General features: G+C 38.4%; 1 protein-coding gene across 2 annotated transcripts; it reads right to left on the bottom strand.

Annotated features, from left to right (window-relative positions):
* Positions 1-33163: 33163 nt before the first annotated feature.
* Xrcc5 (X-ray repair cross complementing 5) lies at positions 33164-129244 on the bottom strand. 2 transcript variants are annotated; one of them, XM_074071673.1, is made up of 21 exons: positions 129118-129244; positions 125941-126054; positions 122789-122972; positions 121848-121896; positions 120873-120995; positions 117436-117627; positions 114172-114286; positions 112234-112372; positions 108731-108843; positions 106170-106232; positions 101953-102090; positions 101055-101145; positions 98666-98799; positions 92875-93071; positions 84283-84370; positions 82649-82718; positions 48219-48328; positions 46074-46170; positions 44345-44412; positions 34826-34900; positions 33164-34076 (listed from the first exon to the last, which is right to left on the bottom strand). In XM_074071673.1, the coding sequence occupies exons 1-21, from the start codon at positions 129136-129138 to the stop codon at positions 34062-34064; spliced, it is 2196 nt and encodes a 731-aa protein (XP_073927774.1). In that variant the 5' UTR covers positions 129139-129244; the 3' UTR covers positions 33164-34061. The 2 variants fall into 2 exon arrangements, with proteins under 2 accessions (XP_073927774.1, XP_020014163.2); XM_020158574.2 differs by lacking the exons at positions 33164-34076; positions 34826-34900 and adding an exon at positions 40316-41530.
* Between the last annotated feature and the right edge of the window lie 5040 nt (positions 129245-134284).

Here is a 134284-nt window from a genome sequence, read left to right as displayed (position 1 = left end):
GGGCAAATGGCCAGGTTTAAAATTTTTCCTATTTGGGACTAGACTTTTGGCCTTGGTTCTAAGTGACTGGTGTAAGTGTCAGGTAAAGTGTTCTAGTCACAGTCCACAGAATTTAGGAGGATCCAATATATATGAAATGCTGTTCCTATCTCTGGGGAAAATCAGATTTGTCACTATCTTAGAGCACAGAAACTCCAAAATCATAAGCATTGTAGTCTCTATGAGATAATTTAGAGACTGCCATTCTTTTGTCTGTAAGATCCAGATATGTCACAGAGAGGGTATTATTTGATATGACAACCAATTCCTAAGAGTACTGATGCACTTTGTAAGCAGAACTTACTTATATTGTGGAGGTGAGAGGGCAGAGCGGGAGGGAGAAGAAGCACATTTTGCATTATTCCTCATCACCTTTTCTCAAATTACCTCTCTTATCAGTAATAAATAATCAAGGATGATTTTACCTGTGAGGTTCTGACTAGAAACTCCTAAAATCTTTTTCCCACACCTCCTCTCCCACCTTTACAGGTAGAATGCCATGTGAAAATATGGAAGTGCTTGGGATACTGTGCACAGTTGAGTGAGACTCTAGGATGGTTCCAAGTTAGTAAAGATATAGGACTGGCCGCCCAAGCTCTGAGCCCAAGGTTTAGGATGCAGCATCCACTTGTTCTGCCATAGGTCCTTCATGCTACCTCTCCCCACCTCCCACTCCTAATTCAGCCCATCATGGGAACAAGAATCCACTGGTTTTCTCCCTGCCCAAGCCCCAAAAGTTGGCACTACAGAGTTCAATATCCTCCTGGTGAGTCCCTTGTCTTTATGCCTATAACCATGAATGAAAATTCCTCATCATTACACTCAGTGCTAACCCAAGAGCTCAGTAGCTATTTGGGAAGAAGCTATGGCTGAGAAAGGTTTAGTTACAGAAGAAAAGAAGCAGGCTCACCTATTCCTGTGCTTCCTTTTTGAGAGGGAAAAGTCCTAAATGCAGATCAACTTCACGCCCAAGGTGTTGGTCACAGCCTGGTGTTCTCTGTTCATCAAAGGCTAGATAGTGAGGAAAGGGTGGGACTTGGCATCACAGCATGGAATGCCTCCAGGACCCAGATTCTTGAGGGGCTCCCTCTGACAGAGAGAGGACAATTGTTTCCTGCATCTGCTAAATAAGAAAGTAGGATGCTTAGGATCTGCATATAAAAATACTACCCTTTCCCCAACCACCATGAAGAGCTTAAGCATAAACCCAAGGTCCTGCAGCTATATATGGCAATGCTAGAATTTATACCTCAAGCATATGTTGGGCTGTTAACCACTGTACTATACTGCCTATCAGAGAAGTGGAAAGGCATTAAAAAGGTCGTGATTTGAGAGAAAATGGAAGGAAATGAATGAGTGCTACCCTAAGTGGATGTTATATGCCCTCAAGGTCAGCTAAGGTCAGCCCCAACATATCCATCCCTCATCCTATGGGAAGGTTAATTCCTTCATGAGTATTTCTAACCATTCAGAACCTAAAAACTTTTCCAGTTGTCCCTTACTCTAATATCCAGAATCTCTTGAACTCAGAGTTTCTATTCTCTGTGTTACAGCAATTCCTTTATTTGGACCATATGTTAAGCCCAAATGTTGGATGATTCCTCCACCTTGATTCTTCCTTCCACCCCAAATATTACCACTTACAGTTATGTTTAACAGTTTTACTGGAAATCTGGAGGTAATTTAATTTATTCATATACAAAACTGTAGTGACAAACTGCTAGACGGAAGGTTCTTGCCGTGTAGGTATCCCAAGTATAAATGAGATGTAACCACTTTCCAGGACTCCACTGCCTGGGTATTAGACTCTAATAAGAAGCTCAGCATTTCACATCAAAAGCTTTCCCACAAAAAGCTTGCCTGGCAAGCTGACTCTTACTAACTGTAAATAAGTAAGCTAACAGCGATCCTCTCCTGAGGAATTTGCATTTTAAGAGAAGATAATACCTAAGCAAGAGGAGTAACTCATTAAGTGGTGGAATTTCAATCATTCTCAAGCAGGTAGAGAGTTGTGTTGCATTCTCTTAACCAGGAGGATCACAGCCATGGATGTACATTTGACACACATATACACATACATAGAAAGACATACACACAGAGGGTGAATGACAGATGCATGCCTTTAAAAGTGTGCTGAGTCAAGGCCTGTTGACTGAGCAGCCCTTCAGTATTCTTTAGGAGATCAAAACATCCAAGCAACAGTGCAGTGGGGCAGGAAGTCCCTCTGAGCTCTGTAATGTCACATGGCTTCAGCAACCTCACGGCCTAGAGGTTAGATTTGGGATTGAGGGGGAATCCTCTGAGCCCTCCAACACAGACGCTGTATCTGTTCCAAGACAAGGTGTGGAAATTCTGTAGCTGTCACTGTGCTGAGCATGCTGAGCCTAAGCCTGCCTAGTGGATCATGCCGGCATTATTGTAAGCCCTAGTCTCTCTCTCAAGCCTCAAGGCTGAAGCACTATCTCATATTGCCCATAATTTCTTACACTATGTCAGTGGACATCTTTTGTCTATCTGGCACACGGAAACCCTCCTTCCCACATGAAACCCATACCTTGTGGTTTTGGTAGAGCTGAACCCCTACAACAACTCCAGTCATAAAAGTGGGATAGGACTGTGATCCAGGCATGGGTAATTAAAGTATCTTATTTCCCTGTCCAAAAGGATTGGTTCAGAAATGGGCATGTGATGGAAGCCAATCCAACTCCTCCCTGGGACTTATCCATCAAGGCTGTGGAAACACTGTCTCCTTCCACAAGAGTTGCTGACTACAAGTCTATAAGTCCACAAAAATGATAGACCCCATTCCTGCTACAAGACAAACAGTCATCTTCAAAATAAAGCAAGTAGAGACATACAGAACAAAGAGAAGGAGAGAAATGGTCCTGCCTCTCTTGGATCTATCATGAGTAACCCTGTTCCTCCACTAAATTTCCCAGGACATTAGCCAATAAATTCCACTTTTGCTTACATTACTCTGAACTAGATTTATGTGACTTGTAACCCAAACAATTGCATTATGAACACAAATGTTTCCAACAATCTCACTAGAAAGCTTTTGGTTAAACCTATGGTGTGTTGCCTCCCTCACCTATAGAACAGGGGCTCAAGTTTGCACAGTGTCAACATTTGCAACTGTTATTTTCCCTTAATTCTCTTTATGAATCTGCTTAAAGTTATCAAATGATTAAATAGAAAGATAATATGCGCAGCACCTTTAGACAGCATTGTTTTAACATTTTCTTAAGATTACATCAAGGGAGATAGTGAAAGGACCTAAGGTAGAAACCAGATGATCTATGATCATAACTCTGATGTAAGGGCTTAGAAAGGGACAGGATCCAGTTGTGAGGCCACAGGCCAGACCAGGATTCCAAATTCACAGTAGAAGGTAAGAGGCAAAGCTGGAAGTGAAACCTTGATCTATTCTCCAAAGCCCAACATAGGCTCCATCATTCCTGGTATTAACCAGGGCATGGCTCCACACATCAATCCAAATCATATAATTTATTGAAAAATATAACCTGCAGGAGGACAATATACACATTTGTAGAAGAAATGCTGCCCTTCCCAAAGAACTTATACCCACATTTTATGTTTCAAAATGCCATAGGTTACCTCACTATTACTAAGCATTGTTATTAGACTAAAGACGCCACCCTGAGTTCCTGGCTTTAAAGATGGGGATCTATGGAAGCAACAAGAACCAGTACAGAATCCTTTGTGAATGTGGGCAAGTAACACTATTTTTAGCCTCTAGCTTCCTCATCTTTAAAATAATCAATTTGCCTTCTAGGACCTTTGTAAATATAGAGATTATATGTATAAAGGAAGCAATGAATCAACTCTTGCTATTACCATCTTTATTGTATCATGATCATAACATTTAAAAATAAAGTTAAATCAAAGCAAAAATGGCTACCTGGCACAAATATTCTCTCATTTAAGTTTTCATTCAGCTACAAGTAACTGATACCAAAGTAGCAGGAATTTAAACAATTAAGGGTCTATTTTTCTTTTATAATGAGCTGTCCAAAGTAGGTGGCTTCTGGAATGGATCCCCTTGCTTGGCTATTAATCCACTAACTCAGACTCTCTGTCTGCTCTGGCATCCTTAGCATGTTGATTTGTCATCTCATAGTCTCAAATGGCTACTATAGCTACAAGCATAAAAGAAAGGAAAGAGGAAGCCCAGTGACATCAGGAAAAGATAGAGTTTTTCCAGAATCATGTTTCATCTTCTCAGATGCTTCCACATGTATCATTTTGGCCAGAAATGTATCACATAGCCACTGTTAGCTGCAGGAGAGATTGGGAAAGTGATTGTTTACCCTGTTTGGCTCCTGCTATGGAATACATCAAGGGAAAAACAGATGGGATTGGATGCTGGGTAAACCAGCTGGGGGCATCTTCCCCACACTGAGGGTAGGAGGATTAATCAGTGTGCTATTTTTGAGGGCCATTTGGTAGTATTCTATTAAATGTACAGTGCACATACCCTCCAATCCAGAAATTCCATTCCTTTGGATCTCTCCTAGAGGGATAGTAACAGATGTTGCATTTGCAAAGAGATTGGGAAATAAGTTTGGGTGTAGTGTAATTGTAATAATGACACATATTGGAAGGAACCTAAACATCTGTCAACATGGGGGTGATGAAGTATGAGAAATGAAACCCCAAGACACCATCAGCATCTAAGAGAATGCCACAGAGCTGAAAGGACTGACAGGTAAAGACCTCAAAATCATACTGATTGAAAACTACAATCTGTAGGACAATATATACAATGATAGTGTATTTGAAGAAGAACAACAAAAGACATTTAAATTTTATATTTCAAAATGTCATACTGCAAAGAATATAAAAAGAAACCATTAAACTGATTAGAACTATTCATTTCTGGGGGAATATAAGGCTAGGGAATGTGAAAGGAGAACTGGGTTTGTGTTGCAGGTATTTATTGTTTGCATTTTAATAATGAGTTCATGTAGTATTTGTGTAATGTTTTATATTATGGTGTATACATACAGTGGAATAGTAAGCAACCATTGAAATGAACAACTAAAATCTCTTCAGAAAATAGGAACCAAGCCAAGAGTGGTAGAGCAAACCTGTAATCCCAGCACTCAGGAGGCCTAAGACAGGAGGATCTCGAGTTAAAGGTCAGCCTGGGCTCCATAATAAATTTGAGGCTAGCTTGGACTACATACTGAGACCCTGTCTCAAAAAACAAACAAAGCTGGGCATAGTAGCTCTTGCCTTTAATCCTAGCTACTCAGGAAGTGGAGATCATGAGGATCAAGGTTTGAGGCCAACCAGGGCAAAACATTAGTAGAACCCTATTTCAATCAATAAAGCTGGGCATGGTGGCACATGCCAGTCACCCAAGTTATGCAGCTGTCATAAATAGAAGGATCATGGTCTGGAATGGCCCATGGAAAAATGTGAGACCCTAGTTGATAACAAAAAAGGACTGGTGGCAGGCTCAATTGGTAGAGTGCTTGCCTAGCAAGCTCAATGTAACAAACCACAAGAACTTTAAGTAGCTCATCTTTCCTGAGAAATTGTTTTGGGATTGCACTGAGGGATATGGAGTCAAGGGTTCCTGGAACTTCCAAGTTTCTGTGTTTCTTTCATTCTGTGGTAAGGAAAAGTTTGAGAGCAAGGAAATTTACAACTGGAAATTAATTTGCTGATGTAGTAGAGGCAGGGCAGAGAAGGATACGAAGCTGGATTATAGGAGTGACCTCCCATTTTCAGTTAGGCTTCGGACCTCAAGACCAGAGGTTTTCCACAGCAGCCTCTGGAGCAACCAGGGACCTGGAGTTTCTGCTGCCAGTGCACACTCAAGAAAAGAGCCTGCCTGGCCAGGAGGCACTGAGTGCATGTGCAGCTAGGCGTCTTTGAGATTGGCCACTGGCTAACTCAGTTGTCTGCACCTAAAGAAGCTACAGAACATGGGCAGGATGGTCTGATTCTCTTTCCTTTTTTCCTCCCATCTTTCAAGTCCTCCCGAGGCTAGTGTTTTCCTTTCAATAGATGATAGCAGATAGGTATATTCTGCCAGTGCCCTGCCCCATGCTCACTGCAGGACCACTGGGCTCTGGTAACAGGAGCCAGTCAGTCCTCTGCTCAGGCACATGTCTGCTGAAGGTTGTGATTGTCTAACCACATGCCTGCAGCCTCACAAGTGCTAGTACTGGCCTCAGAGCTTCCCAGAGGTGACTGGGAAAGTCAGTTAAGGAGATTGACGGTGTAAAGCTACTGAAAACAAACAAGGAAAAGGCTGCTTCTTGGTTCTGAGGCAGGTGGAGACCCCAGGGAATCAGGCAGAGTAAACAATCAAACATAAAATAAATAAAGCCTTCAGCTAAAACAAAAGAACAGGAAAGTAAAACAAGGGAGGCACCTTTTTCCGTATGTGAAATTTTTCTTTTTTTTTTCTTTTATTCATATGTGCATACAATGTTTGGGTTATTTCTCCCCCCTTCCTCCTGCCCCCTCCCTTACCTACCCCGCCCCCTCCTTCTCCCCTCCTACCCCCATTAATAGCCCTCATCACATCACCCTTCTGTGCCTTTGTTGATGCTGTCTCTGAATGGAAAAGCAAGCCCTTCCTCCCTTCCTCCTCTTGCATGAATCCTATAGATCCCACATGACCCAATCCAAATCCTATGTTCTTTTAGAAGCCTTTCTTCATTCCTCGTCCTTCTTCCACCAGCCAGTGTGAATAATCAAGCCTTCCTCCAGGTTATTTAATTTTGCTTGTACCATTTTGCTGGAAGCAATTTCATTCTTACTTAGAAAGTAGTCATCAACTAATCTTACTGGCCCACCTAAGAGTATATTAAGGCGGGGATTCTGTTTATTAATGTCCCTATTTTCAGGACCTAACACATAGTTTGGGCCATTCATCTAGAACTGATGAATGAACAAGCAGGTCAATCAATCATCCATTTCATAAACATTTAGAGTGCATCTGAATAGGACAGCCACAGTACTAGGGAGTGATGTTAACAAAGTAAACCCCTTGGCTTCATCTAACAAGGTAAATTCCTGGCTTCACAAAGTGTACAGTCCGAGGGATGGAGACAACCATCTAATCAGACAATTACATTGAAGAGTTATTGGCACAATAATGAAAGGAGGGCAGGATAGATGAACGGACAGTGAAATTATGCTATTTTTAATAATTAGTAAAAGGGACAGACCCAGACATTGGAATCAGGAAGAAAAACTGAAAAACTAGGAAAGTTATTTCCATTCCACCACCTCCTTTTAGACATTAGGTTACAAGAATAGAAAGACATAGAGGCTATCTGCATCTGTCTTACCCTTTGAGATATTATGGAGATGCAAGGTTCCTCGACTAAGTAAAGAGACAGAAAAAAATGAAAGCATGTTGGGCAAAGGGAAGTTCTAAAACTTACCTATTGACCCTGGGTTTTGAAGATTCCAACTCCATATTTTGAAATAATAAATAGCACCCATCTTAGCCACCCAGAACCATTATCTAATGATTAGGGATTGCTGGACAAATGATCACATATATTTACTCAGCTCAGAAAGAAAAAAGGCCATAGATGAGAGCCACCATTTTGAATCTCTACTCCCTTTCCTGTGTGGAGAGCAGGAAATGTTTCTTCCCTATACCCTAGGCCATTTCTCCATACTTTATCCTGCCATACTAAAATAAATCCTTGCTATAACTTCCATATTATGTTACTCTTCTTCTTTGTGTATAACACACTTTGAAATTCCTTTCATGTGTGTGGATCTCAAGTACCTGTGATTTTGCATGGAAACTGGGAATCTGAGGGAACCCCCTCATCCAGTGACAAAATGACAGATAAGGTAGAAAGGATGGTATGAAAGAGAGAGGGTTCAATTTTATCCAAGAGAGGAAACTCTTCAAGAATGAAGTGAAGCCAGGCTCTGGTTGCTCATGCCTATAATCTCAGCTACTTGGGAGGCTGAGATCATCAGGAGGATCATGGTTTTAGGCCGGCCTTGGGCAAATAGTTTGTGAGATGCCATCTCCAAAATAGCCAGAGCAAAGTGGACTGGAGGTGTCACTCAAAACAGTAGAGTGCCTCCTTGGTTGGAAACTAGATCCCCAATGCAGCAGTGTTGGGCAAATGGACCTAATAGATGTTGGATCATAGGGGCACTGCTCCATAAATGAATTAATGTCATTATAGTGGGAGTGAGGTCCTTATAAAAGGACAAGTTTGGCACTATCCTCTCTCCACACACTCCATGTGATGTCTTCCATGTTACAATGCAGTAAAAAGGCCTTGCCAACTGCTGGTGCCTTGATCTTGGACTTCCCAACCTCCAGACTATGGGTAAATAAATTTCTTTTTTCTATAAATTACCCAGTCTGTGTTATTCTGTTGTAGCAGCACAAAACAGGCCAAGATAGGTTAGATGTACAAGAGATTCATTAAGAGAGGAAGCAGGGAGAGGCAGGAAGAGACTTTAGGCTACAGTACAGGGTAATACATATGGAAGGAGAAAGATGAAAAGGAGGTTTTAGGGTAGGGAAAGTCTCAACTGCAGAGCATTTTGAGGAAAGTTCTAGCCAGACCAATGGGGAAGTCCTTGAGCCAATGTTGCCCACTGGAGGAATCTCATAATTTGAGGTTGCCTTAGTGCCCCACTGTGCTTAGTCATTGGCTGGAACAGCCCACAGGAATCACAGCATAAACACTGTGGCAGAGCCAGAAGGACAGCAGCTGGGGGCATTGTCAATTAATGCTCTCCTTAGCAGGAGGTCTGAGTGGCACATTTTCATGGCTGCCACACTTAGACTTTGTATTTAAGTATCAGAAGGCATATAGGTAGGGAATGTGGGAAGAGATAAAAAGAAAAATGTTAACAATATGAAGCCTTCTTAAAAAACTAAACATAGATCTACCATATGATCCAGCAATCCCACTCCTAGGGTTATACCCAAAGGAATGCGACTCAGGTTACTCCAGAAGCACCTGCACATCCATTTATTGCAGCACTATTCACAATAGCCAAGTTATGGAAACAGCCAAGATGCCCCACTAGTGATGAATGGATTAAGAAAATGTGGTATTTAACACAATGGAATTTTACTCAGCCATGAAGAAGAATGAAATCCTATCATTCGCAAGTAAATGGATGGAACTAGAGAACATCATCTTACGCGAAGTTAGCCAGGCTCAGAAAACCAAAATTCATATGTTCTCCCTCATATGTGGACTTTAGATCTAAAACAAATGCAGTAATATTAGTAGACTTGGGGCACATGCGAAGGGGAGAACACATACAGGAGGAATAGGAAAAGGTAGGAAACCCGAAACTTGAAAGTGTTTGATGTCCCCACTGCAGAGGAGCTAATATAGTAACCTTAAAATGACAGAGGTCAATATGGGAAGGTGACAAGAAAGTAGTGAAGAGGTCTGGTAGAGATGAATCAATTCGGGTTGTAATACACATGTGGATGGAAGCAATGATAGGAATCTCTCTGTATAGCTATCCTTATCTCAACTAGCAAGAACGCTTTGTCTTTCTTATTATTGCTTATGTCTACTCTTCAACAAAATTGGAGAAAAGGGCAGAACAGGTTCTGCCTGGAAGTGGGAGAAGGAGGGGGTGGGGGGGGGGGAGAAGTGGCCCAAACAATGTATATGCACATATGAATAAATGAATAAAGAAAAAAAAAAGAAAAATATTCTAGGATGAAGACCTGTTTAAGTAAAGACACCAAAACATGAAACAATGCAGCTCATTAGCAGGCCTGTAAAGCTGTTCAGCATGAGTGGAATGACAGCTGAGGTGTGGGATAAAGTTGGATAGCTGGCAGCAGCTTTGACCATGGTGGATATTGAATGTGAGCAGTGGTTGACATCAGGGAGTACAGGAGCAGATTTGACCTTGGAAAGAGGCAACCATGTGAAAGAAGGCTCACAGGGAGGCAGGCCTACAACACAGGAGATCTAGCAAGCAAGGAGGAGTGGGCTAAAGCAGGAGTGGTGGGAAAGGAAAGAGAGGATGAATGAAAGGAAGGATGCAGGAACAAATGGGTGAATGTCAGATGCAAAATACCTTTACCCCTCTCATGGAAAGCTCAGCAGAGAAGCATCAACACTTGTCCCCAACCCAGGATAGTCTCAGACAAGCATGAAAGCAACTCTGTGTCTACTTGGAGCATGAATTGAGGTGTGGCTGTCCTGTTGTGTTCCATTCATTTTCAGGGTTATGGTATTTGCCTCATTGACTTTCATTGCTGATTTAGTGTTATATGCTGTTTTTTTCACAGGTTGTTTCATTTCCTGTATTTCAATTCATTCTTCCATTTGTCCCACTTTTGTGGTTTGTACCATGTTCATCACTATGGCAGAGAGACAACTGGAACTCTCAGCAGGTGCAAGTATTCAGGGAGCCAACCAAACCGAGTTCCCATAGCTCAGTCCCAGCACTCTAAGAAAACACTGTGCAGTTGGATCTCTGAGAACAAAGAGTAAACACAATTTTAATGAAAACGCTATTGACTAAGCAAGATGGTGAGGTGACTAATCACAGCCATGACCAAAAGGATGAATTTCTAGTCCAAATTACCTCCTTCTCTATTACTATCTTTCCCAAGGACTAAGTCTAAAGAGCAACTTCAAAGATGTTTGCCATCCAGGTATTGTCTGATACTATTGCACCTGTTTGTCACCAACCAGGTAATCAGGTTATCCATCTGCTTACACCATGCCACCAGGCCTCTAGTGCTTACCCAAGTCAAAAGTTCCATCTTTCCTTCCTAATCAAACAATTTATTCTCTATTTTTAAAGTCCAGATTTACTTTCTGCAGGAACCATTGTTTCCAGCGTTTTCTATTACTTACTTTACAGTCCTGTCTAGATCATTTTGGTCAGAGCTTCCCCAAACATTAGGGAACTCTTAGATCCAGAGGAGTGAGAATGAAGTCCCCTCCCTTTTGGGCTTCTGGTAATAGCTTGTATCATCATGTAATTGAGCAACACTGTTGTCTGTGAGTTGTTTCTTGTTCTTTTCTAGCTATGCTATAAGTCTCAGGACAGCACTTGTTCCCCACCCAGTAAATGGAAAGAGAAGCTTCTGCTCACCTACCTGCATGATTAGAACAAGGAATATGACCTGAAAAGTGTCTGAGATCCCAAACAGAAATAGGGCAGCATGAGCAGGGTGTGAGAGTATGCAACTGTGATCCCAGCACTCAGTAGGCCAAGGCAGGATGCTAGCAAATTTAAGGGCAATTTGAGCTACATAGGGAGACCCTGTAAGGAAGGAGGGAGGAAGAAAAAAAAAGGAGTGAGGGGAAGGGGAGGGGAAGAGAGAGGGAGAGGGAAAGAGAGAGATAATGGAAGGAAGGAAGGAAGGGAGAGAGGGAGGGAGGGAGGGAGGGAAGGACTGAGGGGCAAGTCACGGCCATTTACAGGAAGTGATCACACCGTAGTCCTTTTTATTTCTCTTATTTCTCACCCCTCTTCCTTGAGTGTATTTACGACATTATGTAATCATCTCACATTTGGAATTTAATTAACTCTAAGTGTACTGTTCCAAAATCTTTTACTTACTGCACATGATCCCCTGGGCACTGACTCTGCACTTGTGTGAAGCTGTCTGGTGATGGTGGTGGTGATGTGTGTGTGTTAGTGAAACTAAAAGAAACCAATTCAGCAAGTGCCAACTGGCAGCCTCCCTAGATCAATAATATTAATGATTTCAGAGACTTCCCAAAAGCTACTGCCAACTCTTTTGGCTTTTTCAATACTATTATCACTATTACAAGGGCACCCCAAGGCCCTTTTACTTAAATGACAGAATGCCCCAATGAGAGTACTGTTGATTTCTGTCTTCAAGGACTGAAACCCCATGGCTTCCTACAGGGATAGAGTTAGGCTTGACCTTAATTTGGGGGTCAAGGTTTCAGAGGGAGGTATGATGTGATCTCCTTAGAGCTTATTTTGTGTCGTACCATGTGGACAATTATTCATTCTACCTTACCCTGAGAATTTCTACCTGCCTTTTTGAAAACACGTTTATATGTCATCAAGTTTGTATGACTTCTTTGGCAAAACAAAGGAGTACGTAAGTGTGTAGTCTTTGGAACAGGCATTCTGGCTCCACTCTCTGGTGTGTCATTTATCTAGTATGTATTCTTCTCAAAGCCCTCCATCTCTTTAGGCCTTCATCCTCCATAGTGAGGGTCCAAGGGTTTGACTAATGGTGGGTGAGTGATAGCTGAGATTCTGTGGTGGTCATTCACTGAAGGGAAAGAAAAGAGGAAGAGGGGCCACATAGCATGAGAGAGAAGACAGGCTTGGAATCTATGGAAGTCACTTATTCAATTGTTTATTCAGTATATGTTTCTTGAGGGCCTACTTTATGTCTACCTATGCTCCAGGTTTTAGATCAATGCCAATCAATAGAAATTTAGTGCAAGCCACATATACAATTTAAATTTTCTAGATAGCCACATTAAAAAAGAGGAAAAAGGTAAAATTAATTGTAATGATATATTTTCCAATTGTAATGACATATTTATCCAATATATTCAAAATATTATCACCTCAAAGTGTAAAGTACTAACATGTAAAGTACTACAGAGATATTTTATGTTGTGTTTTTCACACTAAGACATTGAAATCTAGTGTGTATTTTACATTTTTGATACATCTAACTACACACAGAGAGCTCATTGTCACATGTGGATAACAGCAATTTTTTTGGACAACTAGCTCCAGAACATTTCCTAATGGGAACAAAGCGGATGAGTGAGCCTGTTTGAAAGGCCAAAGAGTAATAATGAGGGTGACAGTGCTGTGCAGTGAAGGCCTCAACACAGAGCTCAAATAATGGCAACTGTAGTTGCCATGGCTATTGCTATGGAGTACTCATTAGAAGAAGGCATCGTGCTAAGCGCTTTGCAGACATTAAATGATCTCAGGCTTCAGCACATCTGATAGGATTGCTTTTACACTTATTTTATGAGATGAGGAAGCAGAGGCCTAGAAACTGTAAGGTGCTCCCAACCATATGGCTGCTGCATAGTGAGCCAAGGAGCCCAGTCTGTCTGGGAATGTATTTACTATTCCATTTACTGTGGTGCTTTAGGGGAGTTAGCCCATCTGAATCTGTTCACAACATGTGCTTGTTTCTTAGCTCTTAGGGCTTTTGCAAGGGATAAGATGCAACTGTTGTAAAAGGCGTGAATTGTTTGCTCTACCTCACTCAGGATGCCAAGAATGGTCATATCCTTTTGATTCCTCTGATTTAAGAGTAAAGCCATCCATAAGATAATTGGAATGAATTCAGTTTTACATTTTTGGGGTCCTTCTTATCCCTGCGACTGACAGATCTAAAGGAGATCTGCCCAGCTCCACAACTACCTGCCACTGTCCCAGGGAAGAACCATGCAGGGCCATGTGGCACTGGGTCAGCTGGTTAACACTGAAGGTGACTGGAAATAGCACCACAGGTAACACCACCCTCCCACAGTGGGATCTTCAAGTCACAGTACAGCAAACTTAAATGTACACATTAAAGTTCAAAACATTTCACATAAAAATCTGGATTTATGATTTCTCTAAAAAACATTTTGATCTGATATTCCTACACGACTACCATTAGCTGGGACTGGGTAACACCTGTCCCTTTTAGAAAGGAGTTATACATTATGGTTGGCCACAGTCTTCCCCACTCCTTACAGCTTCTCAGGCACTTGAGATTATAGGTCCATTTATTATCATCTTTGTTGCTTTGAGCTGTAGAGACCCATTTGTCTGTATGCATGTCTCCATGAGACAGACCACACAGAGACAGTGTGTTGCCTAAGGCTAGGTTTACTCTTTACATACCTGTGCTTTGCAAGGCCTGACCAGCCCTCAGTGTCCATTCTTTTAGCCTCATGCACAGCCATTCTCTTCTGTAGATCCATATGCCCAAAGGCACTGTGCCAGGGAAGATTCTGGCATCCATCTGTGGGTCCTTTGATCTCCATGCTTCTTTCCAGTTCTATAGAAGAGCCTTTGAAACACTAAATGTGCACTCTGTTCTAAAACACAGTTTGAGTATGTGAGTGTGCTTCTGAGGAGGTAAACCCTAAAACCCCACGGATCCATTTTGCCTTTGCTAGAGGTTGAGGAAATGTCTATCTTCCTAGGAGACCATGTAGTAAAAATGGCCAGGAGCACACTCAAAAGTCAGACTATCTAAATTTGAATGTTTCCACCAGGCATTACTTGCGTGAACTTGGAAAGTTACTTAGTCTACCCATGCCTCCTTTTCTCAAATGGGAATAGCTAAGCATATAAGGTCCTTATATGAGTTCCTGGAATACCTAGTGCTGTGTAATTGCTGTTATTCTGACAAAAATATAAATTTTCAGCAGGGTACTTACTCTACGACTTAACATGATTGGTACATAGTAGGCCACATGAGGAGGTCCAAGGGCTGCTCTCCTGTGTGAGTGGCCAGACTGCCTCTATATCCAATTATACCCTTGTGACTTAGGCTGCAGCACAGCCTTTGGGGGTACTGGGTAGTGTCCCCCCCAAAAAAAACCACAGGAGAAAAGTACAGTTTTGCTCTCTCCAAATGTCAACTTAAAGGGCAGGGTTGGCACAGTAGGGACAAAGTCAATTGGACACAAGGAAGACTGCTTCGAGTGACCTGGGTAAGCATGTTGAGGTTGGAATTTCAGGCAGTCTAAAGGAATGGAAGGAACAGGGTTCAGGCACCCAGGCATGTGATGCACAGTGGTCTCAGGCAATCTCTTTGCCCTGCTTGGCCTCAAGGAGGCAACTAGACTGGACACACTCTACAGTCCCAAATGTGATCCACTTGTCTCTCATACATGCCCATTATATGTTCTGTGTGCCCCAGTGCTATAAGAGGTACACTGTAGTCCCCCAGAGCAAGAGCTATGTCTATGATAAGATACAGGTTCTTCAGGGACTGCTTAGACTTTCTCACATTGAGCTAAATAAAAGCTTTTTGTTTCATAGAAATGACTTCCACACTGGGCACTCCAACTTATGCATTCAATCATCCATTGTTCCATCAACTCAACAAAATTTACAACATGGTATTGGCACTGGGGAGAATGAGCAAAACAACCCAGGAATATAAAATCTAGCAACTGATCCATAGATCATAGAGCTTTGACCTGAGAACTCTGGGTCAAAGCATCATATATAACTTACTCCATGTCACTTTGACTTCACCAGTCAGGTGGGTACAAGAGGTACCAGTAAGCCAGACAATTTCTAGCACCATCTCAAGTGCTATGGTAGCTTGTGGAGTGGCTCAAGTAGTAAGAGCACCTGTCCAGCAAGCGTGAGGCCCTGAGTTCAAACCCAGTGCTGCCAAAAAATAAAAATAACGTAATATAAAACACTATGGTATAAACATCTTCTTCCAAGGGCTGCAGATGTAGTTCAGTGGTACAGTACTTGTCTAACATGTACAAGGTCCTGGGTTTGATCCCCAGCACTGAAAAAAAAAAAGAGCCAAGTACGGGGGTGGGGGGTGGGGGTTGGGGGTGGGGGGGAGGGAGGAATGCCTCTAATCCCAGCACTCAGAAGCTGAGAAAGAAGAATTGTGAGTTTGAGGCCAACCTGTACTACATAGTGAGACCCTGTCTCAAAAAAAACAGGAGGGGCAATGGAAGGCCTCTTCTTCCAGACTGAGACACCATCCCATTCTACACCATACTTTCCTTTTTTAAGGCTAGTGAACTATATGAAATTAAGGTATTTCCAGAAAATTTCCCCAAGCTGCATAGATTCTGGGCTCTGGTGTCAGGAATGTCTCTTTTTTTCCCAGAAGCTTAGATGTCTCCCACTGATGGAGCCTGATAATAAATGAGTTCATTACCCTGGCTACTGGGGCCCATGACAGCCCATCTGCAGGCATGATTAATTAAAACTTTGGTGATGGAGGGGCCATCTCTGGGCTGGGAAGCAATTAATCAGAGCATCTTCCAGATTGTCATTTCTGCTGGATCCTAGAGAGAACCATGCCAGCGAGAGCAGGATCTTCCTGGGTCAATCCCATTGCTTCCTCTCCTTTATATCCCCTGCAGGATCTCCTTCCCAGGCAGGCTCACTCTGTTTGAGTGGAGCAGAATAGTGAGAACCAGATCCTCAAATTCTATGTGGAGCAGGGAACATTTCCACAAAGGAGGATTTTTCCATTCCAAGAGCAGGGGATGTTGGGATTTGAAAGAAGGCTTCCTTCTCTTTTCTTGACCTTGGACTCGGGCACAGTGAATTCCACTTTCCATTTCTATATTTTTCAGGGTTCTCCAGAAAAACAGAACCAATGGAATATACATATATACATACACAGAGATGCTCTTTGATTTACAATGGAAAATATAAGTTGAAAATGCACGTAATCACCTATTGAATAGTTATGGATTAGTATCCTTCAAAGGCCCACATGTTAAAGACCTGGTCACTAGCTATGGCACTATTGGGAGATGGTGGAAACTTTAAGAATGGGGGCCTAATGAGAAGAAGTTAGGTCACTTGGGGGCATGCCACTGAAAGCGTGAGGTTCTAGTCTCTTCCTCTTTCTGCTTTCTAGCTGCCATGAGGGTAAGCAGCTTCCTCCATCATGCTCCGTGACGTACTGTCTTGCCACAGGCCTAAAAGCAATGGTCCAATCAACCATGAACTAAAACTTTCAAACCTGTGAGGAAAATAATCTTTTTCCTCCTTTTAAGTTGATTGCATCAAGTATTTTGTTACAGCAATGCAAGATGATTAACACACTGATAAAACACCGTAACTTAGCAACAGTGAACTGTGGGTTATTGTTTGCCCTGTGATCACGTGGCTGATTGGGAGCTATGGCTTGCTTCCACTGACCAGACAGAGAGAGAATATCATTGTAGTACATATACTAGCCCAGGAAAAGATAAAATTCCAAAATACCAAATACAATTTCTGCTGAATATCACCTTTACCCCATTGTAAAGTTAAAAAATTATAAGTTGAACCACTGTACATTGGGGCCACACTTAAGAAATCAAAGAGATTCATTATAGGAATTGGCTGTATGAGCCAACTGTGGAGGCTGAGATCTGTCATGATCTGATATCTGCAAGCTGGAGAATTGGGAAAGCCAGTGGGGGAATTTTCCAAAGGCCTGAGAACCAGGAATGCTGATGTTCAAGGGCAAGAGAAGTTAGGAGTCATAGCTGCAATGGGAGAGAGAACAAATTCACCCCTCCCACCTTCTTGTTTTATCTTGGCCTTCAGTTGATTGGATGGTACCTATTCACATTGGTGAGGGCAGCTCTTCTTTAATTCATCAACTCTAAAGCAGAGCTCTTTCAGAAACACCCTCAGAGAAACACCCAGAAATCATGTTTAACCAGCTATCTGGGCATCCCTTAGCCCACTCAAGATGACACAGAGAGAGACATTTCTCTCTCTTTCTCTCATCAGTAGCTGCAAAGTCGCTAAGGAAGGCCTCAGGCCCAAACAAAGTTGCTCAGTCCAGAGAACCAGAAGCCTTGTGTTTGGGGAGATGTTGGTGGCTTTTCTGTCCATCAATAAAATTGCTACTTGGCTTGCTTATCTCTATGGTCAGAACCTAGTGTGGAAGGAAGGCTTCAGACTCAGAATGAACACCAAGATCTCTGGGAAGATATATTTGTTTTTGTGTGTGTGCTTACAGTATACTGGTCTTCGGACATCAGAGTATGATCCAATGTAAGCTTTTCACATGAATAAAGTCACAGTAAATGACTAGGCACCTTACTGAGCCCTCACAATTCAGAAAAGCTATTTCTGGTCTAGAGAAATTGTGCCTGTTTCTATGTCACCTCTTGTTCTGCATTTCAGCCTCAAATACTTTTTTCCTACTCTTGAAACAAAAACCTAATCTGCAACCAAGACACACATATTTGTTAAAAGTATAAACTTACCTTTTTTAGGAGCATCTTCATATTAATAACAACTAACACCTTCAGTTGTGGGAATGAGATGGGTGCAACTATGGTTTGAATGTGACTGCTAAAGTTCATGTGTTGGAAAGAAACTTAATTTCCAATGCAATATGTTAAGGTGACTAAGTCATGAGGTCTCTACCCATATAAATGAATCAGTGCCACAATCCTGGAAGTGGATGTGTCTCATAGGAATGGCATTCTTTTAAAGGATGGGTTCAGCCCCCTTCCCTTTCTCTCCCTGTAATGCTCTCTCGCCATGTGATATCTGCCATGCTATAATACAGTAAAAAAAAAAAAAGGCTCTCACCAGATGCAGCCCCTTAATCTTAAGACTTTAATATTTTGACCCCGGAACAATGAGCAAAATAAACTTGTATTGTTTATAAATTATTCAGTCTGTGATATTTTGTTATAGCAACAGGAAATGAACTAAATGTATTTTCAAAAGTTGAGTGGGAAGGAAGCTTTGGGGTCTTTGAGAACTCTGAGAAACGAACTTTTATACTAACACATTAGACCATCCCTTCTCTTTTTTCTATATCCCTGCTATCCCTTATTTCATCAGATTATTGCCAAGAACAAAGTGGGGTTCCTCCACTGCCTGGGCTTGTCATGTGAGACTCTCATCCTTATAGGAATGAAGATGGAGATGTCTTAGATTGAGTAGGACTTTGAATTAACTCACCTGTAGGTCTTTGTGCTTCCAGTAGGCACTAGTACTTTTAGGTACTATGAAGTAAACAGGATATGTCTCAGAGATAAGAGTATGAGGGTTAGGCTGAGGGAGTACTGAACAAGTGTAGCTGAGAGGGCAGAGGGCAGGCAGGAACTTGAGGTCAGCCTTGTGGGGCACTTTGACTTAAACCAAGAGATAGCTTAAGAGTTCAATTTTACTGAGCCTAGTGGTACACAGCAATAATCCCAGCTCTCAGAAAGTGGAAGCAGGAGGATTGTGAGTTTGAGGCCAGTCTGAGCTACATAGTGAGTTCAAGATCAGCCTGGGCTACATAGCAATACCCTGTCTCAAAAAACCAATATAGCTTAGTGGTATAGTGCACCTAGCATGCACCAGCACAGCAAAAAAAAAAAAAAAAAAAAAGTTCGGTTTTAAGGCAAAGATTAAAGGAAGAATTACTAAGAATAAATAATATCAAAATATATTGCATCTGTGTATGAAGACAATATAATGAAATGCACTAGAAGCTGTTGAGTCATAGGAGAGCAGGGTGATAGAGAAAAAGTAATAGAGGGGGTTAATCTGATTTAACTATAATATATGCATGTGTGAAATACAATGATGAAATCCCCTTGAACAATCAATGTACACTTAAAAAAATGAAGGTAAAACAGGTCCTGTGAGTATTAGTGGGAGGGGGGAAGGTAAACAGAGAGGGTGAAGAAGGGTGAGTATGGTTGATGTATTTTGAATACGTGTATGAAAATACAACAATGAAATCTGTTGAAATTGTTTTAAGAAGAGGGTTGAGGGAGAATGATGGAAGGGGTGAATCTAATTAAGATACATTGTAAGCATATATGTAAATGTCAAAATCAATCTCCCCATGTACAACTAATATATGCTAATGAAAATGTTTAAAAAAAAGACTAACAAAAAAAAAAACGGGGAGGGGGAAGAATTCCTACCATGTCCCCTGTAGCCCCAAGATGCAAGAATCCAAATGCTTCCACGCTACTGAAGAGAGCCATTCTGCCAGTCTCCTTCCACACAGATGTTTAGATCTACATGCTGCCAAGAGTAGAAGGGAAAGTTTCCAAGCTTGGCTGTACTGAGAATTCTGAAATACAACCACTGCCTGGCCCCTTCACTCTGAGTGTCCAGAGTTCTTCCAGCTCTCCAGGTGATTGGAATGTGCAGCAAAGGCTGAGATTCACTGCCTCAAGGACAGGTCTGCAGCCTTGCCCGGTGCTTCACAATGGCCAGCCTCTATGATTCTTACCACACTTCTCACAAAGGTTGGCACCCAGGGATAGGAACCCAGAGCTGGACAATGTGGAGCTGTAGACCTAGAAAATGCTCCTTTGGTACACGAAGGCAGCCTGGGAAGACAGTAATTTATTCTGGATTCCTCCTCCCTAGAGAGCAGGCAACAGTAACACAGGCAAGAACTTTGTAGAAGGCTGCAGAAAATAGACAAAGGCAAATTGTAAGCACTTTCCTAAACAAAGGGAAAAGGTTCAAGAGGGAAGTGGCTGAGGCAGGAGGATGACTCTGTCAAGGAAGAGTAGTGGACACGATAGGCAGCTTGCTCTGAAAAGCAACCCAGTCTGACAGGTGGAAGGGCATATGCCCTTGACAGTGGGCCACTTTTTCTCAGGAATCTCAGGACTCAAGGAGGAGAGGAAAGACAGATTCCCACCCCTCAGCAACAGTCAGTCCATCTGCAGTCTCAGCTCTCTCCAGGGGTGCCTGGTTTGCATCATTACCTCCCTTAGAAGTTATTATAGTAGCCTCTGCATGCCCTCCTGCATTCTACCTCTTTGAAGCCTCACCATCCTACTGAACACTGTGACCAGCATAACTGGCCCACCTGATCACTTTTTTCTCTTCAGAAACAGGGTCTCCCGTAACTATCCTACCCTATCTTTGTTGAACTGATCTCCATTTCTCATCACACACGCACCTCCAGACAAACCACATTCTTTACCCTTTCCTGAGCCTGCCCTGGCCTTGCTGTGTCCCCTATTTCAATGACCTGCCCCTCTTGATTAAGTTGTTTGATTCATAGGCATCTTAAATGCCATCAACTCCAGAAAGCATACCCAGTTACCAAGACGGAAATTAAATCTTTCTTCAGCACCTCTGGAACTCTTCTCATGTCTCTTTTACCTCTTTCCTTGTGGATTTTGACTGTTTGTGAACTTCTTCAAACTGCAATCCTCTGGAGTGCCCAGGAAGATTCTGGATATAGCAGGTGCTCAACAAGTGCTTATTACCTTGGATTTTATAGAATGGAATGGGTAGGTACAGAGATATGCTTGTGGCACCTGGAATATTAATAGAGTCATCCCTTCCTGCCAGCCTGGTATTGGATAAGATCCCTGAAGCCCATATAACAACCTATAAGGACACACACAAAAGGACAGAGCCACATACATTCAACCAGGTAAGACACTGACCATGTGATTTCTTTCCTCATAACATGCAAAAGTTCATACATAAAAGGACACAGAGGTACACACATATCAACAACAGCTAAAACTAACAGAACACTAGTAGTTTGCTTCATAATTACACTCAATAAATGCAGGGACACACAGATTATTTCTTCACAATTTAGCAATCTGACTTTTTCCACTTATATCAAATAAACAAATGTTCACCACATCCTCACACCGTGAGAACATCTAACACACACACACACACACACACACACACAAACACCTTTTACATTTATATGAAGGACTAAAATTATTGAATCCCATGTTCAGGTGCTGTTTTAGGTATGTGACAGATAAAAAAACGTGTTCCCCCAAAGACCTGCTTCTCTCTGTGTGTACATGTGTGTCCCCAAATTAATCCCTTTCCCTTCCACACACACATACTCCCATACTACATAATCTTCCTTCTAACTCCACACATTTATTCTCTATACTCATAATCACCAGTGTTGCTGGCTATTATGGGTTGAATTGTGCCATCCCCCCAAAAGCACTGTGTTGAAGTGCTAATCCCCAGTAACTTAGAATGTGACTTTTTTAAGGAAAAAAGAGTCGTGGATATAATTAGCCAAGAAAAGGTAACATTGGAGTAGGGTAGGCTCCTAATCCAATATGACTGATGTTCTTTTAATATAGATGTCTCAGGAAACAAACACAGTGGCCCAAGAAGTAAATATGTTCATGGATGCTGGGCAGAGATTGTGCCTTGTGTGTAGAATGACAGTGTACATGTGTATATGTGGCAGAGGGTTTGAGTCTATGCATGCACATATTTTATTTGAAGCCAAGGAATTATTTATGTTCCTCACACATTTATGTCTATTCTCTCCCTTTCCCTTTCTCATCACATCTTCTCTGCTTGGACTATTCATTAGAATAATGTACTGCCCTTGCCTCCCTTTGCCAGTGGGTAGATGGTAGTTTATGAGTGGTGATTAAGCCTCTAGCAAGCCACTAATCAAAGTGGCCCATAAATGGCATCTACCCTGACACTGTGGAGAATCCAGGGCCCAGGGAATTGGAAAGAGGGGAGGGACATCTTTAAAACAAAAGAGCCAGATGAAGGAACACACCATGATTGATATACTGAGGTCCCAAGACTTGAAATACACATGCACAGCTCCTCCAATCTAGAATAAAAGCTCTTTCCCTTACAGCTTCCCTATTCTTGCCTTCAAATCCCCTGAAGGGCTGCTTCCCATTTTGTAGGAGAAAATGGATGGCCAGCACACAGAACAACTTATAGACAAAGTTAAGCTCTTTCTCTTGAGAGTTGTTGCTTATTAGCTAACCCATACAGGGCTAGGCAAAGCTGAGCCAAACCGATGCTGGTATAGAGGATGAGTGAATATAGAATTGGAGGGGTCAGTGATAATGGGAAATATTTACCGAGCATGTATGTGTACCAAGCATTTTATGTGGTTTGTCCTTTCATCCTGCTACCCCAGAAGTTAGATTAACATAACTAATGTTTGACAATTGCAGAAACTGAGGTCAAGAATGGTTGAGTAACTTAGCCAAGGTCACACAGACATGCTATAATAGAGGCAGCATAGTAATATTTTTCATTCATATAGTGAAACACCTAAGGCAGGCTACTTTATAAAGAAAATAGGCTCATGGTTCTAGAGGTGCAAGGTCTAAAGGCTGCATCTGGTGATGGCTTTCTTGTTGCCAAAGCCCTGAGGTGACAAGAGACAGGGAGCATGCATGTCTGTGGGTCTAATCTCTTTCTTTATAAAGCCATCAGGAGTCAATCATGGGGGCCCACTCTAACAATTTTATTCAATCCTAGTCACTTCCCAAAGGCCCAACCTGGAAACACTATAGTCAGATTAAGTTTCCTTTTTTGTTTCCCTGTGCTGGGTATCGAACCCAGGGCTTTGTACATGCTAACCAAGTTCTCTACCACTGAGCTATAACCCTAGCCCCAAGTTTCCATCCTTTTGATAACCACAGTGGGGATTAAACACCAACACCAGTTGCAGGGGTGACACACCACATTCAAACCAAAGAAAGCAAGATTTGAAATGTAGGCAGCTTGATCCCCAGCTGGCCATGCGCTTGTATTTGGTAGACATTAAAAAGCAGACTTCTAGGAAAAAGAGGATGGAAAGGGAGTTGTGAAATCAAGTGACACAAAAGCCCTGGATTCCAGAAATAAAATTCTATGTCTGTTCTCCATATTGCCCCTCCAGCTCCCATAACTGCCAAGGATGGGCTAGCTCTAGGCCATTAGTGATGAGAGGTCTACCTCTTGAAAGCCTACCCTAAGCTCAGAGTGGGGAGAGCTAAAAAGGCTGTGGAAGGGACCTGGTATGCCTTCCCAGTCCCTTCTGTAGGCCTGTGCCTTACAACAGATGGCGGGAATAGTTCCAGCTTCGTTTCTGCAGCATCCCTGGCAAAGACACAGGATTTGAGGAAAGACAGGTGGAGCAGGAGGGATGGGAGGGACTGAAGTTTCTGATACTGTCTCACTCTATGGGAAGTGTTACTTCAATGAACTGATTTTAAACCTCAAACAAACCTACCATTACCATATGTATAACAAAATTGAAGTCTAGAAGGCTGAGGCAACTTCTCTGAGTTTACATAGTGCTATCGTTTGAATATATCCCCCAAAGCTCACGTGTTGGAACTTAATCCTCAAGGCAACAAAGTTAAGAAATGGAGGCTGGGGATGTGGTTCAAGCGGTAGAGTGCCTACCTGGCAAGTGCAGTTGAACTGGCCTTGAGTTCAGCTCCTCAATACCACCAAAAAAGATGAAGTCATGCATGCTTCCTTAAAATTTGTTTACTGAGTGTGGTGGCTCACACCTGTAATCCTAGCCACTCAGGAGGCAGAGATGAAGAGGATCATGGCTTGAAGCCAGCCAGCAACAAGTTAGCAAGACCCCCATCTCAACAAAAAAAGCTGGGCTTGGTGGCGTGTGCCTGTCATCCTAGCTATGCAGGAGGCATAAAGTAGGAGGATCTTGATCCAGATCTGCTGGGTAAAAAAAAGAAAACCTACTTTAAAAATAACTAAAGCAAAAAGGGCCAGGGGCATGGCTCAAGGGGTACAGCAACTGCCTCACAAGCATGAGGCTCTGAGTTCAAACCCTAGTACTGCCAAAAAAAGGAAGAAGAAAAAACAAAAAGAAGAAATAGAATTTACAAAGTGATTACAGCCAGGCACTGGGTTCTATGCCTGTAATCCCAGCATTTAAGACATGGAGGCAGGAGGATTATGAGATCAAGACCAGCCTGGGTGACAAGCTTGGGCTGTATAATGAGACCCTGTCTCCTAAACAGACAAAACAAAACAACAAAAAAAATGATTGGATAATAGAGCCCTCAGAAATGGATTAATACTGGTATCACAGGCTAGTTATGGAGGGAGTAAGTTCCTGATGAAAGGATGAGTTCAGCTTCCCTCCCCACTCCTTTGTTCTTCTGCCTTTCACCACAGGATGACACAAAAAGGGCCTTGTCAGAGGCAGGTTCCTCTACTTTGGACTTCCCAGCCTCCAGAACTGAAAGAAATAAATGTTTAGAAATTACTCAGTCTAGGGTATTTTGTTATGGCAGTACAAAACAAACTAAGGCACACAGTAAGTGAAGGAATGGGTTGACAGAAGCTGTCAGCTGGCCACTCCATCTCCATTTTCTAGTCTTCTCACCTTCCCAGTCTGCCTTACTACTAGGATTGGACATGTGACAAATTTCTCCCTAAAAAAGTCTGAATTAAGACCACTGATAGGAGTGCTGTCTTTCCAGTCTCACTTGCTACTAGGATTGCACATGTGACAAATTTCTCCCCAAAGAAGTCTGCTGAATTAAGACCACTGATAGGAGTGCTGTTTTTCCAGTCACAGCTAGTGCTGTCCTTTCCACCTTCTTTCCTGCTTTGAAAGGGAACAAGACGAGGGAAAGGTCAAAATAATCGAGGTCTTCATCCATGACATTACTGAGCCATGGAATCACTGGCAGTGCAGATGTCAGACTTCTTGCAATGTGGAGGAAATTAGGCAATGAAATTGAGGCAATTTTTGTTGGCATTCTATTATTTCCAGCCAAAGCACTCCTGACTGGTCTCTCTACCTGTAAAGTTCACCATGCCAAGGTTCACTTCCATGACCAGCAAGAGATAGGTGCTTCATTTCATCCCTTCTAATAACATATTTTGTAGAATTTTAACATTTTAAAAATTGGCATGCAAAGTAAAATGGCCACCAGCTTTTTTCCCACTAACATCATTAATGGTATTTTGGATCTGAAGAAAGACTATACACAGTAAGTCTGCCTCATTCACAGATTTTACATGGGGTTTTATGGTCAAAAAGTAAGTTAAAAAAATCAAAAGAAATTTCAAAGTCAGGTGCTGGTGGCTTACACCTGAAATCCTTGCTACCTGGGGGTCTGAGATTGATAGGATTGCAATTTGAGGCCAGCTGGGGGCAAAAAGTTAGCAAGACCCCATCTCAACCAACAGCTGGATGTGGATGACAAATGCCTGTCAACCCAGCTATGGTGGGAAGTGTAAACAGGAGGATCATCATGGTCTAGCCTGGCCTGGATAACATGTGAGAGCCCATCTCCAAAATAACCAGAGCAGAAAGAGCTAGAGGTGTGGCTAAAAGCAGCAGAGCACCTAACTAGCAAGTGTGAAACCCTGAGTTCAAGCCCCAGTACTGCCAAAAAGACCAAAATTTCAAAAACAAAAATTTAAAATTCCTACACACATATTACACAGCTCAGTGGATATGAAGAAATTCTGTCAGTCCTACATTTTCATCAGTTGTGCTTTAATTGGTGTGTAAACCACTCAGTGTTTCCCTGTCCTTACTTTTGTGAAAGTGTCTCCCCAAAAGCAAACAGTGCCCCAAAAGCAAGATAAAAGTTAATGTTTAATTGATAAAGTGAACATTTTAGATTTGTTGAAAGGTGACATGTCTTTAGCAGAAGTTGGGCAGCATTATGTCAAAAATAAATCAAGTATCTGCAGTATTCAAGACAAAGAACATGAAATGTGATCTAGTTTTTGGTGAGCAGTATTAATATGCACGGCAATGATTTTTTTGACAGTAATATAGCCTACTGCACGCAGTTTCAAGTTATGGACAGTCATACCTATCTTACGTATGGTGTTGGTAATTTTAAGTCATTTTAAAGTACTGAATGAACTCCGCGTATCCTGAGCATTTGCCCTTTTTCCTCAATAGCAGTCTTCTTAGAATCACTAACCCCCAGATACCAGGTGTCTACTGTATTTTAAGATTCTTTGAAATAGATTGCAGAACCTATCAAGGTTATGGGTTTTCCAAAGGTCATGTCTATCCCATTGCTCTGTTTGCCTGTGCCAAATGGAGAGACAGGCAGGATGACAAGAGTCCAGGGACAAGAGTCCACAGATCTGTTTAAATAAATACAAGCCTTTTCTGCTACTAAAGAACAAGGTCCCTTTGAAATAGAAACTTATACATTTGAACCAAAATATATTCATGTTGTATTAAGCAAAACTTTCTTTCAAATTGTCTTTGGAGCCTGTGATACATCTTTTTGGTTATCTGCAGTGGTCTCCAACTTTTGAGAGTATATATGATGTTTAAAAACTGTGAAAAGTCACCATTGGTCAAACTTTGTGAATAATAATCAAAACAATGCATATGGCTTTTTTAAAAAGGATGACTGAAACAAGTATATTGCCTTCTAAGATTACTTTGAAGAACATCAAGAATTCTAGCCTATTTTTCTTTTTTTTTAAGTCCTTTCTAACTCCCTCGTCAGCTTTGGATGATCTATAGTTGTATTCCCAACAGCCAGAGGCCTACCACCCTCAGACTGTTGGTCTTTCCATCCACTTGATGCAAACAAAAAAGGCAAGAGTGAACTGGTATTTCTATGACTTTGCATAGATCTCATCCCTCAGCTTTTTATCTGGCCCAAGACAGACTGATCTTCCCTTAGGTGAGTATATGCTTACCTTGGGGTGGTGGCAAGCACCACTCATCTTACCTCACAAACACTGGGACACAGGACACAGGAATTCAGTGTTGACAAAGATGGTTCTTGGGTATTACTAATGTTGCAGAAATGACGGGACAGATTTAGGAGAGCTTCTGTTTGGGTTTTCCAATTCCTCTCACATATCACCAGGTAGGGCTGGGCTATTATACCAACTGGCTCCAGAAATGTCCCTTTTACCCCCATCCTCTGCCACCTCTGTCAATGCAAACTGATTTTAAAAAATGGAACATGTTTTTCAACCTTTTATTCTTACTAAGGCAGAGATATAGAAAAGTCATGGGTACATTACATAACATTGCCTATATTGGCCAGGGATTAACTATGTCCATCCCTCTTGCCTCTGGGTAGGACTGTTTCTAACTCAAGCAGGAAGACTAGCAGAGAAAGGGAACAGAGAATCTCTTTCCTGCTTTCAAAATCACCAGAGGTAAGTCTTAACACAAGTAACAGACCCAGTGTCCTTACAGCAGGTAAGTCTTAACACAAGTAAGAGACCCAGTGTCCTTGAAATTAATAAAAAAGCAATGAAGCCACATGGAATATATGTGTGATTCTTTGACGGTATATTTGATCTTGCCCCAGTATGCACTTAGTCAATCAAATTCAAATTAACAGTTTGGAATACAATTTGAAAATTTTGAGCAAATGGCAATGTTCCACACAAGTTACCTTTAGTGCTTTCCTGGATCAGCTGTTACCTGAAGTTACTTTCAAGAGAAGAGTTTGTTTTTGTTCTTAATTATAATCGGAGAATTACACACAGGTTTGACTTTGGCCACAGGTGGAAGCATAGGGCCCTTTTTTACTGCTAAGGAAGAAGAGAGTTCATGGTCACCTACATTTGATTGTTTCAGGTTTAAACATAAGGTATCCACGTAATCCAGAGATGACTGTACTCATCTGGTTTGTCTTGAAACAGATCATGGTTCATAGTGCTGAACCGCATTGCCCCCAATAACCAACTCCAAAATCACACGAGTGAAATACAGGTTGTACTGCACATTTAGTGAGGGCGTGACGATTCACCCCAACCCCTCAGCATGGATGAATAGAGTGCTTGTGGGTGACTGGGCTTCCCCACTCCCCATAGTTGCTCTCTCCTGCTGCTACCCCATCACTCTTCTTTCTCTTTACCTGCTTCCCTCTCTACAACTCTGCCCTATTTATAATATAACCTTCAACACCAAGGCTGGAAACCAATCAGAACATCACTGCTACCACCTTGCTACTCCAGCTCCCCCAGGGTGCTGCCTTCCTTCTACAGTCCTCTCTCTATCTTACTGCCACCCCTACTCTCAAGTAGCTCATCAAAGTATTTATCCAACAAATTAGACCTGTTCTTAATAGGTGAATTCTGCTGTAAAGTAAGGTTTACTTCCCATCTTGGTTTGCCAATAGACTGTATGTTGTTTATAGTATGCACTCACTAATCCTAGCAATAACAACACAATTCCCATTATACTGAAAAGGTAACAGGGAGGGGCTTAGAGAAATCCAGACTCTTAACCCCACTAAGACCCCATCCCAGGTCTGTTGAAGCCACCATCAGTTCCCCCATCAGTATTGGATTCCACAACACCACAGTGCAAAGGTGGGTGGGTCTGGGAAATGTACAGTGTGGGTTAAGAACGGGGAATGTGTCCATGCCTGCTTTCTCTATACTGCAGGCATCCCGTTCTCATTATCCAATCAGCTCCTGCAAAGCCACTTATGAATCCTCTTTGAAAAGATCCTGTCTATCTATAGATGAAATGCATGAGATTTCATTATTTTGTTGCTTACAGAGGTTAAGGGACTTGCTAAGGTCTTGCAGCTGATAAGTGCTTCTGACACTGGGATTTAATAGGAATAGCTAACATTCAAGTAATGTTTTGAAACACTATGCCATTATGCCTCTCTAAAAAGTCTTGGGTTATGTTCAGGAAAGAGATATTTCCTTCCTTTCCAAAATGACTCCAGGAAGTCAGTGTGAAGCAGGGACTGTAACTCTACTTCTGATTAGGTGAATGGACCTATATGGATGTGTAAGTGTGAGGAAGGTGAAGCCCCTTCTCTCCACTCTCTCCCTAATGTTCTCCTGCTTGCTACAGTGAAGAGGACTTACAAATATGATTGGTGTTTGGGCTGTATTCGGTCATATGTGTGCTAAACACCATACACATTTCCGCTTTCTTCTCCATGCCACCATCTAGGCAAAAAAATACTCCTGATCATGTACTTTGCTCTATCTAAAATTTGGCAGTCAGGTAGTGGTAAAGTCTAGATGTAGGGGAAGATTCAAATCTCAGCCATGAGCTACAACCTAGCTGCTCCAAAGCTCTTTGAAACAAGCTAATATGAAAGTGGTATGTTGGTTTCCATTTTGCTGCTTGTAAGGAGTTACCAGAAGAGGGGCAAGGGAGCATATGGTCATTCCTTGGGCCCTGGTTGTGATACTAACAAAAATCAAAACCTAAGGTGACCATATAATCTACAGAACACACGAAGACACTTTTGAGAGTGCAAGAGTACACTATTTATTATACCAGGACAATTCACTGGTAAACTGGGATGCAGAGTCAGTCACCTTACCAAAACTACCAAAACATACCCTGGGTCCTAAACCACCACCTTTGAGCACACAGAAACTTTAATTTTTCATGTAATAACTAGATAAAAAAAAAACTAAATACAATAGCAATAGGTAATTATGCAAATCAGCACTGGAAAAGAAATAACATGGAAATAAAGAAAGGAGGAAGACTTATTAAAATGTCTGTGTGTCCTTCTATTTGGAGCATTCATGAAACCACCTGGTTTGTGGAAAGCTTCTCATCACTTACAGAGTACTTCCATATTAAGCATATACTAATTAAGCATGTTCCAGCTTGCTTAATAAGCCTGTAAAGTTCAGCACGTTCACAGAAGCCAAACAGCAAGTACTAGACACAGGACTTAAGCTTGGAACTTGGGCAGACCACTCTTTTCTCCCCCACCCATATTGTATTCCTTCAGGGCATCCATTCTAGCATACTTGGGGGTGGAGAAAAAGGGAACATGGAAATAAATGATCAAACAGAATATCTGAGGGCTGATGGACTGGCTCAAGTGGTAAAGCACCTCCCTAAGTTCAAGTCCCAGTGCTGTCAAAAAAAAAATTGGGTCTCAAACAGAATATCTGCTGCCTTAATTGAAATTGGCTGCAAAGCCAGCCAGTCATTAGTACTGCACATACTCAACGCAGAAAGATAGATGTGTCCCTCCCTCCCCCCTCCTCTTCCTCCCTTCCTTCCTCTCTCCCTCCTTCCATCTTTTCCTTCCCTCCCTCCCTCCTTCCTTCTCTCTTTTTTTTTCTTTCTTTATTGCTATACTGGGGATTGAATCCAGAGCCTCACACATGCTAGGCAAGCATTCTACCACCTGAGCTACGATCCCAGCCCTTTTTTTTTGTTGTTGTTATTTTTATTTGTTTAATTTTTGGTGGTACTAGAGTTTGATCTAGGGTCCTATACTTGCCAGGCAGGTGCTCTATCACTTGAACCATACCCCTTTAGGTATTTTTTATTCATTTACTCACATGTCCATACATTGTTTGGATCCTTTCTCCCCCTTGCCCTTCATCCCCACCCCCTCTCCCCGCCACCCTCACCCTCTTCCCTCCACTCCCCCTCGCTTCCAGGCAGAACCTGTTCTGCCCTTATCTCTAATTTTGTTGAAGAGAAGACATAAGCATAAGAAAGACAAAGTGTTTTTGCTAGTTAAGGATAGGTGTACAGAGAGATTCCTAGCATTGCTTCCATGTACAAATGTATTATAACCCAAGATGATTCATCTCTAACCGATCTTTATACTGGTTCATGATCCCCTTTCGTGTTGACCTCTGTCACTTTAAGGTTTCTGTATTAGTTTCTCTGGAGTGGGTTCATCAAACGCTTTTGTGTTTTGGGTTTTCTACCTATCCCCATATCTCCTGTATGTGCTCTCCCCTTGTCATGTGACCCAAGTCCTACAACATTGCTGTATTTGCCCCAGATCTAAAGTCTGCATATGAGGGAGAACATACAATTTTTGGTCTTCCGAGCCTGGCTAACCTTGCTCAGAATGATGTTGTCTAGTTCCATCCATTTACTTGCAAATGTTAAGATTTCATTCTTGTTCATGGCTGAGTAAAATTCCATTGTGTATAAATACCACATTTTCTCGATCCATTCGTCAGTAGTGGGGCATAACTTGGCTATTGTGAATAGTGCCGTAATAAACATGGGTTTGCAGGTGCTTTTGGAGTAACCTGAGTTGCATTCCTTCAGGTATATCCCTAGGAGTGGGATTGCTGGATCATATGGCAGATCTATGTTTAGATTTTTAAGAAGCCTCCATATTTTTTTCCAGAGGGGTTGCACTAGCTTGCATTCCCACCAACAGTGTACGAGGGTTCCCCTTTAGTAATTTTTTGAATAGGGTTTTCCGTTTATGCCCAAGCTGACTAGTACCATGATTCTCCTATATAGGTTTCGCATGTAGTTGCAATGAAAGGTCGATCTCTGCCTCCCAAGTAGCTAGGATTACAAGTGTGATTCACCAAGCTGGGCTTGTGTCTATTTTCAAAATTATCCTGGATTTGGCAAACAAAAGCAAGCAAACAAACAAAAACCTGTCTAACCCCAAATGGCTTTCCCAGACTGGAAATTTTATCTGTAAATTAACTGGTAAAGGAGTAGAAGCCAACATTTAAAACAGTATTTCTTAACAGGGGACAGCACATATCCTCCAAGGGGCATTTGGAAATGCATTGGGTCATTTCTATTGTGACTAGAAGGTGAGTAGCCCTCTTTTATGTGTACCTCCTCTTTAAGTCAATAAATTTCAGGAGACCAAAGATGATGGAGACTAGAGTCAGGGACTTCCAGTTCACATACAAGCTTAGCACATGTGCGGTCACTGGGTCTCTGAGGACTCTGGCACTCACTGTTCTCTGAAGCAAGATTATCATCAGACCGCCCAGAAGTTTTGTTTACCTGCAAATCTCATTTCAGAGAAATGTGACCTTGTTGTATTCACCCAGAACACCATGTCCCTACTCACCCAGTATGCTATGATCAAGACTTGTCTACAGTGCACATATACTATGCCTACATGAAATGGATTTGAAAATTATAAGGCTAACTTAGTCCTTTCTCATTTATCCCTGCTACACATAACCTAAATAAAAAAGAATCAAAGATCTATAGGACTAACATGACCCAAATTTTTTTTCTGATTTGTTAGAAAGACTGATGTTTCCAAGAGGGAATTCCTCAAACTGCCCAAAACAGGAGGTGCTTATGGGAGTCACACTTACTGACCTGGTTCATATCCAGGAGAATGTGATGAGAATAATACAGAATTTAGAGAACAAAGTTTCACTCTCTATGATTCTAAGAATGCCTTAGTTTTGTCAAGGTCACATACATCCCTTTGACTTCAGTTTTCCAAGCAGACAGTCACACAGTATTCCCTGGAGTTGCTTTAAACCTGTCAAGTTTGACTCAAGTATGCAGACCATCAAGGGGATGATCCTAGAGACCCAAAGTAAACTACTCTTTTCTCTCCTTAGAAGAATTAATTATCTTGGAGACCCACTTTCCATCAATATATAGGGGCTTTTTGTTTATTTTAAGACTCAGAGTCTCACTATGTAGCCCAGACTATCCAGGAACTTGCAATCCTCCTGTTTTTGCCTCCTAAGTACTGAGGTTATAGGTAAGCACCAATACACCCAGCTATGGAAGGCCTTTAATTCTCAGCACAGCACTGAAGTTATTTTTATAGTCAATTAGTAGTAATCCATAGAGGAATGATGCACTAATGCCTTTAGTATGACATTTGCAAAGTGAAGTCTATCCATGACCATTTATGGGAATGCTGAGGATAATGGTGATTGGACACTAAGAAATCTGTGATACTAAGGAATAAGAACTTGAAGAAGGAATGAGCACAGGAAAAAAAAATAAGGTCTTTGCTATTTTATTATTTTGGGAAACTATCCAGAGAAATGTAAAAGTTGACTTAGGTAGAGATGGGAAAGACTGTGAAATTAAGGAGGAAGTATTTAATGTAGCCAAACTTTCTCTTTATGAGGCCCCTAAGCAGAGATAATAGGATGATATAATCCTAACTACTGGTAGTGAATTTGTCAGTTGTTTTTGCTTTCAAGGTTCACTGATATGGTAAAGGTTGTACCAAAAGGGGGCTTTTTCTTCACAAGAACACCATTACTCACTGTTTAAAATGTTTATGCAGGAGAATGGTGTTCTCCTTCCCACCCCACCAAAGGAAAACTACCTGTATACAGAGCCAAAGTAATGTGGTGATTAAAAGGCTTAACAAAAAAAGAGAAATGGGTCAGTCCTTACCCATGATTTTCCTAACTCAGCTACTTGTGGGTAAAAAACAAATGTTACTCTTCGATCAGCCTAAGTTGTGACTGCTGCTGGCAGATCAGACAAAGGACTCCTGAGAAGGTTTGAGAATCTCACCAATCACTATGCCCTGGTTCCAGATGAGATGCTGATCACTTCACAATGGCTGCAATCTTTATCAATACACCAGGTCAGGATTAAATCTATATCCAGAAACTTTAAAGCATGTGTATAATATACAAAAGAGATTAAGACCACAAAGGAATAATATGCCAATCATAAAATAACAATGACTTTATAAATTTGTATGGGGTCTAAATTATCCCTGTCACATACATGTATGTTCACTCCACAGAGACTGAGGGTAACCTGCTGGGGACTATCTCCAGAGTTTCTGTTTCCCCTGAATGGTCTCCTCGAGGTTGTTCTGTTAGAGCTCTCAGTGCCAAGGAAATGGCAACTCTTAGATTCCCCATACATCCATGGCCTAGATCATGTCGAGCTGTAAACAAAAACAACACATTTAGAAAGGAACAAGGCCAACTTCAGACTGCTGCTGCTCTGGTGCGAAGATTTAACGAAAACAATGTTAGTAGGCATGCATGGACTTCTGCTAACTATTTTAGGAGTTAAATACCAAATACTTTCTCACTTCAGTTCCAAAAACTTCACTGCAAAAAGGCTGAAGGCATAATATGTAGTTTTTGCTGGACAGTTATCATATGCATTTCCAAACATGAAAGAGGAATGCAAAAAGTCAACATTTACACAGTTCCCAGGCACCCACAACGTGGCAGAATGAGGTCCAGAAATCCTCAAATGCCTATCAGTCTGTTTTGTTTATATTAAGTTAATTGACAACATTTAAGAAGTAGGCTTTTTAAAGGCTGTTTTTACTTGTCAACCCACACAAATTGTATGTTGTATTGCTTATTTTTGGTTAAGAACAACCTCTGCAAATTATAATATTTTGCTTCTAAGGGAATAGCCCCCACAGTTCTTTTTAGCTTTTCAAAGGAGAGGAATAATCTGAATGCATGTAACTGAAACCACAGAACACATGAATTTCCATTATGAAATTACCTATCTGATTAAATTTATAAAGGTAATAAATAATAGTGTAGGGAGCATCTACCATGCTAAGAAATTAATATACAAATAAAAAAGCAAGCCTATGATAAGCAGCTTTTACAGCTGTACTTATAGATCAATTTCAATCTTTAAACATCTGGTATATATTAAAATACTTACTAGATCGTCCACATCACCACCTTCCTCAAATACGGCTGCTGCATCTTCATTTGATTTTTCTTTGGGGGCCAGAAACTGTGAATAGAAAGTCAGTCATGATACTAAAATGACGCTTTTGCTTCTTTTGATGGAGAGAACAGTCTGCTAGCATTGCCACAGGCAAACCTAAGAAGGTTTGCTTAGCAAAGTCTCACTACAAATGGCTCAAAAGAAACGTCATCTTGGCATATTCTCTTTCTTTGCTCTGTACAAGAAGACCAATTTTGAGGTTCAATACTCCATACTAACTAGTCACCAGAGAAAGCTCTTAAGGAGAAAGAGGAAATGTCAGGGCCTGTCAAGACAGTGTCTCTGCAGAGAGTACCACATCAGCACAGCACACACCTTGTCTTTCACTCCTGCTCCTACGGGGGATATTCTGGCATGTTAAGACTAAGAAAATAATCAAGCACCAAATCAGTAGGTCTTGGTCTCTTTTGAAAGAAGCATAAGAACCAAGCAAGATTAAGATAATCTATTCCAGAATCCCACTTCAGAAAAAAAGAGGTAAAAGAACTTCTTGTGAGAGATTTGAAACATAAAAATAGGCAAGCCTGGTAAAGAGGAGTGAGTTAAGTCAATTTATCGTCTGTACTAGAAATTGTTTGAAAACAGGCATATGAGAAAATTCTAACGTCAGTGATCCACGCCTGATACTTCTAAAAGGCAGAAACAGGAAAGTAAAGGTCCTGCAAAGATCTAGGAGCGACACTCAGATTTTTAAAAAATGGAGAGTCCAAGACAGTGGATAGCCAATAGACCCTGGAACTCTGAGCTCTCATAAGTCTGAAAGAAAATTTCAGATTTGTGGCAGCAAGGGTCAAGGAACCTGATAAGATACTGCCAATGCACAGGCAAACTAACTACAGATTCTTTAAAAAGTAGTCAGTGCCTCTGAAAATAATCTGAACACTATTTTTCCATTCTGTCCCTCTAAGACCTAATAGTGGGGAGTTGTTTTAAACTTCAGGGCACGTGGCAACTGCATCTAAGAACTATGTTCTATCAATGTCTACCTATCCTAGCAGGAAAGGGTGATCTGGTAGCATTCGTAATTTGAGTGGTAGGAAAGACAAGCCTGTAGGAGAGAGCATCTTGAAGGGGATGGACCAAGCCTCTCTGTTAGCATTCCTCAGGGGCAGTCAGTGTGCAATGGAGCACAGATGTGGTGAGTAAGCCTTCCAGCTCACCTCTGCTCTCCTGCAGCTGCCTCCACACAAAAGGGAAAAGTTTAGTTTTAGCACATTCTCAACATGAAAAACTGGCAAAAAACTACTTTCCCTGTAATAAATATGCCTCTTTAACAAACCATAGCCCAAGGTCACCCATTAAATATTAGGCCATATGCATCAAGTCTCAGGAGGCAAGCTCTCTGTCCATTCTTCCATTCTGCATGCACAAAGCCTTGCACACAGGTAACAACAACAAAGTTTGTTTCTGCATAACTGGGCACTGCTTTTGTCAGCACCATGGCCATGATGGTTTGTTGGCTCAACCTCTCCCCTGGACTTTTTCTTCACTGATCATTAACCTCCATTTTGACTGAGCAATTAAGGGATTTATTTATTTTTTCTAAGGACAGTAATGGAAACTGGACCATGTGTAGGGTTGGGAATCAATGCTATAAAAGAAAGAAGATCCTAGCAAGGGGACAGTCTGGAACAGAACTATAATGCAGCTTCCATATAATTAATTCTATGTATTTATTAATTCTGTGTATTTATTATATGATAATTCATAAATATATATGAAACCCGGATACAGATAAATTAATAAGAAATTCATATATTTATTTGTACCTGCTTATGTCTAAAGGTTAAATAATCTATGTTCTATCCTAGGTTCCTCAATCTTTATGGTTCTCCTGATTACTACCATTATTAAAATGATTTTAATTTTGTACCTTGCCTCTCCTACTCATTGTCATAAGCTGCTGCATGATTTTCTATTATGTCAGGGACATATGGCTAAAGGATAAGACTTACCCAGTTAGGGTGAAAACAAAATATAGAGCTATGTCTTGCCATAAACTTTTGTGGAGCCACAAATGACCAGCACCTCCTAAATGACAAGTTCAGTGTGCTCAGTGGGGTGACAAGCCACTACATCTTTCATCTTAGCAACTTGAAACATGGTAGGTACTTATTGACAAATCTAGAAAATCCCTATTTTCTTTTTTGCCATTCATTCTCTAAAAGGTTCAATTTCCATTCCCTCCCCACCTGCAAAGCCCCTTCACAGTGAAATTAAAGGATAAATTAAGAAAGGACCATCTGCACAGTATGACCATGGTATATATAATTAAACACAAGTGGCACATCTCTAAGACTAAGCCAAATTCCTAGGAAGAAAGAAGCAGAAGCAGCAGCAGTAAAAAAAGCCTCATTTCTATCAAGTGCTAAACATCTGCAACTGATTTTCCTGACAGATCTGCTTCGCATTTCCGTGTAAGCAAATTATGGCTAAAAGCTGGGCTGCCATCCATTATCCTTCCCAAAGCCCCAGGCAAGGTTGATCTCTTACATACATTGCTCCTCCTCATCAGAGTTTTTAACTACATGTAATTTCCAGGCTGTGCAGTGACAGGGAAGACGGAGAGAGAGCAAGAGAATTCAAGGATTGACCTCCTTTCTCAATAAAAGACAGATTCTCTGAAAGCAGCAGAAAGGGATAAGGAGTCAACTCTCATCTTTTGTCCTTTTCTTTCTCTTTGCAATATGCCGAAAAAGTAGAGAATAAACAGAATGGACATATGTATGACATACTTCTCCTTCCTCAAATCACCATCATTAACTTGGGATTATCACAAGCGCCTCCTTACCTGGAGATCTTCATGAAATAAACAAACTACTACTTTTTAAGTACAGTGAAATGCAATTCTGGCTACATGCTGAGAAAAGGAATCAATAAGCTCTGTATAAGAACTGCCAGTCCTATCTCTCCATTAAGGTTGAAAGCTAACAACCAACTTGTATGCAGACTTTTACCAATGTCCAAATTAAAAACACATGGCTTCCATGTGTTGCTGATTCCAACACTATCAAAAGATTAAAGATGTATAAAAAAAGCACCAGGTTGGGGGTGTAGTTGAGCAGTAGAAGCACTTGCCTGGCATGAATAAGGCCCTGGGTTCGATCCCTAGTACCACAAACAAAACAAAAAAATCAAAACAAACAGAATGCCTAAAATGGCATAAATTGTGGCTTCATTAATATAATCAGTAGTTTATTTCTGCAGTAAAGGCAAGAGAGGGCAGCAGAGAAATCCTGCAGCGTGCTGTAGAGAACACAGCCATAACCAAAGGCCTGTTGGTTATTCAGAAACCCTGGGAAGGCCACCTAACCATTTCATAACTAATTTTCCTAAAAAAAAAAAAAAAAGATGGAAAAACTATTTACACTATCTAATGTCATGGGGTTGTGGTGAGTCTCAGATGAAATGAAGTATGTCAAAATACTTTGTGGTAGTATAAATTTTATCTCCTAATTCTTAGGAATGTACCCAATATGTTCACCAAGTGATATGTACAAGAATATCTACCATATCTTTGTTCATAATTATCAAAGTCTGTAAATAGTCAAATGCCCGCCATCAGGAGAACAAATCGATGAACTGTGATATAATCATAAAAAGGACACTACATAGTTATAATAAAGAATGAGTAATAATGTGATGAATCACAGAAGGTATGATTTGATTCCAAAGACATGCAGGTCAAGAACAGAACTACTCTCTACCTTTTGAGTGGTGGGCACCCAGGTGTATGAATATGTAAAAATTCATCAACTTTTACCAATAGTGTGATGTCCTACCTTAATAAAAAATTTAAAATTGTAAGTTAAAAGTATCAAGCTCTAAATAAGTATTAGGTAACAATGTGATATCTAGTATTGTTTTTCTTGTACTAACATTCAGAAAACCTCCACCAGAGATTTGACGCAGAAAAGAGCAAAGTAAAATGTTACAGGATCCAACAGTTAGAGAAATAATTCTTTTCTTTTTTCTTTTTTTTGAGACAGGGTCTTGCTATATAGCCCAGGCTGGCTTTGAACTCTCAATTCTCCTGCCTAAAGCTCCCAAGTGCTGGTATTAAATGTGGATCCACCATGCCTAGTGAGAAATGTGTCTTACAATTTTGTCTCAGAATCCTTCACCAAGCTTCATAGATCTCTTAAAGACTTACACATAACACTCCCTCTTGAGGGAGCATGAGTATCTCTTCTATAGGTAGATGTTGCTGGTGGAGGTATGGAGAAGTGGCACCATGGTGTGGTAGAAGGTTGGCTTGAGTAAGAATCCATGGGTCTGGACTAGCTAGTCACTAGTTTGCTATGAGAAACTGAGCTAAGTTGTACTCTTTAGATGGTGAAATAACCTGACCACTAAGTTTTGAGCATTTATGATACTAAGGTAAAAATCAATAAACATCAACAATAAAGGACAGATTGGGCAATTGCAAGGGAAACAAATCCTAAAAACTGTTTCCTCTCTAAAGCTTGTATCAAATGAATATTTAGACAGAGCTCAGCCTCTTGGACTCCTATGGAAAATGGCACCTCAGAGTCACTGGCATGAATCCTCTTTATCTACTGTGTTGTCAATATGGAGTAAAAAGGATGGAGGACATATTTTGGAGTAATTATCTACATAATGTTTATGGGTTTGTGGTTTTTTGCTGGCTGACTTACCTCTATTTCTCAAAGAATCATAAAATCCACAAGAAACAGAATCTCATTCAGTACATGTAGTTTTATACATCATGATGTGCTGTAGTTTTATACAGTCTGATGGGCTGAATCAGAGACACAAAGTCTAGAACATGTGTGTTCATGATGATGCCTTGAATCACTTTGGAAAGTGTCTTGAGAAACTTGGCAGTCCCTTCTATCTTCATAGGAATTTTATATGTATTTATGGAGATGATTCTGTATTGTAGTACATCTTTTTGGGCATGGACTAATTTGTATCTCTTCATACTCATATTCTGTACCATTTGTATATAACATATCAAACTTAGATGTGAAACCTTAAATTTAACCTTTTTCAAAAAATGGGAGGTTCAATAAAATTTAAACTGCTTAATAACAACAAAAAATATGGAGGTTTGGGGGTCAGTCATAGAGCTGGATTCCCAGCCAGTGGGATCTACGACACGTCATTTTACCTCTCCTACCCACCACAGAGCCAGGCAGTGAGAATGAACAGACAGATAAAGGCACACAGGGCTACACAAAGACATTCCCCTACATCAAATGCTAATGGCATATCTAAAACTTCCAATTAAGAAACAGAAAAGGTGAAGTGAAAGAATTGTCAGGTTATAATAATAATAAAGATAAGTTATAAAAGAAGGGCAATTTTTAAAATTTGTTAGCATATAACAGTAAGAAGGGCAATATTTATGTCTAGGTTTCAAAGTAAAACAAGAGATACCAAGAATCTTAAAAGAAAGTGACTATATAAATGTATGGGAAAACTTTCTTTTTTAAAAAAAAAGTTTTATTGTACTTTTTGAATTTAGCATAGATTAATAATATGAAGGTGTTTCATTGTGATAATTCCACACATGTGTACAGTGTACTTTGAACATGTTTACCCCCTCCATTATATTAGAAGAATTTTTTCTTCTAATATAATTTTTTTATAATTTATCTGTAGCTGGCTGACTTACCTCTATTTCTCAAAGAATCATAAAACCCACATGTTTCTAAAACATATTGGAGGGAAATGGCTTTCCTTAAGATGCTGTGTGCAGGTGTAAAATTCTACTTTAATTTTCACTTAAAATGGACATCTTAGAATAATTATTTCCTTTCAAATGTCAACATTTAATAGCAAGAATTTCAACAGCTTGCTACCTTTAACTTATGGTAAATACCCTAAAAGAATATAGATGGACTATGAGGATTGTGGTCCATCTATCTGAATAAGTTCAAGTTTCTTTAAAAATTATTTGGGAAATGACCGAACCTAACATCTGAAGGCATTGAAAGTGAGTATTTCAGTGCCTGGTCAAAAGTGACTGCACTTCCCAAACTAGCTAAGAGAAATAGTTGAAGCATCTCTCTCCTATTAAAACCAGAGGAATCTGCTTCCTTGAGCCAGAATCTGAGTCTTCAGTCCTCCCCACTGTCATCTATATGTGCATCTTCCTTTCTACTCTTATTTTAGAAACCAATAGATGCCATTTAAAAAGTTTTATTACAAAGATCAAGTTTTACTCTGAAAAGCAAAATAGAGCATTCATGCAATATTAAAGCAGGCACAAAAGCACAATTCTACACGCTAGGTATGAGAGTGCCACTGAAGATGATCAGAATTCAGGCGCTACTCCATAGTTTTAGCTTATTTTAAGCAATATCTGGCTGAGGGCCAGACAATCATTCATTGACATGAAGCAGCCAGGGATCGCTGCATTTTAGAGAATGTTGGGTCAAGGTTCCACTTATAAGAAAGACTCAATCCACTTAGGAATGAAGGTCCAGTGCAGTACACAGGGACCAGCATTTTAATCCTCTTGCAGCCTCTGAGCACTCACAGTGCAACCCCACTTAACCATTCTGGGGCTTGCCTTCCCAGTAGTAATAAGAATGGTATTCTGCTGCTGCCAACTCCTCTTAGCAGGTCACTGTGAGGATTACAGAGATGGTGCTGGGTTCTTTGGTTCTAGAGTTAGACACATACAAAATTTTATCAGAAGGGCTGGAGGTGTGGCTCAAGTGATAGAGCACCTGCCTAGCAAGCTCAAAGCCCTGACTTCAAATCCCAATACCATCTCCCCTCAAAATTATTTCCTATCATTATCCAGATATTATGTATATATGTTCTAGGTGAATATCATATAATGTGAATGTTCTTTAGAAGTCAAAATGTTATATATAAACATTTGGTATAAATATTAAATTGGGTGAAGCACTGGTAAATGTGAAAAAGAAGGAATCTGCAGGGTCTATGTACAATACACTTTTTCTGAGGCTATGAGATAATGTATTATCAAAGCACTCTGCATAGAGGTGGTGCTCCATACACTTCAGTTGTATTTCCTACATTCTCATCTACCATGACCATGGAGTCTTCCCAGTAGTACTGGAAGCATACTTACTGTGCCTTGACTGGAAATATTGCTCCAAAAGGGAGCAATATTTGCTCCCTTTGATGCCAGTCAAAGCCAGGTAGTCCAGTGGTGAGAGAAGATTCTCTGTTTTTCACTGTGTTCTTTCTATTCAAAGATGGTAACATTCCCAGAGTTGTCTTATACTATAACCGAAATCAGTGATGGTGACATTAAAATCAACTATGGACAATACCTCATTCCTAGCAATTAACTGAAATTTCTCTCTGTAGCTTAATTATCCAGACATTAAAATTCCGATGCTCAGGCTCCATGCCCTTAAATTTGAAATAAGATATCACATTTGCAATATAGAACAAACCTCACATAATTTGAAAGTACATTATGCCTTTTTAGATTTCTTTCCTCTGTAATATTTCTGGATTCACTAAGCTGTGATACTTTTGGTTAAGATATACTGCTAGAAGAAAACATTACCTTTTGTAGGTCAGCTCTCTACAAAAACTATAATATGTATTCAACTCTCACCTGGATGACAGATTTTCATAATGCAATAATGACTAAAATTAAATTTTAAGTAGACTTATTTTACTTGTTTACCAAAAACTAATTGGTAAGTCTTCACCAGTGTCAACTTGGCTAGCTATAGTGCCCAGCTGTTCCATTAAACACTACTATAGATGTTGCTATAAAGGTCTGCAGATGAGATTAACATTTATAATCAACTAACTTGAAGATCACCCTTCATAATACTAATGGGTCTCATTTAATCAGGTAAAGGTCTTAAGAGAGAAGATAGGTTTCCCAAAGATTCCGTCTCAAGACTGTAACATAGAAATCCTTCCTGGATTTCAAACCTGCCAGCCTGCCCTACAAATTTCAGACTTGCCAGCTCCCGTAATTTCATGAGTCAATCAATCAATCAAGTTCTCTCTTTCTTTCTCTTTCTATATGTATTCTATTGGTTCTACTTCTCTGGAGAACCCTGATTGATAAATTCCAGTTCAAGGGAAAAATATTATCACAACATTGCATATAGTAACAAATAGAAATAAAACCACACCCAAGCCCATGATACTCAGTACTGACAGTGCCAGAAGAGAGAGTAGACACTATGGAACCCTCTGAAGCAGTAATTAGCACCTTACTGAATGCTTCTACAATTCCAGGATCTTATTGCCTGAAAGTAGGACCTATGTCTGTTCTTTAACCAGAACTTTTGAAAGGCAAAGTACTTAGTAAAAGTTCTTGATTATACAAGACTAACTTTTCTCCTAAATAATACTATGGTCTCTGTCAAATGTATTTTTTTAAGCTGAAAATTCATGGCATTTTCAATTTGGCCGGAATTTAGATATATGATGAACTTTTCAGCCTTGTTCCTACCATTCACTTAGATTCCTGTCTGCCAGCCCCAGGTCAAGCTCTCCCTTAGCAGTTATTTTTTGAGTCTCTATTGCTACCCTATGCTCCCGTAACTGAGCTCTGTTTGAGCCTCTAGAGTGCAGGGTGCAGCAACTAGCAGACAGCAAAAGCTTAGTAACTGCTAACTGCCCAGTACTGTGCCAGCAGAACTAGATCACTGACTGCCACTGAAACCAAATATATGAGCTATATATATATTAAAATGTCATCATAACCTTGAGGTACAATGAAAGATTACTGAACTAAATAGCCACATGTATTTGACTCATGGCTGAGTCAGATTCAGTATTCATATACCAAATAGGGAGGTTTTGGCCTAACAACTGTGCCAACCAAAAGCTCATGGGGTCAGTATACATAGAGTGTTTTACTGAAAACGCAGATTGTTCCTTTTATTAGAATTGGTGAATAGAACAGGTGCTTCTCTACCCATTTCACATTACAGTTACTCAAGGGGCTTTAAAAGCTCAAGCAAATAAACCATGCCCAGAACCCATCAAAGACCAACAAAATTTGTGGGTACTTCTGTTTTCTTTCTTTTTTTTTCTTTTGCAGTGTTGGGGGTTGAATCCAGGGCTTCCCAAATGCTAGGCAAGCATTCTACCACAGAGCTACAACCCCAGTCCTTGTTTTAAAATCAGGATTTAAAAACAAAAACAAAACTCTCCAGGTGACTAATGGGTACCAAGTCATAGCCTTTACCGGGGTCTAGTTCAAGTTTGGTATGCACTATGGAATTCAGCAGTTCTATAGCTACTAAAGCTGGGATCATAGCTGAGTTCTAGAAACATAACCATGATCTATGAGTGAAGAGATTATATAACTCCCCTGAAGATGCTGCAGTTGGAGCAATTCACTTGTTGGTTGAATAAAGAATAGGTACACTACTTTAGTTAATCTTAAAATTTAACTTCTTCAGGGGCATCAAGGAAAATAATGTCCACTGCAGTAATTTATACAGACAGGAAGTTAGCCCTCCGTACCTTTTTGGCTTCCTCAAGTGTGACGGAGCTTCCAGAGGCTTCATCCTTGGTGATCAGAGTAATTCCATCTGAAAAGTAATTCACAGAGTAAAACTCAAATGCAAAGAGTCAACTCAATCCACATTCCTTTCCACCATACCTCTGCCCATCTTTGCTCTGGAGACTTTAAAACCTATAAAGGTGCTTTGTTTTCAAGAAAATGTAATTGTAACAGCAATCAGTGTACATTGTCTTTTATCTTACATTATCCTTTCTCCTATTTCTGCTTGTATAGTAAGCAATAAAGGCCACATCTTAACTTCTACCTGCTCCATGAAGTCTTCCATGATCAACTCCAGACTGAAATAGCCTCTCCTTCTTTAGAAGGATAATTTATCTCTTTAAAATGGCTTATGTAACTATTTGTACATATGTTATATTTCTATTCTTTCCTCAAGGGCAGGGGCTGGTTCTTATTCCTTTTTAATTTTCCCTCCAAGTAGTACATATGAGATGCTAGACAAGTAAATGTTTGAATGATTTTGTGCTTTTACCTAAAACTGTACAGTACCCAATACTGGACTCTGTATACATTTTGGCTTATGGCATGGTACTGGCTATTGATGGAATGGCCAAAGGACTATGTCAGAAGGACACATACTCTTGCAAACAGCAGCATGTGCATCACTTAATACAGAGTATGAGTTTTAACTCAACAAGAGTAAATAAAGGCTAGAATATCTGCTCTTTTAGTTTTCTTTTCTCCTAAGATTTCCCGCTATCTTAAATGGCTGATGAGTGTTATACTTTCAGAAAAACTCATGCATTTAACATCTATTTGTATCTACAAATGGCACAAGTTGTGTGTATCCTCAAAAGTCTATAAGCTCTCAGAAATATGTATCTTGTATAGGTCCTGTAAGTTTCTTATCAGCAAATAATCTGCAATAACTACTAAACCCAACCTCTTTCATCTACTGTGTCAGCAACAGAGACACAAGTGATTTGAAAAGCCCTATTTACTACCCAATCCTAATTGCTTTTTTCCCCAGTGTGGAGGTTAAAGGGCTGAAAAATGAACTGTCAGGGAAACAGTTGCCTATGTGATGAAACAGTGTTAGAAACTAATTCTGTCTGATTAAAACTGAAGAAGTTCCACGCCACCTCTTGAATATATTTTCATAATATGTATTTTTTATAAATAGTATCTTATACTTGGGTTCTGAAACAGAATTGGGTCATGTTTTTAAAAAAATGGAAAAAGGGCATGAAGGAACTCAAACATCAAGCCTAACACTGAAAGAATGAATGCTCCTTCTCTCTTGAGCTTCATTTGCATTGCTGGTGTGAATAAGTGACAAAAAGGGTGGCTTTGGTGCATTAAGATGCTGGGCTGCTGATATGAAAAGTCCAAGAGCACAATAATGAAAGGTGGCAGAGAGGCAAAATGTAAGTGAGTCAATTTGAGAAAGGGGGTACCACACATCTGCTTAAGTCAACAAATAGAAAGGCATAATTTTGGAAATGTGTCAGGCTGCCGAGAGTGTAAGATGAGACATCTAATATTTATTTGTTATTTATCACTCTATATTTATGCTCATTAAGCAGGATTTTTAGTTCAATGAATCCAAAGTCAAATGGAAAGTCATCAGGTCCTACTTTAGGCATCACACTATATAATTTATATTTAGGTGTTATATATATATTTTTTAAATAGCATAAGTATTTGGAGGAAAAAATGACACCTTACCCTGAACAACAATTTCCCAGAAATGACTTAATTGCTTAACTTCCACTTTCTCTCTAAGGGCTTTCAGGAAACTGTTGAAGCGCTGCTCTTCTGAAAACTGTGGGAATGAGTTGGGGGAGAGATGAAAAGTCAGAGTGAATACAAAACCAAATCCATCCCCAGACCAAAGTACTATATGTTTTGAATCTACCATACTTATTAAAAAAATTAATAAATAAAGGCTTTTCTTTGGAAATGGAAGCTGGCAATTCAAATCTGCTTTGTTCATTGCAAACCAGAAACTTCTCTATCTATAAAAGGCACAGAGCTTCTCAGAGCCACACAGGTTTTTAACTTTTAATTCAGACCATCTCAAATTAAAACAGAGAGAAAGATTTAGTGAATCCTCATGTATTGATCACTCAACTTCAGTAAGTGTCAACTCAATTAATTTGTTTCAATTGTACCTCTACCTTCTCCTAGAACTCTTGAGTTAATTTTGAGGCAAATTTCATACTATTTCATTTATAAATATTTCTGTATTTTTTAAAAAAACATACTCACATGCCATTGTACATCACATAAAATGATTAACAGGAGCAAAGAATAGTATTCATCATCTTAATCTATGTAATTTAATTTTAAAAATGATTTTACAGTTCAAAAAAAAGGTCTACATTAAGATTGACTGATATGCCTCTAAAGTCTCTTTTGTCTCCCTCCATTTTTCCTTCTTTTCTCTCTCTCTCTCTCTCTCTCTCCCCTTCACTCCCTTCCTCCCTCCCTCTTTTTTTTGGTGCTACTGAAGTTTGAACTTGGGGCCTTGTATTTGTTAGGCAAGTGCTGACTCAAGCCATGCCCCCAGCCCTTTTTGCTTTTTGGGGTATGGTCTTGCTTTTCTTGCCTGGACCAACCTGAACCACAATCCTCCTACTTAATGACTCTCCAGTAGATGAGATGACATCTCATCTGGCATACGCCACCAGTTCACCTTTTTCCAATGACATGCCAACTTTTTTGCCTGGGCTAGCCTCAAACTGTGATCCTCCCGATCGCCACTTCCTGAGCAGCTAGGATCACAGGTGAAGCAACCACACTTGGCTTGTTTGCTTGCTTGCTTGATTGACTGTGGTGCTGGGATTAAGCCTAGGGCCTCATGCATGATATGCCTGTGCTCTACCACTGAACTACAGCGCTGCCAGTCTCTTTCTTTAAGAAATCTAGCAACCAGACACTTTTACCAACATGTGCTAGCAACAGGGTGTAGAAGATTTACCCTATGCTCCATTTAGCCTGGGGCAGTGCTAAAAAATGTATTTTTACTATCTTTTTTCCATCTAGCCAAATCTTTCTCTACCCTAAGTCATCCTCAGTCTTGTCTTGACTCTATCTGTAGGGCATTTGGGTCATTTACTTCTGAATCTTTTATCCTAGTATAATTTTAATGATTTTCTTATCATTTTTGTAAGCATCTAAATTACTCAGCATTAATTTGTTCATTTATTCAGCAAATATTTAATAAACACCCACACAAGAACATATACTACAACTGTGCCTGTTTTAAAAATATAATTTTTATTTTAAATTTGCTCACCTTTTGTCTAGAGGTAGAATTAAATCTGGAAGATTTTTAGAAGTGTTTTGTAAAAGTTCCTAATAAAACAAACAAACAAAAACACCAACCCAAAGGCTGGTCAGGGGGGCTGAGTAATTATTTTTATGATTTTTGTTTGTTTGGTTTTGGTTTTTGTTTTCTGGCATTCAGATCCCACCTGTCTTTGTAAAATCCTTCTCAATAATTATACCAATATGTATTTTCCATCACTTTCCCTAAAATAGTTAGCTCATCCTTTACCATAATAGCCACCAGAGGTTACAATGGAAACGTCCTTCGTTCTCTAAATAGGAACATAAAACCAGGGCTCTAGTGTTGTAAAAAGTTAACTCCCAAGGATAAAGCATCCCAATCAACCACCTTCATTCCTTTTCAGATATGACAATGATGGAACTATGAGTTTAGTCATTTCCACTTCTCTTGGCATATAGCTCTATTCACAGTAAGAATGATGATTTCCAAAGACTAGATTTATTTGTGGGATGCTGTTCGTCTCTCTCCTTTGACAGCTGCCAACTGTGGGGGAAGAGAAGACAGGCAACAACAGTTACCTGAATGGCTTCTTCCCGGAAGGCTTTGATGCAGTCCATGCTCTTCATAAAATATGGTGTTTCATTAGTATCCAAAAACTGTTCAATGTGATTTATTAGCTGGTGACTTACTAGAACATAAGACAATAAATTTATTTTTTAAGATGTGCAACGGCCTCATGATCAATGTGCACAACGTGCATTTTAAAATTTTTTCTGCAGTACTGGGGTTTGAACTCAGGACTTTGTGCTTGTGAGATCAGTGCTCTACCCCTTGACTCACACCACCAGTCTTTTTTGTTCTGGTTATTTTGAAGATAGAGTCTTGTTTTAGTGAATTGTGATCCTGTGATCCTATTTTATGCTTTCCACAGCCACACTGGGATGACAGGCACATGGTACCACACCAGCTATTTTTTGTTGAGCTAGGGGGTCTCACAAACTTTGTTGCCTGAAACTTGGAACAACAATCCTGCTGATCTTAACCTCAATAGCTTGGGATGACAGCTGCAAGCCATTGTGTCCAATTATTGGCTGAGCGATGGGGGTCTTGCTAACTTTTTGCCAGGCTGGCCTTGAACCACAATCCTCTCAATCTCAGTCTCCCAAGTAAAGAGATTATAAGTGTAAGCCTAAGATTATAGGTGTGAGCCAACAGCACTTGGCCAGACTTCTTTTAGGGAAGATGAGAATGAAAATTCTGATTTCAAAAGTCTGTATTTAAGACATCTGGGTAATGTTGTTATTGTCAAGAAATAAAATTTAATTTCTAAAATGTCTAGAACTACAGCTAAATATTCTCTGGGGGATATCAAACACTAGTTGTGGTGGGGTTTGTTTGTTTTTTTAAAAAATTTTGTTTATTTACCCCCCAGAATTTAGGGGCCATTTGGAAGATTAAAAACTACCTTATTCGTGGAAAATAAATTCTGTAGTCCCTCCCCTAATTTCACTTAGTATAATTTTCAAACAGTCCCAGGCAGTAATAAGCCAGGGACACCCCACATTTACCAACCTCAGATTAAATTAGAAAAGAAGATTCCCAGTCTTAACATCCATCAGAATGAGAAATCATTACTATATATTTTTTGCCGTTAGCTAGACCTGATTATTTTACATATTGCTTAACACTCTAACAGCTATGAATACTTAATAAACAGTAACTGTCAGCAAGCAGTGTCATAAACATCATAAAAGAGAAAATAGATTAGTAATGTTACCATTTGCAATTTAGGTTGCAACTTGAGGCTGCCTCACAAAGAAAGAAACAAAAAATCTCCAGTATGAAATAAGCAGGGGAAAATAGAAATGTGAAAGCAATCAACAAGCTTAATTTGCTCAGCAGATTAAAGTAACCTTTAGAATCTGTGCTGAAGAACCAAGAAGATGTGAACATTCACCACTACCCTTTACCCCTGAAACCACTCACTTGCTGGTTGTTTGACAATTTATGCTGAATGGCCAAGATATTCTAAGACTACCATGTTTTCCAAAATCATGACTTCATTTGAGCATCCTAATGGCTAAAAATGTATGTGAGCACAATACTACAGCAAACTACTTTCAACACTCACCTATAAAGGCTCAAGGCCACTTACACTGAATCAGTGACCTCAACATTGTTCAATGCTGTATGAAAGACACAAAATCAGTGCCATCTACTTATTTCCTGAGTACCTTATAGCATGTGGAAAGGATTAAAAAATTGGACAAAGCCTTTTTTTTTGTTGTTATTGTTTTATTATTCATATGTGCGTACAAGGCTTGGGTCATTTCTCCCCCCCTGCCCCCACCCCCTCCCTTACCACCCACTCCGCCCCCTCCCTCTCCCCCCCCACCCCCTCAATACCCAGCAGAAACTATTTTGCCCTTATTTCTAATTTTGTTGAAGAGAGAGTATAAGCAATAATAGGAAGGAACAAGGGTTTTTGCTGGTTGAGATAAGGATAGCTATACAGGGAGTTGACTCACATTAATTTCCTGTGTGTGTGTGTTACCTTCTAGGTTAATTCTTTTTGATCTAACCTTTTTTCTAGTTCCTGGTCCCCTTTTCCTATTGGCCTCAGTTGCTTTTAAGGTATCTGCTTGAGTTTCTCTGCGTTAAGGGCAACAAATGCTAGCTAATTTTTTAGGTGTCTTACCTATCCTCACCCCTCCCTTATGTGCTCTCGCTTTTATCATGTGCTCAAAGTCCAATCCCCTTGTTGTGTTTGCCCTTGATCTAATGTCCACATATGAGGGAGAACATACAATTTTTGGTCTTTTGGGCCAGGCTAATCTCACTCAGAATGATGTTCTCCAATTCCATCCATTTACCAGCAAATGATAACATTTTGTTCTTCTTCATGGCTGCATAAAATTCCATTGTGTATAGATACCACATTTTCTTAATCCATTCGTCAGTGGTGGGGCATCTTGGCTGTTTCCATAACTTGGCTATTGTGAATAGTGCCACAATAAACATGGGTGTACAGGTGCTTCTGGAGTAACCTGTGTCACCACAGTCTTTTGGGTATATCCCCAAGAGTGGTATTGCTGGATCAAATGGTAGATCAATGTTTAGCTTTTTAAGTAGCCTCCAAATTTTTTTCCAGAGTGGTTGTACTAGTTTACATTCCCACCAACAGTGTAAGAGGGTTCCTCTTTCCCTGAATCCTCGTCAACACCTGTTGTTCATGGTGTTGCTAATGATGGCTATTTTAACAGGGGTGAGGTGGAATCTTAGAGTGGTTTTAATTTGCATTTCCTTTATTGCTAGAGATGGTGAGCATTTTTTCATGTGCTTTTTGGACAAAGCCTTTTTAATATAGCAATTTTGCAGCAAGGGAAAAGTATCTTCAGCAACCATTTCATCTCTTCTACCAACTAGGAGATTATGTTCTATTTTATTTATTATAATAAAGCATTTAACAAACTTGAGGGATTAAAGAAACACTTCCTGCAATTTTCAGAAATCTTTACCAATGTATCCTCCAGCAGTTAATTAATATTCAAGTACAATTCAAAGGAGAAAAAGCATGTTCAGATGATCTTTTTAAACAAGGTAAATAATATAATCCTGATTAGCAGGCAGAGCAGAAAACCCATCAACAAGAAGCTCAAAGCAAATAGAAGGGATCTTCACTTTTTCAGCTTAGAAAGGCAAAGTATAGGAAATGTTTGATATTTTTCATATCGCTTACAGCAGCCTACTTTTTCAGATAGTTTGATATAAAGTTAGTTTGATATAAAGTTCACTCAGCATTACATATCTGGCACAAAAGCCTTTACAGGCCAATGACAGAAATCCCAGAGATTCCATGTCCTCCATTTCTTTTGAAATGAGAATGAAGAACCTTAGGAAGCTATAATGTAAATGTTTTTCTTTGCTTGACTTAGTGATTATTTTCATGAATTTATCCTAGAAGATATATTTTCTGTAACTACTATGTATAAGATATTATGCTATATTCTGTAGGAAATTCAATTAAAAGTAAGACCCTTGCCTTTGAGGGGTTTAATAGTCTACTAGAAAATATAATACATATACACAAAACTAACAGGTAAATAGAAAGGGGGCTATGAGTATTATGAAATCACATTAAGTAATCTTAAATTTTTTTTTTTTTGCATATTGGTCTGAATTTTTTTAAATCTTCAGTAATTCAAGAAAGCTTCATGAATGAACATGGCTTTTTAACCGGGCAATGAAGAATAGATTTGGCTATCATTTAGCAGGAAACAGAATAAGCCTATATGAAGAACAGAGGTGGGAAAGCAGAGAGCATGGTTGAAGAGTGCTTGTACAAGTGAAAGAAAAAGAAGGACTAACAATTAGAAAGAGATTGAAGGGAAGAAGTCCAAGAAAAGAGAATAATATGTGAAAGAGTCCTGAGATACAGTCTGACTCCTTAGAAGGTATAGAAGCAAAAAGGGACTCCAGACCAAGCCTTTTAGGAAATGCAACATTTTAAAGGTTGGACAGAGGAACAGGAGTTGCTGTAAGAAGCTAAGAAGTAATAGTCAGAAAGGCAGAGAAAATCAGGAGGACTCGGATCATAGATACTAAGAAAAGAGCTTGTTTAAAGAGGCAAGTTGTCTGGTATGTCCAAATTTTTATAAAATACCGTAAGGAGAAATGTATAAAAATGACAAGGGATTACGGACTGAGACTAAGGAGTCCTTTGGCCCAGGAGCCCAAGAAGCAACTAAAGAGGTGCTGAATTGCTTTGCAAAAAAACCATAGCTGGGTTGGAGGCATGGCCTCGCAAGTACAAGGCCCTGAGTTCAAACTCCAGAACTGCCCAAAACAAAACAAAACAAACAAAAAAAACCCCACTGCTTCCTAACCCGTTTAATCCTTAACTATGTCATAAAAGACACATACACAACATTTTATAGGGAAAATTATTTTAAAAGATGGAAATAAGCAATTGCCAAAACCAACAATCCATTTGCAATAATATGGGGTAAAGAAGGGATATAAAGAAGTAGGAGCCACAATACCTAGTTTCTATTTAAGAATGAAGTCCTCATGTGTCTGTGGACCTATCTGGATTCTTTTTTTTTCATATTTACATGTCAGACTGTTCTGTCCCTTCCTCCAGAAAGCTCAGAAACACAGGCAAGTAAACACAATCAAACGTCCAATAAATTCAATGAATACGAAGAGCCAGATTTTGCCCTTCTGGGAACAGTCAGTTATATAGCCAGTGTACATGGCCAATAATTCTGAATTCTGTCACTTACCTAGACTATTTTGTGGTACACTGACTGTAATAAGCCATTTAACACCAGGGAATAGCTGTGATGCATAATGCTTTCTATACTACGTATTAAAAAGACATGTGGGCAAGGGACTTCCTGTCCAAAGTTTTATGGCACTTCCCATTTCCCTGCCATTTTTGATGAAAATGAAATGCAGAAATGGCTGACAAAAATAACATTCTACCTTGGTGAGATTATGCTTTTGACTTCCCTGCCATCCTCTGCCCACATAAAGGAAATGCCGATTATCAGGGTGCTTTTCTCTGCTTTTAACCACAACTATAGGACTAAGGAATGGCCTGTCAGTCTTCATACTCAGTACATCACAGCCCTAATTAAAATTCACCAAAATGTTCTTCAGAACTAGCCAATGACTCAATAATACTCATTAAAAGCTAATGTAAAAAATGGCCACTGGAAGGGCCATCCATCCTAGGATACTAAGTCAGGCAGAGGGCTGTCATTTATCTCAAAGAGGACCTCAAAAATGTCTAGTCCATATTTGAGATTTTTCTACATGGCTTTATATATTAATCCAGCATCTTATCTGAGTGCAGATGTTGATACATAAAACTAGTCTCAATGCAGTCATACTTTAGTGTCACATTTAAAAGGTATTTGGAGGCTGGTGGAGTGGCTCAAGTGGTAGAACACCTGCCTAGCAAGTGTGAGGCTGAGTTCAAACCCCAGTACCACCAAAACCAAAACAAATAAACAAAAGGTATTTAGATTCATAAGTGTTACCTAAAAGGAAAATGTCAGTTTTCTTGTTTAATCTGAAATACATGTCCTCCCTCACTACAGGAAACATTCAACCCCATCTAAAGTCCTAAAAAATGGACCACCTTCCTTCTTGGTGCATGGTAACATGGGCCAAAACACCCAGCAATGTAAGCTTCTCTACTTCTGACTTTACTCACTACCTCTGTTCTCTGCCAAGATGTTTCTGAAAAAGTAAACAAAGTCATCTATTAGAGATTTTTTTCCCTTTAACTGACAAAGACAAAAAAGCAGTAGGTTCGCTTATCTGTCACACCCTATGCATAAAAGACTATTAAAGGAATCTAAAATGATTTTGTTGAACCAAGGCATCATTCAGGATGCTTCTCAATTTAATTCTTCTCACTCTCTCAAGCCTCATGTGAATTTTACTTATTAAAAAGATGTCCATTTTGCAGATGTCAACAGCTAACTCATTTTAAAATGTTACAAACAGATTTATATACTCAATGACAATGGTATCGTTATAATACAAAACTAAAAGGCAGCAACAGAAAAATCGAGCATTTAAATCAAGTGAGCATTAGATCAGGCCATTCATTATCATTAAGAGATAATAAATAAAGGAGAAATATTTATCAGCAAATAAAAGTTTAGGCAAGGAGTCCAGTTCTACCACCAAACTCACAGGTTTAAGCCAGAAACTTAAAAGGGACATTTGCCTCTTAAGACAAGGAGTCTGTAGTTTTAATAATGATAACTAAAACAGAAGCAAATCACAAGTCCACAGGCTTCTTTTATGTCTCTTTAGGACATAAATTGGCCATTGTGGGTAGAGGCCTTGTGTTTATCAGCCAGGGTACAACCAGAAGAAATCACTGTAAATATTTAACGCAAGCAATCATTACCCCAGCAATGAAGAGCTGGAAAGCCAACTGCGAATGATGCTGCAAGCCAGAGATCTGCAATATCAAGAACACTTTTACACCCTGTACCATGTGGCAAAAAGAAAAGAGAGGGTATAACTAGAGCCCAGGTACCTGTCCTATGGCAACGCAAACCCATGAAAGACCTGAGATGCTGACCACCACAGAAAGAGAGAAGGAGATACCTTGGCTTCTCCCTCCTCCCACCAACCATCCCACTAGGGTCTCTCGCTGAGAACTGAGAAGGAAGCTTTTACACATGGGAGCCTGGGAAAGGTAACCTGGAGGGACCAGCTCCATCTCACCTTTCCCCTCCTCTAGATCCAGTACATGCAGGGGAAGGGTGAGGAGTTGATCTAAGAGCTACCTGGCACAGTGTGTTAGTATGAACTTACAAACCCCTCCCCCCCATTTTATGAACTGAACATTTCCAGGAGACAGAATTAACAAGGCATTATCTAACTTAAATAATAAGGGAAGATAAAATTTACAGGTTTTCTTTCCTTCCTATGAGGTTGGATACAATGAAATCCAATTAAATTACTGAAAAGGTTCACAGTTTTTCAACTTAAACAGTTTTTCTCAGCCACTTAAAATTTTTAAGTTGTATTTCTAAAAACAGAATTATGTTAAAAAAAAATCCCCACACCATTAGTTTCACTTCTAATTGAAACATCTTTAAAGTCAAATACATTTTCCTTTCCTCTTAGTTTAACATCGTGAAAAGCAAACACTTGTCACACAACATGTAATAAGAGGTACCAGAAATGACTCAGCGTTTCCCATGGAATTCATGCCCTCTCAGAAGTTATGTACTTAGGAGTATTTAAATACAAAAAAAAGGTATCATAAATATTTCCCACTAAATGACAAAAGATATGCTGATTTACTTCTTAAATATCATTTCTTCTTTCTTCCAAGATTTCAAATCTAAGACTGCAGGAAGAATTTGCCTTGTTTAGGCTCCTTGCCCTGGTATTCCTGTTTTTAGTTTTTGCAATCTTTTTTTTTTTTTTGTGGTAATGGGGCTTAACTCAGGACCTGCACCTTAAGTCACTCTGCCAGCCCTATTTTTGTGATGGGCTTTTTTGAGATAGGGTCTTGCGAACTATTTGCCTGGACTGGCTTCGAACTGCGATCCTCCTGCTCTCTGCCTCCTAAGTAGCTAGGATTATAGGTGTGAGTCACTGGTGCCTGGCTTAGTTTTTGCAATCTTTAATGAAATATTCTTACTAAAGGAAAAAAAAATATCAATGGATAGAAACAAAAGAAACTGAGAACTATGAAAAAAAGCATAAACTTTATGAACCTGACAATGACCTTCAAAAACTGTCTTCTCTTTTAAGCAGCTGGACTGTGAAGCAGATAGAACCTGCTCTTTGCATTTCTTGTCCTTCCTTTTTAGAAATTGTTCTGCTGAGACTTTTTGCCCACAGTTGCTCAGCTAATGCAAGTAGACTGCCTTCCTTATAGAACCAAAAAGGTCAAGAGATGTGGCACGGAGGATAATACCATAGCTATCATATTATGCATGGCCAGTGGCACAGGAAACTGGACTGAGGCATACAAAGTGCTGATCACCTCAACAGTACGACGCAGCCCTGGTTTTTTCTATTATTTTTTCTTTCCAATAACTAAAAACTCAATTGAAACCTCAACATTTAAGCTCTTCAAGTTCTGTCACAGCCCATTTTTTCATGCTTAATGATTTTCTCATTAAATGTAGTAATTTCTTACAAATTGCACTAATAAAGTAAGTCCTGCTGGGTGTTTTCCCTCTTTTGAAAATGCTGCCTTTTCACTGATGTGTTAAATTAAAACCCCAGGCACAAGGAGCAGAGTAAATGCAAAGTCTTTATTGTCAGAATCCACTCCCGCAGACTATGAGATCTAGTTTGTTTTATTTTTGTTTTTATTTGAGCTGAGTATCCTACTTTGTAGCCACAGGAAGAATGATATTGAAGATCTCTTGACCTTAGCTTGCTCCATAGAATAAAAATGGTAGTATGAGCTAATGAGAAACTAGAAAAATGACATCCAATTACCTCACTGGCTATAAGCTAAAGAAAACATAATGACATGTCTTTTTTTATTCTGGATGAATAATATTTCTTATCTTAAATAGTTTGGGCAAAAGACCAAATCTGTTCCCAGGTCAGGTGGCAAATTTTAAGTTCTGTGGTCAATAAATGTATTCCCTGATATACTTTGATCTTATAATTTTTAAAATTGAAAACATGCAATTTAACCATTAAAAACCCACTGAACAAGTCCCACAAAGCCTAAAGGTCATCATCAATTAATAATTACAAGTTAGGCTCCAGTGGTAGAGCACCTGCTCTGCAAGTGTGAAGCCCTGAGTTTAAACCCCAGTCACACCAAAAAAAAAAAAAAAAAAAAAAAAAAAAAAAAATTACAGGTTATATAGCAGTTAAATACAGAACAAAGAACATCTACTCTCTAGTGTAACTAACTTTCTACAATTCCAAAAGGAGTACACATAAAGTACAAAATCATAACATGATGAGAAGGAAACTAAAGGAAGACTTCTCATTAAACAAGGAAGCAATTTCTTTGGCTCATTTATGTAATGCATATGCCATATGTTTATATAATACACATGCCATATTCCTGAAAGAATTTTCTAGGGAATGAGGGTTAGGAAGGGCAGAGAAAAAGGGCTTCCACAATTTTCCAAGGTCCTAGAATTCTAAAACTTGGCAAAGCTATCTAAAATAAAAGTGATATGGAAGAATTAAAAACCTTACCATCTTAACTTGATCTTATTCCAGTGGGCAACAGGAGAAAGGATGCAAGATGACAGTGTTTGGTACTTTAGCAATTTTGTAGTAACTGTGTAGCATCATACTTCAATAGATATCAACAAACCAATAATGCAAAAAGAATCCAGAAGAAACCAAGCAGCCACAGTAACAGTGTAGCCAAAAGGAAACAGTCTGGAAAGGAGAGCACTCTGACAATAGGGTCCAATTAAAAGTTGGTAATTGAATGGAACGGAAATTCATGTATCAGTAAATGAGATACAGTGAGTGAAGAATAAAGCGCCCCACCAAGGGGACAAACAGTTAGCCACTGATTGAATGTGTTTTTGTGTATGTTGGAGGTGGAGGGAGGACACACGTTTTACAATGCATCAAGAATTTGAGTCTTTTTGAAAGAAAATATCAAGTACCAGAAACTTTGGGGCAACCATATTCTACATGAATCCTTCTAAAAATACCAAGACCCTATATTTATACTGTATCTTTCCTTATGGAACCGTCAGAATTCTCTCTTTTTTTCCCATTAATTTCTTCTTCACTATTCATTTATGGTTTTGTGGGGAAAGTTTTATAGTATTTAGAGTTCAAAATACAGAAATGTTACATATTTCTCTGTAATACTTCTTTCATGGGACTAAGACTTAGGAACTGACACAGATAACCAGGAAGAAGTAATTCTGCTACAATTCAAAAATTCAAATTCTTAGTTGGGTGCCAGTGGCTCGTGCCTGCAATCCTAGTTATGTGGGAGACTGACATCAGGAGGATGAAAAGCCAGCCTGCCAAATAGAGTGAACTCATCTCCAAAATAATGAGAACAAATGGATTGGAGACGTGGCTCAAGTGGTAGAGCACCTGCTTAGCAAGAGTAAAGCCCCGAGTTCAATCCCCAGTCCCCAAAATATACATACATACATACATAATTCAAATTTGTATTACTCCCAAGCACTGCTTTATTAAACTCAACAATGGAAACAAAATAATTTACTACTAGCTAGAAATACTCAGAAAACATAAAGACACATGGAGGTCATTTTGTCTCACTTGATGGTAGATGTGTGCTGATAGAAGAGTGTCTATGATAATGAATCATACTACCAGAAAACTATGACCAGGCATTGGCACCCAAAGATATATTGGTTCTCAAATCACAGGGATCTCTCCAAGTAGGGCCTGGTGTGAGAGAAGAATAAACATTTTTGTAGAGAGAATATTGTGAGGAAACATACAGAGGGAGGAAAGTCAATGCCACAAGGGTATTATTAGCAGGAACACAGTTTGGTTTGAACCCAGAGTTCTGAGAGGAGACCTGCATAAGAATAGTTCAGGAGTGGCATGGTGGCAAGCCTTAAATAGGGGACTGATTTCAAAGACAGGGGGAGTGATTAATAAGTGTTGACCTACAATCAAGTCCATATTATAAGAAGATAAATAAGATAAAAATATAAGGGCTCGGTTTAAGACAAGAATTTTGATAATAATTAATATAAGATGCTGGAACTAATCAATGGTGAAATATTGAAAGCCTGAATTAACATAGTGGTAGTTACAATAGGAAGAAAGAGACATATCTGAGAGAAATGAATTAGAAATGAATAGAAAATAGAATTAAAAATGGATTTAAAGTGGTCAGAAATGTTCATCAATAGTAAAATAACAACAGCAGAAAAACAGAATCCCTTATTTCTGAGGCAAGTCTAATTGACTCACTAAGTACCATAACAGGTCATCTCTTAGGCTGTGTGGCCTCACTTTGGATATATTTTTGGGCCTTTTCTTACCCAGTCCTTTAAGGCCTATGTTATGCCAATCTCCTATTTCATGAATCCTTCCTCAAACTGTCACTTACCTACATCTGTACCCATGTACTCTGCCTTCCCTCCATATGTCTGTGTGACTAAAACATCCCTGTATCATTTGTGCCCTATATTCCCCTACTCCCTCTCCTACAGAAGGATCTTATCTGATTCTCATGACTTCATAGACTATCTCTTTGCAGACTTCTCCCAGAAGTACTTAAGTCTAAGCTTGTATTAAGTTGGTTAATTTAATATGCCTTTCTTCTTTGTCAGTGGCAGTTCCTTCTAGTTGTTCTCTTAAAAAAAAAAAAAAAAACCTTGGGAGTTAACTTTGGTCTCTTTCTCTCTACATATTCCCATAATCAGTGAAAATGTCAATTGTATTTTCAAAATATATCAAGAATCTGACCTTATCTCACTACTTCCCCACTCCCTGCCCCATTGGGATTAATGCAGTAGCATTCTAACTCATCTGCCTACTTCAGCCTTGCCCTGTCTTAATGTGGCATAAAATATGTCAATCAGTTCATCATCTACTTAGAACTTAGCAATGGTTTTCTATTGAACTCAGTAAAAGCGAAAGATCCAGGAGGCTGTTTGTGATTTGTGCCCCAACTAAGTCTCTGATCTCTTCTCCTACTTCTTTCCTCCAGCCATGCTGCCTTCCCTGATGGGGAGCTATGCACACCCTGCTTCAAAGGAACTCAACTGCTCTCTCTGTCTGCAAAGCTCTCCCAACAGATATTCACTGGATCTCTCCTCCAAGTTCCTCAATTCTCTGTTCAAATAATATGTCAACAGTGAAGTCTTCCCTGATCATCTACGTAAAAGCACAAGTCTATCTCACCCCAGCATTCTCTACCCCACCATCCCACTCTTTCTCTATAGTGTTCTCATGGGTTGAATAGTAGTCTCTCCCAAATTTATGTTCTTTCTAGAACCTCAGAATGTGACCTTACTTGGAAGCAGGGTCCTTGCAGAGGTAATCAAGTTAAGATGAGGTCATCAGAGTAGGTCCTAATCCAGTATGACTGACCTCTTTGTAAAGAGGTAAAAAGGACACAAACACATGGGGAGGACTCCATGTTGAAAGACAAGCAGAGACTGGAGTAATGCATCTACAAGCAAAGGAACACCAAGGACTGCCAGCTGTCACCAAAAGCTACGAGAGAAACACTGAACAGATTCTCCCTCAGAGTCCTGAGGAGGAACCAACCCTGCCAGACCTTAATTTTGGACTTCTAGTCTCCTAAACTGTGAGAGAATAAACTTCTGTTGTCTTAAGCCACTATGTGGTATTCTGTAACACCCCAAGAAAACTATAAGAAGTGCTTATCACCATGTGACATATCTAATATTTTCTTATTTGCTTACTGTGTCTTGCCCTAATGCGGGCTCACAGAAAGTATTTGACAAATATTTGCTAAGTGGATGAAGAGATGGTCTACGCCTCACTGGTTTGGTCCCCTAAAAGGCTACAAAGACATCTTTTGTTGTTCTTTCGATTTAAACCCTTTTGCTGTGTATTTGGGGCTCACTCTTTACTCAGGGGAGTGGACAGTCTAGAACTCTCATCACTACTCCCCTAATTTTTTTTTGGTGGCACTGGGGTTTGAATTCAGGACCATGTGTGCTAGCTAATCAGGTGCTCTTACCGCTTGACCTACTCCGCCAGCCACCACTCCCCTAATTTTACAGAAATGAAACGGTTATAATGAAGTTCTATGGAAGAGGAAAATTCATAAAAGTAACAGACTACGTAAGAGACTATATGCAGATATACAGGGATGAGACATCATGTCCAACACTGTCATAATTATATGTATGCAGATAGCTAATAGCTTTATTTCATCTTGTTGTAAGCTCTTTTTTTTCCTCATATATAAAGCTGCTTGATCCCACTGAGCTTGGGGATGGTTCTCCCAAAAAGTACAACTTGTGGCTATGACTTACTGCCCCACTTACTATACCCTAAAAGAACTAATCATCTTGATCACAACAGAAAGCATTAACAGGGATTAACATGAGTACGCCTATGAAGAGAGTGAGAAAATAAGATCGATACAGAACATGGGAATAGGGAGAGTTTTGAAGGTAGGGGAAAATGAAGAAGATACCCATTTTCTAACTTTATCTACTACTATATTATTATTTGCATTTTTCCAATGAGCATGTATTTATTTTTTAATGAAGAAAAGCCTAAGGAACAATTAAGTCATCATGAAACATGTAAGAGACTGTCATACAACAACTGCATCTATTTCTATGAGTTCTAAATGGAAAGACATTTTTCATGGTCTGGTGACACTCAGAGAATACTTCTATTTCATTGATCCATTTATTTCTTTTTTGTTTTATTCTTTCTGCCTCACTCTTTTTGTTTATTACTCATATACTTAAGGACAAGTGGTAAAAAGACCTTTGGAAACACTGTATTTCACCTACTGCCCTCAGGAAAGTCTACTAATTTGTACCAGATTTATTACAGACAAATCTTATCTTTGGTTTGTGAATTCTACCCTTCTTATAATCTCATACATTTAAAATTCCAATGGATAAACCTCAGGGTTTCATTTCAGTCCACTTAAGAATAATTAAAAATGGGATTAAGTTACAGTTATAGTTAGATAGGAATAAGAACTTTTGGTATGTTCTTGCACAGTAGAGTAACTATATAGTAACAATAATATATTGCATATTTCAAAACAGGTGAAGAAAGAATTTTGAAAGTTTTTACCATAAAGAAATGACAAATATTTAAGAAGACAGGTATATCTGACCAGATGTAAAGATTACATACTATATACATTTATCAAGACATCATATATAACTCCATTAATATTCAAATTTCATGTTATGTATCAGCTCAAAAAAATAAATTAAAATTTTATTTAAAAAAATAAATTGGGCAGATTATGGTATAATCAAACCTTAGTTATTCCATATATATTGTCTTCTCAGTGTATGAGACAAACAGTGAATTAAAATAAACACATGCTTGAGGAAAATGGCTCAAGGAAGAAGCAAATGAAGGGGAGGGAATAATGAACTTCTAAATTTTCAATCTAACACTGGCCTGAGATTTGATATACTAAAATATCTACTGGTACTCAATATACTAAAATGAAAGTTGCCTTTAATACTGAATCACCTTTGTGCTCTAACAAGTTCCTAAAGTCTATGATTTTTTCTATACTGAGTAAGCCTATACTTTACTAACATAAATTCTTCCCATGAAAAAGAAGATCCTGAATAACAAACATAACCTTGCAGTACATGTTTTAAGTTTATATTTCTTAAACTCCCATACCTAAAGACTTTAATTTAAAATACCTCTATTCCCTGAGCTAACAATGTTTTCTTTTTTAGTACTCTATAGAAATTCACTTGGGTATCTTTACCCATGCTAATAAACAAGGTGAGGCAAAGATTATAAAGGTCTCAATAGCCCACAAGAGATCAAGGTAAATAACTTTCAATACTCAAAACATTCTGGGAAACAACTAGACAGAAAATCAACAAAGGTATAAATTTGAACAAACTATCAACCAAACTGACCTGACATTTACAGAACCCTTGACCTAAGAACAGAAGAATGCACATTCTTTGTAAGCTATAGAGAACATTTGTCAGAAATGACTGGATGTTAGGCCATAAAACAATTCTTAGTAAAAAGATTAACACCATTCAAAATGTGTTTTTGAGTCACAACAGAATTAAAAGTCAACAACAGAAATTTGGGAAATCCTCAATATTTGGAAATTTAAAAATACATTTTTAATATACCTAAAGCTCAAAGAAATAACCATGAACGATACTGAAAAAAATTTGAACTGAATGAAAATGAAAACATAACACAATACAATTTATGGTGTGTAGCTAAAGGACTGCTTAGAGGGAAATGTATAGTCTAACTGCCTGTATAAGAAAAGAGGTTTCAAGTCAAGCTTCCAAATTAAGAAACAAAAAAAGGGCAAATTAAATTCAAAGCAAGAAATGGAATAATAAAAATCAGAGCAAAACTAATTAAGTAAAAAATAATGATAATAGAGAAAATCAATAAAACAAAGGTAGGATCTTAAAAAGACAAAATCCATAGGCTTTACCTAGACTGAGAAAAAGATACAAATTACCAAAATCAGAAATAGAAGAGTAAGAACTCAAAAATATTATAAAAATGTGAACAATGTCATACCAACAACTTAGACAACTTAGATAAAATGGACAAATTCTTGTAAAGATAGAAATTACTAAAACAGATTCAAGAAGAAATAGAAAATCTGACTAAATCTGTACATAAAAAAATTGAATTAATATTAAAATGCTTCCTACAAAGAAAAAGGCCCAGATGGCTTCACTGGTTAGTTCTATCAAATATATAAAGAAATAATGCCAATCCTGAGGAGAAAGAAAACTTCCTAACATTCTATGATTCCAATATTTCAAAGTCAAAGATGTCACAAGAAATCCACATACAAATATTGTTCATGAAGATACATAAAAATCCTAACAAAATACTAGCAAGTTGAAACAGAACATATAAAAAGAATTTTATATCATGATTGACTGTAATTTACACCTGAAATGCAGGGTTGATTTAACAAATGAAAATCAATTAGTGCTATGAAGTATGTTAATAGAAGAAAAACAACATGAATGTTTCAAGAGATGTAGAAAATGATTGTTTATCATAAAAATTTTCAACCAACGGAGAATGGAAAGAAACTTTCTCAAACTGACAAAGTGAATGTTGTAAAGAGTTACAACTAACATACTAATGGTGAAAGATAAAGTTGTCCCCCTAAAATCAAGACCACACCAAGAACGTTCACTTTCATTATTTCTATTCAATACTGTGTTCTAAGTTACAGCCAGTAAACTCAAAAAAAAAAAAAAAGGAAGGCATACAACTTAGAAAGGAAGAGTAAAACTGTCTTTATTTGTAGACAACATGATCATGTATGCAGAAAATACCAAGGAGTATGCAAAAAACAAGAACTAATAAACAACTTTAATAAGGTTGTAGGATATAAGATCAATAAACAAGCAAAAAATTCAATTATATTTCTATCTATATACAAGCAATAACCAATCCAAAATGAAAATTAAAAAAGAAATTCCATTCACAACACCATCAAGAGAACAAAATATTTGGCAATAAATTTAATAAAATAAATATATCATTTATATAGTAGAAACTATAAAATATGGAGAAAAAGTAAATAATATTTAAATAAATTAAGAAACATTCTATGCTCATGTATTAGAAAACTTAGTATGTTAAGATGGCAATTCGCCCTTAGTTATTCTACATACTCAATGCAATACCTTATCAAAATCCCAATGGATTTTAAAATGTAAATTGGAAAACTGATCCTAACTCTTATATGAAAATGCAAAGGAGCTAAAACAACAAAACAACTTCAGAAAAAAATAAAGCTGGAAGACTTAAATAAAACTTACCATAAAAGTTACTATACTCAAAACAGCATATTGATGAGACAGATATGTAAATCAATGTTAACATAATTAAAGAATATAGAAATAAACCTTTAAGTTTATTATTAGTCAATTGATTTTGACTAATATACCATGACAACTCAATGGGAAAAGGAATATTTTCAACAAATGGTGGTGGGAAAATTGGTTATCCCAATGTAAACAATGACCGAGACCCTTAACTTTTACCTGTTTTCAAAAACCAAATCAACATAAAAGAACTAAAACTTTCAGAAGAAAATATAGGAGAAAAATGTCTGTGATTTGGTTAGGGAAAGATTTCTTACATGTAACACTAAAGCAATCTCCATAAAAGAAAAATGACAGGAGATTCCAAGATGGTGGCTAGAGGGAGGAAGCAAAAAGCAAGCCTCCTATCGTGAAATCTTGGAGAGACGCTGGAGACACACTTTGCAGGCAAAATCACCAAGAAGAGGCAAAACTTTGACGCCTTCACACCTCCAGCCGGCACAGAGCATCTCCACTTCACGTTAAATGGAGAAACAAGGAGGGCCCCCGGGCTGCCAGTCGCCTGCGCACAGCTTGGGAAGACGCGGACAAGGTGAGCTTTGTGGTACCATGGTACTCCCACAGACAACCCTGGGCCAGAGCAGCATAGCCCACTGGACAGACTGACCTCCACCGGGGAAAAAAAAGAAACTGACTAATAAGCAATAAGAACAATAAAGACACGCAGGAAAGAGGGTGGGGCGCCCTGAGCGCCGAAGACTGAGGGAAGGGAATCCTTCCTGGAATGTAAATAAACAAGCCAGGCCGGCAGGAGAGGCTCCGGCAGGAGTGGGGGCACCCGCCCAGCAATGAGAAGCGGGAAAGCTTGTGAGAGTGACAGTGGGAGGAAAACTCCACAGGAGAGGAGGGAAGACCCACTTCCCACGTGAACTGTAAATAAACACGCAGGCCTGAGAAAGCGGGTGCAGTGTCACCTTTCCCAGCGTGCTTGGAAAGGGGAAAGCTTGTAGCAGAGGCTCATGCACAGGAGAACTCTGAGTAAACAAAGCCTGCATGGCCTGGTGAGTGCTAAGCTCACCCCAGAGATAATGCCTCCAGCAACAGCAGGCTGACAGCAGCGGGCAGGCAAGCCACAGCCGCAGATACCACTCTCAGAACTGTCTCCACTATTTTTTTTTTTTCTCTTTTTCTCCCTACCTTTGATGAGAGAACAACTGAATTACACCTGCATGCTGAAAAACTTACTGAAACTGTATTGCATTTGAACTTGGGACACTTGGTGGGGTTTGTGTGTGTGTGTGTGTGTGTAGTTTTGTTCTACTTTATGCATCCCCTTTGATGAGACAATTACAGAACAACATCTGAGGCACCATCTCCAGGATTGGAGACTGAGACGGACACCAAATTATTAAGACTGAAACTTCATTGCATTTGAACTTGGAGGGTTTTTGTTTTTTTGTTTAAATTTTTTATTTTTCATTTTATTTTATTTTTCAAACAACTAAGACAACGAAATGACAGGAATCACCACATACCTACCGGTACTAACACTTAATGTTAACAGACTTAATTCACCCATCAAAAGGCACCGCTTGACGAAATGGATTAAAAAGGAACATCCAACAATTTGTTGCTTACAGGAGACCCATCTCACCTACAGATAAGCATAGGCTTAGGATGAAAGGCTGGAAGAAGATTTACCAAGCCAATGGCCCCTGAAAACAGGCAGGAGTAGCAATACTTATCTCTGACAAAGTAGACTTCAAACCTACATTGATCAAACGAGATAAAGAAGGACATTCCATACTAATAAAAGGGGAAATAGACCAAAAGGAAATAATAATTATCAACCTGTATGCACCCAATGTCAACGCACCCAATTTCATCAAACAAACCCTGAAAGACCTAAAAGCATATATAAATGCCAACGCTGTGGTTGTGGGAGAGTTTAACACCTCATTATCATCAATAGATAGGTCATCCAAACAAAAAATCAATAAAGAAATCCAAGATCTAAAATATACAATAGATCAAATGGACCTAGTTGATGTCTACAGAACATTTCATCCAACTTCTACACAATATACATTCTTCTCAGCAGCCCATGGAACCTTCTCCAAAATACATCATCTCCTAGGGCACAAAGCAAGTCTCAGCAAATATAAGAAAACAGAAATTATACCATGCATACTATCTGATCACAATGCACTAAAAGTAGAACTCAACAACAAAAGTAAAGACAAAAACCATGCAAACAACTAGAAACTAAATAATTCATTACTTAATAAACAATGGATCATCGATGAAATTAAAGAGGAAATTAAAAAGTTCCTGGAAGTCAATGAAAATAAAAACACAACCTACCGGAACCTATGGGACACAGCTAAGGCAGTCCTGAGAGGAAAGTTTATAGCCATGAGTGCATGTATTAAAAAGACTGAAAGATCCCAAATCAATGACCTAATGATACATCTCAAACTCCTAGAAAAACAAGAACAAGCAAATCCCAAAACAAATAGAAGGAGAGAAATAATAAAAATAAGAGCTGAAATCAACGAAATAGAAACAAAATACCATACAAACAATTAATGAAACAAAAAGTTGGTTCTTTGAAAAAATAAACAAGATCGATACACCCCTGGCAAACCTGACTAAAATGAGGAGAGAAAAAACCCAAATTAGTAGAATCAGGAATGCAAAAGGGGGAGATAACAACAAACACATAGAAATCCAGGAAATCATCAGAGACTACTTTGAGAACCTATATTCAAATAAATTTGAAAACCTTAAAGAAATGGACAGATTTCTAGATACATATGATCATCCAAAACTGAACCAAGAGGAAATTAATCACCTGAATAGGCCTATAACACAAAATGAAATTGAAGCAGCAATCAAGAGTCTCCCCAAAAAGAAAAGTCCAGGACCTGATGGATTCTCTGCTGAATTCTATCAGACCTTTAAAGAAGAACTGATACCAACCCTCCTTAAACTGTTCCACGAAATAGAAAGGGAAGGAAAACTGCCAAACACATTTTATGAAGCCAGTATTACACTTATCCCAAAACCAGGCAAAGACACCTCCAAAATGGAGAACTACAGGCCAATCTCCTTAATGAACATTGACGTAAAAATCCTCAACAAAATAATGGCAAACCGAATTCAACAACACATCAAAAAGATTATTCACCACGACCAAGTAGGCTTCATCCCAAGGATGCAGGGGTGGTTCAACATATGAAAATCAATAAACGTAATAAACCACATTAAACCACATTAACAGAAGCAAAGACAAAAACCACCTGATCATCTCAATAGATGCAGAAAAAGCCTTTGATAAGATCCAACACCATTTCATGATAAAAGCTCTAAGAAAACTAGGAATAGAAGGAAAGTACCTCAACATTATAAAGGCTATATATGACAAACCTACAGCCAGCATTATACTTAACAGAGAAAAACTGAAACCATTCCCTCTAAAATCAGGAACCAGACAAGGATGCCCACTATCTCCACTCCTATTCAACATAGTACTGGAATTCCTAGCCAGAGCAATTAGGCAAGAAGAAGGAATAAAAGGAATACAAATAGGTAAAGAAACTGTCAAAATATCCCTATTTGCAGATGACATGATCCTATACCTTAAAGACCCAAAAAACTCTACTCAGAAGCTTCTAGACATCATCAATAGTTATAGCAATGTAGCAGGATATAAAATCAACATAGAAAAATCATTAGCATTTCTATACACTAACAATGAGCAAACTGAAAAAGAATGTATAAAAACAATTCCATTTACAATAGCCTCAAAAAAAAATCAAATACCTAGGTGTAAACCTAACAAAAGATGTGAAAGACCTCTACAAGGAAAACTATAAACTTCTGAAGAAAGAGATTGAGGAAGACTATAGAAAGTGGAGAGATCTCCCATGCTCATGGATTGGTAGAATCAATGTAGTAAAAATGTCTATACTCCCAAAGGTAATCTACATGTTTAATGCAATTCCCATCAAAATTCCAATGATATTCATTAAAGAGATTGAAAAATCTACCGTGAAATTTATATGGAAACACAAGAGGCCATGAATAGTCAAGGCAATACTCAGTCAAAAGAACAATGCAGGAGGTATCACAATACCTGACTTCAAACTATGTTACAAAGCCATAATAATTAAAAACAGCATGGTAATGGCACAAAAACAGACATGAAGACCAGTGGAACAGAACAGAGGACCCAGATATGAAGCCACACACCTATAACCAACTTGTCTTTGACAAAGGAGCTAAAAATATACGATGGAGAAATAGCAGCCTCTTCAACAAAAACTGCTGGGAAAACTGGTTAGCAGTCTGCAAAAAACTGAAACTAGATCCATGTATATCACCCTATACCAAGATTAACTCAAAATGGATCAAGGATCTTAATATCAGACCACAAACTCTAAAGTTGATACAAGAAAGAGTAGGAAATACTCTGGAGTTAGTAGGTATAGGTAAGAACTTTCTCAACGAAACCCCAGCAGCACAGCAACTAAGAGATAGCATAGATAAATGGGACCTCATAAAACTAAAAAGCTTCTGCTCATCAAAAGAAATGGTCTCTAAACTGAAGAGAACACCCACAGAGTGGGAGAAAATATTTGCCAACTATACATCAGACAAAGGACTGATAACCAGAATATACAGGGAACTTAAAAAACTAAATTCTCCCAAAACTAATGAACCAATAAAGAAATGGGCAAGTGAACTTAACAAAACTTTCTCAAAAGAAGAAATTCAAATGGCCAAAAAACACATGAAAAAATGCTCACCACCTCTAGCAATAAAGGAAATGCAAATTAAAACCACACTAAGATTCCACCTCACCCCTGTTAGAATAGCCATCATCAGCAACACCACTAACAACAGGTATTGGCAAGGATGCGGGGAAAAAGGAACCCTCTTACACTGTTGGTGGGAATGTAAACTAGTACAACCACTCTGGAAAAAAATTTGGAGGCTACTTAAAAAGCTAAACATTGATCTACCATTTGATCCAGCAATACCACTCTTGGGGGTATACCCAAAAGACTGTGACACAGGTTACTCCAGAGGCACCTGCACATCCATGTTTATTGCAGCACTACTCACAATAGCCAAGTTATGAAAACAGCCAAGATGCCCCAGCACTGATGAATGGATTAAGAAAATGTGGTATCTATACAGAATGGAATTTTATGCAGCCATGAAGAAGAACGAAATGTTATCATTCGCTGGTAAATGGATGGAATTGGAGAACATCATTCTGAGTGAGGTTAGCCTGGCCCAAAAGACCAAAAATCGTATGTTCTCCCTCATATGTGGACATTAGATCAAGGGCAAACACAACAAGGGGATTGGACTTTGAGCACATGATAAAAGCTTTAGCACACAAGGGAGGGGTGAGGATAGGTAAGACACCAAAAAAAATTAGCTAGCATTTGTTGCCCTTAACACAGAGAAACTAAAGCAGATACCTTAAAAGCAACAGAGGCCAATAGGAAAAGGGGACCAGGAACTAGAAAAAGGTTAGATCAAAAAGAATTAACCTAGAAGGTAACACACACGCACACGAAATTAATGTGAGTCAACTCCCTGTATAGCTATCCTTATCTCAACCAGCAAAAACCCTTGTTCCTTCCTGTTATTACTTATACTCTCTCTACAACAAAATTAGAAATAAGGGCAAAATAGTTTCTGCTGGGTATTGAGGGGGTTGTGGGGAGAAGGAGGGGGCAGAGTGGGTGGTAAGGGAGTGGGTGGGGGCAGGGGGGAGAAATGACCGAAGCCTTGTATGCACATATGAATAATAAAATAATTAAAAAAATGACAAACTAGACTTAATCGAATTTAAGAACATCATACTTCAAAAGATACTGTTTAAAAAAAAAGATACAACAAAACTAGAAATAAGGGCAAAATAGTTTCTGCTGGGTATTGAGGGGGTGGCGGGGAGAGGGAGGGGGCGGAGTGGGTGGTAAGGGAGGGGGTGGGGGCAGGGCGGAGAAATGAACCCAGCCTTGTATGCACATATGAATAATAAAAGAAAAAGAAAAATAAATAAATAAATAAAAAGAAAAAAAAAAAGAAAAAAGAAAAGACAAGCCACCGAGTTGCAGAAAATATTTACAAATCACATTCTGATAGGGGACTTGTATCCAGAACATATACAGAAATTTCTATGCCTCAAAAATAAGATGACCCCAATTAAAAACCGATAGAAAGATCTGAATATTCATTTCATCAAAAAAGACACATGAATGGCTAGTAAGCACATGAAAAAACAACCAACATTTTTAATTTTCAAAGAACTGAAAAACTAAAATCACAATGAAATACCCAAACACAGACACTTTTAGTTTATTTGAGTTAGCTGTAACTGAAAAAGACTGACAACACAAGTGTTAACAGATGTGAAGATACTGGAACCCTAAGACATTGCAGGTGGGGATGGTTAAGCGACAAGCTGCTTTTGAAAAACATGGTTGGTTCTAAAAAGTTAAACACAAGCTTCTCATATGGCCCAGCAGTTCTACTCCTACCCAAGAACAACAAATATAGGCAAACACACCTATATGCAAATGTCCATAGCAGCACTGTTTGTAAAATAACCCTGAACTGGAAATAACCCAATGTCTATCAACTGGTGAATGGACAAATAAAATGTGACATGTACATACAGGAATATTATTCAGCCATAAAAGAAATGGACTATTGATACACACTACAACATGGGCAAACCTCAAAAACATTATCCTAAGTGAAAGAAGCCAGATGCAAAAGACTATATTAATATTTTTGTGTGTGGTATTGGGGATCAAGTGTTAGAAATTTTTAGAAAAAGCATATCTTTAGAGAAAGAAAGTGGTTAATTAGGGTAAGAATAGAAACAAGAATTGACTACAAACAGTCACAGGAAATTTGGGAGGGCAAATAAAATGTTCTTTTAACTGGACTGTGGAAATAATCATACAACTATATAATTTAATAAAATTATCATGGACTTATAAATATACTACTTCGTATTAGAAAAATTTTACTTCAATAAACTAGCAATAAACCAGGATAATTTATCTGAAATCTGAGATCAGTAGAGATGCTAGATGATTCTGCTATAGAATAACAAAGCCCAGACTGTAAATCTTACCCTTGATGCACAAGAAAGTACTACTAAATCTCAAGGGCAATAGCTGATATAAAGCTAGTTTTTATATGAAGAATAGCTTCTGACCAAAAAGTTAACTTTTCTCCTATTTCCAAAGACATCTGTGCTGACATTCCTAATCCCTGCTGAAACTGCAATCTACATCTGAATGGAACTCTCTTCCCTCTCCTCTCTTCTTCTGGACAAAGAAGCAGGCATGCCATCTTTTTCTTTTTTAAGATCTTATGTATACATGCATGGACCCAAGAGACAGGACTAATGGTATCAAATTATACTTTGCTACTTTCTGTGTCAGCATATTTTTGGCCCTGGGCTTGCAATCTGAAAGAAGAGGACCAAATACTTTTATTACATTTAAGTGGGACTCCAAGCTGTTTCTAGGCTCCTCTTAACACATTTCAGCTGATTAGTGCCTATTTTAACAAAAACCTAACATCCTTTCCTAAACATCTTAATTGGTTAAGCACTTCTGCTGTTAGCCACAAGCATTCACTTTAAGTCATTGATTAAAGCAGTTTGCACATCAGCACAATTTGAAATCAGTTTCTTTTTTCAACCAGCTGGGCTTAAGAAGCAATCTTTAAGACAGCTCAATTATAGGAGAACTAAGTGCAATGCCCTGCATGACAATGACCTACCATGCAAGGGAAGAATCACAGAATTTACATGAGGTGGAGAAAAAAATCTAAATTGCCATGAGTAAACACTTCAACTGCTTTTTGTAATACAAATCATACTCATGCATACTTACAAGGGTGAACTCCAACAGCAAGTTGGATGACAAACCCTTTTCTCCGAAGCAGCCACAACTTCTGCATTTCTATGACAGCCACCTGTGAGCACTGTGCCTTGTCACACTGGTGGCATAGTTTCAATATATGAAAGGCAGATTTGAATGGACTCTGGCCTCTTCTAGTTATTCTGATGCAGGGAAAGCATTCATAATATTCACATTTTCAGCCAGAGGAAAGATATCTTTCCCATTTTTAACATAAAAAGAGAAAAATTACTCAACAGGTTTAAGGCTAGTCACTTTACCATAAAGCAGAAGAAAACAAAACATGGTAGAAAACAAGATCATGGTGGGATACTACATACTGACGTCCTTTAATTGTTACAGGAGAAATCTAAGCACTCAGTGAGAACATAAGCATCGCACATGTGCTTTCATTTTTATGCTACCAGTCATCTCCTTTTCTTAAGGGACAGCCAGGCTACATTTTCTAAGAGCCATGTCCTACAATTAGGAATGTTCTGATATACACAATGATTGGAACTTGAAAGGATTCTAGAAACAGAATAGAAATGGATGGAGTCTTTTATGGAGAGATGCTAAAAAATGAAATATTTTAACAATGGTTATATGTGCATGATAGTCTTTGGTTTCTATGTCATGTCTTTTTTTATTTTTTATTTTCACCTTATTTCAATGATTTCATTTCAATTATTTGGCTGATGATGCTTACTACTTTAAAATATATACTTCAGGATAGTGCTCTGTGGCATCTAATGAAATGAAATGTATGCAAGCAGTGAAGAAGTGTAAGCCAAAAGAAGCCATGAATTGGCTCTCTAGAATTTGATCTATGTCTTCTACATATTTGCAATAATCTGTGGAAAGTCTTCCTAACTACTCTGGGCCTTAGTCCACCCACATGGAAGATGAACAAGACTCTAAGGGCTACTGGTATATAATTACCATGTCAAATAATCATACACTTTCAGCAGGTATCCTCACCTTCCAAACAGACTGATTTTCATATTAGAATGAGATGTCTTGCCCTGATAAATGAGGCATAAAATAAGTCCAGATCATCAAGTTCTAGGGTTTAACAAATTAAAATGAGTCAAAAAAGGAAGCAAGTGAAAATATCTAATAAAAAATATATAGACTAAATCTCTAGAATTGGTAATCATGTGTTTTCTCCCTCATGAGTAGATGTATAAGTACAATTTTGGGAAAGGACTAAGAAAGTATAACAAACCATTAAAAAAAAAAAAACCCTTTTTTTGCTGAGAAAAAAGTATCTGCATGCAGAAAACTGAAGCTATATCTCTGTTTCTCACCCTGTACAAATATCAACTCAAAGTGGATTAAGGACCTCAATATAAGGCCTGAAACTGTGAAACAACTACAGGAAGTAGTAGGAAATACACTGGAACAAATAGGCATAGGTAACAACTTCCTAGATAGAACTCCAATGGCTCAGCAAATAAGAGAAAGGATGAACAAATGAGACGGTATCAAACTAAAGAGCTTTTGTACAACAAGAGAAACAAGTCGCTAGATTTAACAGACTGCCTACAGAATGGGAGAAAATCTTTGCCAGCTATTCATCTGATAAGGGACTAATATCTAGAATCAAAGGGATCTCAAAAAAACCCTCAACCCCCAAAGAATCAACAATCTAGTGGAGAAATTGGCACATGAATTGAATAGGGAATTTTCAAAAGAAGAGGTACAAATGGCTGATAAATACATGAATACTCACCTTCTCTGGCTATAACAGAAATGAAAATCAAAACTACACTAAGATTTCATCTCACTCCAGTTAGAATGGTATCAAGAACACAAACAACAATAAATGTTGGTGAGGATGCATGAAACAGGGACCCTTATACGCTGTTGGTGGGAATGTAAATTAATACAACCATTATGGAAAACAGTATGGAGATTCCTTAAAAAACTAAAAACAGAAATGCCATATGATCCAATGATACCACTCCTAGGCATATACCCAAAGGAATGCAAGTCAAGATATAACAGAGACACTTGCACACCAATGTTCCTTGCAGCACTGTTCACAATAGCCAAGCTATGGAAACAACCCAGATGCCCTACAACTAATGAATGGATTAAGAAAATGTGATACACACACACACACACACACACAAAATGGAGTTTTGGTAAATGGATGCAATTTAAGGGCATGATGCTAAGTGAAGTAATCCAGGTCAGAAAGACAAAGGCCACATATTTTCTCTCATGTGTGGAAGACAGATCCAAAAGATAAATACATAAAACCAAATATGATCATATACAAACTTCTATGTAGAACATGTGGAATTTATATGTGGAACTACTCTATGGAACTCGGGGTAGGAGGGAAAGGAAAAGAGGATGATAGAATCAATAATATCAAAACATTGTATCTGTGCAGGTGGAGGATATAATATGTTAAAAACTGTTGAATAATGGGGGTTGGCCAAGAAGGGGTAAGGTAGAGAAATGGAAGGGGTTGAACTGACCAAATTAAAGTATACTCACAGTGGGGATACACTGAGAAACCCCTTTGAACATTGATTTGGAATTAATAATGAAAGACAGGATTGTAAAATAGGTACAATATGTGTGGGGGTACTTGTGGGGGGGGGTGAATGGAGGAAATGAAGGTGAGGGAATATGGCTGATGGGCTTCATGTACATATACAAAGTAGACCAATGAAACTTCTTACAATTGCTTTAAATGGGATGGGGAGAGTGGGTGGGTGGGGGGAGCTAGTGAGGGTGATCTAACCAATGTATAATGTAAGGCTATTTGGAATTGTACGATGAATTCCCCCTGTATAACGAATATATTCTAATAAAAATGAAAAAAACAAAGAAAAAATCATTTTATGGTCTAAAGCACTGTATTTAGTATATTTCTTTTAAGATGCGCTAGGTATTTGACAGAACTTATTTTTCTTAAGTTTATCAGTTCTTTGTAGACAAGGGCCACATTGTTATTTTATCTTTATCTGAACCAAGCTCTGACAGATTACATAATTCAGTACCAAGATAATATAAATCAAGGCTAATTACAAAAAGAAAATACAAAATACACACACGGAAATTTCTCCTAGATACAAGGCTCAAGGATCCGTAGTTTAGAATTTGACTCATGGTGGAAAATAACAGAATCTATGTAAGTAAACTGCTAGCAAATGGATATCACACACAAACAGAATTGGCTTTGATAAACAATGTAATTTTATTACTACCATTTTTACCATTATTACCATTTTTACCTTGTACTAGTAGAACTTAGAAAAATGAATTTTAGGAAATACCTTTTTTAAAGTGAATGAATTTTTTTTGGTGAAACTGGGGTTTGAATTTAGGGCTTTGAACTTGCTAAGCAGGCACTTGAAAAGCAGGTGCTCCACCACTTGAAACATATTTCCAAAATAATGTTTTTGATAAAGAAGTATAAGGTAGGATAGGAAAAAATGCAGGAAGGTTTGGCGATGAGATTTGATTCAAACAAGTAGAAGGGAAGAGAAAAATGACAGCAATGCTTCAGCAGCCACAAAATAAACTGATCATCTTCTATGAAATGGACAGGTATACACTGCTACTCACTTGTGTGTAAATCTAATATTAAGCAGCAGCTGTTTGGTGGGGGAGTCTGTACCATTTCTACTTAGGATGTCTTGACAGTTTTGTTTTGTTTTAAAAAAAAAAAAAAGTCATGCTCATATGAATTCAGTTTGGTGGGGTGGAGCTTTGCCACTCTGTCACTATGCAAAAGGCTAATCTAAATCAGGCCCTATAATCTAAGTGGCAAAAACAAGGTCCATGAAAGAGAAAATCATCTCATTCTAAAATAAGTTACATTCCATCCCATTTGCTGTCTCCATAGATCCATCTTCTCTGACAGGCTCCAAAAGCTGTTTCTGACACACCAAGAACATTATACCTATTTTACATACTGTCCTACACTCAGTGGGAATTTATGAATTCAGACATAAATCTCAATCACAAAAGAACTGGATGAAGGATTGAAGTAATATAACTTTTTCTTCTCCTCCAATTTGCTGTCTACCCTTTTATCATTTTAGCACTGTTCCTAAGTTGGAAAAGGGCAAAGAATTGGAAATCCATGTTGTTCTTTTTCAGCAGGTCTGCTGATGAGCGTGGTTAAGGAAGACATTCAGACAAGTGGATATATATGGGAGGACTGACGTTGGAGGTAGCCTAGGCAAACAGTTTGTGAGATCCCATCTCCAAAAATAACCACAGAAAAATGAACTAGAGTTGTGGTTCAACCACCAGGGTGCCTTCTTTACAAATGTGAAGCCCTCAGTTCAAACCCCAGTTTGAATAACAAGTGGATACTCTCTTTGAGGAATGGAACCACTGATTTGACTGACAAATCAATGACGATGGCAATGATACCCTTATGAATAAATAGCATGTAGAGGAAAATTACCTACTCTCACAACTGATTGATAATTATTGTATATACAGCCATGGTCAAGAACTTCTCTATTGTAAAACTGTGGTGACAGAATGACAGGGCAGATTGGAAGGAAAGAGAAAAGGGGCTGGGAAAAAGAAGGGCACCTGAGAGAGCATCAAAGACAGCTCACAGAAGTAGTGGCAGCCAGGAGGAGTGTGAGTAATTTCCTCTCTGTCAATAAGGTTAGAACAAGAAGCATCCTTTTCACTGAGAACCAGAAGAAAATGTGTAGCTGCCTACTGTAGACTTGTTGATATCAGGAGATGTAACAACAAGCTCTCAGTGTGACGTCACTACAATTAGGACCAACAGAAAGTGGCCAAGTTCTACCTAAGGGTGAAGCAATCTTATCAAGTATGTTACTCATACTTTTGGCAACTGAATCAAAAACAGAACAAAAGAGAAGGGCTTTTCTTCCATCTCCCTAGACAGGGGCTTTTCCCAGGGGTAAAGGAGATTACTACCAAGAAGGGTACTTAAAATCTGGAGGGACAAACAAAATTTCTGGAGTTGAAAGGAAAAGAAGGAGGATAAAAGGGAAACCAAGTGAAAGCCACAAAACAGAACAAGCAGCTAACAAGCAAGCTGTCCCTTTTCCCACAGCTCTGCGGAGGGTCTTCTTTTGCAACATCACTGGAAAGCTCTGCTTTAGTAAGTCCTAGATGGAGGTACAGAAAGCCATCCACAGTTACTACACTATTAATGTCCTGGGGCTCAAAGTTGCATTCAATGTGAAAGGATAATCTACTGTCCTATCTGTAGGCACAAGGTATAAATAATCTTATAATGATTGATTTTAAATAATGGAATGCAGACCATAAGGAAACAGGAGAAACAGTCTGGTTAAGTAGACAAGCCCAGTATGTGAATGAGATGTGTCTGAATCCCTGTGTGGTTTGGCGTTTCCATCTCTTCTAATTTTACAGTTTTCCATAAATAAAAAATAATAACCTATTTTAATCTATATGCCCTAAGCATCCACCTGCTTTTGTCATTTTTACAAAACTGCTTAAAATCCCCAGTTCCTTGGCTTGAGGAAATCATGTTTTCCTAAGATTAAGCAAATTCCAGAATATACCCTCGCATGGACTCTTCAGACTCTGGCCACCTGCATTCTCAGGTGCTTTCTCTGGCCTGTCTGAAGTAATTCCAGACTCTAAGCTGCCTCTGCACCAGTTTCCCCAATAGAGAATACAAACCTAACATTCCCAGAGTTTTACCAATCTGGGTATTTGTGGTCATGACTTGGGGTCATGTTGAGAAGAGCTGTGCCAATGAGTAAAGTCACTCACTTCCTCTTCCTCCCTATAATGCTTTTTGCTCCTCTCCTGAATTAGTGAGGATTTTACTTCCAGAAGACTGAGGTACTTTCCCCTCCTCTCAAACCTAACACCAGTGGATCACTAAGCCTGGGGACGAAGACTCATTCTCTACCCTAAGCACCCACTGAAGTATTTTCCCCCCAAAATCAATTCTCTCCTTCAGAAAAGTGAATCTGTTCTTAAAGCTCTAATATTTTCTCTACTTCTTCATGTAACTTTGCAGGATTGCTATGCAGGATAAACAAAACAAAAACATAACAAACATGAAATAACTAATGAATGTCACATGATGGTGATCATGGCTAAATTTTATCCTTGAGAAGGCCATGCCTACACATCAACCCAGGAGACCAGTCACTCCCAGAGGGAGGACTGTGAACTCTGACTGGGCAAGGTAGTTGATAATATGCAATTAAAAGCTAAGGTCTTACTCTTTCCTCAAAAACATAATAATCATTAGGAGCAGGAGGCAGAGATTGGGAGGATCACGTTTCTAAGCTACCATGGGTAAAAAACTAGCAAGACTCCATCTCAACAAACATGCCTATAGCATGTGTAGGGGTACATGCCTATAATTCCAGCTATGCAGAAGGCATAGCTGAGAGGTGAAAGGATTAGTCCAAGGCCAGCTCAGACAAAAGTGAGATTCTATTCAAAAAATACTAAAAGCAAAAAAGGGTTAGGGGCCTGGTTCCAATGGTAGAGCACCTGCCTAGCAAGCACAATGCCCTGAGTTTGAACCCCAGTAGTGCCAAAGAAAAAAAACCCAGAAACAAACAAACCCCACAATCATCGAGATAGTGGTAGAATTAACTTACTGTCTGCTTGAACACAGTCGTGTCATCCAGAAAATAGCACAGGTACCTCATTATGGATCACTCTAATTATCAAAGAAGGGAATTCTGAAACTGTTTCCACCCTCCTTCTAGAAAACTGACAATCTGAATTTTGAATTTCCTTTTCCCATCTAGATGAAGTTTTGTTTTCTGCTACAATGCAAAAGCTTTTCTCCCACATGGCAACTCCTAGCAGGACAAAAAAATTCATCCTCTATCTCAAAACACACACAGAGGCTGTTTAGAACTGCAGATTATTGTGACCACAAAGCTGGTCTTCCTCAGGAAATTCTCATAGGCCTGGACTTTGGGGTTGCTGCCACCAGGATCTGGCCTGGTAGATTGTTTGCTCTTTTTGAGACTTAGTTGGTATATTTGCCTTTGAGTAACAGCACAGCAGGCCCGGACATCTGACCAGATTCCTATACTGTGAGTAGTAAGGTTTCATTGACCAATGCTAGGCAGTAGTGTTTATAGGCATTTAATGTTTATTCTCCACCTAAAATACTACCATGCTAGAAGAGAAAGTTTTATACATACATGAACATAAACACACAGAAGGCATCTTCCAAACAGACCTGACCCTGGGCAGCAAAAATGAGTGCAATATGTTATATACACCAACCTGCAGGATTAACTACCAGCTGCCAGTCTTCAAAGGGTAAATGAATAGGAACTTGAATGCAATCAAGTAAATGAATGGAGGCCCCACATCCTCCATCCATCTCTGGAAGTCATTTTAATATTAGCACCAGCCTAAGTAAAAATGCAGATTATGTCTTATAAGGAAATGTGAGGACAAAATCAACTTGAGATAAAATCTAAGGGCAATCCCAAGGTCACTCTGGGACCTAACCTCTTAGGATTGAGAAAAGAATTCTGTGTCTCTGAAAACAGGAATATCCAAGCTTACTCACAAGACCCCAGAGAAATTCAGTGAGGTTCCATGGTTCCATGGTTCTGGTCAGTTTCCATAACAGGGAGACCTATGAATTACTTCTATCTTTGTTTGGCTGACCTGTGCTACGTTTACACTCCTGTGTTAAGAATACTGTCTCAGTGAGCCCCTAACAAAGAACAATCACAGAGGATTCCAAGATGGCGGCTACAGGGAGGAAGCAGAAAGCATGCCTCCTAAAGTAAAATCTTGGAGAGACGTTGGAGATACATCTTACAGGAAAAACCACCGAGAAGAGGCAAAACTTTGACTCCTCCACACCTCCAGCCTGCGCATAGCATCTCCACTCCATGTTAAACAGAGAAACCAGGAGGGCTCCCATGCTGCCACCAGACGCCAGTGCCCAGACAGCTTGGGAAGACATGGACCACAAGGTAAGCTAAATGGTACATGGTACTCCCACAGACAACCCTGGGCCAGATCAGCATAGCCCCCTGGACAGACTGACCCCCACCCAGGGAAAAAAGAGAGAAAAAAAACCCTGAATAATAAGCAATAACAACAAAAAAGACATGTAGCAAAAAGGGCGGGGTGCCCTGAGTGCCGAAGAGGGGGGGCAGGGGAAATCTCTCACAAGCCAACTGGAGAAAGCAGGAGCTGTGGCACACGCCCAGCAACCAGGAGTGGGAAAGCTTGTAAAAGTGGCAATGGGAGGAAAACTCCACAGGAGGTGGGGGAAGACCCACTTCCCACATGAACTGTAAATAAACACGCCGGCCTGAGAAAGCAGGTGCAGTGCCACCTCCCCCAGTGTACTTGGAAAGGGGAAAGTGTGTAGCAGTGGCTGTCGCACCCAGAACTCTGAGTAAGCAAAGCATGAGGGGCCAGGTGAGTGTTAAGCTCATTCCTGAGATCTGCATAAATAAATCCTCCAGCAACAGCAGGCTGACAGCAGTGGGCAGGCGAGCCACAGCTTCAGATAGCCACTCACAGAACTGTCTTCAGACTCTCTTTTTTCTCCCTACCTTTGATGAGACAACAACCGAACTACACCTGCATGCTGAAAACTTACTGAAACTGTATTGCATTTGAACGTGGGACACTTTGTGGGGTTTTTTTGTTTTGTATTGTTTTATTTGGTTTTTTTCCCCTTTAATGAGACAATGACAGAACTACTTCTGAGACACCATCTCCAGGATTGGAGGCTGAGGGACGAACACCAAAATTATTAAGACTGAAACTTTATTGCATTTGAACTTGGAGATTTTTTTTTTATTATTTATTTTTTACTTTTATTTTTATTTATTTTTATTTTTTATTTTCAATCCTCTCTCTGTCTCTCTAATGCCTGTTCAGCTTACTGTTGATTAGTACACTATCTCTCCCTGTTTATATCTTTGAAATTTTTTTTGTTGTTTATTTTGTTTTTTTCTACTTGTTTGTTTTTCCCTTTTTTCTTTAACTTCTTTGCTTTCCATCTCCTCTCACCCTCCCATTCTAAATATCACCATTGTTATTATTACAAGCTAGAAAATACTTAATTGCACACAGTATAGGGACAATAACAACACCAAGGGCAATGATGGGAAGACAGAAAAAACAGGGAAACCAGTTTCCCCACAGCAAAAAATTAGTACAGGAACCAGAGGGAAATGAAGAAAACAGATTCAGACTCCAACAAAATGAAGATAAACTATGCCAAAGAACCCAATGAAGCCCACAAGAATAATTTAAAAGAAGAAATACTACAGGTACTCAATGAGAATTTTATAGAGATGATACTGGATATGGTCAATGAAAATGTACAGGAGACACTCAAGAAATTCCAAGACAACAAAAATAGAGAATTTGAAAAAGCACAAGAAGAAATAAAGGAAACCATAGAAGCACTGTATAAACACCAAAGTGAAACAAAGAACATGATTAATAAAGAGATCAATGAACTCAGGACAAAAATAGACAACATTAAAGAGGAAAGAACCCAGGATATGGAAAACCTCAGAAAAAAAAATGAAACAGAATTGTAAAACAAAATGGAAGGCCAATCCAGCAGAATAGAACAAACAGAAGACAGAATCTCAGAACTCGAAGATGAAATGGTAATTAAAAGAAAAGCCGAAGAACTATTAGTTAAACAACTCAAGACCTGTGAAAAGAAAATGCAAGAACTCACTGACTCCATCAAAAGAGACTCCATCTTCAACAAAATTAGAGATAAGGGCAAAATAGTTTCTGCTGGGTATCAAGGGGGTGGGGCAGAGAGGGAGGGGGCAGGGGGGAAGGGATGGGGTGGGAGAAGGGAGGAGAAATGACCCAAACATTGTATGTACATATGAATAAAAAAATAAAAATAAATAAATAAATAAATAAAACTTATGCATGACCTTCAAAAAAAAAAAATCACAAAGATCTGCCAGTAAAGATAAATGCTATGCTATATGGAATATTACAACAAAAGGCTACAGTTATCAATCCAGACCTTAAATCAGTTAGGCAAACTAAGCACTGTTTTTTTGAATGCCTACCCAAAGGCAAACCACTCACCTTCCTCAAAGCTGACATTTTTCTGTTTCAGTAGAACACGGAAGTTTTCAGCAGGATTTACACTTCCAACCTAGAATAGACCCACAGACAATAAACCTGTAAGTCACTTGTCTTTCTGGCCTCACCCCAGGCAATACAAGATAGCTTAATATAGTATGTGTACTGTTAAAGACAAAGAGAAGGCCTTTTCTATTATTTTTTCTTCCAGAGCCCTGTTAAACTAGGAGACTCTAGTGGTCACATAGCTGCCCTGTCTACTTTCACTCACCTTTCTTTATGCAAGCTGACTTGTCTTCAGAGGGATCAAAAGTATTGCATTCCAAGCCACCAGCCAACCCAGTTGAAGGCTTTCTGTGGTGTAGACTGCCTGTACATCCTGATAACCAACCAATTAGGAATGGCCTGAAGGAGGCTGCAGTGTGGGTCACACTACATATATTTGCTCCATTATGATGACATAAGAAATAACTACTTAATGCTTGATTCACTGAACTAATCTTTTAGGGAGACTGTTGCTGGCCCTTTGTCTCCAAAGTTTTGGTAGGATGCACAAATATGCCCCACATATTTGTTGAACGTCTTCAAAAAGTAAAAGCAGATCTGGAGGCCTAGGGCTGATGTGGCACAGTGCCTGCCTAGCAAGTATAAGGTCCTGAGTTCAAATTCCATATCACCAAAAAAGGAAAGTAAAAGCAGATTATGTATACAGGTTCACTGAAGAACCAGTGGGAAAATTTCAAAGATGCAAATCTCGGCCACATTCTATGGTACTTTCTGATCATACCTATACCTTTAATCTGCAGGTCCAAACCCTAACAGGGCCTGATTTTCTTTTCCCCTATAATATAAAACATCCAAATGAAGTCTGAGCCACTGTTTAGACATTTGATTTTTCTGAAAGCGTTTCTGTTTGAGGTGAGTCTAAAGGCATGCCCGAGTATTGACTGTCCTTCCTAGTATAATTTGCCAATAAGGGAAAATTTTAAGAACTATTGATTCAAAATAATGCTGCTTAAAATAAGGTAATATTTTCAAGTTTCAAAATCTTTTTCATTAAATAAAGCTTAAAGTGCCAAAGGATTTGTGAATCCTGTTCTGAAGTTATGTATTAGAAAAAAATAGAAAAGGTCTACTAACTTAAATTTTATGTAGAGTAATTCACATCATTAACCCCCACTTATTTTGTCATTTTGACCAAATGGAAAACTGCAAAATGAAGTCAACAAAAAAATCTGTACCAAAAGTGCGACCATTGTTGGGTCTGGTGGTACACACCTGTAATCCCAGCACTTGGGAGGATGAGGTAGGGGTATCATGAATTCAAGGCCAGCCTGGGCTACGTAGCAAGATCCTGTCTCAAAAAAACAAAACAACAAAAAAAGTGCTACCACTGAGGTATTCTGTGTAAACATATACCATTAAGAGCGTTATATGTATACACCATATAGATAATTCTGTAAGTAATTCATTGGTAATAATTACTTAAAGGAAGAAGTATGGAATGGGCCTTTATGATTCATATAAAGAGGACCAGAGAAAGTGGCATGTTAGCAGACTAAGCAAACTTGATGCAATCTGCCTCAAGTCATGACCTTCCTGCAAAGGGGGAAGCACACTGGAAAAACTCCACTTACCTTGGTGATACTACCTTCTGCCAGGCTGGATATACTTCCTTCCCCTTCTTCAGTCTTACATTTTTTAGTAGAGGGCCCCTCTTCATTACTAGAAAAGAAAGAAATGTGGGTTCCCCCCATAAAACAAAATAAAACAAAAATTAAAAACCAGGTATTTTATGTAAAAAAAGTATCCAAACATCAAAAATAAACAGTCACACCATTTAGTTCTCCTTTATAAATAGACTACCATTCTCTCCCAGCCTCAGGCCTTGCCTTTGTTGTGCAGCAGAAGACAAATCAGCTATATCACAAGTCCTTGTAAAAGATGAAAGGGCAAGCACAGGTAATGGAAACTTAATATTTAAGTAAGAAATTCACCTATCCTTCAGATATTATTTGCTAGCCCCTGTCTCAGAATTGATAGCCATTACCTTTTCATGTACACAGAAGAACGTTGTGTCTGCTAATATACCTTCTCTAGCATGTATGTGAGAACTTTCTAAGATTCGACTTACTAATGTCAAAATTTACTAGATGATCTTTAATTAAATATGTAGGAGTTTTTAAAAATCTTAAACAATTGAAAAATATACTTTCAAGAAAGCTCATTGAATTTGTTCTTTTATAAAACTAATTCCATTTAGGCACTATGCTAACAAAGCATCTACCCATAATCTCCCTTACTCTGAGGAACATTAAAGATAGGAAGACTTTTCTCCCCCAAAAATAACTAGTATAGGGAAAAAATAGTTATCAAGAAATGGTTGAATGAAATTAATTAATATTAATAAACATGATCTAGTATTTCTTTAAAAAAACAAATGAAAACTATAACATGTAAAACATGAGGTTTTAAAATATGTATACATTGTAGAATGGCTAACTCAAGTTAATTAACATACACGTTACCTTACATAACTATCTCTTTTTGTGTGTGTGATTAACAGTTAAAATCTACTCCATTTGGAATTTTCTTCCATTTTCCTTTTTTCCAGTGTTGGGGATCAGACTTAAGGCCTTGCACATGCTACGCAAGACTGGACCCACTAAACTACATTCTCAGCCCTTTATAAGGGATTTTCAAGACCAGTATTTCTAAATGTGTTGGCTTTTGGTTCAAAACTCCAACATTCAGACAATGAGGCTTCAAGAAAAGGTTATCTTAAAAATGAAACAAAGAAGTTGGGTGCCGGTGGCTCACACCTATAATCCTAGCTATTTAGGAGGCTGAGATCAGTAGGATCGTGGTTCAAGTCCAGCCCAGGCAAAAAGTTTGTGAAACTTCATCTCCAAAATAACTAGAACAAAATGGACTAGAGGTGTGGCTCAAGTGCTAGAGCACCTGCTTTGCAAGCACAAAGTCCTAAGTTCAAACCTCAGTAGCAAAGAAAAATAAGGCATAAGCTGGCTTCCTCAATTAAGCATCTCTTCTTACAAGGAAGCAAAGAATAAGGTAATCACCACTACCATACATACGTGAATTAAAAGTTTTGTTACTTGACATCTTTCTATTCACCACTGACCTTTTTCCCTTTAGGTCAAGTAGAGGTTAAGTAGATGACAGAAAGACACAGACCAGTGTCATAAGAAACAGGTCATCTAGACCTCTTTCCTTCAAAGTAGAATAAAAAAAGAGCACATAAATCTTGGTGGCAAAAGTAAAAGAAAAACACAAACCAAAGGAATACTAACACTCCAGTGATCTGTTCTGAAAAAAAGGTTATGGTCAGCCCTTGCCAGTTCTTCCCAAGAGACAATCACAGGGTGCTGCTAAAGATCTGGGGACAAAAGACCTGCATTCTGGTTTCAGTTTTGCCACTTACTAGCACCTTCTTGAAGATGTTCTTTGGGTTTGTTTGTTTATATTTAGAGTATAGGGCTAGTAAAGTACTATCGTGACTGAGCTTCAGTTTGCTCCCCAGGAAAACAACAGTGAGAAGAATGGTTAAATATGTTAATTCTCTTCCAAAAATACTCATTAACTTATACATTATTAAGAAGAATTGAACATACAAAACACTACATTAAGTTCTCTAGAAATACAAAGTTGAATCACATGAAGAATTTCTTATACCTTCTAAAAAAATACTCTAGGAATCTGGGTAAAGAGCCATCTATATCTGTTTCCCAGTACTGGGCAGGTAACAACAACTCCAAAAATAAGCAGAAAGTAGTGAAACGTTAATGTGGTTAATAGCTTAAAAGTCAAATAATCTAATAGCATTATCAGATTTTTTGCATATATTACACTCATAATGTCTATATGAAATTGGAAAGGGCAATGACTTTTGTCCCCAAATTAACTATGAGGCCATTAAGCCCCAGAAGGCAGAAATTATCCATATAAAAATCACACTAGACATCTGAATATTAACAGCTGCTACATTTGGATGTCAGGATCATGAGTAATGTGTTTATTCTCCTTTTCTCTTTTTCTTTCACAAATATGTCTAGATTTTATAATTCATTTATTTAGCCAAACATCTACTAAATATTTATTACAACTTGGCCACTAAACTGACTGTAAACCCAAGGTTAACAAAAATTAACACACAATCAACACTTTAAAGAAGTTCAGATGTAAAAAAGAAATATGCAAATAGACAATTAACAAAATATTGTAGTAAGTAGCATATCACTTATAAGTAGAAAGCAGTAGTACTGGGGTGGAGCATGATGTTGCAAGCTGAAAAGTAGTGAGAGATGAGGCTAGAAATTATATAACATTTTAGGCATTAAAAATACATAATTACATAAAAATGCATAATTCAATAGTAGTGTTCACCATGTGGGAAGCCCTGGGGTTCGATCCCCAGTACCAAAAATTAAAAAAAAAAAGATGAGGAAAGAAAATGGTTTTCTTTAGGTAGATGGATTATGTATAGCCACTTCATTTTTTTTGCTTATCTGGGTGGGTTTTCTCAGAGATCTCATAAGGTCTCTGATGATCTTATGCTGAAGGTAATGGGAGGCCATCCAATCTGCAGTGAAAGGATAGAGTCAAGCAATCTGAACTGCCAGAAATTATTCTGAGGAGGAGGCTCATAATTTTGATAGTGAATGAGTCTACTGCGTGCACAAGCATGAGAGAGAGAAAGAGAGAGAGACATAGAATATGGAGGAGGAGGAGGCAGGAAGACTGCAAGTTTGAGATCAGATAGGTAAAGTGAGTGAGACCCTACCTCAAAAACAAAATACAAACAAAAGGGCTGAGGACCTGGCTTAAGTGGTAAAGTGCTAAAGGGATAAGACTTTTAGCTCCACTTCACACCCCTGGAAAAGGGAGAGGGGCTAAAGGTTAAGCTGAACAATAATGACCACTGATTTACTCAATTGTACCTATGTAATGAAGTCTCCATCAAAATTCAAAAGGACAGTGTTCAGACACTTCTGGAGAGCTGAATACATGGAGGTTCCTAGAGTATGGTGCATCAGAAAGGGCATGGAGGGCTGGGATGTAGCTCGGTGGTACAGCGCTTGCCTAGCATGCGTGAGGCCCTGGGTTCGATCCCAGCACCAAAAAAGAAAAGACAAAAAAAAAAAAAAAAGAAAGGGCATGGAAGCGCTGTGCCCACTTCCACATGCCTTACCCTACACGTTTGTATCTCTTGTAATCGCTCTTACAATAAAACAATAAATGTAAAAAAATAAGCCACTCACGTAGCAGAATGGATTGGAAAGGGTAACACTGAAAATGGGAAAATCAGTTGTGAGGTTGCCTCAGTAAAGCAGGCTAGAATGAGAAGTCACACATAAAGCTAATGCCAGTGTGCAATGCTATATTAAAAGCTATCATTTGCTAGTCACTACACTAAGCATGTTTAAATTATGTCGGTTAAACTTCACAACAAAGCTATGAGTTAACTTTGCCATTTTCCTTTTATACAGACAAATAAATGAGCAAATGAAGGCTCATCAAAGTCAGTTATTTGTTACTACCACTTGACTCAGCAACTTGCCAATTTCAACTGCTATTAAGGGGAAATACCTGGGATTAGATCCAAATCTATCTGACTCCAAAATCACTGCCATTAGCCACTATACTAACCTGAAGTGGAAAGGGTAGATGTGAGTTGAATTTGGTAAACCAAGTAGAAATGAAAAGTTAAATGAAAGGATGCCTCCCAGAAAATTAGGTATCATTCAGTGAAATATAGAATAACAGGATGAAGAAGGTTTGAAAGGAACATAGGAGACGATGAAGTCATTTCCAGATATATTAAATTTGAGGTAACTATAGAATCTTGAGCTATTCTCTGAAAAGATTGAAAATCTAGGTTACAGACAGATATTTAGTGGTTTCTGAATCCCTGTACATGAAGCAATAAAAGTCTTGGGACATGCATTGCTAATGCAAAATGGCATTATGGCTAAGAATATAAGTAAGCTCTGAAGTCAGATTGCCTACATTTACAACTTTACTCCAATATTTACCAACTGGGATATTGGGCATGTTTCTTCTTTTCTCTAATCTTTAGCCTTCTCAGCTTTAAGATAGCATCAGTAAAACAACCTTGGTTGGCCAAATGGATTCAACCAGATAATGCAAGTAAAGCACTCAATATCATACTTGTGTTTAATAAATGTCTGCTATTTCTGAGAGGATAAATCCTATAGAACATCAATGTTTAAGACTGGAGGGGAAAGAAAAGCAGCCTCCAGAAGATTCTGACAAGTTGTCAAAGAACAGGAAGAAAAATCTGAAGCAACAAAAGTTAAGGGAGATACATGAGTTCAGAAAGGGAAAGAACAACTGACAATGTCAAATGCTACAAAGAAAAAGGTCATTAAAGAAAACTGCAAAGCTGAAGGAAATTTAACAGTTGTCTTTGGAAGATCATTTTCAGAGAGGCAGTGGGGGCAAAAGAGAATTAGAGCTAAGAAAAGCAGCAGTGTAGACTATTCTTCCAGTAAGCCTTTGTTGTAGAAGGAAAGATAATAATTAGATTGATAACTAGTAACAGGTAGTGATTAGAGGGAGGAATCTGGAGGGATTATTTTAGTTTGTTTTAGATGAAAGAAATATTAACATGAGGAAAGAAAGGCACTGGTAGAGTGGGAGAAGCTGAAAATACAGAAAGAGAGAAGTCATTATTAGTGGACTAAAACACCAGAAAAGACAGAAGATGGGTGCTCAGTGCACAGTTCAAAGGATGAACGTCAGACAGGATGAGGTGTCCTATGTCCACTGAGACAGGAGAGAAGGAAGTAGATACGAGACAGACATTTTTTTATAAGATGGCCAGAAAACTGAGTAATTCTCATCTAAAGACCTGTATTTTCTCTATGATACCATTGCTACTATAATCATCATAGTTGTCACTGTTACTAATATGCTAGGGACATAACCAGGGTATTTTAAATCATTTACTCACAAACACTGTGTTCTTATTATGAGCTAGGCACTATGTTGGGTTCTAAGTGAACACCTACATTACTTAATTAACCCTCATGACACTTTATGCAACAGAGGCTTGAAGAGGATAAGGAACCTGTGCCTAAGGTCACACTCCTGAGCAAGAAGATCAACCCAAAATGGCTCACTCTGCAGTCTAAAGTCCTAACCATTAACCAGGCAAGGCCATCTGTTGGGAGAAGGTGGGGAGGAGTCTTACAGGACTTGAAAAGAGCAGAAAACCATACACTACCTGCACAGAGACAAAAAGAAATCAAAATTATATACACATCAGTTGCACGAGTAGGATTAAACTTCAAATGTCATAATTCTCCTGCAATTCCCTGTCCAAGAGACATTTTCATTCCAAAGGTGCACATCAACAATAAGGGAAGCAATACTTTTATATGATAAAGGTGATATTTCGTATATGGTAGGACTACAGTGTCAAATGGTGCTCTTTCCCTCTTGAAGAAATCACTACTAATAGTGGATATTCAGCACACCTAAGATGAATAGCAGGCCTCAGAAAGCCAATATTTTCATGGATAATACTATTATTGCCTGAGTTTTAACTACTGCCTTCCCTCTAAATAGCTCAGAGTACTTTAATTTCTGTAATTTCATGAGGCTATTTTTTGATGGAAAAAAATCTCATAACGGTCAAATTATTTAACTCAAATTAGATCACAAGTGACAGAGCTGGAATGAAAAGTAGTAATTCCTCACAAATGAGAAAACCTGTATGTGTATGTGAAAATAGGCTTAAATGTTTTGATATTTAAAAGTTTGTTTGACTTGCTGAACTTTTTTTTTCACCTAACAATTGAACAAAAAGGTATTTTACTGTATATATGTACAAATGTGATATTAGTCTTGATATTAAAAATACAAATAAATATATTGTATTTAAAAAAACAAAAGTTCCAGTTCAGGCTTCTCTGACTATGAAACTTCCTGATCTGATATGTGCCACTTGCCAATCTTAGCCCCTCATCGCTTCAATGGAAATACGTGCCCTGAATACAGGGATGATGAATATGTGCAAAAACACAGCTCAGTGTCAGCAATCTTTTTTTCTCTTAGTGAAACTACCTCTACAGTTGATGGGAGCCTTTTCATTAAAATGGAGGGTTCTAAGAACTTTGCAGAAGGACTGAGTCATTCTTTTTGAATGCAGGAAGTGCTCAGTAAATATTTGCTAAATGCATCATTTCTGTAGTTCTTAAAAACTAAAACTTCTGAGAAGAAAGAGGAGAGAAGAGTGCAAGTAGGTATGTATGAGTGAGATAATTCCCAGGCCCCAGGCAGGTAGCTTGGCTGTGTCACAAACCATTACAGGAGCAAAGCACAAGAAGCTCAGGCACACCCATGCTTACAGAACAGGGAGTGACACAACTACAGCTGAAGGTGCCATCACAGCAGGGATCAAATCACAGCACAACAGCCTTTAGGGTCTTTGTGGTGTGTTTTTTTAACCAGCTAATTTACATTTTAATCAAAGGAGGAGGAGAAAATGGCCCATTTCTTTCCCACTACACCAGAAGGTAATTAAGTTCATGAACTGGAGCTTTAATACTGAGAAAGAATAGACCTGTGATTGCAGTGAGACTAGCAAGGTGTCACAAGAAGAAAAGGCCGCAGGCTTTTATTGAACTGTTCTAAACTATGAATTCGGAGGCATACAAGTAGATAAGGATGCAGAGGGAAAGTGCATTTTTAGGGACAGGCTTCCTGTGTAGAAGAAGGCAGGATAGACTAAAAAGAACTGTAAGTCTCTCCAGGATGTGTTAGGAAGGCACATGACAGAATCCATTACATGCATGATTTTTTTATTTTTTCCAAAACTTGGTGGGGGGAAAAAAAAAGCAAAGCTTTCTATTTAACTTAAACAGTGAAGATTTCTCAATGTTTCTCTACCGGAGTATTTATAAACAATAAATAATAAGCCTTACTTTGTCAATAAAGATACAGCTGTGGGAAGTGAATCAAAGAAAAAAAGAAAAACAAACACATCATTGTCTAAAGTCAGATCCCAAAATGTATCGTAAAGAAATGAATAGATTATTCTGGTTTCAGAAAAAAAAAAAATCACTAATAACCAGTTGACCTAAGCCTAGTAAAATCAATGTTATATACCCAAATGACTATATAATCAAGAACAATTTCTTCTAGTTTTCTTGTTTTGTTTGAATGGAAACACAGATTCTGAACAGAATGTGATGAGAAAAAAAGCTTAATAACTACTTGCAAGCTTGATTGAAGGATCATATGAAAAGCATTTTGCAATCCTTAACCTACAAATGCCTCCCTAACAGCATAACCAAGTGCATCACTAAGAAGAGCTAAAGGGCTAGATTTTTCATTCTCCCTAGTTTTCCTCCAGAAAATCTCATTAATATATAACCTTCCCACCAAAGAACTTCATGACCTTCACCCTCCTCCTCTTATTCTCAGCTCCTTACTTTAAAAAGGGTAAAAGTCCCCCACCCCAGATTAAAAAACTTTGCTTAGCTGGGCACCAGTGGCTCATGCCTATAATCCTAGCTACTCAGGAGGCAGAGATCAGGAGAATCGCAATTCAAAGCCAGCCCCGGCAAATAGTGTGTGAGACCCTATCTCAAAAAAACCATCATGAAAAAGGTCTGGTAGAGTGGCTTAAGATGAAGGCCCTGAATTCAAGCCAGTACAACAACAAAAAAAAAAACTGTGCTTAGCTTCCCTGTGTATAATTGACTAAGAATTTCACTGCAATCCAAAAGTCAACAACCCAGAAGATAGTTCTAAATCCCAAGTGAAGAGCAAGGGTAAAGTATGACTACAATGGCCGGGTATGGTGGCTCACCCCTGTAATCCTAGCTATTTGGGCGGCTGAGATAGTAGGATCTTGGTTTGAGGCCAGCCTGGGCTAATATTTCACAAGACCCAATCTTCAAAACAACTAGAACAAAATGGACTGTATGTGTGGCTTAAGCAGTAGAGTGCCTGCCTTGCAAGTATAAAGCCCTGAGTTCAAGCCCAGTCCCTGCCAAAAAAATTAAAAAGTATGACTATAAAGGACAGATATGAAAAGCCAGTTTTTCAACATAAGAGACAAATCCAAAAGGCTTCTTCCTTTCACCTTTGGAATGGCACAAACCCCTAAGGAACACCTTAATTTCAGATTCCCTTCAAGACTGTCACAAATTTTAAATGCAACCATATCAAGTACTTACTTATCTTGGAAAATGTCCTGAGCAGTTACTTGGTCTTTTTTCTTGATGGCTTCAGTCAGAGGGAATAGCATCTTTATTTTAGAAAGTGAACTCTGACATTTTGCTGTCACTTCAGCAGGGGGGGCCAGCATATTCAAAATATGCTGCTGAATTTGGGGCAGAGGCTCCTGGGGATGTAAAGCTCTATGCAGCAGACACTGTTGGGAAAGGCATAGTGACTTTAAAACACACACGGAGACATTACATATGGATTCTTTATATTCTCTGGTCAGGGATTCTCCATCTTTAGTTTGGAAGGACTATGTGACTCATACCCTAAGTAAGAGACAACAAAGCAGGCTGGCCTAGAACCACCTTTATTAGGAAGACCCTGATCACATTTAAAATTGTAAAAACAGACTCAAGCCCAGCAGCAATACCTTCTTTAGACCGCCTAGAAAAGAACCTCACCTTATAAAAAGCTGTGACTATAACTACTTGGGGATTATAGAAGGCTACCTAAGAAACATAAGAATATCTGACAATCTGGGATTATAAATCTTTACCTCCCTTAATCATCTGTGGTTTCTCTTTCACTTAATCTTAGAAGTCAACATGTACTACATATAACAGGTGGCTAAAAAGGAGCTGCCCAATGTCAGAGAACCCCAGGAGGAAGTCTCTGAAAGACATGAGAATACTGAGATGCCCCAAACCTCCTAGAAGGAAGAATCATAAACGTGTCCCACTAGTCTGTCCACCTCTCTCCATTCCCACTGCCACTACTCTCGCCCTCCTCCGGCCTACCCCAATCACCTCTAAGTGGTCTTCTGGCTTCTGCTTTCACTGTTATCCTGAAACTAAAGTCTTCTGAAAATGAGCTTCTTATCATGTCCTAGAAGTCTTGCATGAAGCAGCTCCTGCCTGCCTCCCTGATTAAGGCACCTGCCATTCTCCTCCGCATTCACAACCCACCCAGGCTAAGCTCATTTCTACCTCTAGGTCCTGACCTTAGTGCCAGGTTTAACTGCCTCTTCTGCTTCCCCATATACCTCAAAAGAATTGATCCTTTTTTTTTTAATCATTCTGATCTTTGCTCAAATATTATCTCCTCAGAGATACTAATACTGTATATGAAGTAGCCTCTCTCCCTTTCTCCTATCACCCATTCTATCAATTCCCCTATCTTATATTTTTTACAGCACCTATTATTATCTAAAATTATCTTATTAACTTTTTAGTTTACTTGTTTATTATCTAGCCTTCTCCCTTGAAAGTAAAGATCTTGTCTTATTTACTGCTGAATTCTAAGCATAGAAAATGTGCCTGACATATAATAAGCACCTAATGACACTGACCAAGGAATAAAATGTTTTTTCCCAGGGCTCTCATTTGTTAACAGAGGTTATCAGGAAGCAGCACAAAGGATGGGGCCAGGATCAAGGTCAAGGCAGGTTCTCCACTCCTCACGTGAGTGGAACTGGACAGCAAACCACTTCTATTCAGTCACCTGTACTGCTTTCAGTCTGCTACACTGGGCCTTGGCAGCACTACAGAAAAGTAAACATTCTAATAAGAGTACAGGAAGGTAAGCAACAAGATGCCATTATGAAAAAAAAAAAAAGAAATGAAAATAGTTCATCAATGTTTCCTTCCTGTGACGGAGATTAATTCCAAAATTAGGACGGAGTATAAGGGCTTCCATTATTTCCACTGTTTTGTTTTGTTTTTTCCATGCTAGAGAATGAGCCCAGGGCTTCACACACAGTAAACAAGTGCTCTACTACTGAGCTACACGCCCAGCCCTGTTCCAAATTTTAAAAACTTACATATTAACTCCTGCAATTTCAAACTACCATTTATATCACCAAGTGTCTGATTTATACTATGCCATGGGCCATTTTCCAACAATGAAGAAAATGCAAGCTAGAAGTCTCTGTCCTTAAAAAAAAAAAAAAAAAAAAAAGATACTTGGGTTTAATAGTGAATATCATCTAAGAGTCAATGACCTACAAATTCAGAAAACCTTCAGGTAGGAATTAATTACCAATTTCCTCTAGAAATTCCATGTGCTGCTTCCTCCACCACTCTCTTTCATTTCAGAATTTGACTCCTGCTGTCCTCTTTCCTAATTACTTGGCTTTCCCTTGAGCATCACTAGGCCTGTTCAGTGTAAAGCAAAAGGAGAAATCAGAATGACCCCAAACCCTCTGAATCTACCTGTAACTCTCATGCATAACCTCAACTCACAGCATTCTCTCTCAGTTCATTAAAATCTCTCTGATTACTGCTTACATCTTTAGGATTTTCTAAGCAAACACCCAACCTGGGAGATTTCCTACCAGACAGTCTTGAAGACCCAATTAGCATGATTTAGAAAGAGCTAGAACAAACAGTAGAAAAATACTCTATCTAGTCTTCCTACTGGAAGTATAAATTCCATGAACTACTTTCAAACAGTGTTGTGATCAATAAGTCAATATAACAAAAAGTCTATAAGAGAGTTTTGAAGCATCAACCTCTCTCTTATATTTTCTTAAAGGTCACATTTTAAATAAATAAAGCTAAGTGAAATACTTATAAAATTCATTCAGGCAAAAAAAATCTAATTCATTGAACAAAATTAGGTTATGAGAAAGTGACATTTTTTAGTGGCTGGGAAGCTGAGATCTATTTATTTTTTTCAATGTGATTTTTACAATTTGAGGAAGATTAGGAAACAAATATGGGCCACATGGCTAGTTCAGGAGGTACTAACATAGTGATTTTAGTGACATTATATCAATTTGTTTAAACAGTGGTTTTAACTATCCTCTTACAAGGTACATGTTTTCAGCATTTTGTTCCAAAATTAGAATTACCCTCTTGTCAATAGATTATTATCTCTCCACTCTTCTCCCTTAGCTATAAATATCTAAAAAGGAAAAAGGTTTCCTGAGTCCTATGTCCTCCTAATAGCTTACTATGCCCCCTCTTCGCCTTCGTTAGGAAAGCATTCTCCTTCAGGCATTGTGACCTGGCTTCTACCTCATTACTCAACTGACACTGTGCCCCAAAGTCACTAAGACAACTACCAATCCCTAAATCCTTCCACCACGCTCACCAATGATCACCACTGTGTAGTATTTGCCTTGCAATTCATTCCTCCTGCACACCCTTCCCTTCCTGAGCCCTCCAAGATGCTAGTTCTTTCTACTTTCTGAACTTTGTTGAGAGATGGAGGTAGAAGTACTTAGTTTTGTTTTGCAATACAGTTCTTATTTTTATGTCCATTCCTAACCATTCATATCTATGCTGGGGTTCAATACTTTGTTCTCTTTCCTTCTTATTCAACATGCTCTCCCAGGCCATCTCATTCACTTTTCTTTGTACTTAAATGAGGAAGACTCTTAAAAGTATGTATTTACACCAACTTCTCTTCTAAGCTCTGCATCTGTATTTCCAACTCTCTATTGACTATCTATACTGGAATAGCCCAAGAGACAACTCAAATTTAATATTTGTAAAAGTAAATGAATTACCTTTTCCATCTGTTGATTCTGTATTTCTTATCACAATTAATGTCCTTACCATCCTTTCAATCACCCTAGCTGGGGTCTTGTTTTCTTCAATTTCTCATCAACTAACCACCTAATCTCTTAAATCCTATCTCCTATACCTTTGAAATGCCTTCAAAGTTTATTTCTTTCTCCAAACTCTTAATCACTGTTTTAATTCAAGCCCTAAGTAGGCCAGCCTCCAGTCCATCTCCTATGCCACCATGAAAGCTATTTTTATAAACCATGTTACCCGCTTGCTGACAAAATCCTTTGATTACTCACTGCCACAAAATCCAAACTATTGAGTGAGGTAAATAACATTCTTCACAACCTACTTGTTACTTATCTTCCCCATCATTTTCCCATAGAGAGTCTATTCTTCAGCCAAATGAACTGATTTCGTATTGTCATGCTCTTGCATACATCACTTCTTTTGCCCTCATCCATTACACATCCCCCATTTTAGAACTCTGTCCAAATGTTAATTCTCCAAAGAAGCTTTCCTTAAGCTACCTTCTTATAAGAATCTCCTTTCCTTCTATTCTCCTGGTGTTTTCCTGCCACTGTTTTAACTATTGGCTTTTTGTCTACTACTTTCTCCTCGAGAGGGGTCTTTGAAGGGAGTGAGCATATAGTATCTTTAGCACATAGTGCATTGTTATTATTCAGTAAATATTTGTTTTTGTTCCTGTTGTTTGTGGAACAGGGATTGAACTCAGTGCCTCACACTTTATTTGTTGTTTAAAAAAAGTGGATTCGATTTACACATGCCCTTGTGAAGATAATAATCTGTATTCTTTATACACACAAGCCATATTAAAAACTGCCCCCACAAAAGAAAGCAAAGTTGGTTACACTGTAAAGTCAAAGCTTCTAGTGCTCACAGATTTGAAATATAAAAATGCCTCTGTTTATGACTTACTTCCATTTAGTACCACAACAAAGATGTATTGAACATAAATAGAGTGTACTCTAGATAAATTTGTCAAGTATAGAGTTTTCCTTGTTTTGGAAAGCTTTCCTATTGCTCTGTTCCTCCCTCACTCATAAGTGATATAGCCTTCAGGTCTTTGAGTCCAAGAAAGGATTCTTCTTAATCAGTCATTTATACTTTATTATGTTTACAGTACTCATTCACTCAGAAGCATTCACTGAGGCAGGCCTTTACATATTAAACTTAGTGAATTTCAGAACTAAAGTTTTGGTTTTGTTTTTGTTTTTCAAACCAGTCAGTTTCTTTTGAGTACAGGATCTCTTGAATTACAACAGGTCCCAGTATGGACTTGGGTCTGTCAAGAATGTTTTGTGAAATGAGTCAAAAGGGACAATCCATGGACACACCATCACACACTTGCCCACCAGCCTGAAAAAGCTGCCTTTGTGGTTCTTCCATTTTATGGGGGTCAGAGACGTCTATGCCCTGTTGTCATCATCTTAATCCAGGAATGGAATATTACTTCCTCTTCAACCCTGGTCTGTCTTTACCTTCCCACAGCATAAATTAGCTTTCTTATTAACTCCCTCAACTTTTCTTAATCCAATTTCCACCTTCCAGCTCCTCTGGCCTAAGATTCAGAAACATATATTTTATACTTTGAATCATTTCAAAATATATTACAACCTCTTTATGTGACTTCTATGCTATCTTTAATTATGAAATTTTTGGAAAATGTGTAACATTTTGAAATCTGTAACAGGTTTTTTCTCAACAATGGTTATATTATATAGGTCTTGAAAGCTCTCCTGCTATTTTGATAAAAAATAGTCTCACTCACATAATATACAAAAGAAAAGCCTGAAAAAACATAAAAGAGAACCTGATTTTTATTAACTAGGGTTTGAACTCAGGGCCTCAAGTTTGCTAGGCAGGCACTCTACCACTAGAGTCACTCCACCAACCCTGTTTTGTGCTTGGTATTACCAAGATAGGGTCTCTTGAACTATTTCCCCTGGCTGGCTTCAAACCTCGATCCACCTGATCTCTGCTTCCGGAGTAACTAGGACTATAGGGGTGAGCCACCAGCACCCAGCCTATGTTTTTTTTTAATTAGCCTTCTTCCAGGGGGCAAAGAAAGGATTCTAAGTTTACTTTTCATTCTATTTTTCTCTTTTCAGGCAGAAAGAAGAAAATATCATTTTCAATAAATAGAGCAAAGCGACCCTCAAAGAATAAAGACATTTATTTATTTGGGACTAGCCAATGATCATAGCTTTTCACTTAGCTTTTTTTTTCATTTAAAAGAAGTATCACTGGCTCATATGTCCTCTCTCACCTGGAATAATCTCTGAAATTCAGGATTTGGGATTTTGGTGGTTGGAAACAAGTCTTCAAAGGTATCTTCCTCCTCATCTTTCTTTACCAAGCTCATGGAGTCAATCAAAGCATCAATGGCATTCAACTGTGACTCTTAAAACAAGGATAAACAGAGAAGCAAAAAGAAAAAAATGATTATTCCCATTATTCTCCATGAAAATAAATGCTTTTCATTTATAAATACTCCAGCAATATTGGCAGGTTAGTCTTGGTTTTCTTATCTGTGAAAAGAGCAATTTAGAGCAGTTGACCTCTTAGGTTCTTTCAGCTCCACTTTTCAGGGAACCTTTGACAATGGAGTGTCATATCAAAAGCAAAAGAATTTATTCCAGAAAAAGTACACTACAGTCAAACAAAACCAACTTCTCCACAGAGATTTGAATAAAATATTTAGTATTCAATGAACTATATTAAAAATTAGCAATTAGCTAAAGGAGAAAAATATTAAAAAGAAGAAAAACCCTCTAGTAATGAAGCATAAGCTTTCTAAGGACTTAATATAACTTTTATCAGAATCCAACAACTTCACAGAAAGGTACGGTTAGAACAGAGTAAGCTGATTCCTTCATATCCTCCAGAAAGTTAGCTTTTTCCTCTTGCAAAGCATCACAACACTAAGCACACTGTACCTACACACATGTGACTTACCTGACTGTGTTCAAACTCTAAAGCTCCTCGATGGCAGATACATAACAACAACTTCTTTATATCTTGCCTAATACCTAACATGAGTATATGCTCCTCAATAAAAATCCAAGAAATCAACAAAAATGGCACAGTCTAACCTAATGTGACTGAAAGATAACTCTTCCCAAAAATGCTTCTAACTATATTACCAAATAACTTTCATTCGGCTGATTCAAAGCAGTTCAGCTGTTAAGCTAAAGCCCTGTTTTTAGATTTAATCTAGAGACAAAAGGTGGAAAAGAATAAGCAGTCTCTGAAAAGTACTTCATGCTTTTATTCTTCAGATATCCCTTTCAGACAGCCACCACAAAATGAAAGAATATACAGATATTTATCATGAGACACTGCTTTCTTAACTGTGTTTGAACTTTCCAGGAAAGGTTTCCAGCAATGGAGCACTTATCACCATCTTAAGATGACAGTTAGTGCAGAGTCTACCTGGCAATAGTTAGAAGCTGGTACTTGCACATGTGAACATTCAGTGAGTTTCACCTGCAATACAAGCTAACATCAGGCCAGATCACTCCAGCATCGCAAATGCCACATAAATGACGACTTGGCAAATATGCCTAACAGCTTTAAGGATCCATTTTTCCACAAGCAGGAATGTAAACAGAAATATGTTAAGTCACAGAAAACAGATCAACAGATCAAAGGGCATTTAATTTTGTAGACCCTGAGTGATATATGTAAGATAATATCTTAACAAAGTTCTCTTTTTTAAAAATATTCCACTTGTTTAAAGTTTGGAATGATCAAAAGATAGGGACAGACTATAACAATGACAACTTCTATACATTCAGGTCCATGCCTGCCTCCACCATGATACAGAGGGACTCATCTCTAGAAGAAAGGTAAAGACACGAGCCCTACTACTGACCCATTTGATTCTTGACCTTTTTATACCACACTGTTCCCAAAGAATCCTACCAAAGGCACAGGGAGAGCCCCACTTGAAGACTCACTTCGCAATTCCTAATCCACACTGACACAGATGATCTATTTAAACTAAAGCATTCATTAGCATTTGTTATTGTTGTTGGTATGTTCTCTACTTTGTGCCTCCAACAACATTACGACTGTCTTAAATAGTGAGCTCTCTGGAAGACAGGACCTGTGACTGTGACAATCATTCTGCAGCCCCCTGACATATGCAGCCAGATGCTTAATAATAGCCTTTCTCAAAGTAACTCCTAAAAGCTAGAAATAAGTAACAATAAGACTTGGACTATTATTGTAAACTACAAAGAAAGAGCAAGGAGAAAAGTTAATCTTAACATTGTACTTTCATTTCAGTTACATCAGATAACACGCAGACACTAAATCACAGTTTGGATACTACACACTAATTCACTTCAGTAGGGGCAAACTTTCTGCTTAGGACTAGAGAATGGATGTTCAGCACCAACAAGCTGCTCCCTAGATACGTGCTCAAATTCAGAAGGGAGAACTAGATAATGTTTGGAGCGTTTAGAGGAAACCTATCCCTGCTACAGGAAAAATACTTGAATCATCATCATCATTACTACGTGTGAATGTATGACTAGAATCCAATTACTTCCATGCATGAAATCCTGGCCTGAACCAATGGCTGCAGCCTTGTGATTTCCCAAGAACAGTCTTCATGTAGTCATTAGTAAGCTAAATGAAAATATACTCACCTGTGGGAGCACATTTCTTATTATTTTTCAGTGATGAAAACATGTATTGCCGCAAGTCTTCCATGAAAGGCAGCTGCACATACACTAAACACTAATGAAAAAGAAAGGAGATAAAAACAGAAACAACCAAATTAATGGCAAAATATTTTTAAAATGGTCCCAAATGCAGTGAAAATAGCACAACAAAAATATTTCAAAATTAGTTCAAACCTGGCGTATAAACGATTAAGTGTTTTGACGTCTCCTATTGACTGTTTATAACTGCAAGTAGTAAGAAAGGTATTAAACATGAAAGAAATGCTTAAAAGGGAGACTACTAAATTATAACTGTAAAAATGCATGACCAAGTAGAACAAATGAGAAAAGTCATGGTGCCCGGAAGGCTGACCTGAATGTCAAGATATTTGTCTTTTCCTTACAGTTCTGCCACAGTAAGTTCCCTGAGAAATAGGAAATAGTAAGGAATTTAGACCTGTATTTTGTAGAGAAGAGCCCTCAAATAAACTAAATTTTACAATATCACAACAAAATCACATCCTCAACCTTTACTCATAGACCCTATTTGTTAAAATGGAGGTAATTTCTCTTCTGAGAAGTCAAGAAGGATGAGAACTAATAAGATCATAGTTAACTTTTATTGATTTAATAAAAAGCTCCTCACATGCGTTTAAATTCATGTTGTTTCCATACAACTGAAAGCATAATTCACAGACCAGAGGTACCAACATTACTTGCTAGCTTGCAAAAAATGCAAAATTTGGACCCAACCCCAGACCTACAGAGCTGGTATCTGCAAGATCCCCAAATAATTCCCATGCACTTAACAGATGAGAAACAAAGCTTTGAATAAAGAATATAAATAAAGGGCAATACAAATAAAAAGACAGGTGGATTTTACCTCATAGGCCTCTTTGATATAAGGAAAAGCCACACCGACTTGAGGATTAGCTCTTTTATCATAAGCATATCGAACAATGGCCACCATGTCTAATTCATCCAAAGCGTGAACTAGGGAGGAAATTGCAACTGCTGCTGCCTATGAAGAAAGATGCGGTTATTAGCACGTGTCCAATATGTAAGAATGTTGACAAAAAACTAAATATTTATATTAAGTACCATATACTTTCCTATTTCAGAATTTTTTAAGTGCCCCCAGCAGGTGAACATATAGATCAGTGGTAGAAGCCTGCTTAGTATACATAAGCCCTTGGATTTGATCCCTACACCACATTAAATCAATCAATCAATTAAAGTGTTCTTTATTCATTTCAACACCAAACTATACATATAGTGTGCCTCTTTTGGGACTTTACTCACTAAATACTCTATTGCTTCAACCTTTCCTCTCCTCTGAATTCATAACTTTACCTTATAAACAAACTCAAGACTGAGTCCTTCTAAACAAAATCTGTTCCTCTCGCCATAAATTGCTGTGTCTATATCTTTCCTTCTCTTCTCAAAATTTCATGAAATACTACTTTTGCCATTACCATAACTTAGAACACAATTATTCTTCATTTTAATCCAGCAATGGCTCTTACTGAAACTATACTCTGGAGTCACCATGGCCTTCTGCTTGCTGAGTCCTTGGTTCCCAATGCCACCAGTAGATACATAGTGGCTTCTGCCCATCCTCCTCTCTCTGCACATTCCCTTTCTTTGGCTTCAGAAAGAGATTATTCTACTGTGTGAGCCAATCCTCTCCCAAGCTCTTCTCTTCTCCTGATTATCTTAGATTCTACTTTTGGACTTTCTCTCCTTTCTCACTCTAAAACTCAACTTGGAAATTACTTACTTCATCCAGTCTCAGGAGATCAGAGTCAAAAATTTGTATATTCAGCTTTAAAACTCCTAAAACCAGACTTACATTGCCTACTACTTGGTATATATATTGGTACCCAATGTGGCATCTTCAGGGATCTGAAACAGTCCATGACCAAAACTACATTTATTATCTTCCCCCTTTTATCCTCCTATATTCCCTACTTCCATTAATACTACTATCCACTCAACAAAACTAGAGCCCCAAAGCCTTTGAAAATACCACCTTTTTCATCCCTCAATTTAATTCTATGTCTATGCTATCTCTCAAATTCATAACTGCCTTCCCTGTTCATGGAGCTGATCATGTAATCCCCTTCCATAAAAACCTCCAATGATTCCTCTATTCTAGCTTCAATGAGCTAATCAGTGATCTGGAGCAGGTCTTGTACTTCCCTCCCCTAATGCTTTTGCTCATATAATTTACTGCTGGTTAGAATGCTCCCTCCAAATCTCTGGTTCTCTAGCTTCTAACACAAGGTTCAGTAAATTGATGACCTCTCAGTTTCAGATTTGCTTTATTCAGCTCTCTTTCTTTCCCAAACTCCCCAAACAAAATGTATCACAGCTAACCTGTATCAGTTAGCTATGTGTATTACCATTTTCTCCATAAAAACCTGTAGCCGCAATACCTTGCCATCAAAACCTTCTACAGATTTCATAATAGATGAATTCAGCTCAATTCAAGGAATACTTACTTATGCCTGTTCTTTGTTAGGCACTCTTTTAGGCCCTGTCAGAAAACAAAAATGAATCTCTGACCTTACTCTAATACATTCTTTACTAGCAGAAATGAAAGAAGAAACAAACAGGTGGTGTATGTTCTATTAAGCCCCATAAGAGAGGATCAGATAAGAAAAACAGGAGTCTGAGGAAGAGATTCCTTACAATTTTTTGGAAGTTTTTATCTGTGTGTCTTTGACAGGACCAATCAGGATATATAAAGAAAGGAAGGACAGGGTCATGAATGGCTGCTATTAAACACAATAGTACACCTGTATTTAACTCAACTGAAGCTCCATTTCCTTTCTCTCCTTCTCTCCTTCTTTCCACAGACAATGCAAATTAGCACAAAAAAATATAGATTCTCTGTACAAAAAATAATTATATGCTAATACCCAGAGAAAAAATTTTTAAAGGGAGCTATTCACAGAATCACCTAATATTTTAGTTAAAAAGCTAAATCTAAGTAATATCCATCTAATTCAAAAGCCCACACAATGCACCTAACTGGTAGTATTGGAGACTGCTTAGAAACTTACAGGGATGGCGATCCAACTGCCTGACAAGAAAACAATCTATTTGGAGATAGTAATACTTCCAGACAAAATAATTCTTCACCTGGAACAAAACTCACCAGTTCACCCCTCTGGTATGATGTATAGATTAATTTCTATTCCACATGAATAGAAATTCATCCTCTAGTTGTATGAAGAGTGCTATTATGTCTGTCAATGTTCCTACTCCCCTGTCTACCCACACAAATCTTCTCTATGCAATTTTTTAACTGGAAGTGTTTGTATGACACAATATTCTTAATCCTCTGCTTATCTTATAAGCTCTATAACATACTATTTTTTTGACTACCACATCAAAAACTGACACCAAAGAGTATCCCTTGCACTAGGAGATGAAGAAGTCATTACTTATGTGACCTCAAACTGACCCTATAATATAATATACAACATCAACATGTGATACACAAAATGTAGTCATTTCTGTCACAACCCACAAAAGCAGAGTTGAAGGGCCATGGGAAAGAAGGGGAAAATGCCCAAATTACCAATGCCCACTCCAGGAATTATCTCACAGAGCCAATGTGAGACAGCCTCCCCTATCTTTAGAACTATCTACACTTAGCAACTAATGACAGAACTGCCAACTATAACCTTAAGTCTTGCTTTACTTGGGAATTGTCACAGTTCACCAATCAGAGCTTACCAGCTCTCTCAGGCCAAAAACTTGCATGGATTTCTCTGTTCTATTAAAGCCCCCAAACTTTTCTGTGTTCTTCTAACATACCAGAGGTGAACAGGCCTGTATGTGTGCCCCAGATTGTAATCCTCTTCTTTATTCCCTAATAAAAGTTCCTTTACTAGAGAATTGTTTCTACATTTTTATTTGACTTTTGGCAATAGAAATTAGTTACTTATATGAGGCCAGATTTGAATCACACAACTCACAGGCTGCACTTAACTAGAAAGTCTAGAGAATCATTTGCCATGTCTACACACAGCTTTGTGATATGACATCACTTACTGCATAGCTAGCAATTCTCATGAAGTGGTAAGAATTTTCTTTGTGTAAAGGGATAAGTGGGAGTTAAAACCTCAGCAGACATTAAAAAGAAGTCATGGCTTGACAATACATACCAGACTGGTACAATTTCTTAGAGAACCTGATTCAAAATACAAAGATTCACATACATTTGTGGTGTTCTAATAAATCTGTTCGGTACAGAATGGAAGTCAAGCATTCTCTTCTTTTAATTTCAACTGTTCTCATAGAATAATGGCATATCCCTCTATCAGACCAGCAATGAGCTACTTTTCAGAAGTGAAGAGAAAAAGAGGACTCTACCTCCCAGCACAGTATTCCTACCTCAAATAAGTCTCTACACCGAGTTTATAATTTCAAACATAAACACTTCAGGATCTTTTTAAACTGTTTTAAACAGATTCTAGATTGCAATCTTCTAGTTAAGATTAACATCTCCAAGGAAATAGTAAGTTCTAACTTAGAGGTCAGGAATAAAATATGTACCAAGAAGGAGGTAGGAGTATAAGATGCGAAAATCAAGGTTTATTACACCCAGGCAGAAACCAACCTGACAATCTTGGGAAGGTGGGAAAGGAGTGACTTGAGAGGGAATGGGGAAAAGACAAATCTCCCTGTTAATGGAAGTATTGCAATGAATGAGTTACTGAAGGGCCTTTCCAGAGTGCTTATACCAGCACTAAATGTTCAATGTTTATAAAAATTAAATGTCAATCTGACCCTACCCCTCATTAACATTTGATCATGAAATTCCCACATCTAAACACGACTGTTCAAAATGATTTTGTTAATACTTACCTTATTTCCAATTGCAGTACCATGCCTTCAGGTTTTGTGCTCATGCTAAATCAAACTAAGTTATCATTTCTCCATTTTCGAAGTTAAAGGTCAGTAAATTTTACTACTGCTGTTGTAAGAATTCATGTCATTTTAAACTATAATGCCACAAACAACTAATTTTCCTAAAATGAGAATTCAATTCTGTAGCACTACCTGGAAAATCCACAGTCAACTCACCTCATCATTTTTTGCTGCAAAAACCTTTAAAACTTGATTTCCCATGAAGAATCTTCTCTGGACCTACAACAGTAAGAGAGAAAAAAATTGGTTTTGATGCAGAATAAAAAAGATATATAACCATAATGCCATACATTACTAAGAAATCCTATTCAAAATATTCTTACCAGAAAACATTTGTAGCTACTAGAAACAACTTATTACTTAAGGCTCAATTCAATTCACCACAACAAATGTGAGCACCTAGTATGTGTCTTACATTGTTCTGGATACTACAAACACAACAGTGAACAGGATATGACTTTTGTCTTTCAGAAGCTTAGAGAGGTAAACATGAAACTATCTGCAATGCAGTATATAGTCCAAGGTTCTATGGTGTCATAAGAACACATAACAAGGACGCCAAACTTGGACAGGAGGGTTTAAGGAAGGTTTATGCAAACGGTGACATCTAAGTCAAGACATGGTAAGTAGGAACTAACCAAGAAAAAGGTCTGGGCACAGGTCCCGGGCAGAGATAACAGTGTGACATAAAAGCAAAGGACATTCAGGGAACTACTTCTGGAGTAGTGCAGGGCTATAGTGCAAAGGGAAAGGTGAAAAATTAGACTAGAAATTAATTAGATCATGAAGTCCCTTGGAAACAGAATCAAATGGATTGGGGTTCATCCTAACATGAGTGACAAGGCTCTGATGAACTGCAGAGACCAAATTAAAGTACAAATGGGGGGGGATGGATTGGAAAAAAGGAGAACAGTTAAACCAAAAATAAGTACAGCATGCTCTTTTCTCCCTCTTTAAATTTAATTAAATTATCTAGCAGAGTACGAGAGGAGTTAACAGCAGTTCTACCAATATCGTATTAAAAAATGAATACAGAAGAGTTTCAGAAATCATACCCACCTCTACCCATCTACCAAAACCAACTTCTCTGATCTGTGTAATCTGGCACCTGGAGCTTACTTATAAGAACATGCCATGTGCTATACTTGGCAGTGTTTCTCATTGTTTTTTTTTTCTATCCTCCCACCTCTATAGTTGAGAAATTAGGAGTACTTCTATAACAGCAGCTCAAGAAGAATGAATCTAAAACTCTGGGTGTGAGGCCAATATAATTCAAGTATCTTTTATCTCCATTTCCATTTCCCATTTGAAAACCATTATCCTGCCACATTTAGTGGCACATACCTATAATCCCAGTACTTGGGAGGCTGAGCCAGGAGGATCATGAGTTCAAGGCCAGCCTAGCTACATAGCAAGATTCTATCTCAAAACAAACAAACAAAAAGGAAAACTATTATTCTAAAACTTATCAGAATAATTAAGTTTGTTATATCCACATAGATTTATTTGCCCTATTAGAACCTGTAAAAGTTCTTGACTTATTAAAGAGCACCTAATAATATCTTTTCCAAATGTACCAAAATGACTTTTCAAAGAACAGTCAGACATTTGGGGGAAGTTCTAGTTAAATTCTTTCCCATCTTGCCGGGTACCAGTGGCTAATGCCTCTAACTCTAGCTCTTTGGGAGACTGAGATCGGGAGAATCACAGTTTCAAACCAGTGTAGGCAAATACTTTGCAAGATCCCATTTCCAAAACTAACAAGAGCAAAATGGGCTGGAGGTGTGATTCAAGCAGTAGAGCTCTAGAGCCCCTGCACTCAGGGTGAAGCCCTGAGTTCAAAGCCAAAACCCCAGTCCCACCAAAAAAAAAAAAAAAAAAAAAATGCCAGAGCAGTACTAAGAAGTTCAAATTCAGAATACTGGGTAATTCTGAATTCACTGTAATTCTCACATGATATCTCCAATAAAAATCTCTTTATCCCTATAGACAAAATTCACATAAAAAGGACTGGGGGTGTGGCTCAAGTAGTAGAGCACCTGCATAGCAAGCATGAGGCCCTGAGTTCAAACCCCAGTACCACCAAAAAAAGAAAAGAAAAAGCATATATTTATTAATTATAATGTATTCCTTTGCTATCTAACTCAAGAACATTTAACCCAAGATCTCTTAGCTTTAATCTTTAAACAATCATGGTGAATTACTGCATTTCCCATTGTGTCTATTTTGTGAATCTGTGCCTTGATGTCTAAAAAAATGTGTGACTTATAGATAAGTTTCACATCCTAGAGCCCTACATTGGACATTGAGAAGAACGATGACCAGCATAAATCAATGATTTAATGCTCAGAGTTTAATGCTTAGAGTTAGTGCTAATGGAAAACCCAGTCAGAACTTCAAATATCTAAAATGCTTCACTATACAAAACAGTTTAGAGATAGCAATATAACAGCAAAGAACTGGATGTTGTTTCTTTAAGGTTACTATGAGCTATGATGATGTAAGTAAGTGAGTGTATCTTTAGATTTACACTAAGACACCTCTACATGTTGGTTTTTTTCCTCAAAAATCAAAGATGGCAGCACTAACCCCCAAATTGCATTTTAGAAATAAGTATGTATTGTAAACAAAATGACCAATCAAAAGCACACCATCCCAAGTAACAGCAGTGGGAGAGCTCATATATTCTGTTCACAATTGCAGAGTAATTACTATACCTGAGAAGATCTACAAAATCCCAACACAGAGAAGCACTTCCCCTCCGATTTATATTTCATTTGTTCCTCATCCACTTTAGAGAAGGGAACTATATCACTTCCATAGCGGAACCCTAGAGAAGGAGAGAAGAGCATCTATTAAGCATATGGGGCCGCATTTTTTCCAAGCTGAAATGAGCTCTGTGCATACATTAACAATACATGCACACTCCAGAGCCAGCCTCCATCTTCTACTCTCTGGAATCGAATTACTGCCCCTTGTGATCAACAGGAATAAGCAGAAGCAGACACAAACCATATACACAATACAGAAACGATTAAAATCTAATTACATTTTTTAAGTAGCATCTTCTGCAATCTAGTTACCTTAATGATGATCCAGCCTAGGAAAAAGAATGTAGCAAATGCGACAGACTAGTTATCCTCCAAAGATAAACCACGGCTAACTAAAGTACAAGCATGATTTGTAAACATAATAATATGAACACACTTATCCAGAAATCTGGAGATCCACAGAAAAAAACACCCACAGGAAATTTTCAGAACAAAATGTTTTTAAAAATGCATGCTGGAGATACAAATACTTAATGGAAGAAGCCAAAACTCTTCTGTTTACAAACATTCAATTGATAAATTGTGTATTTTTCAGCATTTAAATTTATTTTATTTCTAGAATTTGATTATGTTTTTCTTTTCAATTACTTAGGATATTTATATAAATATAGACTCTTGGCTTCCAAAAACAAAACCAAAAAACCAAAACCTCCAACCCTTTTACATGACCTCTATTCTATGGAAGGCTATGCCCTTCCAATACACAGTATCTCATATGCCTTGTAGGGAAAAGAACCATCAAAATCCAAGACTTCTGGCCTTGGGTAAATGCAAAGGAAACGCATACTCATCTTTGCTTCAAGAAACAACAAACTAAAAAACCCTTGGGAGTCCAGGGGGTAGATTCTGTGATCCAGTGTTCAGTTTTTCCTGTCTGTTGATGCCATGTATGTAATTTAAAAGAAACACATTTCTATTTGCATGTATGTCTGGGTTTTGTTGTTGTTATTGTTGTTGTTGTTGTACTACTAGGGTTTTGAATTCGGGGCCTGGAGCTTGCCAGGCACACACTCCACCACTTAAGCCCTGTTACTTTCTTTGCTTGTTTTTATTTTGCATTGGTTATTTTTGAGATAGGGTCTTGTGTTTTTGCCCAGAACCTCCTGGACTGCATCCTCCTACTTATGTTTTGTTTAGCTGGAACAGGTACACAACCAAACTCAGCTTTTTTTATTGACATGGGGTCTTGCTTTTTGCCCAGGCTGGTCTTAAACCATGATCCTCCTGACCTCTGCCTCTCAAGTAGCTGGTATTACAGTGCTGAGCTACCAAACCAAGCCTCATGTATTTTTTTTTTAAAAAAGATGGCAGCAAAAACAAAAATGTCAACAAAAATATGAACAAGGAACCCCATGGCACATGATAAAGAGTGGTATCTAAACCAAATATTTTTCTAACTTTTCTCTGTCATCAGTCATTTTCTTACTGGAATTTTTTAACAGTAACTTGAAAATTCTAATCCAGACTGTCTTGTATTTTCTGGTCTTCCAGCTGAAAGGCAAATAACTAACCTTTGTTCATTACAGAAAGTATAAAACAGATTACAACATATAACCATATTCCTTTGCTCACATGTGCACACTAATCCCTCTGGGTAAGAAAGAGTACTCTACATATGATAGGGTGGAGAAAGATAGACAGGCAAAGTGAGGCTATGGGTCACTGCAAAAAGGTAAGGGAGAATCGAGCAAAGTGACTTATACCTGTAATCCTAGCTACTTGGGAGGCTGAGATCAGAAGGATCACAGCTTAAGACAAGCCTGGGCAAACAGTTCGCAAGACCCCCATCTCCAAAATAACCAGAGCAAAATGGATTGAAGGTGTGGCTCAGGCAGTAGAGTGCCTGCTTTGCAAGCAAAGTTCCACCAAAAAAAAAAAAAAAAAGGTAAGGGAGAAAAGATATGCTTGTATGCTCTGTGAACCCAGTTTTTAACTCTTCCCCTTACATTTCCCCACCAGGAAATTTCCTTTTGTCTAAGATAACCAGTGTTCTTTCCTAACAACCAATAATGGAAACCTCCTTTCTAGTCCCTTCTCCTTCCAATTCATCCTGTACCTAGCTGTCATATTCATTTCCTAAAATACAATTTCAATGATACCTTCTAAAAATGGTAAAACTATAAAGCTCCTCATCTGTAAATGACTCTGTTGTTCTTAAAGTTATGTATAAATGCTTAGTCTATTATTCAAACTCTTTACTAGTCAGTTCTAATTCTGAATAGTATGTAGGAATACAGACTCTGGAGGAGCACAACTCTAGATTCAAACTGTTAGCTGTGTGACTTTGAGTATGCTAATGAATGTCTTTTAACCTTGGTTCCTCATCTGTAAAATGAAAATAATGAGATTGTCGTTTTCATTTAGTTGTTGGGACAATTTAAAGAGAAAATGCTGGCTGCCAATTGGATACACCCTAGGCCCTTGACTTTCCCAGTTTTGTACCTTTAATCATGCTATTCTTCCTATTATAGGCCAGCTCTTATAACAGGACCAAATTATCAGCCAATGATAGCCATGATTCTAACCCAAGTCTAATTCCAAATTTCATGTTCTATGCAACTGAAATGAGTATTAAAAAATGAGTAGAAATTATAGGGTATTAACTACTTCCTGTGTCCATCAGGACATTAGAAGAAAGAAAGGAGTCATAATCACCACCACCTTTAAACCACCCCAATTCCCTAACACTCTTCACTATACACAATGAGATAGTGTCATAGATCAATTTTTTTTTTTTCCAAGACTGGCAAATCGAAACTACACTGGATAGTGCATAGCCTGGTAATAAACTGATCAAAGGATCCTGGTTGCTATCTTAACCATCATTTGTTATCTTATGATTTTTAGCTCTTGAACAGTCAGAAATTCTGTTACTTTTTAAGTTCTCTGAGTAGAGATATATGATCACAACTTTAAAGATCCTAGTAAGTATAAACTAATATAACAAACACAAATAATTTTTATTATAACATAAACTAACTTAAGAGAGCATATTTGGTAAAATACAAAACCTGAAATTGGCACTTGGAAGAATCATTATCATGGAAGTCCAAAATAAAATAAACAAACAAAAAACTTGCTGTAGCCAGTTTAATATAAGCATTCTTTTAGCTAATGGGTTTCAAAATTAAAATAAAGCCAAATATTAAGTCTTACCACTGAAGACATTAAAATTCAGAGGGATGAAATACCCAAGTGCCATCCTAGGAACCATTCTACCTAAAACCGCACAGATGAACTGAAGGACCCAGTGTCTCATTGTCCCCTCAGACGGCTGCTACTTTGTAATTCAGAGAAATATCTCTAAGTAAGCATTAACTTCTACCTTGCCTCAAGTTAACTTGAAGAAACTCTCTTTTAGGTAAAAGTACAAGCTCTTACTAGCATACCTTGAATAGTATCCTCTTTGGAAACTTCAGTTTCATCATCATCATTTAAGCAATAAACTGTTTCTTTTTGTATGTCTTCTTTCCTCAGGGTTCTTGCATCCACAACTATCCAAGTCTTTTTAGCTTTCTCCTGTACAATCTTATCTCCAAAAGACAAATGGAAAATAAGGAACGATGGGATTCTCATTAACAGAAGATGAAAATCCAATAAAACTCTGGTTCACAAACAAAAGTCCAGAACAATTACTCTAGATATACTGTTTTGTTTTTTTCTTGCCTATAATACAAATCTTAGTTTATTTCAAAATAGGAAATACCTTACAATAATTTCATAATAAAGCAATAAAGCAGTATCTTACCATTTTCCCTCAGGGTAAGCTACAGACAAATACTAATATGTGAATATACATAATATTTTCTATGTAAAACACTTAGATTGCCTAATAAAAGGAGACCATATATATATATTTATATATACATTTTTACATATATATTTATATATTTTTATATAATATATGTATATAAATATATTTTTTTTTTTAAATAAAAAAGGGCTTATAATCCCAGCTACTTGAAAGGCAGAGATAGGGAAGAATGCAGTTCAAGACCAACCTGGGCAAAAAGTTAGTAAGATTCCATTACCAAGCTGGGCATGGTGGCACACACCTGTCATCCTAGCTATGTGGAAGGTCTAAGTAGAAGAATCCCAGTCTAGGCCATCGTGGGCAAACAAAAGACCCTACCTGAAAAATAACTAAAAGGAAAAAGATCTGGGGATATGGTTCAAGTGGGAGAGTGTCTGCCTAGTAACTGTGAAGTCCTCAGTTCAAACCCCGGTACCACCAAAAGAATAAATAAATAAAAAAGAAAGGAAAGGCTGACAGAGTGGCTCAAGTAGTAGAGTACCTATCTAGCAAACATGAGGCCCTGTGTTCAAACCCCAGTACTGGGGGAAAAAAAAAAAAACAGAAAAAGAAAAAAGAAAGGGAGAGTAATATATCAGTAGTCAGAAAATGGATTGGCAGTCTTAACCAAGTGGTGGAGCACCTACTTTGCAAACGTGAAGCCCTGAGTTCAAATGCCAGTCCAACCAAAAATAAAAAGAGAGAAATTGACAAGAAACACAAATAAAGAAGAAAGAGAGGAGACTGTATTCTTCTTCTAGGGATACTATTCTTAGTGTTAATAGGACTCAAGAAATAACAAACTATCTTCAAGGTTCTCAATAAGTATCAAAACACATGTATCATCACATGTTTTAGAATTAAGTTCTTGAATATACAAAAATATGTTTTTTATATTTATCCTGTATACTAAAAATGGCTTTTTTTTTTTTGGTACATTTAAAGAAAAAAAAAAAAGCAAGGAAGCTCTTTGGGTGGCATGGATCAGATTCCTATATTGACTGGAATTTCCTCAAATAATCACCAAAAGCAACAACTCTGGAAAATATGCTATTATGTATAAATGTACATGTATTCCAAAATGCAATTTCACACTAACAACTCATCAGTTTTTGACATTTCATAGATGTTGTTACTATCAGTTCATTAATAATTGAATTAGGTGTGAATGAGTCTCTAAAATTGTAAACTTAACTCTTATGCGTTACATATATTCCTGCTGAACTGCAATGACAAGTTAATCTACTATATTTTCTTTCTTCAAAAAGAGAGAAGCCTGAACTCAAGATTAGCAATCAATTATCAATGCAGGGAAAGAGAAAGAGGGAATCAAACTGTGTTATAGACAATTTTTAAAACTTCTCCTAGCATGCCTTTTACATAAAAAGCTAAACAGAGATTAAATAAAAAAGAGAACAGTCAGAGAAGCAGTAATTATGCTCTGAATAACCCACACATGAATTGCCAGCTTCTTACATAAGCATATTTATCTGCATGGTAACATTTCTTCTAAAAGTGTCTACTTACTACTTACCGATTTATAGGCCACAATCTTTATAGACAAATTGGAACCAATTGTCAGCTGGCAGGGCCAGGGCATGGAATGCCTCTGAGTTTTCTTAAAGATACACAGTTGTCTCAGACTCTCACTTAAAAAAGAAAAATGTATAATGAAACTTGGGCTAGAATAGGAAGTGAACTATTGCTGAATATAAAGAGAGGAACAGCAGGAGATGGCAGGAAAATGACAACCACAAGTTGGGAGAGAGCCAGAACACAAGTGAGTCGGCTTAGGAGGAAATAGAACTTGAATTACTTTATTGACAGGTGAAAAGGAACAGCTCTCTCTTCCTCTATTCAATCATTTCTTTCAACTCTGCCAGTGGTTTTTAATATTTCTTCAGGACCAAGGACACCTTTGAGGATGTGATAAAAGCACATTCACAAATGAGTTGGCACACAATATAAAGAGTTCACCAACTCCCTGAAAACAATGGATCTGAAGGTAAGAATCTCTGCTCTGATATCAAAAGGAAGGCACCATCCTATAACATCGCTGCTCACAACTCATGCAACTCATTAGTTAATGTCAATTCTCTTAAATAAAAGACATGATCTGTTTTTATATGCACAAAACAGAGAAAGTTAAATACAGACTTCCCAGGGGATAAAGGAAATTAGTAGTCTATATTTAGTCATTAGGTAAACTAGATATTGCTAGTGGGAGTATCTAGAAAACTAGATATTACTGGTGGGAAGGGCTGAAGGAGAGACATAGACACAATAGAAAGTGCTGCTTCATTTAAACAATATAAAGATCTATTCTATTTTTATCTGCCCCTAATCAAACACAACAGAGAAGACTATAGGAGGGGTAGAATTTGTGGTATTCATTAAAATAAAGAGCAAAAGAATTAATGAACTAATACATTCAAAGCATTCAGTCCAGGCCTTATGATTGGTTTCCTTGGTACAGATGGAAAACAGATCTACAAACAGGTGGAGAAGTATCTTACATTATCCACTGAGTTATGGACAAACAGACTTTGACAGACTCCAATTTCCGAATCAATTTACAACAAATTCCACCTGACACCCTGTTCCCAAGATTTTTAGTATACTTTGGCTTTGTCTTAGGGAACAGATGGGTCTGAACCTGTCTCATAAGACAATACTTGTCCAAGTATGAGTTAGGCCTATCACCATCATGAAGTATGGATTCTGTTTCTGGGAAATTTCTAAAGATCAGAATCTAATATATAAGATCTAAGAACAACTGGATCTGTTGCGTATAGAGTTAAATTTCCCCAAGTAGAAGTCAAGTTGTCTTCCTAAGATCTACGCAGGGTAAGTCTTGTCCAGTGTTGTCCAGTACAATTTCTCACATGTTGGAAATATTCCATTTCTAACCGTGCCTGCTCAACGGGCAATTGAACATTTGAAATGTGACTAGTTTGACAGTGGGACCAAATTTCAAAATGTATTTAATTTTAATAAAGTTAAATTTCAATAGTCACTTGTGGCTATTGGCTATTACACTGGATGGCAAAGTTCTCCTCCACATCTTCATGGCCAACTCAAAGTCAAAGTAACTTCAAATTGCTAGAACAATGCATAGTCAATAATTAATCTGCTTGCTATGCTACAGGGAACAAATAATATTTTTTAAATAGTAACTTATATTGGTCTGTAACTTTTTTATGATACCATGGTTTATATGCTAGCTTAAGGCATATATTCCCAAGTTTGAAAGAGAATTTAGGAACATATATCTGCACATACTGTGACAAGAACACACACAATCCAAGATGCTTCACATTATAAGATTCCTCATTGATTCCTTCAGCAACCCCTTGGAAATTACAACTGCATTTCCAAACTTTCTATTTATATATAATGGGGTTTGAACTCAGGGCCTTCACCTTGAGCCACTCCACCAGCCCTATTTTTGTGAAGGGGTTTTTTGAGACAGGAGCTCACGGAACTATTTGGCCAGGCTAGCTTCCAACCACAATCCTCCTGATCTCTGTCTCCTGAATAGCTAGGATTATAGGCATGAGCCACCTGGCTGTAAATTTTTTAAGTGTCTAAGTTTACAAAATCAGGATGTATTACTTGTCAATTACAGTTCACCAGAAATATTTAAAATCATAGCTGAGAAAAAACTCAGAGCAGATATATACTAAAGCTATCAAAATGTTATATTTGCTGAGTTGCTAAATTTTTTACTTCAAGAACTTTTCTTATACCACCTATATTTTGTACATTGACTGATAAACTGGAACTAATTTATGAACATGAAGCAGTATTATCTTTGAGAATCTGCATCCATACAAGTCATACTGCTTGGTAAAGTATTCTAGTGCCACTTTTGCCAAACTGGACTGCTCAGACACACATGGTTCTAGATGGTATTGATCCCTCTCCAGTTTTCTGCTCAAAATAAACGTATATCTAACCAAGAATAAGACAGATAAAGAAGACAGTCTCTTCCATAGTTTCTATGAATGGACAAAAAGAGAAATTTGCTTTACAGTTGTATAGTACTTCAGGGACTTCATTTTTAACAATCATTTTGCCTTTACAACACTCAGGTGAAATGAGTTGGCTATGAATTTTTTAAATTTTGGGCTTGGGTTTCTGATTTTTTTGGTTTTGTTTTGTTTTGTTGTTTTGGTTTAGTTTTTTTTGGAAGGAGTGGCCTAATCAAACTATTTTGGAATAAAAAATTAAAAAAAAAGAAGAACCCACTATAACAAGGTATGCTGCTTTCCAAACCTAAATCAGAAGATATGGAGATACTGACACATTTACTTAGGAGGATAACCAATACCACTTTGTAAAAGTAGGAGTACTTTGTGGGTGTGGCTGAAGCGGTAGAGCACCAGCCTTGCAAGTGCAAAGCCAAGTTCAAATCCCTGTACTGAAAAGAAAATGTTTTGTGTAGATATGTGAAAAGGAGAGGCACAAGAAATGTGCTCAAGATAGGCATAAAAAAGAAATCTAGTATTTCATCCTTATAAATTGACTGGTTAAACTCCTTGTGGTACCAATATATTACCAAATCTCATTCACCCAAGTCCTGGAAATAAATGAGGAACTTTGTGCCAACCACAAAAACTCAAAAAAATGGCATTAAGGGGAGTGTACCACTTCTTTAATTAAACTCAGGATACTTATTAAAGAACAAATATTAGTTCAAGAGTGGCCCAGAAAAAAACAAGCATTAGGGAGTCCTCTGATTGACAGAAATTTAGTGCTAAGATTGAAAGTCGTCACCAGTGTTTTCACTTTTTACCTGAAAGAATAAATTTCATCTAGTCCATCTTCACCTTCTAAAGACATCATCACCTTTTCCACCATCTGAAGACCTTCTTTTTGCTGCTCAGTAATTCCTTTCTGAGGAAAGGTAGGACTGTGTTGATCCAAGCCCAAGTTGCCATTTTCTCTGTCCCCACTTCCATCTTTCTTGCCAATTGGGAAAGGCAAACTATCAGGAAAAGATCAGCAATAGTTAAGAGGACAAACTCTGATGTCAAATAATAAACTGGGTTCCAATCCTGTCACTTCTATCCATTAGGTATAGAAAAGTCAGTCACTCTCACCAAGCTCCACATTTTTCAACTGTCAAATGTCATTTAACTACCTCAGCCAACACTCTTTCAGTTTGAAGTGACTGAAACTTCTTTGATTCAGTAAAAGGGAGAGGGACAGGATTTATTAACTTATATAATCAAATAATTCAAAAAGCAGGGTTATATATGAATAAAGGCTCAGGTCTCAATATCTGATCCTCTTACTATCTGTCTCCACATTTTGCCTTCATTTGCCTTTATAATGGTTTCACTCTCTCAGAATGATCCCTTCTACATTGCTTCTGAATAGTCAAGCTCTATTATGGTCTCAATATATCCCCCAAAATTCCTATGTTGAAACTTAACCATCAATGTGCTAGTACCCAGAGATGGGGCATTTAGGAAGCGATTGTCATGATGATGGAGTCCTCAGAAATGGAATTAGCGGCCTTATAAAAGTTTGAATGGCATGCCCTTTTGCCCATTTTTCTCTTTCTGCCACGTGAGAACGTAGTAACAGGGGCCACCTTGGAAGCAGAGATCCCTTATCAAACACCAAATGTGCTTTGGCACTGTGATCTGGACTTCCCTGCCTCCAGAACCGTGAGAAATAACATTTTTTGTTTAAAAATTACTCAGTCTAAGGTATTTTGTCAAAGCAACAGGAACAAACTAAAATAAATTCACGTTGCCCAGCTCCACGATCTAAGAGAGACTCAGTGTTTAAACCTGTGGTCTCAAATTCAAAAGAAAACAGGAATCAATGATAGCCTGAGGGCCAAATCTAGAAGATGTCAGTTTTCACTGTAGCCAGGAGATTAGAAAAAAGGTATTATATTAGGAAGACCAGGAAAAAAAGAAAAGAAAAGCCTACTAATGTATAGGGATTAAATAAGAGAATGGATGAGGAATGCAGCTCAGGGGCAGAAAGAATGCTTACCATGCATAATGCCCTGGATTCAACCCCTAGCACTGTAATAAATAAATAACCAAGTATTTAAAAGTCAAATATTATTGGAGACATTGAATTCCTACACAGAAATCAGAAAATTGCTAGACATAAGTAAAAGCCGATTTTATTCTTATGTTTCACTCCAGCTGTTTTACTGAAATGTGAACTTGGTTGAGATAACCAAGTTAATGAAAAATATTAAATAATCAATAGACAAACTAAAAAACAAACCACCCACATATATTTTATGACAACGTTTTATATGGTACTTCATAAATGTTTTCAAGTAATCAATTTCATTTAACCCTTATATATTAAATTAATAGAGATTTCTGCCTCCATTTTCTAAAAGGAAATTGAAGCAACTAAGATGAAAAAATCTGGCCCAAATGATAACACTAATAAGGAATGGAGCAAAGATTAATTATCTGTCCTAAGGGCAAGGTTCATTCCACTGAAGCACACCACTTTACCTTACCTCTGGAAACTAAACAGCTGAATTTGGTAATCTCTTTTAGTTCACTCAACATTGTCTGTTGGTTAACACTATATAGATGGCATTTTTAAGCCAATTTCTCTAGTCTTTTACTTGCTATACTTAAAATAGGGTTTTTGTTTAAATTTTTTCTACACCTGCTTAGCATGACAGATTGACATGTCACATTACCTGTCAGATAAAAAGCTTCCATGGAGCAAGGCATGGAACTTTAGGAATTCGGTTTACCACAGCACTGACCAGGAAGCAATGTGAAAAATTAAGAGTCAGGAAGTTTAGAAAAACAAGTTGCACTAACAGTTCTTTCTACCCTCTGACCACAATTAAGCTCTCTCAGTTGTCAGTAGAAGAAACTAAAAACTATGTCCAAGGAACAAGCCTGCTCAGAATACGACACTTCTTTTTGTGTTGCTAGAATTTTTTAAATCTAACTAGAACAATCGATCATACCTGGAATACGCCAAACAATAAAACCATACACTCTATGCTACTGATTTATAGCACAGGGACAAAGCATATTATCCAAGAAAAAGAAATGCAACCAGTCAAGTAATAAGCAAGTAGATGAAAGAACTATGTTCCTTCTTCTGCACACCTTACTGTGTGACCCATATCAAAAAATAAAAAGATAAACAGCAGCTCTTTCAAATTACATTGCTAGAAGTATGGTACAGTGTGCTTTAACCATGTGGAGGCATCCTGAGATCATGAACAGGGAACAGAAGCTGAGTTGGGTTTCTGAAGTACTAAGAAAAATCTCAACTCAATAAGAAGTGTCACTTAAAAAGCACTTAATTTTTCTGAAGTACCATCTTAAGAAGTATCAGTTTGAGGAGTTATTCTGAGCTCTTTTCCAATATTCCTACAGAAAGGAGATGTCCCTCAGCAGGGTTATGAGGTACATACATTCAAGAGAAGACTTTAATTCCTGATAGCAGGTATTTGAAGAAGCTGAAGGTTTACCACTCTGAGCTAGAGGCTTCTTAGTATAGCTCTCAATTTGAAAAATGAAATGTTCCTAGAAGATTAATAATTCAACATCTTATACTATCACTGTGCTTTCACCAAAAATAGGACAAGAAAAAATAGATTTCACATGCAACAGAAAGGATTAGTGTAGTGAAAAGAAATTTTTTTATTGGGGATATAAGATACAGAAAGTGAAAGATGGAGGGGTAATTCAAGTTATTGTGAGACAAAGGACTCTCGTCCTAATAAATTGTTAAATACATGTTTTCTCCCAAAATTTGTAAACCCTATCTCTAAATATATATAAGCAAATTACATTTTATATGTGTGTGCTAAATGTGAACATTATATGTGTAATAAAACGATTCCCAGCGTGACACTTTTGTCTATCCAAAATCACTGTCTATAGATACAGTTCTCTAAGTGTGTAAGAAAAAAAAAATCAATCTGATAATTGTTTGGGTATAAACTGAATATCCTCAAAAGGTTCTTATAATTCCTCAGTTTTTTGAATCCAAAAACAGTGCGCAAATAATCAGCTACTGAGCTCAGTTCCTCTATACCACTGTGACTCTCATCTCTATAAATAGAGAGAATAATCAGTAAATGTAAGCTGAGTAGTCAGTCATTTGACAAATTTCAACTCAGCCAAAAGAGAAGACTCTCGTGACTGCATTAAGAGTCCCACTCACTGCATTAAAGTTGACAGGATCTGTCTGCATACATTGTTCTTAGGATCTTACAAGAATTGCAGGGAGATGCCATATTTCTTCAAATTATGAACTATAATATCCACTTGATCTTTGCTGAATGGACTGCTGAGGTCAGTGAATACTTCAATATGCCTCTTCTCAATCTTCTTTCCTCTAAAAGAGAGTTACCATGTTAAGAAAACATTCTGAATTAATTTCTATGAATTCAAAAACACTTGCTCAATAAGCAGATAGTGATGAAGGACTGAACTAGATACAGTTACTAAGTGTGATTACATTCTCAAAGTCTACATATTGCTAATGCTCTGTTGAGTTCCTATGAAACACAAAACCAATTCTGGCATACTTCGTACTTTGAACATCTTGGCCAAAATTTCTCAGCATTGTAAAAAATATTATGTTCCTGAATTCCTACCTTGAATTCATAACACTTAGCTTAAAGATATGATCACTGCTCGTGGGCAAAATGTAAACAAGGGACTGTGCCAGTGTACTACAACTTCAACCTTGCAGGTTCACTTTCTGAACACCTTTCTCTGGTTCTACATTCAGGGTTAGTGGCAAGATGTTGGAAAGGATTATACAAAGACTGAGAAATAATAAGGGATGTTAGTGGAAATGTCTTTCCTATAGGCAAAAGTGTGTGTGTGTGTGTGTGTGTGTGTGTGTGTGTGTGTGTGTGTGTTCAAAGACATATATTTTCAAGGCAGAGTAATTAATAATGAGTTAGGAAGTTGGCCAAAGTTACTAGGCACTATCACTTATGGATCATACCACTTACTATTTTTTAAAAAATGTTTATTTCTCCAGAGAAACTCCCACCAAGTAAGTTCCTCCTCTTTTAAAGTCAGAGAGGTTGAACTCCTGAATTCTATCAAATGTTCACTTTGCCATACAAATGTGCTATTTGATTAACACCACATCACACAATACATTGAATACATCAACCCATATAATTTTTTGCAGAAAGGCTCATTTCTGACTTTCTTCAGATGAGACACTTACACAGTTTCACGTTGAATCACATCCATACACACGACCAGTGCATCCAGAACTTAGCTAGTTAAGGGTAGGGAAAACACCAACAGTTCCTTCATCCCACAAACATACAGGGCTTCATTTTGTTTTGTTTTTTTCCAGCAAAGCCCACAGGGCTAGAAACACTGTAACACTGGACTATGTGATGACTTGAAAATATTTGACCAAATGCCCTTCCAAATTTATTTCATTAACATATTTGCAGAAATGCTATATATCAAAGTATACATTCTTACACACAGTGTGAAAAAGAAAATGAAAGGTTAATATAATACATTTCAGTCATTAAACCAAAAATTACAATGCCATTTAACAGTATCTAGAACTCATTTTTTGGTGATCACAGTCCATTCTTAAATATGAAGTAAGCTATAATGCAGTATCTATAAGTCTCTCCTAACACAGCAGCACCTCCAAGTGATCAGGAATGGTACTACTAACTTTTTAAAAAAAATACCTAGAATAGATATTTATTAAAATTCAGGCACCTATGGAAGAAACTGGAAATCTGTTTGGATATCAACCTACTTTTTGGCACAAAAACATTCTCCATCTAGAAAAAGGTAGAGAATGCTACAAACATCCTTCTGAACCTCCAAACATTTTTAACCAGCACTACCACCAAACCCTCTGTATATATTCAATATAAATATACATATTCCCTAATATTTTCTTCCTCCTATGCCTCCCAACCTCTCAATATCATTAATGCAAAGAAAAAACAAGTGAATGGAAGACCTGGAGCCAGGCATTCAACCTGATTAATTCTACACATCACCTCCCTCTTCCTAGAGCAAAATATCCCCAGATGCTCAGAGCTGGGACTATCAGAGAGGCTCACCAAACTGGATTATGATTCCCCAGATTAAAGGAGATTTCTTAAGTCTTCTCTGGCTAAAAAAGGATACAGTCTGCTTGTTGAGAACCTGGTTGGATTCTTCTTTGAATGTCTTCTAACAAATCAAAATCTGGTAGCATCAGGTGTCTATGAACTGTGATGTGTTGATACTGGTCCTCACCAGCAAGAGCATTCTCAGTACCATCTGTCCCAAAAAGGACTAACGCAATCTCATCCTTGCTCTCAGAAAACACCTAGGGAAGAATATTAGAAGGCTGAAAACTGTATTATACAATCTGGAGGCAACAGATAACTAACCTTTCGGGAACAGTACAATCATACCTCCCTATGGCAGGTCCTTGAGGTCTGGACTAGATGAAACATGGCACTTACTGACAATGACAATTCCTAGGTTCTGAGTAGACTTTTTTATTAGCTGCAAGTCTACTATTCACTCCAGCAAAAGTAAAGGCAAGGGAATGGGAATGGCAAATGGTCTTGATAGAATTTCATTCTTAATGAAAACTAATCATGGACAACTTAGAGGGTTATTTTTCTAGAATATATATCCAAGGTTAAAATTTCCAAGAGACTAAAAAGCAAAGAAAACTTGCAAGTTCATGCTCATATCCCAGGAATTTCACTGGCAGGTATATATAGCCTGAGAAATTTTTGCATATGTATGCAAGGAGACAGTGGATAAAAGTTTACACTTTGTCACTACTTAAAATAGGGCAAAAATTGCAAGCAAAATATCCATCAAAAAGAGAACACAAAAATACATTGCAGAATATTTACACACTAGAATAGTATTACTCATTTTTACTAGTAAAAAATGAATAAATTTGTGCAACATTTGTTAACATGAATTAAATTCAAAAACATGAGGTTGAGAAAAAAGCTGCAGAATTATATGTATCACAAAAACACATTTATATACACTTTTGACAGCTTTATACAATTCTAAATATTACTAATGAAAACCTATTTATGCCAAAGTAAATAAAATATGCATGGTAATTACTGCCAAAATTCTAAAGAAAAGAAAAAAGAAAAGCTTCAAGTTCTTTACAAACTGTTTTATTTAAAAAAGAAAAAGAAAAAGAAATCAAACAAATATGGTAATACATTAGGATTATATAGCATGAGACAACGGGAAAATAAGTTTCCACTACATTATTCTCTGTATTTATTTCTTTCATGAAACATTTCATAATAAAACATAAAAATGAAAAATAGTATCTGACACAAAAGGCAGTCCCACTCCCAACTAATTATTAACCCAGGCTTTTTACATTGATGGGACAGAAAGAGTGCCCTGTGGGGAGAAAACAGAATTCTGTCAGTCATCATTTTTGTTTGGTCTATTAAACTCCCCATAACTCCAACAATAATTATAAGTTGTACATGGAGTAAAGGTCCCTGCTGTCAGGGTTCAAGAATATTTAGCATACTGCCTGTGCAAATATGTGCTTCCTGATAAAAGTTCATCTTAAGGCAAGGTAATCCTGCTCCATTGAAAACCTTGGGTATGAGAAAGGAAGAAATTTTGAGTGAGGCATGGGATTGGCCCCACTTAGATTCTCATGGACGGAGCAGGGCCAAAAGTTAAAACTAAAGCATACTTCTGTCAAAGAAAAACAAACAAAACACCAAACCAAAAAACCCTAGGGGTTGAGAGTGTGGCTCAGTGGTAGAATACCTTCTTATGCATGCATAAGGCCCTGGTTTCAATCCCTAGAAGCATGGGGGGCAGAAAAAAAAACTTATATACAATATTGAGCATGGCAATGAATACTACCAACACATCAGTACAACAGGTCATCAGAATTTAAGGAAATTGAGAATGACAGTTGGGAAGAAGAAGAAACACCCAGAAAAACAGCAGAGGTATAGCACCTAGTGAATAAAGCAGGGCCTCATAGACTTAAGCAAAAGTGACAGTTGGCAGTCTTACAAAGCAAAAGATATAATAATAACTAACACTTTCATAGTGTTTACAATACGCTAAGTATTCTTCTAAGCAATTTACCTGCATTAATTCTTATTCTTTTATTTTTGTGAGGGACAAGGGTTTGAACTTAAGGCTCACCTTTGCAAAGCAGGCACTCTACAACTTGAGTCACACCTCCAGTCCAAATAACTGTGGTTATTTGGAGATGGGGCCTTACAAACTATTTGCACAACCTGGCCTGAAACCTCGATCTTCCTGATCTCAGCCTCCCAGGTAGCTAGGATTATAAGTGTGAGCCACTGGTGCCTGGCTAACTTAGATTAATTCTTTTATTCTTCAAAATGGTTTATGTGAGAGGTATTATTTTTCTCACATCACACACAAGACTGTGATAGGTATCACCAAAATGGCTACCACTCATTCCCCTTTCCCATGTATTTGCAGGCTGCTCTTTATATAAAGAAGGGGAATTTAATTCTTCACCCTTAAATGTGAGCTGGCCTTGGTGACTTGCTTAACCAATAGAAATGGCTTTCTAGGATTTCCAAAACTAGATCATAACAAGCCAAACTGGCAGGATCTGTTAGAATAAATACTTACTTTTGGAACACACCTCCTTAGAACCAGCTGCTACACTGTGAGAATCCCAAGCTACATGGAAAGACTACATACATGTAAGGGTGCTGATGGACTGAGCTCCAATTGAGTTCACAGCTGCCATAAGATATCATCCTCCAGCCATGTGAGTATACCATCTTGGACATCTCACCCAGTTGAGCCTTCAGATGACTCTAGCCCCAGCCTGAATCCAGGAACAACTATATAAGAGGTTTCAAGAGAAAAGAGCCCAAGTGAACCTACCCTAATCATCCCACAGAACTGTGACTTCTGATATTAAGTTTTGGGGTAGTTTGTTATACATCAAAAGATAATTGGACTAGGCACAAAGAAATTAAAGGACTTGTTCAAGATCACAGAGCTAGTAAAGGACATGGCAGAGCAAGGATTCAAACCCAGGGCATCTCTAGAAATTGTACTTTTAAACATTACTTTATACTGCCTCTTGTTTCTGATAAAAACTGTAATATCCATTGAAAGGGCCAGAACAGAAAGAAAATAATAGGTGAACTTTGCATGCGAGTACATGTAAGAAAATGCCCCAGACTCCCCAAAACACATTATGAAGAAGCTGGTATCTTGCATTAGTAGGTGAAAGCAACAAGTACTTAAAACATGGGTAATAAGCTCAAGGTCAATCTGAAACTTACCTGTCGTTGAACAAACATGGTCATCACCTTCTTTGCTTGTTCAAAAGGGGATTCTTCACCAGGAAAAGAGTTATTCATAGAAAAGCCCACATCCATACACAGCACAACAGCTGCCTAGAAACACAGTCCCAAAGAGTACATGAGAAAGTAAGTCATAAGGAAAGACTGAGATATGTCCCTTGCCTATTATACTGAACTTGTACTGGTAGTTAGGGGAGAACATGCTAACGGAAGAGGATATGTTCTATACAGAGAATTCATGTAAGGCATACAAAGTTTCACTTTGGAGAACTACTAAATTATCCTGATATTCCCTAAAAGCAAGAAAGTTATCTCCAGAAGGAGTACGCGGCAGGTAGCTTCCACTTCTTTTTGGTCTCAGCCACAGAATAAAACACATGGTGAGCAGATAAGAAACCAGCCTGCATTCTACACTTAAGTCCAACACCGTACAATTGAGCCTAACATGCATGAGAGAAACTGTAGTTGACTTGCACACCTACATATATGAAAATAGATACTTTTGCTGTCACTGAATGGGGTGGTTTGCTATGAAGCATTTTTGAGGTAGTAGGTGACTGCTTACATATACTTAAGATAGCACATTCCAATTGTTTTGAGTCAGGTTATAAATTAGGGATCTGAAATGACAACTAAGACACCAAATCTATTCTAATAGAAGACACAGACATGTAACAAATATTACTAGCACAATGTTAAATGACAGAGGTGTGGGGTGGGTGCTAAGGTACAAAGGAGCATCTAACCAAGACTGCTGGAGGAGACAGAGAGGTATAAGGAGACAGAAAAGGTTTCTTGAACCTGATTCTTGGGTGAATCTTAAGAGTGAGGAGTCAGTCATGTGAATAAGGAAATTACAGACAGAGGGAACCATATAAGCAAAGGCACCAAGTCATTAGGCAGCAATCACATGTTGGGGACTAAGAAAATAAGGCAAACAAACTAAAAGTAAAAAAGGAATATATGCAAAGTTTTTCATGTATATTTGACATCCAAAATTTAAGTGAAAACAAGTTGGAAAAAAACCTGATCTAATAGCAACTCACAGAGTAGATTATAAAATGAGTCAGTATGATATGGCTTCAGTGTTCCATCCCCCAAAATATTTTAGGTTACTTCAACAGTATAGTGAATTCAAATATAGAAAAGAAGCGACTTTTAGTTAAAAACAAAAACAAAAACAAAAACCAGATTAGCAATCGAGAGACCAGATCCAGTCCCATCTCTACTTCTAATTAGCTGAGTCCTTGGGAATGTCACTTGACCTCACTGCTAATTCAATGAGGCAGGAAATTGGACTACATGAGGTCTAAGGTTGTTTCCAGAATTAACATTCCTTGATCCTGACTGCCAGTCTCTTTGTGTATTATACCAATCAACCCCTGAGCAATCATGGATATATCTTATGAGGAAGGTTATCACTGAACATGAAATGAAGGATCTGGAAAATATGTGACTTAATGAACAGTTGGAAAAACTGGATATTTGGGCCAGATGAGATTACCTTAATAGTCATCTTCCTCCCTAAATATTTGACAGGTGTGTTATTAAAAAAAAATTGGTATTCAAGAGAGGTAATAGGTTCAACAGATAGAAGTTGTAGGGAGACTGGCTTGACTCTATGTAAGGGGAAAAATAACATTTAGAAGTGATCAATAAAGAAACTACTGTTTTCTGAAGCAGTGATCTCCTGTCCCTAGAAATGCTTGAAAAATCTAGATAAGTTCCTATCAGGGGGAGTTATAGGTGAGTTCTGAATTTAGTTATATCTTTAGCAACACACAAAAAACTACTTTCCCCAAGTTCATAAAGAATTGAACATAATGCACTAATATCAAGAGATGTCTGGAGTAAAGACAGCTTATTAGCAAAAGGGGTACTAATAAAACTACAAAATTCCTTTGAAAGCATTAAGATTACATTCCATAGTTTCAATGCCCTGAGCATAAAAATCTAAAAAAACCAAACCTGAGTCACAAAACACACTGTTGAGTTTACTTAATACATGTTTACAAATGTTACTTTCAAACTAAAAACTCTAGATAACTAAAGGTCTTTTGCTAGAAATCAGGGACACAGGAAATTACATCAAAGAGTTTAACAATATAAAACTACTTTTCTGAAGAATGGTCCATATAAAACTGTGAATTCCTTCCTGGAAGCAGTAAGAAAACTAGGAAAGAGAAAGTGGGCAGCATAATAACTCTTCATTTTCACACTGAAGCACTATATCATGTTAGGATTTTATTTCAAGTTCATCTGCCACAAATAGCTCCTCCACTGAAGCTACAAGGTTCCTGCAGCTGAGGAGAAACAAAGGAGGTAAGCAGCATCATTATGAGTTCATATCAAGACATCCCAACAGGGAGCTGAAGGGACTAGAGATCAGTTGTTCAAACTCTTGTCTTATTTACCTGTATTAAATGAATGAATGAGTGGGTGAATGGATCTACATCTCCCTCTAGTGATCCAAAAATTACTTTCAAATTCCTTGTAATTTGTTATTAATCTGGGACACCAAGGGTCATCGATAAATAACCATGCAGAGATTCTCCAGGGCTTTGAGAAGAGCCTGGATTCAAATTCAGATTTTACCACTTATGGACTGGGTGATCATGCTCTAATCAGTTCTTCAGCCCTCCCTATCCCACTTGCAAACTAGGATAATAGTTTTCACCTGACCAAGGGGTACAGGATAAGCTTTCAATAAATTCTAGATACACTTTACATTTCAAGGTAGTTCATTCATAAAGTCCTTGTCTGAAGTTCTGTGACAAGCCTGTAGAAGAGAGGATTATCTTGGCTAGCTTCCATTCTTCTATAGATTTTAAGAATTCAGGCTCGGAGGTGGGGCTAGCGGGTGGAGTGGGATTAAGAGGCAGAAGCAAGCAGAGAGAGAGGTAACATGAGGGGCAGGTGGGAGAGCGGTAGGTATACGAGAAGAGTGGGTAGGACGAGGGGTGAAGGGTGAGTGGGGCTCAAAAAATCACTCCCTGGCTTTTTGCCTAGGGCATCTGTCGATCCCAGCCCTCCTGATCCAGCCCACCAGCATGATCTTGTCTCTCGCCCCACTCCTTGGCACCACTGTGATCCCACACTTCTTGCTACCTCCAGACCCCCGTTATGGGTAAGGCCCAAACACCTGGCCTTCTCTACCTTATTCCCCGACCACGCCATGTTGCTGGTCCGCGGGCGCCCTGGACGCCTCTTCCGGGCGGGAACCTGCGCCGCAGCGATTAGGTTCCGGGTTCCGGCGGGCTCGCAGGCCTCCGCCTGCCGATCCAGCCACTTCTTGCCGGGCCTGCAAGGGGCGGGGGAGCAGTGAGCCACAGCTCTGAGCATGCGCAGATTCCCGCCGTTCCTCTCTGGTAAAGAGTTGGTGTGGCATTTGAGCTTCTAAAACACTAGTACTAAATTAAAACTAATTACTTTTCCAGAGAATCACTTCCCTTTGTTCTCACTAATAATAATGCCTTCAGCGTTTTGTGTCAGTGCTCTGGATTTATATTCCCTTGAGTATGTGAACAAAAAGTCACTTAAACGCCCCTGAAAGTCTCAGTTTCTTCTAAAAAGGGTGTATTGGAAAGCTTTGCAGGTGTGATGGCCTTAGGACCAACTCCTGAAGAGTGAGAGTTTTTCCAGGCAATTAGGAAGTGTCACTGGAGGACAGATGAAGGGGCTCCCACATCTTCCCAGTTTCCATGCAAAAGCACAGTTCCTTGAGATCCACAAATATGAAAGGCATTTCAAGGTGTCTCACAACAAGGAGCCTCACAAGGTAAAAGTTTTAGCAAGGACTTATTTTAGTATAACAGGATAAAGTATGGGGGAGGTGGAGAGAAAGAAACATGAGCAAAGACTCAAAATGGTGATCCCCGACTTTTAGTTTTATAGTGGAGGTCTGGGGCCATACAAGTGGTCAAAGATAATGGGTCTGGGTTGCTGAAATGACTAACAGGGATGGGTCACCCTCCCAAATCACACTGTAAATCACAGAGAATAGGATGCTTTAGAACTTCCTTTTCCTAGGCAGGCACTCTACCACTTGAGCCTCACCTCCAGTCCATTGAACTTCCCTTTCCTAGACATGATTATTCTCCACCCATCCAAGAATCCTTGTAGCTCTTTCACATCTCATAGAGGAAAGCAGAAGCAGGTAGCTCTTCATTGTCTCCCTGTTTCTGCAACTTAGCATCTAAAAGATGGAAGGGGGCCAGCTGCTTTGGCCCTCCTTGTTCCTATGTCAGAGTCTGGCCCTTTAAATATTGATTAAAATATAATTTCCCTGTCTCCTCATCTATCTATCCTGCTCAGGAAGGGTATTTGACTTTGCAGAGAAAATGGGATGTGTAAATGCCTGGAAGCAGAGTGATGCTCTCATGGTAGAGCGGCTGTGGTTTGGAAAAGAGAAGTTTAATTTAGGATAGTCTAGGGAGATAATGTAGAAATGACAGCAGTCTATCACAGCGCTCACCACCCCCTTTCAAGGAAACCCTTCAACCACACAGCTTTCCCCTCTGCACAGAAATGACCCACAAGTTACAGGTGGTTGGACAAAGGGTCCAGAAACCTACAGTGTCCACAAGCTTCTCCATCCAAACTGGAAAAATAAAGTTCAATCATATTCTCTCCCTCTTGAAAATTGGGAATGGGAAAAGCAGGAGCTAAAGCTGAAATTATGAGAATCCATGAAGAAAAGGAGCCTTGAGGAAGCCACAGTTATAAAAATATTAAAGCCAGCGAGGCAGATGCTTTTCAGTCTATGCTCAAAGCCCAAGAGTTTCTTCCAACTTTTGACTGACTCAATTCTTTCAAAGCTGAAATACTATTTTCAATAATAGTTTTACTACAGCTGGTAAATATAATTATGGAGAATTACTGAAACTGGAGTTTTGGACCCAAGGCCCAAACTCCTGAGATTCCATATGCCAGGTCCGGCCACCCTCCCCTAAATGCCAAATAAAGAGGCATGGTGAAGGCAGAGAAAGGAGGTTTATTATGCAGCTTGGGACATGCCATGGAAAGAGGCAAAGTAAGCATTCTGCTCATTCTCAGCCACCATCTGGGGTACAGACATGAACTATAGGGTTAATTACACAAAAAAACTGGGGGCCAGGGACAAAGGTATGCATAGTTAAACAGTCCAGTCATAGGTGTGGTTTGGTTAGTCTCATGACTGGTGGGGCCAGCAATCTTGGTCATGCAGGTGATTTGGTGGGTTCCTGACTGGTAAAGCTCACATCTTGGTCAGGCAGATGATCTGGTCCAGTTTTGGAAGTTATCAACTAGAGGGAGTAATCTGGTTCCTGTTTGAGAGGACTCTTGGAATAATTGTCCTCACTGGGAGAGTGACGCTTCAGATGGCTCCAGTTCATTGTCATAAAGATATTATCAGTTTTGTCCTTTTTGAAATGCAAGGTGATTATATAGTAACTGTAAAGAGAATGGCTTAGAGCAAAGACAGATACAAAGTGGAGACAGAAATGCCAAGGTTTTCCTGTTTTTAGTTAATTTGTGGGCTCAAGTAAGGAGTCAATGCTTTTCAGCAAAAGCAAATTGAGTGCCTCTTACATTACCACAGTAAAGAAAATTTGCATGCTTTATAAATTCCATGATTTTTTCTCCTATATAGCCTCTATTTTCTTTTTTTCCTCTTCCTCTCCCTCCCTCTCTCATACACACACACACACACACACACACACACACACACACACACATACACACACACACACGCACACACACGCACACATGCACACATTCACACTCCAGTGCAAGTCTATTTCCTAGGAGAAATAAATGAGGTTCCAGTAGCACCTTAGCTGTCTTTATAGAAGTCTTTAGAACTTGATGCATGGACGACACATGCAGGAATTTCAGGTGCTCAGGGTTCTTGAGCCCGCTCTCAGAATGAAAGCACAGGTGGCCTCCAATAGCAGAGGTTGGAAAGATTTTATTTGTAGAGAAGAGAAGAGAAAGACTGCACAGTGGTGAATGGAGAGGGACCCAGAAACTGGTGGGTCAGGGTGGGGAGTGGGTTTTAAAGCTTTTTTACATTGCCTGAGGGCAGAGATGCCTTTCAGATGCAGCCGGGCATTCCCTAGGGAGGAGAAGTGTCTACTTGACCTGCAGCAGGGGCTCCAACTCTGGTCTTGGAGCTCAAGTGGTGAATAACGACACAAGCTGGGGTTTGTGCCAGGCAGCAATGGTGCAGTATATCTTCTGAAGAGTGTATTTAAGCAATGCAGAAAAGCAGGAAGGAGTATGCAGCAGCCCCTAGGTTTCCCTTGACCTCTGTACTAGGATTGGCTGTCACATTGCTATGGCTACGAGCCCAAATGAGGAACATCATGTTCTCAGAACTGGGTCTTCCGGTTCCACTCAGAGAAAGAGAACAGGGAGTTCAGCAACTGTCATCTTGGACTGTTGCAATCTCTCTTAGGGCTGTTGCACAAAAGCTACAGGGACTCCGCTCTTTTCCAAGAGGCTTTGGGGGTCCTGAGAGTTTCGCACATCTCCCCCTTTTTTATTTTTTATGAAAAAAAGCATTTAGAAATTTTTCTCTTTTGTGGAAGTTAGTTTCTTGAGTGATTAGTCTTTTTAGCCATATAATACTAAGTAGACCCAAAAACATGAGTCCACCTATCCCTATTAGTCCTTTAAGTCCAAAATTAAACCAATGACTAGGATTGCATTTGTCTCACCAACTCTGCATAGAGTCCAGGGAGATAGTAGAGAGATGGGCAGTTTGCAGGTCAAGAATATCTTTAGTCAGACGTTGGATGTGTATGGTTGAATATTGAGTCCAAGCTCCCTGAATATAATGTTGTATCAAAGTCCAGTTGTGATAAGTGCCATTCCATTGAGCAGCAATAATGTAGATGTGACGCTACTGGGAATCACAGGTGAGCTGTATGTATTGGACTACTCCAGTAAGGGTTTCTTCTATAAGGTTTAATTCTTTCTGTAGTTTGAGGATCCTTTGTTGAAGGTCTCTGTTAAGGTCATTTTGAGAATGCAATATGTTAGAAACATTTTTGGTGAGTGTATTTACATAATGAACTGTTTGAATTTGCTGGTTTAATGCCACTGAAGCAGTGGTCATGCTGGCGATGAGAGTTATAAGAGAGACAATTCCAAAGATGAGAGCACCTAAAAATCTCTTGGGGTGATGAATCTGTTCCAGGGCTAGATGTAGTAATGCCAACCCATTGTCACCAGTCCAAGTATGGTTTTAGGTAACTGGTAATCAAGTAAAGGGAGTAAAAGGGAGGGGTAACTGAGGAATCAATACAAGTGCATAAGGTATAGTTTTTACATTGTATATGTCCTAACTGTTGGCTTGCAGTAACAGCAAAGTTTAAATTACTGATAAGAAAGGCATGAAGAGGTCTGACACAACTGGCAGAAAAGTTGAGTGAACGATTAGAATTAGAGGAATCCCAAGAGAAGGTTAGATTATTAGGAAAAACAGTGACATTGCAAGAGGAGAGGTTATAAGCTTTCAAAGAACCAAGGAGTGTATCCAATGTGGTGTACACTTGAGATTGATATTGAATAACACAGTAGCAGAGGGTGGGACCATGTCACATTTTGGGTCTAGATCCCCAGTTAATATCAGAGAACTGTTGGGGGTAAAACTATTCAGAGGGATTAAATTCATTCCAAGTAGGGAGAAAGGTCCAAGACACAAAAGGCACCCGAGGATGTATAGGTGCAGGGTAAAGTCCTATGCAAGTTGTCCAAGGCACATGATCAACACCGAGGCCTTGTGCATAAGTATGTACCTTAGGGCAGTGGGGGAGAAAAGGAGGTGGTGTAGGGGGTCTAGTGCAGTTAGCATCAGTACAATTGTTAACAGGGACAACTGTGGAAAGTAGGAGCCCTACTCCAGTAGAATTGTCCCAAGAATATCTATAATTAAGTTGAGCCTGCAGACAAGGTATGGGGCAAGCAAGTTATGTTAACATCTCTGGGGGGACAGAAGCACATAGGGTGTCCTACAAAGGAACCATCATATTGAGATAATTGTAGCTGTTCAGAGATGTTATAACTGTCAGACAAAGGTCCAGCTCCTCAGGTGTGAGAAGTATTATTACAAAATAACAGGCAATGGTTCGCCCCAAACTTTGGGACAAAGGATTGGAGGATGAGGCACAAATGACCAGTGTGTGTAATTTTCCTCTGCTTTGGCCCCCTGGGAATTAATGGTAAGGACAGCCAACAGACAGACAAGAAGCATCTCAGGCTTAGTAATATCACGTCCAGTAGGAACACCCCAGCATTTAGCTTGGATGACCAATCCTTTAATGGCTCCTCAGATCAC

This window comes from Castor canadensis, chromosome 4 (assembly GCF_047511655.1).
Source record: "Castor canadensis chromosome 4, mCasCan1.hap1v2, whole genome shotgun sequence".
Lineage (NCBI taxonomy): Eukaryota > Metazoa > Chordata > Mammalia > Rodentia > Castoridae > Castor > Castor canadensis.
Note: the sequence above shows the minus strand (reverse complement) of the source record. Positions and strands in the feature narration are given on the sequence as shown.

Excerpts from the sequence above, each read along its gene's own strand:
- Xrcc5 (XM_020158574.2), bottom strand. The coding sequence starts at position 129,138 with ATGGCGTGGTCGGGGAATAAG. Across the intron at positions 120,996-121,847 it reads GTGATTCAACGTGAAACTGT|AGGAAAGAAGATTGAGAAGA; the intron begins GTAAGTGTCTCA and ends ACTCTCTTTTAG. Across the intron at positions 117,628-120,872 it reads GGCATCTCCCTGCAATTCTT|TTTGCCTTTCCCAATTGGCA; the intron begins GTAAGATCCTAA and ends TTTTCCTGATAG.